Genomic DNA, 109074 nt, shown 5'->3' on the forward strand with positions numbered 1-109074 from the left:
GGTGCCCCTGGCCCCTGCTGCCTTCCCACGCTCCCTCCCACCCCTTCATTGTCCCTGGGCTTCTCCCTTCTCCCCCTTCCCCAAGCTCCCTTCGGTGGCCTTGCACCCCAGGCCCATCCTGCTCCTTGACTCCTGACGACAGCACCTCCCTGATCACAGCGCCCTGGGTGGTCACCCATCTTGCCCACCCATTAAGCTGGCCCTGCTACTGAGCACCATCTACTGGCACCTTCTATTAACCAACTATTTCCATATATACAAATACATAGCACTCCTGTAACAGACTAGTTTGAGATTGCAGTGTAGTTGTAGCTGTGTCGGTCACAGGATATTGAGAGACAAGGTGGATGAGGTAATATCTTTTATTGGATCAACTTCTGTTGGTGAGAGACACACTTTTGAGCTTCAAGGTGAAGTGGTCCCATATGCTAAACAATCTGTTCCATCTTGTAATTAACTGTGACACTCTGAATAAGTTTCCCAGACCTGAAGAAGAGCTCTGTGTGGCTCAGAAGCTTGTCTCTGTCACCACAGAAGTTGGTCCAATAAAAGATATTCCCTCACCCACCTTGTCTCTCTGGTTTGAAGTTGCTGGTTTTGCAGTAAACACAGCAGACAGCGGATACTGAGACCTGTAGTACAGGGGTTCTCACATTGGGGGTCGGGACCCCTCAGGGTGTTGTGAGGTTATTACATGGGGGGTCGCGAGCTGTCAACCTCCACCCCAAACCCCGCTTTGCCTCCAGCATTTATAATGGTGTTAAATATATAAAAAAGTGTTTTTAATTTATAAAGGGAGTCGTACTCAGAGGTTTGCTATATGAAAGGGGTCACCAGTAAAAAAGTTTGAGACCCACTGCTGTAGTACAACAGGGTATTGGAAACCTGCCCCAGGTCAGCTGACTCGGGCCAGGCAGTTCAGCTTCTTATCAGCCCTCCAGCATGTCATAGCTTTATTACAGCAACCAAGGAACACAGGAAAGGTGATTAAGTTGGCATCCCTGCGAAGCAGAGACTTAGCTTCTGTGCCTCACTTAAATGGCTTTTCTTTGTACCTTTATGAAAGGTTTGAAGATCAAGGGAGAGAGTAATTTCCATTTCCAGTAATATTTTATTGATTTACTTCATATAATGCAGTTCAATAACTCATCCTCAAATAGATGAATCTTTAGCTCCATATAAATAGGTATTAATAACAAGTAAGTTACTGAAGAGTCTTAATTAAGCAATAAGATAGGACAGACTGTACAGTCAGGCAGATTAATGGCACACCTTGGATATGTATTGAGGCATAGGACTAAGCCAAGTGTTTCCAATACACCCATGAAATGTAATTAATCAGTGTAATAATAGCTCCAAAACCTTCCCTGTATGTTGGTGCAGTCAAAGGTTTGAATGTTGATTCAGCCATGACTATGCAACTTTCAACATTGAATTAATAACTAAATAATAATAATTTTAAAAGCCTAGTTTGGAAGCTGCTCCTATTTTCCAAAGCAGCAGAGGTGGTGGGTTTATTTTGCTTTCCCCCCTAATAAAAAAAAATTAATGTAGCAGCGGTGTAGGTCTAGGGGAAGGGTGTGTATGGCGGATGCACTGTCTGGAGCCTAGAGAGGCCTTTAAAAATAATTGTGAAAGACCAAACTCTGAGCCTGTTAATGATGATGTAAATCCAGAATAATTCCATTAAAGCTAATGGGCCTAATTCTAATTTCACTTACACCATGGTGAATTAGGAGTGACTACACTGGGGTCAGTGGAATTAAAGGAATGTAAAACTGATGTAAGAGAGAAGAGAAAAGGGCCCCTGCATTTGTCTTTCTATATGGTGAGGGCAGAACTTGGTTCCTGGAGTGTAGGAGCATTCTATACCCCTTTATAGTTCCTCCTAGAGGACTGGAGAGGTAATTAGCACGCAGCTGCGCCTCTAAGGAGACTAGAGTGGAAAGAACCGGGTATTTCTGCCTTACACCAAAAAGTAAAACCCATACAGAGGGAGACAAGCCAAAGCAGATTCTCAGCTGGTATAAACTGATTTACACCATCTAGATGTCTGGCCCCCAGGAGTCAGCTAGTTTCGAAGTTGGATCATGTAAGACATGAGAGAGAAATCCAAATTGCCAAGATCTATGCAGCAATGAGATGCTTCAAGACCCAAGTTTAACAAAGCAAAGAATATAGCCAGAATAAAAACGGAAAAAGAAAGATGAGTTACAAGCTGGAAGAAGTTTCTAGACTGTGAGACTCCAGTGGAAACGGTATTACAGATGGATAATCCAAGAAGCCAACATTCTTGTCATGACTTCTGAGACCTGCTGAAAACCTGCTAGATGAGCCACTATTGCAGGAGAAAAAACACCTATAAGCAGTGAGTACACTAGAGGGTTGCATATTTTGTAGCTTCTGTAGGCCAAGCCCATTGCACACACCAGGGGCTCCAGGCATCCCTTCATTCTCCCACGCAAGTTCCTTGTGTGCCACCTTCCGGCTCCTGTCTCCTATTTCGGAGACTTGCTGCAATCTCCACCCCTTCCCTCATGCAAGGGAATGTGTCCCCTGCATTCCTCACTTCCCCATGCTCTGCGTGCTCCTCTGGCCCCATGCCTCCCTGTTTCCCCCTTCTACTCATTGGGGGGGTTCCAGGTGCAGGGGCAATGGAACTCTGCAGGGGCTTCCAAGTGAGGGTGGTTGGGGCTCAGTAGAGGAGTCTGGGTGCTGGGAGAGTGGGGCTTGGTGGAGTGGGGATCTGGATGTTGGGGCTCAGGGGGTGCAGGAGGGTGGGGCTCATTAGGGTGGGGGCTTGAGTGCAGGGAGCTCAGTAGGGGTGGTCTGGGTGCAGGGGTGGGGGTCTGGAGGCCTGGGTGCAGGGGGGCTCCAGATGCAGCGGTTGAGGTTCAGTGGGGTGGGGTTTGGGTATGGAGGGCTAAGGGAGTTCTGGGTGTACAAGGTGAGGCTTGGCGGGGGTGTCTGGGATGGGAGGTCCAGATGCATGGGGGTTGGGTGGATGGGGGAGCAGCTCCCTGCACAGTGAACCCTCCTCCCGCAGCTGAGGAGTGATGGGGCAGGAAGTAGAAGAGGATGCTGAGCTTCCTGCAGCTCGGGGGAGGTTTCTGGGGGTGGGTCTGACACAGCCCCAGCCACTCTTTGCAGGGGAAGAGGAAGTTCCATCCTCTCCTGCCTCCAGCTCAGCTGGGACTAGCAGCTGATCCTGGCTCAGGGTAGGAGCCACTGGCTGGGGTTTCCCCAGCCCTGCGGTGATTTACCTCTCCACCGGCTGCTTTGGGTGCTTGAAATGATGTACCTGCACAGCTAGGGAGTGGTGCGTGACTGCTCTGGCAGCTTCCCTTTGCTTCCATGTCAGAAAGTCATTTTTCTGCAGGGAAGCAAAGAAATCTGCAGGGGACATGAATTCTGCACACATGCAGTGGCGCAAAATTCCTCCAGGAGTAGTCAGAAGAATGGATACTGGGCTAGATGGACCTTTGGTCTGACCCAGTATGGCCATTCTTATGTCCTTAAGCCATTTTTTAAATTACTGTGTATAGAGCTGCCAGTTGCTGAATGGAAAAAAGCTCCAATAAAAATATTTGGCTTTGGTGTAGACAAGGCCACCTATGCATCTTTTCCTTTCCTCTTCTCTCCCTCCCCCTTCTCTCCCAGCCATTAATTTACTAGCAGCAGCTGTGATTGTCTGGAGATATGGAGAGAACCATAAGAGGACCATGCCTATGCTGTTAGTTCTGGAATATTAGGGGGATTATTTTAAAGACTTTTTCCTGTTGTACGTAGAGCTGGAATTGAAAAAAGGAACTTAAGAGGATTTTCATGTAGTATATTTGTTATTCTTTTTGTTGTTGCCACCGCATGTGGGATTGGTGTGCATTTAGGATATCAACTTAACTGGGTTCCCTTCACTTCTTTACTTATATTTGCCAGTTGACAAGATGCCAAGGTGCAGCAACTGAATCAAGAAGATTTAAAGTAAACACCATTTAGAATATAGGCCAAATAATGTAATGGTAGTGAGGTGGGGGGTTTCACATGCTGTTTTTAACAGAGGATGCATCTCCTAAATGATTGGACTGCAGTCAACTGATGCCCTGACAAAACAAATCTGCATATTGCCAAATACTTGAATTGTAATCAGTCCCTTCTTTTGCAGGATTGTTCCATTCTACTTTTATTTGCCTATATCTTTTATAGTGTTTTAAAGGGATTGCAATCATTTGTCATCATCATGAGGTTTTGCCTTGCCTGTCTGCATTGTACAGCTGATTATTTTGTTCCCTTTTTCACAGTTTCCTTACTAGATAGAACTGATCAGTTCATGCCTGGGGGAGTTGCCCTCAAACTCTGCAATGTAGGACCTATCTAAGCACGTGTGTACAGAGCTTTTGCCTTTCATCTTCTTGTTCTCCTCCTCCGGGGTTCTTTTTTGCAGGTGCCCAGCAGACAAGTGGCACTATGGGTCCAGGCACAGACACATACTATATCCTTTATTTAGACAGGCATTATTATTTTAGACCACACATCTTTCATAATGCACATACCTGTCCAGGGACAGACGTGACCCTCTACCTTCTCTCTTTTTTAATTAGAAGCACATGAATTGTCAAACCAATGGTCTGTCTAGTCCAGGATTTTGTCTTTCAGGGGCCAGTAGCAAATGCTTCTGAGGAAGATGTAAGAAGTTGTAATTGTTATGGAATAACCTGCCCATAGTTCTTTGTGTAGATCTTACCTTGCTCTACAATTCTATTTTGTCAAGAGCTCTAGGTCTCTTTCCTTTACATAGGGTGCTTGCCACTTTGGCTCACTTAGTTAAACTCTATCAAACAGGGACTCATATTTGTCTACTGGGAACACACTTGGTCAAGGGGCAGAGTTTAAAAGGATGGTCTCTCTCTTTCATTCTGTCTCTCTCTCTCTTTAAATTGTCATTTTCCAGAAATTGATTACTATGGCAATTTAGAGAAGATACAGTTGAGGGCAAAAACATCCAATCAATATCATAGTGTGGGGAAATATTCCTGCCATAGTCTTAAGAGACTATACATCCTCTGCACAGCTTCTCTTAAAAGGAAAGGAGTCTAGTCTGCTTCTGGGATGTAACAGACTCCATGTACAGCAGAACCTCAGAGTTATGAACACCTCGGGAATGGAGGCTGTTCGTAACTCTGAACAAAACGTTACGGTTGTTCTTTCAAAAGTTTACAACTGAACATTGACTTAATACAGCTTTGAAACTTTACTATGCAGAAGAAAAATGCTACTTTTAACCATCTTAATTTAAATGAAACAAGCACAGAAACAGTTTCCTTGCCTTGTCAAATCTTTTTTTTTAAACTTTCCCTTTATTTTTTTAGTAGTTTACATTTAACACAGTACTGTACAGTATTTGCGTGTTCGTTTGTTTGTTTTTGTCTCTGCTGCCTGATTGCATACTTCGGGTTCCAAATGAGGTGTGTTGTTGACCAGCCAGTTTGTAACTCTGATGTTCGTAACTCTGAAGTTCTAGTGTAATGTGTTGGGAACCAAAGACTAATTTAACCTGGTTTATTTTGATTTCCAAATGTCTTTCTCTCTTTATGTTCTTAAATAGTCCCACACACGTTCATGGATTTATCCTCACAACAGTGTTGCGAGACAAGGAAGTATTATTCCCATTTCACAGATGGAAAAGGTCACATAGGAAGCCTGGGGCAGGGCCAAGAATTGAACTTGGATTTTATGAATACCAGTCTAGTGCCTCAACCACAAGATCATCCTTCATCCAGAAAAGCCCCCTGAAAGGTGCATTTCACCTGATAGTTGTAACCATCAGCATTCCAGTGCCTTGTCTCAGTCACTGCTTCTGGTCCAGTGTACTGGACTGGAAGTCAGGAGACTGAGTCCAGTCCTGGCTCTGCCTGTGACCTTGTGCAAATCACTTCACTTCTGTGTGCCTCCATGTGCCTAAACAGTACAATATTGCTATTAATGATTGTTCTTACAGCATCCAAAACTTCATTGATCCCCTTCCTACTCCTATTTGCAGTACAGCTTAAAAGGACACTGTCAAGAACTCTCCAATAGTTTTACTTTTTAAACTCTCTACTGCTTTCAATATCTCATTTAAAAGCTTGAAAATAAAATTTCTCTCTCTATTGATTTTTTTTTCCCATTTGGCAAACATTGATTTTGTTGTTGTTGTTGTTTTTAATGGAGCTTGAAATTAACATGAATCTATTTGTTTCTTCCTTGTTCGCATTAAGACAGTTCTAGTAATAGTTGCTTAGGTAGCTGTCACTACAGAGCCTGGAACGAGCGCTCAGCATTGCAAAACATTTTTGTATGGGATCTATACAAGCAGAAGTATTAAAATAAATTTTCTTTGCAATAGATTTGTGGGTTTTGTTATTGGTCAATTGTTTGGTCAATATTTCAAACCTGGAGGGCATTCCCTACAAAATTCTGACAGCTTTAAAAGTGTGTCAGATTTGGGGCCTTGGCTATTTTTCAACGTTTTCTTAAGTTTTGGTAGATAAAGTTTTTTATTCCTTGCATAATATCACTATGTCATCATTCAACATGAGGGGTGATCTGCCCCTGAACAAAGTTGATATTACGTTAGTTGGCACAGCTATAGAAATATCTGGGTTTATCCTCTGCCTGCCATTAAAGGGAAACAAAGACAAACATGCTTAAGTAGATCTGACACTTCATCTAGTAGAGGCCAATAGTACACATGCATGGAACATTCGTACACATCCACACATTATCAAGACTATAATTTGAAATGGGAACACGGCAATCCAAGGGTATCAACTCTACCAGCTTAATCTAAAGGAGGCTTGCTTCTGACCAAGCCAGTGGCAGCTGTACTAAGCATGCACCAGCTGGAAATTGCTTTTTACCTAAGAACATAAGAACTTCCATACTGGCTCAGACCAATAGTCCATTTAGTCCAGTGTCCTTTCTCTGATAGTGGCCAGTATCACAGGTTCAGGGGGAGTGAACAGGACAGGGTTGTTGGAGTGATCCACCCATCTTCCCCTTCCAGCTTCCGTCAGTCAGAGGTTTAGACCCCTTCCCCAAAACATGGGGTTGCATCCCTGACCATCTTGGCCAATGGCCATTGATGGAGCTATCCTCCATGGACTTATCTAGTTCTTTTTTGAACCCAGTTATACTCTTGGCCATTCACAATCTCCCATGGCAACTAGTTTCACAGGTTAATTGTGTGAAAAAGTACTTCCTCTTGTTTGTATTAAACTTGATGTCTATTAATTTCATCAGGTGACCCTTGGTTTTTGTAGCGTGGAAGAGGGTAAATAACACTTCTGTATGCACATTTTCCATACCACTCCTGATTTTACAGACCTCTATCATGTTCCCCGCCCCCTTGGTCGTCTCTTTTCTATGCTGAGCAACCCTAATGTTTTTAGTCTCTCCTCATATGGAAGCCGTTCCATATTCCTGATAATCTTTGTTGCCCTTTTCTGAACCTTTTCCATTCCACTGTATCCTTTTCGAGATGAGGCAACCAAAACTTGACAGTATTCAAGGTGTGGGTCACACCATGGATTTATACAGTGGCATGATATTTTCTAACCCTTTCCTAATATACTGTTAGCCTCTTTGACCACTGCTGCACATTAACAGCTAATTCAGAACCCATTACTATAGATATAGATAGGTAGTTGGGATTATTTTTTCCAATGGGCATTACTTTGCACTTATTACTGTTGAATTTCTTTTGCCATTTTGTTGCCCAATCACACCACTCTATGAGTTCCCCCTGTAACCAGGGGTGCTGGAACTAAGCGGTGCTGGGGGTGCAGCAGCACCTCCTGGCTTGCAGTAGATTCCATCATATACAGGGTTTACAGTTTGGTTCAATGGCTCTCAGCACCATGACTATAAAAATTGTTCCAGTGCCACTGCCTGTAACTCTTTGCAGTCAGGTTTGGACTTAAGTATTTTGAGTTATTTTGTACCATCTGCAAATGCTGCCACTTCACTGTTCACTCCCTTTTCCAGTTCATTAATGACTACGTTGAACAGCAGAGGTCCCAGTATAGATCCTTGGAGGACCCCACTGTTTACCTCTCTTCATTGTGATAACTGACCATTTATTCCTACCCTCTTGTTTCTTATCTTTTAACCAGTGACTGATCCATGAGAGGATCTTCCCTCTTATCCATTGTTAGTTTCTTTGACAGCCTTTGGTGATCGAACTTATCAAATCCAAGTACACTATATTGACTGGATCACCCTTATCCATGTGCTTATTGACACCCTCAAAGAATTCTAATAGATTGGTGGGGCAAGACTTCCCTTTACAAAAGCCGTGTTGACACTTCATGAACAAACCGTGTTTATCTATGTGTCTGATAATTCTGTTCTTTACTATAGTTTCTACCAACTTGCCCGATATTGAAATTAGGCTCACTGGCCTGTAACTGCCAGGATCTCCTCTGGAGCCATTAAAAAAAATGGTGTTACATTAGCTACATTCCAGTCATCTGATACAGAGGCTTGTGTCAGTGATATGTTACATATCACTGTTAGTAGTTCTGCAGTTTCATATTTGCATTCCTCCAGAACTCTTGGGTGAATACCACCTTGTCCTGGTGGCTTATTTCTGTTTAATTCATCAATCTGTTCTAAAACCTCCTCTATTGACACATCAGTTTGGGACAGGACTAAAATTTGTTGCCCAAAAAGGATAGCTCTGATGTATCTCCCCCCAAATCCTCTTCATTTAGCTTCTCTGTTGAATGGCCTTGTTGTCTCCCTTGAGTACTCCTTTAACACCTTGGTCAGCTGGTGGCCCCACTGCCTGTTTGGCAGACTTCCAGCTTGTGATGTACTTAAAAAAAATTTTTACTATTAGATTTTGCAGTCCGCTCTCCTCTGCCTGGTCTGTGCCACTTCCCCAATGGTTGGTAGGGGAATCTGGGCCCACCCTCTACTCTGGGTTCCAGTGCAGGGGCCCTCTCTTTAGCACCCAAGGTCTGTACTATCCCAGGCCATCCTGGTTTTCCCCTGAACCTTTCTTACCTTTGTGGATCTCCACCCCTCTCTGGGTTTGCCAACCCAAACTCTCTTCTCCTAGGGAGTAACTGCAGACCACTTCCCTGCAACCTCTTATCTGCTATCAGCTTCTTGCTTTTATAAACCCAGATTGTTCCTCTTCAGCTTCCTCATTCGGTCAAGGGATCACTTAAGCCACCTGATTCCCCTCAGCTGTGGCCTGTCTGGTCAATTGGCTCCCTTCTTAGCCTACATTAACATCTTCAGGGCAAGTGTGAGGTGAACACCCCCACCACACAGCTCCTTTTAATTTCTAACAAGCATCCTCATTTTTATGTATTTCTCCTTTTCAAAGTTAAATATTACCGAGGTGGGTTTTTTGGTATTATCCCCCATACAAGGATGTTTAAATTTAGCTACATTACAGTCACTGTTGTGTCACTATTACTGAATGGTTCTTGGACCAGATCGTGTGCTCCACTTAGGACTTGTGAATTGTGTCTTCCCTTGTGGGTTCCAGGACTAGCTGCTCCAAGAAACAATCGTTCATGGTGGCTAGAAATTTTATATGTACATCACGCCCTGAGATGACATTTATCCAGTCCGTATTTTTATATATTTAGAAAGGATTCATCTTTCTCAGTTTCTTCAGATTACAGTAATTCACAACTGTGCACAAGGTATAACTTTTCCTTCTAAAGGGAGTATAGCACAATGACATACACCTCTACCTCGATATAACGCTGTCCTCGGGAGCCAAAATATCTTAACGCGTTATAGGTGAAACCGCGTTATATTGAACTTGCTTTGATCCACCGGAGTGCGCAGTCCCACCCCCCCGGAGCACTGCTTTACCGCGTTATATCCGAATTCGTGTTATATCGGGTCATGTTATATCGAGGTAGCGGTGTATATACACACACACACACAGACATATACATACACAATCTTCCCAATGTAGCTATTTTTACTATTTCCTTGAAAAATGCCCTTTATGCATGTTCAAATCACTTTTGATCAGGAGGCTAAAGGTGTTTTTTTTTTTTTTTTTAATAGAATATCAGGGTTGGAAGGGATCTCAGGAGGTCATCTAGTCCAACCCCCTGCTCAAAGCAGGACCAATCCCCAGACAGATTTTTGCCCCAGATCCCTAAATGACCCCCTCAAGGATTGAACTCACAACCCTGGGTTTAGCAGGCCAATGCTCAAACCACTGAGCTATCCCTCCCCTGGTAATCTGCTTGCTTGGATTTTAATAAAATAAAACTAACAAAATACTGAAGGAGGGATGATATGCAGTTCTGCTGAGGTTTGCTTTTTGTGATTGTCTCTGACTCACAATATCACCTAGAATAAGAGACTTCTAGCTTTACAAATTGCTGACTGCTGGTTACTAATTTACTTATGTATATCCTCAGTGGACGGGCACCGAGACAAAGAACAAATGATAATGCTTATGGTCACCTCTGCATTGTAGTATAGTGTAATCGGTGGTTAACAGCTGCATTTGAAGGGCTGTTAGTGAGGCAAAGTAGAAATGATATGTGTGCATGATGTAATTACAGCAGTAATTATATAACATTCCATGTTACATTATTACAGGGTCTATTCTGCCCTCGACAAGCATGCATAACTCCCATTAATGCTAATTGAACTTGTGCACATGAATCAGCAGCTGAACAGACACCTAAATTAATTACATAGAAACTATCAATTTAGGTGTTATAAATCCGCTGAAATATTTGCCCAATACAAATATTTATAGCCATAGGCAGACCTATCCTGGGCAGAAAAAGAAGGGGTGGGGAAGAGAGCGCTGATTTAAAATCCCTGTTGAATACTTGGATTGTGACAAATGGTGTGGATGAGGATCTGCGGAAATGCTGGCTCCGAGCCATACCTGCCGAATGCTTTTGGTACATTCTTCCGAAAATACGGAGTTCCATTGGAATGAACAAGATGAGAATTCTACATTTCCATAGCACCTTTCATGGACAAGGTCTCTCAAGCCTTTACAAATAGATGGTTTGTAAACAGGGAGTGGCTAGGCAAATGGGGTGGCCATGTGAACAGCAATAATTGTGCACAGGCTTGGATGTGACACACCACTAGTTTTTTTCTTAGCTCTTGCAAAATATAACTTTCTATACAGGAGCACTTGGATCAAGTGAGCTTGATGGTGACTGGGCAATACAATATTGAAGCCTATGCATGTAGTAGGAGATGCTTGTGTCTGAAATTTAAACGTATGTTTTAATGGTGGGCCTGATCCTGTAAACATTTTTGCATGACTGTCGGGGCGGGGGAGGGGGAGAATACGGTCCAGAGGACTGAGTTTATCCTCTCTCTCCCCCCCTTTTTTTTTTTTTTAAGTACTAGGAGAGTTTGAGTTTCAATTTGATGACCACTAGAGGTGGGTACCAAGATCATTGTCAAAACATTTCATTTGAAAGACACTGAATCCCCTTGGATATCAACACTAATATTACCACATTTATATCCTGTAATTAAACTATAGCAGTGGTCCCTTGAAATATGTTAACTGCTTGATGCTAAACAATCTGTTCCATCTTATATTTAGCTGTGACACTCGGAGTACCTTTCCCAGACCTGAAGAACAGCTCTGTGTAAGCTTGAAAGCTTGTCTCTCTCACCAGGAGAAGTTGGTCCAATAAAAGAGATTACCTCACCCGCCTTGTGTCTCTTTATTCTGGGAACTTCTAACCAACAATAAAGTCTCTGATCCTTCAGACCCTTGCTCAGGGGATGCGTACTCCTGATAAATAATCTCACCTGACGTCAATAGGAACTAAGGGTGCTCAGCACTACTGAAAATCAAGCTACATATTTATTTGTTAATAGCACTAAATATTTATAATCGGAGAGCACCTGAGGCCATTTATGCTAACTGGCATACAGACACAGGAATGGTCTCTGCTCTAAGAAGTTTAGCGTTAAAAAACTACAATCTAACAAGATTTAGGTGTTAAACATGGATGTTTAGGCACCTAATTATGAATTTAGATGCCTAACTTTAAGGTCTCAAGTTGAAAAATGTTGGCCTACGTAGTTGCTTGACAAACCAGAATGGCACCACGTGTCGGTCTGTTGGTTTTATTTAGGTTAATAAGCCACATTCTAAGAAAGTCTCTGAATAGAGTTCACAAACCATAGTATAGAAAGGCATTTTATGATCTATAACAGATTTAGGCCCTAATTCAGGCAAGTACTTAAAGACGTGCTTAAGTACTTGGCTGAATTGGGGCCTTAAAGAGTTGCTACAATGGCTGTCATGCTACTTGTTTGTCTCTTGTTTCCATTAAAAAAAAACACAATAGAAAAAGAAAGAAAAAATGAGCACATCAAAAACCCACAGTTCACGGAAGTAGCATTATTGCTGCCTCACAATCCAATGAGAGCAGAGGAGAAATAAAAGTTAAGGCTAGCACTCTGCCCTTGTCTTGTCCGGTTTTGGGTTAGAATTGGAGCACCTCAATGCAATCTTCACAGAAACCAACTACACCATGTCACCAGGCATTTGACACACACAGCAGAGTTGTGTGTGCATGCGTGACAACAATTATAAGCCCCAAGTCCTGCTCCCTCTAAGTCAATGGCAGAAGTCCCATTAACTTCAAGGTAGTGGGATGATGCCAATGGCTTGTACATATCTGGAATGCTTTGTACATTTAGGTCTCATTTATGGCAAGAAGTCACAACCCTGTACAAGGAACACGTGCCAGTGGGAGCTCCCGGGGGCATCAGGCCTCAAGCAGCTGCAAAGCTTCCTGCAGATCCTGGTGAACACAGCCACTGTTACCTTCGTAGGGGGAGCAACATTAATTTCCCTTGGAGTATGATCCTTGCTCTTCCTTCCCTTGTTTTGGGGTGACTAGAACTATTAGCAATGCAGAGTTGGTTGAAATTTTTTGCAATTCAAAATTTTGACCAAAAAATCATGAATTTTTGTCCTGAATATTGTTTCCCATATTTGTGATCAGCAATAGAGCTAATTTGGAAAATCTTAACATTTTCCTTCAATTTCACATTTTGAGGATAAAAAAATGGGGAATGGGGGAAATCACAATTATTTTACAGTGTTTTTCTTCTGATTTTTTTTTTTTTTAAACCAGCCCTAGGAGCAGTCACTGCACTCAGGAGAGTTTATGGACAGCAGTTGTGTCTGGTTCTGATGTGGTGGTGGTGGGGATACCTTTGCTCCTTTCATGCACCCACACAGAGGCTGAGTGTAACCTGGCTTAACTGCGTAACATGAGCGTTGCCGTATACCAGGAGCTAAATTATGTTTCCTTCAGAACGGAAAACTACAAACACTTTTCTGAAAATGGGAAATGTAATAAAAATAGTAATAGTACCTAGCTCTGATATAGCACCTTTCATCTTCAGCTCGCAAAGCATTTTACAAAGGAAGGAAGGATCATTCACCCCACTTTACGTGGCTCAGAGTGTGGGAGTGACTTGCCCAATGTCAAGAATAGAATCCAGGTCTCCTGATTCCCAGTCCAGTGCTCTCTCCGATAGGATACACTGCCTATTGTATATAAACAAGAGTTCAGATTCAAAGATATATGATAAAATTCATCCCTGATATAATTCCAATCACTTCAGCCCATGATGTTTAAGTCTTGTCTTTCTCATATGTCTTATATTCATACAGGCTTGGTGTAATCACATTATGTGGGGTGACCAAATATCCTTTTTCAAACATTTAGTGGTTAGAAATTTAATTTTATAATTTTACAAATATCAATACATTGATTTGAACTCCACTGCTCTTTATGATATAATGTACATCACGTTTTATTAGAGCTTTCCCTTTTGCATTACAAATAGCACTTCAGCTGATGGTTTAAATATTTAACTCGGGTTTGTTTTGCTTAATAAAGTGCTAGGCACATCTGTGCTGCTAAATAAGTCATAAATAATCATGACTGATAGGTCAGATTCCTCAAAATATAACCCGTCTAATCAAAGGGAATTTGCCTGATTTAGACATTCATGATGGGACGTTTTAGACAGCAGCAAACACATAGGGCTGCTATTACAGTTGTGAGCACTTACGCAGGTAGTCTCAGTGAAGTCAATAGAAACTTCTAGCATGAGTAAGTGCTCACCAATGTGTGTAAGGGTTGGCATGATCCAGCCCAGAGCTAGGATCCGGTAGGTAACCTTTATTAGGGCTTGATAAAGGAAGCCATTTTTGTCCTGGCCATCACCTGAGTCTGCGTTCTCTCTACAGTATTTTAAGGCTGTCTTGCTGAGCACTGTTTGTCTTTTTTTGTATCCTTATTCCCCCATCATCCCTCAATTAACTCAGAAGCCATCAGATGTGTATGTCAGGGTGAGAATCGAATAGGTTGCTCTAATACTGCCTTGTTGACTGTTCAGTGACATAGAGCAGTGCATGAGCCTGTGTCGGCAACTCCCCAGTAACCCATTGCTATAACATCTAACACGCCCTGAGTTTACCGTACAATTCTTCTGTGGCTCATTACAGCAGAGGAGCAGGTAGTATTACCCCCTGGATAGCATGTACCTTGCTATAACATATGTCAGTGTTTAAGAACAATCTTACAGAAAAAGAGTGCACAGCAGGCCTCCTCGGTGCTACAAGGAATTCCATTTTGCTGAATCTGAACAGAAAATAATAATACTAATAAAAAACCCTACAGAAAGCTGACTTTTTTTATCTCGGTTCTGGCAGTACTTTGTTTCTCGTTCATCTCAAATTAAATAAAACCTAAGCAGCAGGTGTTACTGTAGATATGGGGGTGGAGGGAAATGTGCCATGCAACACTTATGCTGAAAAACCTAATGAAAAACACACAGCGTTTCCAGAATCCTCTTTCTAGTCAGACCCCCTGCTGAGATAAAAGGTCAGAAAAAGAAAGCAAGCAAGAGAAAAAGGTATTTCGCTGGGAAGACAACGGAAAATTTAATACAAGCCAGTACCAGCACTGATAGTCCAGAGTGATTATATTCTTTGAATGCCAGATATTAGAAGCTTTAATAAAGGAAACCCAGATATAATCCATTTAAAAACAAATATAGCCTAGGTAGATTTCCCCTGCTGCAGAGGAGAACTTTTTGAGCGCTGCAGTGCTGTATTCCTGCAGAATAGAAAAGATGGGATGTGGAAGCTCTGTCCTGGATGGTGTGCTGCTGCCACCTGCAGTTTCTGAGCCTCATTGCAGGAGGGGAGGAAGCAAAGGCATCAGCTAACAATGCAATCCGTAAAGAGGTGTCCATTTGTCTCAGAATGATATCTTTCAAATGTCCCTCATTTCAAGGGTCATCTTCTGCTTTTATCCCAAAGTGCGCTCTGTTGTGCCCCCTCACTTTGATTGTTGAAAATGATTGACACTGGAAATAAAGAATCATGGTGCTGACAGTATAGAAAGAGTGGTTTGTGTTAAGGTTGGAATCCCACAGCCTTTTAAGTGTCCTGCATCAGTAATTTTTAATCCCTCACTTTGGGCCACTGGTACACATTTCATCCCACATTTGGGTCTTGACTGAGTGAGAGGCATGCTCACAATTTCAAGTTATTGTCAGGAGGTAAGAATGAATAAAATCTTATTTGCTCCCTTTTTGACAGTGCTCATCGGTTTATGATACTGAGTAAGACACATTCAGAATCAAGGTGGGGGAGTGAAGGGAAAATAACAAAATATTTGGTGATGAAACATGGACAATCAGAGCCAGATTAAAATGACCAGAATTTATTTAAATGAGAAATAATGTCCATTTGGAGGTGTTTTTTTTTTCTTTTTAGGGGAGTGGTAGCAAGGCAAGTGGGATTAAAATGTAATTCTCTCTTTATTCAATAACAGAATCATGTTTACCTACATAAAGGCAAGCTACATTCTGGTGCTTAGTTGAAATCCTAATGTAGTCATAAAGCAAGTCATGCAATGTCTAGAGCTGCTAAGACACAGCAGAGAGTGTTGCTTAAAACACACACATACACACACACACAAATTTTGCCCCTTTTCTGGTAGAAGAGAAATGCTAAAAACTTACAAGATGATTTGCACTTGTTAATTTTTTATTTAATGCAGATCATTTTGTTTTTAGATACGGTAGGTGCTGAGCTATTGACGATAAGCAAATCCAGTCCTCAGCATTTAGCTCCAGTATCTCAGGCAGGTGTTCGGGAGACCTGTAAGGGAAAAGAATTGAAGGAATCCTCTCCCAACGCCATGGAACAGCTGTCAAGCTGCTCTATGAAAGCTACTGTGCAGCCTAACACGCCCCCACAGCATATGAGGATCTGAGCAACAGCAGGCCATCCTGCCCTGCCCCCACAGCTCCCAGGGCTCTTGCAAACATCTCCTTTATAAAGCTACCTATGGTGCACCCAATGAGCTTGTTTCCAGGCTGTCCAAGGTGTATTTTCCCCCTGCCTGGCACTCCTCAAATGCTGCCCCCTCTGTGTAGCTGAATCACACCAGTTCTACTGGCAGGTACCCTCCAACTCCCAGATAAGGGCTCTGATGATCCAACACATACAGGTGGCTGCCAATTCTATCAGAGCTTAGGACTCATCCTAAAGATGTGACAGACCCACTGTTGTGGAATTGTTGAATGCTCCCTTTCTCCAGCAGATTGCAGGCACAGATGTGGAAAGCCAGTGTCATTGTGGTGTTGTTCTAACTACAGTACCAATAGCTCACGTAGAGCACTCGGCCTGCGTCACCTAAAAAAGATACTATTTGACCAATGGGGACCTGCAAGTCTTCTCCCCCACTCTAAGCTTTGATTAATAAATCTTACTAAAGAAACAACCAGCTGAAGCAGGACAAAATTCTGCCCTGGCATCCCATTGATTTCAGGTGGAAATTAAGGCAGAATTTGGACCTTGGTGTAACTGGTTGCAAACTCTCCCAGAAGTCTCTGAGCAAAATTCTCCAGTAATGTAAGTGGTAGTTGTGAAGTAATTGGCTCTGACTTTAGTGTGTTTGCAAAATAAGTGTAGCTTATGTGGCAGGGCAAGAGGGGAAAGCAGAGGAGGGGTAGCCTCCTCTGCTTTATCTCTCACCCTCTAGTTGCTTCCCCCCACACACTTCCTCTACCTTTTGTGTGTTACTAACACTTATTTTGCACCAGCTGAATGCCAGATTGATACAATTCACACAACATTACCGCTTACATCCAGTCCCATGAATTATCTGAACAATGTGTACCTGATATGTAACTTACGCTACTATTATCTTACCACAGATTGGTGGCGGGAACTACCTAGCAAAATCATTACATGTGAGCCACTTCCAAACAGTGATTTATTTCTTCTCAGATGGCGGTGTTGGTGCAAGAGGTAAATGACTATTGTCACCGCTGCTATGGTTCAGTGAGCTCCCAAAGAGTCATTTAGCTAGGATAGGGATGGGGCAGGGCTTCTCCTACCTCACTTCTAGTGGGGGAAAGTTACAGCTGGACGTGCAACAAAACACCTGAATCTTGGGATAGTTCATATCTAAATCTGGATTCAAACTTTGTAGCCCAATCCTATCTTTGTACTGAGAGGGGCAAACCAACACCCAATACCTGACCCACCTCTGAACTTTAGCTAAGTATGGATCCTAATCTTCACACAAATGTTACAGCTTGGTCACATCTCTAGGAAAAATGTAGATTTTTTCCCTCCTCTCTCCCCAATCAAGATTTTATATAAACAAGGCAAGAGATCCTGTCCCCCCAGCTAAAACTCTCTTCTTGGCCCTCACCGTCTCCCAAGTTGACAACTACTGCAAACTCCTGCTCTCTGGCCACTCTGACACCCACGTTGCCTTCTCCCTGCGGCCCATCCAAATGCAGCCACCAAAATCATCTTCCCTGTCCATGCTTCTAACCATGTCACCACACCGAATCATTACATCAAATTAACTTCAAGCTTCTTAACTCACCTTCAAGGCCTTTTACAACTCACCCCCTCAGTTCTTTTATCTTACTGATTTGCTCCCTGCAGTCCATAATCATTGCTACCATCATGCACCTGCTTGTCCACTTAAGAACGTAAGAATGGCTAGACTGGGTCAGACCAATGGTGCATCTAGTCTAGTATCCTGTCTTCCAACAGTGGCCAGTGCCAGGTAGTTTAGAGGGAATTAACAGAACAGAACAGCACAAGACAATTATTGAGTGATCCATCCCATCATCCAGTGCCAGCTTCTGCCAATCAGAGGTTTAGGGACACCCAGAGCATGGGGTTGCATCCCTGGCCATCTCGGCTAATATCCATCAACAGACCTATCCTCCATAAACTTATCTAGTTCTAATTTGAACCCAGTTGTACTTTGGCCTTCACACCATCCCTTGGCAATGAGTTCCACAGATTGACTGTGTGTGGTGTAAAGAAGTACTTATGTTTGTGTTAAATCTGCTGCCTATTAATTTCATCAGGTGACCCCTGGTTCTTGAGTTATGTGAAGGGGTAAATAACACTTCCCTATTCACTTTCTCCACACCACTCATGATTTTATAGACAGCTATCATATCATCCTTCAGCCATCTCTTTTCTAAGCTTAAAACTTCTCCCACAAGTGTGTTTGCATCTTCTTCTATGTCACCTCTTCTATGCAGTGCTCCCTTTGTATGAATTCATAAAGCCACCATTCTATCCTTCAGCTCCCTCCTTGAGACCCATCTCTACTTTTATCCCTTCAGAACGCTGCCAGCCAAAAATCCTATTGATGCTCTTTATCATTAGCAAAGAAGAGCCTGGAAATGGATAGAAGCAATTGGAGCAAGGAGGAAGAGCCAGACTAGCTACTACCACTATGGGCCATTGCAACAAAGGAGGAGAAGAAAAAACAGAAGCATTGCCCAGGGACCATCAATGGGACTGGAGCTGCCAGTCAGCAGCATCTCACTGAAAACTAGTGGAGGACAGATAGTAGGTAAGTTTTCATGGATAAATAAACTACCATTTAAAATAAATAAATAAACCAAGATGGATCAGATTATCATCTGGGGTAAATTAGCATAATGGATTGTGATGGAGCTACACAGATTTACAGTCACTGGGGACAGTATGTGGCCCAAAGTGTTTTAGGAAAAATGAAATAAAACTAGACCGGATGCTTGCTCAGTTAAAAAAATATTTATTCCTCTATAGTTATATTGATTAGTTTGAGGTATGAATAGCAATGCTATTCCCCTCCGCAGAGCATTCATTCCAGTCAATACCAAAATTAATTTGTATACGAACAAATCCACAGCTGTCCAGGAGGGAAATGAATGTGGTATATAATAGAAGGAGCTGGGAAGAAGAAAAAAGAGACAGTGAGTGTACACAGAAACCTGTTTATTAGAATTATTGATAAAGGAATTAAATGTTTATAGGATTCAATTGTGTCCGAAAACATTTTATATACTTACTTCTCAGCAATAACTGCAACTGTTTCAGTGATTGCGGTTAGGTGACTAAAATGATTAAAAGTCCTTTTAAAAATCTTTTATGAATTTATAAATTATTATTTGTATGACAATACCAGCCCAGAGGCCTCTACAGGGGTCACTTGTGGCAGGCATCATCCAGTGGTTAGGCATGGCATGGCAGGTTCTCTTCTTTCTGCAGTGGTCTGCCCATTCTGTGACTCAGCCCTCGGCCAGGTCACGTGGATTATGTCTGCCCTTTTCAGAGTATATAAAAAGTCCAGCATTCTGGGTTAGGCCAGGGGGTTTGGGGGCTCCTTCACCTCCTGGGTTGAGGTCTCAGGATCTTGACCTTCTCTCCACAAGGCCTTCTCTTCCCTAGACTCCCCAAATCAGGGGTCAGCTTCTGTCTTCAGAACCTCCCTAGAGGTTGGTAGGGGAACCTGGGCCCACCCTCTCCACTGGGTTCTGACCTAGGGCACAGTGTAAGCAGATAAGTCCTGTACCACCAAAGTGCTACACTACTGCCTCCCTGGATCACTCTTTCCCAACCGGTAAAGTACTGGGAATCAAACAAAGGCTCAGACCTTCTTAGACTCACAAGTCCCATCCCTTTGAGTTTGGCAGCGTCGCTACAGCCAGGCGTCAGGCAGCGGGTGCTCGTGCATAGCTCCTTCTCAGGAGCTCAGGGTGTAGATCAGTTCACCTCCGCTGGCTGCTGCCCTGGGCTGCTTACTTTTTGTGTTCCTCCTCCAAGCCATACGCACTTTGCAGATGTGGCAGGGTGGAGCTGCCTGGTCCCAGAGCAGCTGCTTAACTCCTTGCTTATCAGTGCATGGTTTGTATACTCCAATACTAGGCCCTAACCCAGATCAGGGCTTCTCTGTGACAGGTGCTGGACAAACACATAGATGAACTGTAAAATGGGGACAATGAGCAACTAAGGAGCTTGCTCAACGTCACAGAGGGAGTCTGCAGCAGAACTAGGAATTGAACCCTAGAGTTTCCAGAGCGCAGTCCGGGGTCTGAACAACAAGACCATCCTTCCTCTCAATGGCAGTGGTAACAAAAGCGCAAAGAACCTCAACTCCTCTTTGTAGCCAAATAATCCCACCTGATGTGCTGTGCACCCAAGAGAGGAAAAGTGAAACTAGTGCAAGACACTTAAAAAGGAAGCATTCATAAGCTCACCCTGGGTGAAATTCTTCCCTGTGCAGAAGGCCAGGACAAGGCCTATGTACCTTACCTGTGACTTAAGGGGTGCATGGACTTTGTGCAGGCTCACTGCACAGGGATGAATTTCATCCCGAGTACACTGAAGCACAGACAGTTAAGCATGAAGAATGCACATAGGGAATGCACTACAAAGATGATGATGTGATCTTGGGGGGAAGGTAGTGGTGATCTGGACAAAACTCTGCCAGGTTTGTCCTCCACTCATCTCCTGGAAGTTTTATTACTAAAGCACTTACACCTACTGTAAGCCTAAAGTGAAACAGCCATAGAAAACTGCTCTTGGCCATACACTCTACCGGTCTGCTCTAAAGCCTACTGAAGTCAATGGCAGGCATGCTCAAAAGCCAGGAAGATCAATGAATGTGGCCAATCTGTATGCAAGAGTCAAGGGTGACCAATGAAGCACAGGGGAAAGGGAGGCAGTAGGGCTTGCTGACTATTATGGTATCTGTAAGAAAGTAATGGCAACCCTCTCAGTCCATACCAGATAAGACAATTTGATGACAGGACAACAAATGACAGTGTGGCCAACTTTTGTGATATGTGGTGTTTTTCTTAAAATCCCAGCTCCTGAAGCCGTATGATTATGTGAGAATTACAGTTGTAATCAAAAAATAAAAAAGTAAATTTCTAGCCCTGAGGGTTGTGGCCAAAATCTTGAAAACATGAACCCTAAAGGCTTAAAATTAAATAAAACTCCAAAGTGAATTACTGTAAAAATCTCAAGTTTTTAAGACCATCTCCTGATTTGTAGAGGCCTGACTCATGATATATGAACACCACAGCCTGGTGATTGTCACTGCATAAACACAAGCTGAACACAGAAGCACCACCGGTCACTAAAGCCATGTTGCTAGATCCTCATCTTGTGTAAGCTGGTGTAGCTCCACTGATTTACACTAGCTGAGCATCTGGGTCATGCAGTACAAGCTTAAAATCAGGGGGAAAGTGTTCCAACCCCCCCGCCCCAAGTATTTTAGCTTCCTTTCCCCGGGTCCCTTCTTTTTATTTATCTAACTTTTTTCCCCATTTGCATTGGCACTGAAAACATGCCGAAGAGTTGTAAAAGACACGATGATGAAGAGAATTCAAGCTGCTCTGCCTGATATTAAAATATGTGGCATTTGGTAATATTTGGACAGAGTCCAATTGCTAAACTGCTGAACTGCAGTTTGTAACATAAGCACAGCTTGAAGGGAAAGATGCAAAAAGGAGACGAAATGAAAGTTATCAACAGGAATAAAAGAACAAGCAACAGAAAAGCAGCAGGAGGAATACAAACTGTCTGAGGAAGAGGGGGAAATGTACTGAATGCATAAAATGTGATATTAGTGATTTCACACAGCCACATGGTGAAACAGAGCACTGGCCTGATGATAAATTGAACTGGGAAAGGATGCAATGAAATAAGTGAGTGGAAGCATAGCATGTGGTCAAACCATGATGGGTTAGTAAATGAGACTAACCCCACCTAGAATGTTAAATGCCAAAAAATGATGCTTATTATATCTTTGATTTGAAGAGATAAGAGCAAGCAAATTCACAGGGAATACTCTCAGCCTGGGTAAGATTCTGATCTCAGGGACACTGGTGTAAATCTGCAGTAATTTCAGTACTGTTACTCTGTATTTTCATCAGTGTAACTGAGATCAGGATCTGGACATAAGTGACCTAGTTGTATCACCCCTAAGTACACTGTCTGAGAACAACTGGTTGTTGTTTTATAATTCTTACAATGTATGCTGCAATTCCTATTAAATGGTAGTCATGTTGGGTTATTTAAGGATGGGGTGCCAACATTAAGCTTTGAATTTCTTGGGTGTTGTCAGTTCAAGTCAGATTCCAGACACTGTTATAGCATACTTTGCCTTTTAAATTTAATGGTAAGATCCTAGAAAGACCACATCTGTCTTCCTGATCAGGAGTTGGGAACAACCAAGGTAAAGGCTACACCCAAAGAATCCTTACCAGGTTTTACCTATGTGGGGGGAAGGATTTGGGGAATTTGTTTTAGTTACGTCTGCTCCGTATCATAGTTTCTCTGCTGCTGTAATTTCACTGAGACCAACAGAGTCACAGCAACAGAGAATTTGGCCCGATGTCATGCCAGAGTAAATGTGTTCAATAAAGTTATTCCCATTCAGTTGTAGTGTATGAAGTCCAAGCCTTCAATGATCAGACACAATTTATTTTGGATGGTGAAAACATGCCTGAACAATGAAACAAACAAAATCAGCTTGTGGCTTGGAGATGTTAATAAACTCTCTTTGGTTTGATACAATGAAAAAACTCCAAAATATTGTCTTTCCATGGATGAAATTCACTCTCCTGTGCAGACGGCTGGCACAAGTCCCACTTAAGTACAAAACAGTGTGAAGTGGGACATAAATGCTTCATAGATCCTCTGTTGACCTTCTGCCTATGAATTAATTTTCATAGTATTAATATATAATATAATATATTAGTATTGAAAATATGCAGAAGTTTATTAATCATGTGACTTTTAGTTCGGAACTGTAGCACGTTGAAGTAAAACTGACCTCACTAAAAATTAAAGGGCCTCAATCACTATATTGTACTATAAGACTGATCCTTTGTTCTGGAAGCAGGGTAAATCTCACAAATACAGCCTCTGACTGATATAAAGATCAAGACACATACTAATGGGTCCTAACCAGCAGCCAAGGCTGATGTTGCAGAGGGAAATCTGATAAGTACCACCCAATCCAGTACGTAGTCACTGCTCTGGGCCCGGGAGTCACTTGAACTAGACTTTACAAGTTAGTATCTTTTTAAGTAGAGGCTAAGCAAAACCCAATTAAATTAAATTATTGCTCTTAATTTGTCCTTTTTCTAATTTTGATTTTTACAAATTACTTAACACCATTTGGCATCATTAAAAAAAAAAACATTTAAGGCTGGAATTTTCAAGGAGCCTAATGAAGTTGGATGCCCAACTTCCATCAACATTCCACTGGCATTGAACACCTGACTACCGTAGGTGCCTTTGAAAATGCCTGCCTTGAATGTTTGATCTGGTTGTTGTCCACTAGAATCTAAATAGCTTGAAGTCTGTTGGTTTTCCGTACAAATTTAGTCTGTCTGCAATAATTTACCACAATCATAAAACTGATTTAAATTCCATCCAGTACTCCATAAATTATTTGTAGCCCCTAAATTACAAAACTGGAGCTGATTAGAATGATGTTTAATTTATTCTCTATAGATAGATGGCATGTCAGAGGAAAAAGGGAGAGACTGGCAGCTAAATGATATTTTTGCTAGTTTTACTGGCCAAAATAAAACAGTATGATTTTTATGCTCCAGTCCCATCTTAACGGTGCAGATCAAATATATATTTCCAAAACAGCTGTTCCATCCCTTCTCCCGTTTCTTCTCTATTTAAGCCTGAAGAGAGCATGTCCTAGTTTTACCAGGACAGTTCCTGTTTTGGAGACAATGTCATGCTGTCCCAAGAACTTCTTTGGGGACACATGATGAAATGTCCCAGTTTTCATTTAATCAATCAAAATATTCAGTTTTTTTTAATCACTACAAAATGTTTGTTCAAGACCTATTTCTACATCAATACAAAAAGTTTTGTAAATCCCTGTTTCACTTTCATCACATAGCAAGCATCTGTTTTGTGCCAACATTGTTCCAGGCCGAAGCTTGTTCCACATTTGCCCTTCTTCCTTTTAATATATTTGTAGATTTTTAAAAAATGTATTTATTGTTATACACCTCTACCTCGATATAACGCTGTCCTCAGGAGCCAAAAAAATCTTACCACGTTATAGGTGAAAGCACGTTATATCGAACTTGCTTTGATCCGCCGGAGTGCGCAGCCCTGCCCCCCTTGGAGCACTGCTTTACCGCGTTATATCAGAATTTGTGTTATATCGGGTTGCGATATATCGGGATAGAAGTGTATCTATATCCTTTGGCTAAGATTTTCAAAAATTACTGGTGATTTTTAGGTCTTAAAAGGCCTTGCCCTCATGAAGAAAAAAGGCATGTTCTTAACTAACATCTTGGTAAAATCTTAATGAAGACAAGGCAGTTTGTAGTTTTAACATATGTTAGCAGGTCAAGGTAAACCCTAGGCTTCCCCAGAGCCTTTAACTCAACCTGTTAACTTGTGTGAACACTTCAAATTGCCTTGTCTTCATTAAGATTTTTACCCTCATGTTAGCTTGAGTTAAGAACACACTTTTTTTCTAATGAAGACTCATCCAAAGTGGCGTGATTTTTAGATGGCAGGGGCTTGGCCTTTTCTGAAAATCATGCCCCTTTAAGATAGGACTCATCTTTCTGTTCTGTGTTTGCACAAACACCTAGCACAACCACGACTAAGGCTAAGATTATGTCACAGTTATTTTAAAAGTCACGCCAGGTCACGGGCAATAAACAAAAATTCATGGAAGCCCGTGACCTGTCTGTGACTTTTACTAAAAACAACTGTGACAAAATGGAGAGTGGGGGGGGCAGCACCCACTGCTGCTGCAGCTCCAGAGTCCCCTCGCCACCCGCAGTGGCTGGGAGCTGCAGGGTCCCCTCGCGGCAGCACTGGCTCAGAGCTCTGGCTGGCAGCTGGGAGCTCCCCAGTGCCCCCCACCCATGGCAGCTCAGAGCTCCAGCCCCCCCCCCATGACTCGGAGCTCCAGGGCTGGCAGCTACGGGGAACCTGCCGCAGCCGAGAGCTCTGGGGCCCCCGCTGGCTGACAGCTCCAGCCCTGTGGCCCCAGGGTTGAAGCAGAAAATGTCATGGAGGTCTCTGGAAGCCACGGATTCTGTGACTTCCATGACATAATCATAGCCGTAACCATGACTAGGTCTCCTAGGCACTACAGTAATATAAATAATTAATAATATGGCCCAAGGTGATTAGTCACTTTTGAAAATCTTGGCCCTCGTCTTTTGTTCAGATTGTCTCTTTCCTGTTCTGTACATTACCAAGACTATCTATGTTCCATTCGATTTGTGATGTTCAGGGATGGTTTTCACTATTGTTTAGGAATACATATTTAGTCTTACTGTACTCATCCTTCCACCTTTTCATGTTCTCTGTATGTATAAATATCTTCTGTGCGTTCCATTCTATGCATCCGATGAAGTGGGCCGTAGCCCACGAAAGCTTATGCTCAAATAAATTTGTTAGTCTCTAAGCTGCCACAAGTACTCCTATCCTTCTCTATGTAACCATACCACTTTCACTCTCCCTCCTTTACATGCTTTTGCTCAGAGGTATGCAAACCATCTGCATCTATAATATGATGTTCTTAAATAGCTTCCAGGCAGATCATATGTTTTTTTAAGTATTTTACTGTGCCCTTCAGTCTGCTAATTGTAATCCTCATAGCCCTTTCAAAGTTCATTGTTACGGTGTTGTGTCTAAGGAAGTAACTCGCTTTCATATCAAAATTAAAATTGTGCAGTGATCACTGTTACCCAGTGGAGTTTCTACAACAACCTCCTATACTAACTCATGTGTATTACAGAATATAAGACTGTGGCCTAAATTCTCCCTACTACAAATAGCCCTAGTAAACTGGCGTTACACCAAGGCAGTGGTTTTCATATTTTTTGTATTGGTGACCCCTTTCACACAGGAAGCCCCTGAGCATGACCCCCTTTAGAAATTAAAAATGGGTGGGTAATTTAATTTAATGGGGGCTCAGGGCGGTCAGCCCCATGGTGCTGACAGCTCATGACCCCATGTAACCACCTTGTGACCCCCTGAGGGGTCAGAGCCCCGTTTGAGAATCTCTGCAATAAGGAATGATGTGGGAGCCAAGGGGGATGGAATCCTTCACCATCAACACTAGAGTGGCAACAGAACCACTTTACCGTACATGCCCTTTCTCCACATGGAAGTTGACCAGTGTTTAATGCTACTGCTAGCTGTCACTCTAGTTCAGATGACAAGCTGTCCTGATAAACTGATAGAAAGACATGACTGCAGTAAATGGGAACTGAATTGTCCCTTCATGGAAAACCTACAGGAGGGGATTAAGGGGGAGGAAAACTCCACAAATTCAATCTCATGGAGTTTTCACCAAATTGTTCCATGGGGCAAAGTGGGTGGAGTCAGGTTGCCACCAGGAGCCTGGACCCAAGAATTAATTTATCCTTGAGATCCTGAGAGATCACTGCAGCACACTGCCATTCACACAGAGATCTTATTCCTCTATACTAATTCCAGTGGGTACTCCTGCTATTCACAGCACCTAGAACTCTCTTAAAGGGGGGAAATCTACAGCATGGAAAATCTCTTCTTAAAAATGAATATCACCTCAATATGGGGTTGGAGATAGCAGCATGGTGCTGCAGAGGCAGCTGATATTCCACCCCTTTTGTGTGATCAGTGCACAGAGCATCCACTTCATGCATGGTTTTTGGCAGGGGAAAGAGGAACAGGATAGCATGAACAAGGTTCAAGTTACTGTATTAACTGGCTTCATTGGAGAATACTTGCTGAGACTGCATATCATACCTCTTGTGCTACACCAAAGGTAATGACTCATTTTCAAGCATGCCAGGTGTCCTTGAAAATGAAATCAGACCTCTGTAACCATATGAAGCATCACCATTTCCCTTTTCTGTATTGTATTTTCAACTGAAACAATGACAGTCCTGCTTCATTATAAATCTGCATCTTCTTAACAGGATTATACATTAAAGCACTGTAAATGAAAACAAAAACAAGTATTGAAGCTTATCAAGAATATTTAAAGCACAGTTAAATACAGGCTTCTGGTGCTCCTGGCATGCTCAAAGCACACTGTTCTCTCCACCGTTTACAGCATAAGGTGTTTCCTTTAGAAACTGTAGCACTGGAACGGGTTACCTAGGGAGGTGGTGGAATCTCCATCCTTAGAGGTTTTTAAGACCCAGCTTGACAAAGCCCTGGCTGGGATGATTTAGTTGGGGTTGGTCCTGCTTTGAGCAGAGGGTTGGACTAGATGACCTCCTGAGGTCTCTTTAAACCCTAATATTCTATGATATAGACACAGTAAGAATAGGATTCTTGTTCTGACTTGTGGTTAGTCCAGTGAAAATCATTTACATGTCCTCGCTGATTTATTTGGTCTTACTTGGAGATAAAATTAACCTCGAGACAACTTAAATATACAATCAGGAGCGGATTCTTTTGGGAAATGTCCCCACACTGTTACCATTTTCTTATTTGCTTTGGCACATGTATTTGCTTTTAATAAGGCTTGACCAGTCAGCATACTGAGGATTCTCACCGTTTTACTTCTATTTTTTCCATTGTCTCTCTTTTAGACAAAGGTGCTATTCCTTCTGCAGACAGAGCAATCAGCTTCCTTCAAGGCTAGCACCAGGGCTGCTCTGAAATCAACTGCTAGGAATTGCTCAAGAAAGGTGAGACAGTTCCAGTTCTGCAACCTGACAGAGAAACACACTGAAGCCCAAGGTAACTCTCAAACCTAGGCATCTATCATAGTAGTGCTGCTCTTGTCTGCTGGGCTAGTATCAACTTACTGCTTAAATAAGTAGAACTACTAGCATGGTCACCAATGAATGTTTCATTGTCTCAGATGAAGCAAGAAAAGTTCCTGGAGCCTTTATTTAAACAACATCAAAAAGTGAAACCTGTGCAAGAGATTTCCATATTAGGCAACCTGTCTTAAGTGTCTGCCCAATAATATCCTCAAATAATATAAAACCTAGCTATTCTATAGCACTTTTCATCCATAGATCTCAATCCACCCTACAAAGGAGATAGATACCATATTCCCCCAGAGAAAGATGAAGTGACTCCCTGTCATAGTGCACTCTACTGACCTCTGGATGGCACCCCTTTCTGGTGATCAGCTCCCCCTTTCTTCTCTTCCATCGTTGCAGCTCTTCTCCCACTCATGGAGTCACAGTAGGTCTGCTTTGTGCCTTCCCAAGTCACACTGTGATTTCCCCTTCCAGGGGAGTCTTGCAAAGTCCCTCAGCACAAGCAGTCCGCATGCCTGCTGCCCTGATTGTGTCACTCCCACAGTGACTCAGGCAGCCTTCCCATTCACAGCTCCAGCGGATGGTACAGGAACTCAGGCCCACTCTCTACGCTGGGTTCCAGTCCAGGGCTCTATAGTGAGCAATTAAGATTAAGATGTCACCAACCCTACTGCTCTCTTCCTTAGACTACTTCTTCCTGTGCTTCTTTAAGCTTTCCCCCCCGGCCCCCCATCAGCTTTCCTAGTCAGACCCCTGTCTCTTAGGCCTATTAGGTAAACCTCATGGGTTCCTATCCCTTTTCTCAGTTCTTATCTCCACTTCCTTCTCCCTTACCTGAGGAAAAGAGATTGCAAACTTCCTCCCTGCCAGCCTCTACATGGCCTAAATCTCCCCCCTTTGCAGCTTAATTGGCTGATTGGGCCCACCTGGCCTAATGCATCTCTTTCAGGGCTGGTGGGGAGAGTAAACCACATCATACTTGCACAAAGTCACCAAGCAGGCCAGTGAGAGAGCCAGGGATTGAGTCCCAGTTCCCATGCAGGTGTCATTTTGAGCTAATAGTGTGTCTAATTCTCCTGGTGTGTCACATTAAGTGTAGTGAATTCCCATGTCTAATTAGCTAAATTTTTGTGTGTATCATTCACTTTCCAATGAAATATATCCAATTAGTTATATAGTTAGTGGTAGGTGCAATACAAATAATGCAAAGTTCTCCTGCTTGTAATTCTATAGAACTTAGAGTAAAGGAAAGAAGTTGGGATTCTATATTTACATTTCCTTTCCCTGATATATTGCCTCAAGACCAGCATGTACTTTCATTGTTATTTTCCCACTAAACTGGCAAGCCCACTTCAATTTAATTGCATTTTAGTGGCCTGTGCATCTATTACTGTACCGAATGAGTAGGGTTTGATGACTCAAAAATACTACACTTAATACTTCGAAATAATTCTTCTCTCAATCTTATAAATTTCTTTCACTACACAATAAGCAGCTCTATTTAAGTGTATTTATTCACTGTGCTCAAACAACTTATCAGTCTTATTTTGAACTTGCAGAATCTGTGGCTCTTTTTAATTTTTAGGTAAATCCAAATTCCCTCTGATCCCTTGGCAAGCATTTATCTCCTGATAACCATGTCCCTGGAACTGCCTTGCAGCTAATGTGAAGAGTGTTCAGGCTGTATGAGAAAGATGTAAAGAGTATTTTTAAACTGACAAATAGGTCCAGAAAAGTTTAAGTATGCACTGCTGTACTCACAGATTAACTCATTCTTTCAAATGGGTTTTAGTGAGTTAGAGCAGTGGTTCTCAACCAGGGATACATGTACCCCTGAGGATACACAGAAGTCTTCCAGGGGGTAAATCAACTCATCTAGATATTTCCTGGTTTTACAACAGGCTACATAAAATGCACTAGCAAAGTCAGTACGAACTAAAATTTCATACAGACAATGACATTTATACTGCTCTATATACTATACACTGAAATGTAAGTACAATATTTATATTCCAATTGCTTTACAGGCAGTTCTCGACATTATGATGTTCAACTTACGATGAATGGCACTTATGACATTTCTGAATGGATACCCTGATTCGAGCTATGACAATTGGTTTCGACTTACGACGCTCGGTCCTGCAATGGAGCATACTGCGGTTCCAAGTTATGATGTTTCGACTTGCAACACAATTTTTAGGAACCAAATGTGTTGCAAGTCCGAGGACTGCCTGCATTTTATAATTATATTGTAAAAATGGGAACGTAAGCAATTTTTCAGTACTAGTGTGCTGTGACACTTTTAAGTATCAGGGGGTAGCCGTGTTAGTCTGTATCTACAGAAACAACAAGGAGTCTGGTGGCACCTTAAAGACTAACAGATTTATTTGGGCATAAGCTTTCGTGGGTAAAAACCTCACTTCTTCAGATGCACCTGAAGAAGTGAGGTTTTTACCCATGAAAGCTTATGCCCAAATAAATCTGTTAGTCTTTAAGGTGCCACCAGACTCCTTGTTGTTTTTGTGACACTTTTGTATTTCTATGTCTGATTTTGTAAGCAAATAGTTTTTAAGTGAGGTGAAACGTGGGAGTACACAGGATAAATCAGACTCCTAAAAGGGGTACAGTAGTCTGGACAGATTGAGAGCCACTGAGTTAAAGTATTTATTTTTTCAGTCCAAGAAATATATGTTGAAATGTTCATGGCAACATGCTGTAGATATTTTAAACAAGATTTTTCATTATCATATTACGTTTTCCAAAAAACTGGACTCAAATGAATTTTTAGTGCACATAATTCACTAGTTGCAACACGTAACTTACCAACTATTTGCTGTGATTTTCTTTGATATATGTTCTAAATATGGGCAGAAAACATATTTAGAAAAATTCAAACCAAATCCATAAATGCACTAGTGACATTCCCATTTAAATTACATATATTAGAAAATATTGTTTTGAGACATCATTGGTACTGGGATCACTGCAGGTGTTGTATGACAGCATAAATTTTCATTATGGGCATATTCACTGATTTAGAGTGTAAATGGCTTCAAATCAGATGGATTAGATAACCGTGTCACCTACTGAAATAATATAAATATATTTTGACCACTTATAAAACATGCACAAAAGATAAAATTATTTATCACACATTCAATGTTTTAATACCAATATTAACAGAGTTAAACTAAAAATAGCTGTCTCACACAGCAACTTTAGATCAGCTCCTTAATGAAGCTCTGCATTCCCATTCATTTCACATGTTCTGTCACATCACCAAGGAAATGGGTTCCTGGTCTCTTATCCTATAATTCTGCAGCAGTCTACTATCAGCTCCTGGTTACATATAATTACAGAACATACAATACGTCCAAACAGTTTCAAAGGACATAGTATTTTCAAGAGGATTTTGTTGTTGTTGGAAACCACATCAGCTCTCAATGTTATCTTGAATCTCAGCAAGTCCTTTTTGTGTAAGCCATTTAAGAATGGTCACTTTCATCTGCTGTACGCGACAGTAGAAGAGTTCACAAATTAGATATTGTCCCAGCTACACAACTTCATGACTTATTTTATATCTCATACTATAAAATCTGCAGCTTTCCACAACAGTTCCTGCTTACGTTTCTACTCTAAACAAACAGTTTTCTATAGCTTAAAAGTGAAATGAAATATTTTACAAGTTGTCTGAGATCCCAAATAATCATGAATACATAGACAATTACAAAAAAAATACTTTCTATCCAGTTTTTTATGCATAGCCCATCACCATGGTATCCAAAATGGACTAAATGGCTTTCCCTACATAATCTCCAAGTTCACAGTTCAGAGATTTCTTTCCTGTGCAAGATCTGATGCAATCACTAAGGATCCAATCCTGTAACCCTTATTCACAGAGCAATTCCACTGAAGTCAGTGCTTACAGGCTTCATCTGCATCCACTGAGGGCAGCAATCAAAATTCCCATGGCTTTACTAGGTGCTGAGTCATACACATAAAGACGACAAGACACAGACCCAATTATTCAGCCCATACATATTGGGGAGGGGGGAGATTTCAAGTTGTACCTGAGTAAAGGTCAAAGATTTTAGTCCCCAAGTCTTTATACTGTTTTGACTGTTAGGGAGGTCAACTCTAACAGGACAAAAATATACAACTATGAACTCAGGTCTTTGGCCACTCAGTAAACAGAAAAAAAAATGTAAATGGGGAAAATGATTTTAAAATATTTTGTTTGCAAATGTATTAAGTTTTACATGTACACAAGTATATTGCTAATATATGGGATCTTAAACAGCCATTTGTATGGGTTTTATTTTGCACACACATTTAAGTTCTCTTTTAAAAATACAGTCCAAAATACTGTGCATGCAGTACCATCTGAACTGAAAAATTAGGGCTTGACTCTCACCTCACACCAGTTTTATATGGTCTTCCTCTGACATCAGTGGATTTACCCCAGAGTAAAAGGAGAAGCAAGCCCTAAGTCTCCACCTAAAAGAGGCACCTCATTTTTGCTCTAATGCTTGTAAGGGAAAGTATGCAAAACAAAAACATGCACAACTCCTAATCATCATTTTCTTCATCATCAAATGAGAGAAGGCTGCTATTTTTAATTTGTTTAGCTGCATTCTGAGGGGGTGTTGAGTCCCTCTTAGTTTTCTTTGATTCTTTTTTCTTCTTACTTGAACTTGCAGTCAGGCCCGAAAATTTCTCTTCTGATGAACGCTTACTTGGCTTCTTGAACACAATTTTTCCATCATCAGGCTCTGGTTCTTCATCTATAACAAAAGATAGCAAAATCAAGATTTCCTTTTATATGATCATACATACTGAACTTCACTTTTCCTCAGCTAAAATCAGCATGAGAAGACCTCTGAAATAAAAAAAATTCACCAAAATAAAGTGTCCCATTTCCTGTTTACTATAAAGTCATCATGGAGTAATTTCCTTGATGCACACACATGGTTGCTCTGTGGAGTGCATCCACGTATCTGTTTGACCCATTTCTTCTCCCAGGGTAGCATGGCTTCTGTGGATGTTGTCAGAGTTATAAGGAGAAGAGGGAGCATGCTGCAGAGCTAGAAATCTCTTGTAAACAACCTATTTGTAGCTCCATCCACGTGCAAAAGTAGAGAGCAATTGTGCCTTTAACTTCTCGGCCTTCATTTCACCCTTTGATGGTGATAATACATCCTCAGTAATGTCTCACCAAGCTCTCTGAAGGGCTACATATGGTAAATTTATCTTAGTGGCAAAGGGTAGATGATGTGCATATACTTCCATAAACTATGTCCAATTGCTGCTTTGAGATTAAAACCCCCAAACCTTGACATTACTTCTTTTGCAAACAACTTCGTAAGGTCTCTTTACTTTATGCATCTACATACAGTGTATCTGCATGGTCACCACACTCGATCCTGAAAATGTGAGAGGATTAATGAATTCTGCTCATCTACCTGCGCTAACGAAGATAAGAATTTGAAATGAAAGAGATATTCTGGGATTACCAAGGTGGGGGAGAACAACTGCTGCATGAATGTACCATCTTGTTTTGGTAAATGTAAAACCACTGTTATGAATTAGAAGCAAAGCCTAATGCTGCAGTGGCTTACAACTGAAATGATTTATAGACAAAAGGACATTCATGAATCAGAGATTCTGCTGTGCACATTTTTAAGTACAATCATTTGTTTTAAAAATCAATTGTGCAATAGAAACTTCCTGATGACATAACAGCAGTGTTTGACAAGGTTATGGTTTATTGATCCCCATTTAATAATGCACTCTGTGCCCTTTTACCACCATTATCATGAGGTTTAGTATAGAGAGGAGGTGCATTGTAACTTTTCAGTGTTCCAGAAAGCCTTGTGAAATCTTATTTGAAATTGACCAAGATTGTTTAAAGTGCATGCTCAGACTGTAAAAACTGTTACATTGTTTATATTATATTAATAGTTTTAGGATCCAAAGAACTCAGATATGCATCCACAGAGCAGGTCAGACAACACCGCTGTTTTAGTAATATATGAGTAATAGAGGAAACATCACCTAAAAAAACCCCAAAACTCTCTCACCTTAACAAATCTTCTCCAGGAGCAAACATAACCTTTAAAGGACTAGGAGTTCCAATCCTGCCAATGACTTATACTGGAGCAGGTACTACAGGCATAATACTGTTCACAAAATCAATCAACTCAGCAGCTTCTTGGTTTTGGAAGAAGAGTAAACTTGTGCACTGTAAAATGTAATGGTGGTTCCCATTAATAAAAATTATGGCTAAAGAAAAGCCCTCCAGTAACCTAATATCAAAAGTAAATGTGAAGAAGATATAATTTTTATAGTAATAAGCATTTTTATTAGCAGGCCTATTGTGAATTATACATAAGATGAATTTGTTGTTCATGCATCCTATTGTTTATTAATTTGTCTTGTATTTAATACACAAAAATAAACTTAAGAAGCGTTCACTCTTTGGCTCTGGGATGGATGGCAAAGATGTGTTAGGTTTTCACCAAAAATATACCCCATCCTTGACTACCAAAATATCATCACATTCAAATGTTGATACAAGAAACTTAAAAACATTTCCGACGCCCCATCTCTCTATTTTTTTAGATTTTGCTCTCAGAGGTTTAATAATTAAATAATTCCCTTTATTGAGTATTCTTCTGTATTTGACAAACATTGAGCTTTAGTCTATTTGGAAACACGGCTTTGGTTTAACAAGATCTTCTATTTCTGTGGCATGTGACAAAAACCCCACCACACTTACACACCTGATTAACTTTATACATGTGAGTACACCCAATTACCAAGTATATAAGTTTTTGTAGGATCAAAGCCTCTATGCATACCAGCATCAATATATGTCAATACAGCTTTGGGAATAGGATTCACTAATAAATTGCTGCTGCAAAAGCAAAGGAGCAGCACAAAATCTGCTTTGCTCAGTCCTACAAACACAGTGATTACTGCATTTCTGTGGAGTGACAGCTTTTTTTTTTTTAAAATAAGACAACCAATAATTTGTCCGTCATAATATAAACAACAGTTTAATCAAATCAAGTCTGGGACTAAAATGCCTTGAGAGTTTTTCTGGTCACTACATTTCTTCACTGTATTCTGTGTGCATAAGTTGGCAGAATAAGTTTTAGCACATAGCCTAACCCAGAGACTGAACACGAAGGAATGGAGTGAATGTACATAATAAGGATAGGGTTGTGGAGGGACAACTGCATTAGCATTTTTTTTTAAAGTAGTTGAATAGTATCTCACTCGAAAGCTTGTGTCTCTCACCAATGAAAGATATTACCTCACCCACCTTGTCTGACTACTTAATAACATCATTCAAGGAGTCAGCATAAACCACATATGACCGTTTCAGTCTGACTAGTTCCCAATGGGGAAATTCTAGAAGAATAAACATAGCAAAGGAATGTAGTCTAGTACAGAAGAATGGTGGGTCAGAAGTTCCAAGTTCTATTACTAGCTCTTCTTTCTGTTGACCTGGTGTGTGACCTGGGACAAGCCAATTCACCTGTTTGTTTCCCCATGTATAAAGTGGAGAAACTGGTCAGAGATCTTTGTAACCTGGTTTGAGGTCTTTATAAGGAAGGGTATGCTAGAGAAAGGGCAAAGGATCAGGGCAACAGCAACACTGTAATTTCCTTAGCATTGGCTTTCAAGGACTGAACACTGTTTATGGAGTATTCAGAAGTAGCTGGATAGATTTTAGATTTCTGCCTGGAAAGACATTATCAAGTTTTTATTAGATGTTCAAGGACACTCCTTCCAGCAGGAAAAAACAACAACAACAACAACAACAAAAAACAGACCAATTTCAGGCAGCCCTATATTCTCACTATACTACAAATATGTCAGTAACGTTAGACAGAGAGAATGAATCAGGTGAGGAAATATGGTCTTACCTAAGCAATCTGTGGAAAGAGTGAGAACAGGAAAGTGAGATCCTAAATCAAATTTATCTAAAATGTTTAAGGAAAGCAGTGTTGTTGATTTGTTAACGTCTGCCAAGAGTGCCTTCTTTCAGCTAGTAATAAACTTCATCTCATCCTTTCTCAGATTACATTGGACTGATTAGTCTTTCTTCCCTTTTATATGTGTATTGATGACCTCCAGAAATTGATAAAAATGTGTCCTGGAAAGGGTCAGTGAAAAACTTAAAGAATCAACCTCAGCGTTGGAAGTTCTTAAACCAAAACCTGATAAAAGCCAACACCAGGACTACAAATCAGGGAAAGTGGCATTTCTGACAATGTACTGAAAGAGTTGAAGACAGCAGAAAAGTGAGCAGACAAGCAAATATAAGAATGCAAAATATAATGTTACTGCTGAAAACAAGGACTAAACTGCATTAACAAGCTCTTTTTAAAGCACTGTATGACCTTAGCCATAGTTTCTTTTGCCTGAATCCCAAATCCATATTTTGAAAGATTAAGAGGGCTGCATTCAAAAGTGATCTAAAATTCTAACTTTAAATAAGTCATCTTCTAAAAAATGTGGATTTCCTTTTTGTTACAAGTCACACCTTACAAGATAACTATAACTGAAAGACTGGGGCCAGAGTGGAAAGCAGCATTTTTCTCTAGTTTGCTTACTTTTTCCTCTGACAGCAACTTGTGTAGTCAGTTTCACCAGTTTTCCTGTAAAGTCAGTCAATTTCTATTTACATGGGTCAGTCACACAGCAACAGAAGTGATACCAGACACCTCTGTGTTCTTGGGGAACCAGGGTGCAGTATCCAGCCTGACTCATGAAAGACCCTCCCCCCCCCCCCCCCCCCCAGCCTCTGCTTAAACCAAAACCCATCAGAGGAAGAAAACTTGCAGAGAGCAGTGAAGGGCGTTGGGAGACACACCTAGACCCCTCCTGACAAGGGTGACAAGATTAAGACATCTCCATTAGCATACAGAATGGACAGCAGAGACAACTCCCCTAGCCTCATCTGCATGAAAGATGGGACAGGAAGACATCTCAATTTACATACAGAATGGAGAACAGAGAACCACACTGAATTCTGGGACCAGAAAAAGCAGGGAAGCACTGCATCCTGGGAATCTCTGCTCCAGATGCTAATGAACCTACGCCTGCACACACACCCAGCTCAGCAGTTATCAGACCAATTCTAGTAATGAATCCTTAATTGATATCCAAATACTGAAGCAGCCTAGTTGTATTGTGAGCTCCCTGGAAGAAAACACCACCCATAGCCAAGAGTGATCAGCTCCTATTGTCTAGTCTAAAGAAAACCCTTGAGACATCAGTTTACCTATAAACAAATCTAGTGTTCTCCCTTGAATCATTGTATTTTCTCTACAAAAATCCCTACTCACCCTCTAGTCACGGTTCTGATGCTTAGATCCAAACTAGGGCCTTGGCTTCGAAGCGCGAGTGTAGTCGCGCCGCCAGCGCTGCGTGAGCTCTCTCGCAGCGCTGTAAGTACTCCACCTCTCCGAGGGGAGTAGCTTGCAGCGCTGCGAGCGAGCGTGCAGCGCTGCAGGCACTGATTACACTGGCGCTTTACAGCGCTGCACTCGCTGCGCTCGGGAGGGGGGGGCGTTTTCACACCCCTGAGTGCAGCAAGTTGCAGCGCTGTACAGCGCCAGTGTAGCCAAGGCCTAGGCATCAGTTCCACTGGAACTCCATCATCTCCTCACTGATCGTGCTGGGGACTCTGCCTGCCTCTTGCCCTCAGGACCCTCAGCTACCACCATCATCTGGGAACCCCGACCAGTTCAAGCTTCAGGGAGCGGTGAGACGGCCTTCTTTCTCTCTCTCTGTTTTCCTGTCTACCTTAGGTATTAGCCTTTAATCATGTATGTTATGTTGGTTTAGTCCTCGTGTAGTTATCACTATTATTCAATAAATAACTTCTATGGTTAAGTTGGTTGCTTCTCTCTCTCTTGCTGAACTTTACTCGTTTGTGTTTTTAGCTTCCCCCATTCACTCTACAGCAACACTTCTTTTACCTAAGCTAAAGATCCCTGCAGCGCCCAAAATACTGTAGGGTTTGCTCATCGAGTAGGTTACTGCCAGTACAATTGTGTTGGGGGAGTGGGGATAGGGACGTGCTGAATTTGGGACACATAAGGGTAACAGCTTGAAAGTGCTGCTTGACCCAGTCCATGGAGCCCAGGGGCATATAAGGAGAGACAACTTGAAAGTGCTGCTTCCTCCAGCCCAGTGAGTCCAGAGACATACAAGGGGTCAGCTTGACAGTGCTGATTGACCCGGTCCGCTCAGACTTGCTCTGTTAGTGTACGTGTGGGGGTGTGGGTGTTCATCCGGTTCTGGGGCGGGTGTAACCCAGCCCTAGGGACCCAGGTTCTGCAGGATAGCTCCATTGGGAGGGGACTTGCAGAAGGGAGAAGTAAAGCTCCATATGAAAACATAAGTGACACAGGCAGTACATTGACAGGATTACAGAACCCTCTTCCCCAGAGGAGTAACCCGAATAAATGAGCATACCCCAAAGTAATGGGCAGATCTGGTAACAGAAGACACAAATGCCACAAAAAACTCACAGGGGCTCAAGGTCACATGTAATACATAAAACTCTTATAAATGTGATTGGACTTCAAGTTGTAAGTGTCCCTTTAATGAGAATGACTAAAGAGGTTTTGTAGCAGCCCGATGAATTTCTCAACAGTTGCATGACTCTGGAAGTTTGGATACAATTGTTTTATAACTGATTAATATATTCTCACTTAGCCCAAAAGTACTCTTCAGCTTTCTCCCTCCATCTCCGTACCTGCCTCACTAACCATTTATTACAGAAATTCTCCAAACCACTGTTTTAAACTATGTGATACTTGATGTTCCTCACATAATCAGCCTCATTCATTTAAGGAGGTAATCTAAATGCAGTGAAATGTTACTGCAAACTTTTGATGTACTTTTGGAAGTCAAAATTGACGTTTAATACAAGGTTTTAGAAACAGCTAAAATCAAGGCCACTTACTAAGGCTACAGACCAGCTAACCAGCAGCTTGACCTCTAGAAGTGCTAAAATAGCTCCCTTGTCTGAAGGAGCTCTCTCTGATGCACCCGCAAGAGATCAGGCAATATTCCTCCCCCCCCCCCCCCCCCAGCAAAATGAACAAGCCTGGAATAATATTAAGAGACTTCAAATGAGTAAGGACACCTGCTTCTAAGTTTTGGTCCTCTGCATATATCAGAATGTCTCAGAGACCAGATGAACTAGAAAAGCACCAGAAAAATAAATTCTAGTGCAGGGGTAGGCAACCTATGGCACGTGTGCCAAAGGTGGCACACAAGCTGATTTTCAGTGGCACTCACACTGCCCGGGTCCTGGCCACCGGTCCGGGGGGCTCTGCATTTTAAATGAAGCTTCTTAAACATTTTAAAAACCTTATTTACTTTACATACAACAACAGTTTAGTTCTAAATTATAGACTTATAGAAAGAGACCTTCTAAAAACGTTAAAATGTATTAGTGGCACGCGAAACCTTAAATTAGAGTGATTAAATTAAGACTCGGCACACCACTTCTGAAAGGTTGCCAACCCGTTCTAGCGATTATAATGAATGCAGGGACAAGATATCTTGTATCAATTACCATTTTTACTTTTCTGCAATCTTATTTTTCATGAAACCATTTTTATTACCATTGACCCTACAATCACTCTTTTCAGAATGCTGCATGAAAGAAAATTTAAGCAAAAAGATTGTTGGTAGATAAATAGCAACTTTTAAAAAACCTCTAGCAAGTCCTCCACGGATAAAATGATTTCAGTAGAGAAGATTACGTATAAAGGTTAATCATAGCTAAAGTGCTCACCATGACTGTATTTCCAAAAAGCCAATGTAAGAGCATTACTAAATTTCGCTCTGCCTCGGAAGGAGGCTAAGTGAAGCTGAAACATTAAATCAGCTATTTTTTCCAGATTAATGCAATTGTATAGTTCATCAGTTTCAGAAAAAGCCAGTCACAGGGAGGACTGTGGCTTGAAATAAAAGGTACAGTCGTGTCAAACTGGTTAGTGAACAAAGTTGTATAGGGAGGAATGTAAATGAGGTTTAGAAAATCCCAGAATAATATCCCAATCTGATGTCTGTGGGCAGGGACCTTTGGAATGAAGAATCACTGTGGTCATATTAAATGAGAAGGCAGAACGTCAAACCTGGATATTTTAGGTACTTTTGAATACTTTCAACAATACCCTTAGTGTAAATCAGCCTCCATCCACATCTGGTTGTTGGGCACAGGTTGCTTGGAACCTGTTTGCCTTTGTTCTCATCCTGATATGGTAAAATGGAATGTTAATTCTGGCATTTTCTTCCTCCGTCTCCATTCAGGCTTCATATGAATACAAGTTAATGAACTGTCTGTGATATATACACTATTAGAATTACATTCATTCCACTGTCAACTCAGAGGTTGACAACTTCAAAAATAAAATGTAAGAAAAGAAATTACTCTACAACAGTGGTTCCCAAACTGGGGTTCGTGAACCCCTGGGGGTTCGCGAAATGTTCCAGGGGGTTCTCGGGAAAAAATTCCCTAATGGTGGACAGAGCTGTCCCTAGGGACCCTGGGCAGCACAGGGCCAGCAGACTTGGACCTGGACTTCCAAGAGCTAAGCAGATCAAAGCAAGCATAATCTATCACACTGAGGAGATTTAAACTTCAAGGACTCCTTATAAGAAATGGAAAGGGAGGTGGATATATTTTGCTGTTTTTAAAATTAAATAGGCAGCTAAGCTTTGTTGTAACGTGTGTTGTTTGCCTGGACTGCTCAAGACTTGAATGCTTGTGTAGGAGGAACTCTTTGAGTTGGCTTCTTAAATACCTTCATGCTGTTTTACATCTGATACTCCTTGATGAAACATAGGAGCCTTGTCTTATAACAGGCTTATTCAAAGTGATACGAGCTACGAAAGTGAGATCTTGGAAGAGTGTTGCTGTTTTCATAATGTAATAAAAATACTGTAATGATAAATAATAATTAATAATAAAGTGTGTAATAAGCATGTCATAAAAACAAATTTTATATTTCCAAGATCAATGCTTTTATAATTTATACTCAGGTAAAGGAGAAAATCCCTGGAAATATTCATTTTTAGGAGGGGGTTCGCGAGAACATTTTAGCGAAAGGGGTTCACAGGTTGTTAAAGTTTGGGAACCACTGCTCTACAACAATCTTTTCATGATACTTTGCTATTTTTAAACATGGAAAGTAACTGGCAAAAAACACAAACACAATATTCAAAACCTCTAATAAAGAGTGGAGCTAGCCAGCTGTACCTACCAATGGTTAACAGAGACCTGAGTTTGAATCCTTATAACTGGAAATTAGGTTGGCAAGGTAAAGATGATCAAAGAGAGCTGCAGTACCATCACACCACAGCCATCTACATGGCAGTAGAAACTTTCACATGTGGCCCTTTCACAGCAGAAATCTCCTAACACAGATGCAAATGCTAGCACTTATGTTGTTTGCTCCCACTGTTAACACAAGTCAACAGAACAAAGGCAGGAGATGAACCCATGGATATTAACTTCATTGGCAGTCAAGCAAAGCATCAGAAGCCTAAGACAATGCAATGTCTAGGCAAGAGAACAGCAGTCATCACAGTGAAGTGTCTCAGAGCCCCTGATTGTAACTAGTACGTGGCCCCTTGCAACAGTGGTTCTAAAGCCCAAGTTGCTACTATTGGCCATATCACAAAAACCTACACAATTTGCCATAACTGATAGCCATTACTCAAAGGCTTAGGACTGAAAATAAATGCAGAGGTGCTAACGCTCAGGACTAAGCTACAGTGGCAAAACTGTACAGGTGCGTTTGCATATCATCTCACTAACCCTATTTATGAAAGATATTACTTTTATTTCACACAGATTATTATTCTACCCATTAGAGTAGATCAGTTCAGATTTTTTTCATAGTGTGGACCACCTCCCTTTCCATATATGATTATGCAGACCACCTCCCCTCCACAGTGATTAACAGATTCCTGTGGCTGCTATATCAATTGTTTACATGGAAAAGTAATACCTGAAAAACCACTGAATGTATTTTTCAGAGTGGTTGAGGTTTTTGACATGCTGGAAAAAAAAAATCCACTTCTCTGAAGAACCCCTGAAACCTTTACAAAATGAAACACAAAGCACATTATACTTGAGTAATAAATATCTTTGTGTGAACAGGTTTATGCTTATTATTCATAGTCTCAGAAATGAAAAGTTTGCAATTCTGTGAATAGATTTCTCCCCCTCCTCCAGTCTACTAACTGATAAGGCCCACCACTTTTTTGTATTTTCTTTTTAATAGAGATAAGAAGCAAATAATGTTTTCCCAAGTTAAGTACTTAGCCTGTTATGAAGATCAGACCAACACAATCCTGAAGCACTACTAATAAAAATCTTTCATTGCTTTACTGGCTGGACAGGAATGAAAAATCTTTTAAAAACTGGCAGAATTCTGACTTCAATTGTCTTCTCTTCTGTAATTTTACTTCTATAATTTCCCACAATTTTGCTGCAATTAACTATGACACAACCTCCTTCACAAGCACAAATTTTTACTACAAAAACTGTATCTTCTATTTTAAATGGTAGAAAAGAAAGAAGGAACTCAAAATTTCATTCCAGCAGCTACATTTCAGCTTTTCTGTTTTGAGAGGAAGGAAACATACTGGAAAAACAGGCAAAAATTCCTAGCTTCTCTGGATCATTTCCCCCCGTGCAGTTCTAGTTCTTGGTTGTTAAGAGATTTCTACTCAGACAACGTCATCATCTGGTAAACAGTCAAAGCCTCCAAAACCTCCTTCAATTCCTTTTATAAGTTTAGAACTTCTTGAAATAGTCGCTTGTTGAGTAAATGCATGCTATGTGTGACAAAGTCCTTTTCATGCTCTCTTCTAGTTTCAATTTACTTAGTAGAGCCACAAACTCAGAGTTCCATCATCATCTGTGAAGCTGGGGCATCACTTTAAACAAACACAAACAAACAAAACACAAAACACAAAACACAAACACAAACAAACGACGAAGCAGCTATCATTGTGAAGGAACTTCTGAACTTCCACAGTGTGTTTTAGAAATGTGTTCAGGGTTGACAATGTTTGAATATTATTCTGAACACCCATACAACCAACCTTCTAAGATAACTGCACCCATTACATTATTTCATTTCATATTTTACTTACATTGTCCAATAAATTAGAGACCTCCCTATTGTCATTTTCTTCTTTGTATTCCTGAATGGCTATTTCAACAACTTGGATACAATTTTCTATGGTTGTCTTCACAGACAGAATCAAAAGCAGCATTAAGTAAGAACATATTTTCCTGTACTTGTTTGTTGCCATTACTGAATCATTTCTCATGTTCAACCAACAAGCTTCCATTTGAGTCACTGGATTCCTTTAGTCCCTCCTTTAATTTTCCATTATTTTATCACTTGCAGCATCTTGTACTGTGCATACAAGTTAAGATCTGTCTGGAGGAGTATATTTACGGTGAAATTAATTTATTTTAAATTGCTCATTTGAGCTACATTCAAAATAATGTTTGGGTCAAAGATTATAATTTTCTTAATAAATTCAAATCTGCCTTTTGGTTTATTTTAAAAACGGAACATTTGATCTTAAGCAGTCTGAAGAAAATGATTTTCTGTACTTTGGGAGGAAAACAAATCTTTTCTATCTTGATAGATAACTCTTGTCAAGGTTTACATTTTACTAAAGAAGAAGAATTTTATTTTATTTACTTCAATCTATTCAATTGCTTGTTTGCTACCTCTTCTTTCAATTTTAAGCCTGTTGAATGGATAATTCATTCAGATATTTGTTAGTCACTATACATTAAATTACCAATATGTAGTACTGATCAGCTTTCACATTTCCTGGTGTTAGAATGAGAAACTACCACCAGGTGAATTCAACATTGTGGAAGTTGAAAAAGATGATGAACTACCTAGTTCTATAGAGAACCATGCAAACAGATGTCCTGCCTACCTCCAGAAGCCTCCAGAGTCTTACAACCCAAATCCCACTAGCAGTTCAAATCTGCACCAATGACAGTTGATTCCACACACTAGCTATATCCTTCTTTTCTATCACCTATAACTCTATTGAGACCTCTTCCCTTCTAGGCTTCTAGAGAGTTCTGCAACTTTCTTATTGTTTCTAGTAAGTTTAACAGGCATAACAAGTGATATGCTTATCACTTCTTTTTTAGCATTGTAGGATAGTTAAGTTTTCATTCACAGCTTTAAATTAGACCCTAATGTTCTGAGGATCATATATTTTAAAGTTTCTTCTATGTTCATTTAAATATGTCAGAATGGCACAGAAATTGAAAACAAAATGTTAAACCAAACACCACTGAGCTGGTTATTCATTAAGGGAAGGGGAGAGGGAACCAAAAATGACTTTCACAAAACCATGGTATTTTTAGCTTATTGCTATTTCACAGCTGGAACCACAGAGCCAGGATCATGTATGTAACTAGTCAGGTCCCTGGAGCTCAGGCAAGTGCTATGTGAACTACAGAGCTCAGCCTGGGAACCACTGGGGCAAATTATTTAAATGAGGAATTGTGAATCAGAGGTAATAGGAAACTGTAGAAAATTAATCTTACATCTGCAAGCATGTTCCTTTATTTGCTTACTGTCTTTTTGTTTTGGGCTATATAAAACAAAAGATTAATATTCTAAAATTCATTATGCCTTAGTACTTACCTGATTTTGAAGCATCTTTGATCTCCTGTTTAATTTTCATCACTTCTTCTGGGGTCAGGTCCCCTTTTTTCAGTACTACCACTTGGGGTTGTTCATCCTCTTTGTCACTGCCACTCTCACAATCTTCCTCAGGAGCTGGGAGCTGCTCTCTCTAGATGAGAGACAGAAATAAAAGCAACTTTGATCATCATATCAAATCAACTCTTGTGGTAAGGTCAGTTAGGAGAGAGATTTGGCCATCAGTGTCAACCTCTCTCAACAAGCACTGCCCAAATAGCCCGAAGTTATAGTCAAATCATCCAAGAGAAACGGAGACACACTAATCAGCATGACATCAAGCTCAGAACCACATTACTTGCCTTTCAATCATGTAGCACATCATCACAGAAGAATTTATGTTAAGGTATGATTAAAAAAAAAAAAAAAAAAACATTATTGTAACATTTTGCCCTTTCCATTATTTTTAATACCGTCTTAAGACCTAAAGAGATTCCTTTCCATAGCAATGCTCTCCATTTTCTATTGAGCAAATATTAACATTTTCAGTTAGCCATGTTGATCAGAGTTTATCTCCCCCCTTTGGTTGCTTGCTTGTTTAGAATAATCAGTAATATCGGCCTTTACAACAGCAAAGCTCCAGAAACAGCTCTTTTTGGTTAACATGCTCCCTCTGCTGGCAAATTCTGCAAAAGTAGACTACAGTAAAGCAGGTAGTGTAGTAGCTTTTTATATATATATATATACATACATATATATATACATACATATATATATACATATATACATATACATATACATATATACATATATATATACATATATATATATACATATATATATACATATATATATATATATATATATATATATATATACACACACACATACATACAAACAAACAAACATAACAATACTGGTGTCACGGAGTGGGGGGTGACACAAGGCCCTGCACCCACGGCTTCCTGCGATTCACCATGACTCTCAGCCAGCCAGTAAAGCAGAAGGTTTATTTAGATGACAGGAACACAGTCCAAGACAGGTCTTGCGGACACAGACAACAGGACCCCCTCAGTTAGGTCCATCTTGGGGTCCCAGGGGCACCACAGCCCCGTTGGGGGGTCAGAGCCCCATCCGGGCTCCCCTCCATTACCAGCCAGCTCCTGAAACTCCAACTCCCTCCAGCGTCTTTCACCCAGCCTCCCCCCAGCTCCTCCCCCAGCCTTTGTCCAGTTTCCTGGGCAGAGGTGTTACCTCGCCTCCAACCCCCTTCCTGGGTTCTCAAGTTACATGCTCAGGTATCTTCCCTCAAGGCCAGTCTACCATCCCCCAATGCAGACCATCCCAGCCAAACTCCCCACTCAGCATTCAAAGACCACATTAAGAACAGTCCCAGTTCTTCACATCTCTCCCCCCTTCGAGACCAAACTGAGCGGGGTCACTTCAGCCAGTGACCTGGGGAAGTTCGAACCTACCCACGTTCCCATGGATGCCCCTGCATCCCTCCCATTCCTTGGTGAGAATTACACCAGGCCCTTCCAGTTTCATCCCCCCCCCCTTAGGTCGGGTGTGCTCGATGACACTCGTAGTTCGCATGTGGGAAGGCTTATGCGGCCCGGGCCCTTTTCCCACCCCAATACCCCTGGGGTTCAAACTGGGCTGGGGTCTTCTCCCAGTGTTCCAGTCTGGAGGTCTGTGATTTGGGCTCTCTTGGTTCAGAGCCCCCCTTTTGACCTTGGCCACCCTCTGGAAAGGCTCCTCTATGATGGGCAAGGGTCCTAAAGCCGTTCCCCCCTTGTCCCGGGCCTTCCTCACCCTCTGACAGGGGTCACAGGATCAGCAGTACTGTCGGACAGTAATAAAGACCCCAGGCCAGTAAAAGTTCCGTAGCAGCCTCTGCTGGGTACACCAGGTTCCCTGGTGCCCTGAGAGGGGGATGTCATGGGCCCGGCACAGCAGCTGGCGGCGATACTTCTGGGGTACCACCAGCTGCCTCCTGATCCCCCCTGACTCCATTTTCCCTGGGGGAGCCCATTCTCAGTACAGGAACCCCTTCTCCCACAGGAACCTTTTCCGGCAACCTCTCCCCATGGTCTGTACCACACTGAGGTCGGCCAGGTCCCTTATCTTCCGCAAGGAGGGATCTTTCTGTAACTCGGCCTGGAACTCAGCAGCTGGGACAGGGATGGGCACCTGCTCCCTTCCGCTGGCTGGGTCTGAAGCCGCAGCCTCCCTGAGCCGTGTCCCTGGGCGTTCCCTCCCCACCAGGTTAGGGTCCTGCGCCTCGGGTAAGGCACCCTCCCCGTTGTCAGGGCGCAGTGCCCCTCGCCGGCTCTGGCTACGGGTCACGACCAGGGCACCCTGGGAGTTGCTTGGCCAGTCCTCCAGGTCCCCCCCCCTTAACACCTCAGTGGGCAAATGGTTGTGCACCCCCACTTCCTTGGGGCCCTCCTTGGCCTCCCACTTCAGGTGTACCCTCGCCACAGGCACCTTGAATGGGGTCCCACCCACCCCCTTCAGGGTTAGATAGGTGTTGAGCATCACCTGATCTGGAGCTACCACCTCGGGCCGGGCCAGCGTCACCTCAGCGCCCATGTCCCAGTATCCATTGACCTTCCTCCCATCCACCTCCAGAGGAACAAGGCACTCGCACCGCAGTGACTGCCCCGCGTCCACCCTGTAAATGGAGAACCTGGTGTCCGGAGCATCCAGCCCCCCAGAGGAGCTGGCCTAGGGCACTCCTCCCTCCTGAGCAGTTGGGAAGCTGTCAGCCCCCCTTGCCTGGGCCGTCTTCCCCTCGTCCGGCTGGGTCTCTACCAACTTGACCCTCTGTGGGTTCAGTCTGCTCAGTCTGTCCCTGAGCTTGGGGCACTGGGTCCGTATGTGGCCTCTCTGGCCACAGTAATAGCAGCCCATGTCCCGTGGGTCCCCTCGAGCCAGTCGGTTGGTCCTGACGCTGGGTGTTTCCCTTGGGAGGGGGTTCTCCATGTTTCCCCTTTGGGAGGTCCCAGGGTCATTCTCTTCCTGCATCGTGGCGGGCCTGTTCCTTTGGGACTCCTCCCTGTCATCCTCTGCCCGACTGTCCACAAACTCGTCGGCCAGCTGGCCTGCGTGCTGTGGGTTCTCTGGTTTTTGGTCCATCAACCATCGCCTCAGGTCGGATGGGCACTGCTCATACAGGTGCTCCAGTACAAATAGGTCAAGCAGGTCTTCTTTAGTTTGGGCCCCAGCTGTCCACTTGCGGGCATACCCCTGCGTCCAGTTGGCCAGTTGTAGGTATGTGACCTCACAGGTTTTACGCTGACTCTGGAATCTTTTCCGGTACATCTCAGGAGTCAGCCCAAACTCGCGGAGCAGGGCCTTTTTGAACAGTTTGTAGTTCCCTGTCTCCGCCCCTTTCATTTGGCTGTACACCTCCACGGCTGTGGAGTCCAGTAAGGGGATGAGAAACTGGAGCCTGTCTGTGGGGTCAACCCGGTGCAGCTCGCAGGCATTCTCAAAGGCCGTCAGGAAGGTATCCATGTCCTCCCCCACCTTACTCTGGGCCAGGAAGCACTTATCAAAGCTCTTTGCAGTCTTGGGTCCCCCCTCACTCACCGCAGCTGGGGCCCCACTGCTCCTCAGCCTGGCCAGCTCCAGCTCATGCTGACGCTGTTTCTCCTTCTCCTCCAGCTCATGCTGACGCTGTTTCTCCTTCTCCTCCCGCTGCTGCTTCAGTTCTTGCTTCCTTAACTCAAGCTCTTCCCGTCTCAGCTCCCATTCATATTCCAGCCGCCTCCACTCCAGGGACGGGGAGCTCCGCCGGGACGATCCCCTGCTGGCCGCCGGGGTCAGGGTGCCTTCGGTATTCGCTGGGCTTCCCCCAACCCCTCCCCTAGGCATAAGTAGGCAGGGTCTCGGGATGTCTTCAGCAGTAGTCTGACCCCTCCCAGCCATGTCAGGCCCCGGGGCCCACGCTGCATCCGCCATGCGGCTTCCCTCAGGGACAGGGCTCGGTTCATCCAAGCGATCCTTCTCCTCCAGCTGGGCAATTAGCTGTTCTTTGGTGGACCTCCCATTGCGCAGCCCCCTCTGCCTGCACAGCTCCACCAGGTCGCTCTTAAGGCGTTTAGCATACATCTTCCTGCTGGCCACTCGCCAGCCTGTGCTCTCAGCTTTCCACCGTTCCAGGGAGACCCCTAGCGTGCCAGCCCTTCTTCAGGTCACCACCTCTGTGCCAGGGTTGACCTGCAGACTCCTCCGCCCCTGGGACCGCTCGCTGCAATCCCCTGGGGGACCCTGTTACTGCAAAAGTCCTTCTCTCTGGTCACACACTCCCAGGGGTTAATCGCCCCCTGAAACAGTCTCTCGCCGACTCTTCAGCATGCCTGGTCCCCATCAATCCCCCTTCGTTTTACTGCTCCCCAGTCACTTACTGCAGGAAGCGCCGTCCACAGGGTGTAGTAGATCCCACTACTGCCACCAGTTGTCACGGAGTGTGGGGGGACACAAGGCCCTGCACCCCCGGCTTCCTGCGATTCACCATGACTCTCAGCCAGCCAGTAAAGCAGAAGGTTTATTTAGATGACAGGAACACAGTCCAAGACAGGTCTTGCAGACACAGACAACAGGACCCCCTCAGTTAGGTCCATCTTGGGGTCCCGGGGCACCACAGCCCCGTTGGGGGGTCAGATCCCCATCCGGGCTCCCCTCCATTACCAGCCAGCTCCTGAAACTCCAACTCCCTCCAGCCTCTCTCACCCAGCCTCCCCCAGCCTTTGTCCAGTTTCCCGGGCAGAGGTGTCACCTCGCCTCCAACCCCCTTCCTGGGTTCTCAAGTTACATGCTCAGGTATCTTCCCTCAAGGCCAGTCTACCATCCCCCAATGCAGACCGTCCCAGCCAAACTCCCCACTCAGCATTCAAAGACCACATTAAGAACAGTCCCAGTTCTTCACAACTGGATTTTAAAATATTGTTTAGAAGCTGAAGGAGAAAACTATCAACTTTTTTTTATATAAAATTATTTTTCTTGCTGTTAAAAGTAACATCTTAGATTACTATTTTTCTCTAATCATTCGGTATGAAGAAATATCTTCCTAGCTTGTTTACTTTAGGTCTTATCCTGTGCTACTGAAGTAAATGGAGTTTTTTCATTAACTTTAATGTGAGCAGGATCAGGCTCTTTATGCATTTGACAGCACTTTAGGCATACACAGTATCCCGGTGTGTTTAAAGAACGTCAGCAGAGATTTCAGGTCAGGTATAGTATCTAAAATAACTTTACAATTAGACAGTCAAGTACTTTAGGAGGCTGACTCAGTTTGGCCAGGTTACTTCCTTTCTTCTCTTCCCTCAAGGTTCATTTGGGCCCAAACACATGCACCTAGGAGCCAGGTGCTACTACTAAAGGCCATTAGCAATCAGAAGCTGGAAGAGTCTGAGCTGCAATCTTTTAGCCCACTAAGGTAACAGGAAATTGAATATATTGGATAAAGAGGCAAACAGAGGTGAGAGTGCAAGTACTGTCTTGGTTACTATCCTTGAGTCTAGGTGTTAGTGATGACAACCTTGTTATGTGTGTTGTTTTTTATTACTGTTCTGGTCTTTTCCCAAAAATCTGGAGTAGAGTAGAATATATGAGATGCTCTATAGACAGTCATTTTATTCTGTGTTTTTACAATGGCCTAGGACAATAGGTCCATGACTAAGATTTCTAGGTGCTACGATAATAAAAATGCTAAATAATATTTACTCAGTTAACTAGAGCACTGGTGTGATACTTACAAGCCTGATCAGGCCCTTAGATGCAATTAACTCAGTTTTTCACTTGTCTACCTTTAAAGATGACAGTACCACTATAAGTACAAATTACTCAAGTCCTCACTTTAAACAGGATAATTTCTGGACAACACAGTAAGGGGAGAGAGAGAGAAGATTTGGGGCTAGATTCTTTTCCCCTTGAACAGGATAGAAAAATAGAGGGAGAGGACCATTTTTGTTTTAAGAAGTAGAGAGAGTTTGTGTTATAAGCGTCAGGGCAGTTTGGAAGGCTGCTTTAAATTATGCACACACTTTTAAAAATAACAGTATTAATTGACAGCATTTACTTGAAACAAAGTGAGTTAAAAGTAATTTCAGATTTAAAAATCTTATTCAAGTTAACTTGTGTAAATTTGATTTTAAACATTAAGAAGGAAGGTATTGTACATCTGGGGTCAGGCGTGGGTTATGAGGGATTACAAGTATCAGTTACAAGGTTCATAAGATATATACATAGTATATAACCAGCATAGACCCAGATTGGGGTGCGGGAGTTTTTAAAACGTCAGTGGATAAGTGATCTCTGGTATGCCACCCATAGAATGTATTTAGAGTCCAAGTCTACATCTGCCTGTGTCCCTCTTGCCCACTTGTGATTTTCTAGGCAGTTTCCCATTTTAAAAGGCATTTACTCATCTCTGCTCCTGTGTGAGCAACCCACACAAATAAATAGGAGTAACTGACTCTGTAAGGGGAATAGTGGTAATGTACAATGTAAACAAATGAAAAACGGGGGAAATGATTAAGAAAAATGATCTTAGGAATTGCCTAACAGAAGCGTTAACTATTTTAAGTTGAGTGTCCCTTTAAAAACTCCCCTATTACACATCTTAGGGCTTGAAGGTTACCGGTTTCTGTTGATTTTTTTTTTAAATAACTTTATTCACTTGCTAGTGGAGCTGGCTGTTGATGCAAGAGGGGAAAGGAGAGCCCTGATGACAGCCCCACCTCGACCTCAATTGGTTTCCCAGGGCCTCCTAGGGCTGAGGCGAGCTCCCTTGGATCTAACGTTACGGGATCTTGTCCTACAGCAGCGCAGGGCTGGCAGCAGGCCATGGGTCAGGCCCTTCAGGACAAGTGTCCACGGGGCCTGGGGAGAGGGAGACACTTCTCCCTGCTGGGTGAGGAGCCCTGCGCGGCTGCTCCCGCCACCTCTGCCCAGGCCGCGGGGGGCGGCGGGACTCTGGCCTTGCGAACGGCAGGCTCGGGGCGGGGACGTTCAGTCTCCCCCACAGGCCGGGGCGGGGGTTAGGGCAGCTCCCAGCGGACGGGGGGAGACGGCTATGCTCGCCCGGGGCTCACCTGGTCTCCAGGGAGCCCATCCCCGGGTCTCGGCAGCGGGGCGGGCTGTAACCGGGCCCCCCGAGGGGCAGCTTATTACCTTGGTCTCCACCGTGGGCCCCTCCCGATACCCAACCTCCCTCTTGAGGCGGCTCAGGAAGGCGGGCTCGGCCGGCGGCACGTACGAGACCTGCGTCTTTTTGCTCATGGCTGCCAGAGGAACAGGCAGCAGCGGCGGCGAGAGCAACGACGCACTTCCGCCCGGGCCAGGAACGGACGGTAGCAGCGGCCCCGCTTTCCCGCAGGCAGACCCTGCACTTTCCCCGGTCACGTGACAGGGGCTGGTCGTACAGACATATGCACACACCAATGGCCGCCCCCGTGGTGACTTCACAGCGGGAGACGCTCCCCCCCGCCCCGCCGGGCAGTTAGCGCCAAATTCAAACAGGCCGCCATTTTGAGCCGCCGAGAGTTCCAAGTGCTGGGGGAGGGGGACGCAACGAGCGCAGCGGGGTTTGGAGGCGAGGAAGGGCGCCGGGGGCTGCGCGGACAATGGCTCCTGGGACCAAAGGTGAGGGGGGGGAGGAGGAAGGGGTCACTGCGAGGTGCCTCGGCGGCTCGCTGGCGGCTGCCCGTGCGACGGCTGGTCTGTGTTTGTTCCGTTTGTGTCATAAAAGGCTGCTTAGAAACCGCCGCTGGCAGTTCCCTGTCGCGTGAGGTGGGGAAGGGAGTGAGAGATCTGAGCTGGCGCCAGCGCCTGGCCATGGTTCCTAACGCCCCGCGCCCCAGTCTTGCTGCCTCAGGGGTTTTCAGAGCTTCGGTGCCCCCCCCCCCCATCTACCCTAACGGTTTTACCAGCCGTTCCCCCGGTGAGTTGTGCCAAGCACGAGTCACCCGCCCTGTGCCAGCAGCGCTGCCGGGGGACGTTTCCTTTGCCACTATCAGCCGAGGTTGTCTCTGGGGCGGGGGGAGGTGCCCCATCCAATCCCGAGCTCCATTTTTGGCTCAGCTGAGTGAGGCCCCTGCAGTCAGCTGAGCGGCTTCCCCCCTCTGCCCGGGGTCTCGATGGCGTTTGCAATGTGGGTAGCCTGAGGGGCTTGTTTCCCCGACAGAAAGCCAAGAAATAAGAACAGGCGGTGGGGAAATGGGGAGGCACACGGAGGCCCTGGCATAGGGAGGAAGAACGGGGGACACGCAGTGCACCTGGCCTGGGGGAGAATGAGGCACAGTGGCACGTGATGGAGGGGTAGCCCCTGGAATAGGGGGAAAGGGAGAGACGGGAGGACAACGATATGGGAGGAGAGGGACCTGGAGGACCTATACAGAGCCCCTGGCATGGTGTAAGGGGGGAATAAGAGGACGCAGAGCCCCTGATTTTTTTTTTGGGGGGGGGGTTGCAAGAGGTTTGAAATAGAGAGGAATAGCACTGAGAGCTTGTGGGGGAGAATGGAGGGATTCAAGGAACTCAATCAGGTTGGCTTACAGAAGCAATGAAGTGTGCCAGCCTCTAGCTCAGGGGTAGGCAACCTATGGCACGTGTGCCGAAGGAGGCACTCACACTGCCCGGGTCCTGACCACCGGTCCGGAGGGCTCTGCATTTTAATTTAATTTTAAATGAAGCTTCTGAAACATTTTTAAAACCTTATTTACTTTAAATACAACAATAATTTAGTTATATATTATCGACTTATAGAAAGACCTATTACTGGCACGCGAAACCTGAAATTAGAGTGATTAAATGAAGACTCGGCACACTACTTCTGAAAGGTTGCTGACCCCTGCTCTAGCTGGTGCTGAACAAAAGTCTAAACATGCCTGAGGGCAGCCTGTTATCCTAGACAACTGCCCTGCTCAGGAAAGGTGCATCCAGACCACAGTCTGGACTCCTCAATTTTGATTGTCTCTCAACTACAGGCCCACCTCCATGGAACAATGATTTTTCTGCCCAGGTTGGGGCAGATGGGGCAAGCATGATTGGGGGAGGGGGCTGGAGTATCTCAGGAGGTGGGGCAAAGGACAAGGAGACAGACACAACTCTGAGCAGGGAGGGGGCTAACTGTAGCCACTTACAGGAGAGCGACTTTTTAATTTGTTGCAACTAGGTGGAAGGGCAATGGTCAGCGTAAACAGTACAATCCAGACTGAATGTTTTCCTAAAAGATATGCGCTTGAAATTAGTTGGGGGAAGTTTCAGAGGGGTAAATGGACACAAGTCAGATGAGCCCTGGGCGAGCATGGCCGTCTCCCTCCGTCCGCTGGGAGCTGCCCTACACCCGCTCCCCCCGACCTGTGGGGGAGACTGAGCGCCCCCCGCTCCGTCCCGAGCCTGGCGTTTGCGAAGGATAAATGGACACAAGTCAGATATTAGGAATGGCAATATACAAAAACCTGTAAGAGAACACTTCAACCCCCCTGGTCACACAATAGCAGATTTAAAGGTAGCCATCCTACAGCAAAAAAACTTCAGGGACAGACTTCAAAGAGGAAACTGCTGAGCTTCAGTTCATTTGCAAATTTGACACCATCAGTTTAGGATTAAACAAAGACTGAATGGCTAGCCAACTACAAAAGCAGTTTCTCCTCCCTTGGTGTTCACACCTCAACTGCTAGAAGAGGGCCTCACCCTCCCTGATTGAACTAACCTCGTTGTCTCCAGACTGATTCTTGCCTGCATATTTATACCTGCCTCTGGAAATTTCCATTACATGAGTCTGACGAAGTGGGTATTCACCCACGAAAGCTTATGCTCCAATACATCTGTTAGTCTATAAGGTGTCACAGGACTCTCTGTTGCTTTTTGGGAGAAGTTGTGTGCTATGGCCTGTGCTATTCAAAAGGTCAGACTAGCTGATCACAATGGTCCATTCTAGTCTATGCATCTAAGAAATGTCACCCAAATAGATATGACTGTAATCCTGCAGCTGATTGCACTGGCTGCATCTTTGCTTCCATGCAGATACACGGTGAGCTTCTGTGGTGTTCCACACCGTTGCAGTGGTCTGGCCTAGTGCAAATAGACAAATTAAACAAATTGATAAATAGAGAACAATTATTAAAACTTTTAATTGGAACTGCTGCTTGTAATCATAGAAGATGCAATTTTTTCCTACAAATATGAAATTCAAGTTGATATCATCCCTTTAAAATGGAAAATGCAAGCTGGTAGATGAATTGAGATATTGATTACTTACTGACACTGTAGCTCCTATAGATCTCTAGGTGATTAAATGCTATTAATTTTATAGGTTTTTTTAAATTTTGTTAATTGTCTTGTGCTATTTGAGTTGCAATTTTTTTGGCTATGTTGCATATTCGTTTGAAAATAGCAAATGCTGCTTCATAAATTAATAATCTTGTAACAGACTGCTTCAATGTCATTGAGTGGACCAGAGATGATATACTGTAGCACTGGTACATTTGGGACTATTTTTCTCTTAGTGGCAGAATCATATTGATGTATCAGACATGCTCATTTTAAGTCTAGCCCCTTTGTGCCCTGATGTCAATAACTTCTGCCATTGAAGTGCAGACTTAGGCTTTGATCCTGCAATGAAATCTGTGCCGGCTTAGGGGGCCTTAATGGTATTTATTATAGGGAGTTTATGACTGGTTATTTCACACAGTAGGTAAATGATTATAGGTTAGACATGCTCTTGAATAATTAAATCTCATAGCTGTCTCCTGCTAGAAGCAACACATCTCCATGTGAATGGAATTTAGAAGAAATATGTTCAAAGATGCGGACACACTGGGGAGGATTTGGATACTTTATAGAACGGATTTTAAGTATATTTTTTAAAATGTTCAAGTAAAAATAAATTCGTTTAGCTTTTGCTATGTTATTTGAAATTTCACATTGCTAATAGGTGTCAAAACTAAATGTGTGTATATTGCTACACCTATATATAGTGCTTTAAAAATATATAAATCTATGGTCCATACCTGCAAACATGCATCTGCTTAATTTTATGCATTTGAGCTGTCCCACTGAACTCAATAGGTTTATTCACATGCAGAAAGTTAAACACAGGTGTTTGCACTGCAGCATCAAGGCCTACTTTATCTGTGCAAAAACCACTAAACCGAATATCCATCAAAGGAAAACGTTAGCTGAATTTTTATTTTTGCAGGTCTCTATTGTGCATAACCTCAAAGTCATTTAAACATTTTTGTTTTTATTTTTCCAATTTTAACTCCTTCGATATCACTTGCAATACTTTTTTAATGACAGTCATAAATTGTTTTCCTTGACAGTTTGATGTATGTTTTTCCTTCTTTAAAAAAAAAACACAGGAGATTCACGTGATTCCACACTGCCTCTGTCAAATACACCAAGGTAAAAGACTATTTGCTAATTTTTGTATTAATTTCTCATATACTAACATTAAAGGGCTGTGTGGGGAAAGTCTGACATGTATATGACATGTTTATTGTTTCCATTCATCCCATCATTTGATAGTGCAATTATCCCTCCCACTTTCAAATTTAGTTATTCCAACCACATTTTTTTCCTTTAAGCAAGTTCAGTTCTAACACTGCAGTGCTAGTCTATAATCAGTTTCTAGGGGCTCGGCTACACTTGCAAGTTAGAGCACCTAACTCCTGAGGTGTCCACATTAGCAAGGCACTTAGAGCGCCTGGACTCTGCAGCTGGAGCGCTCCTCGTAATCCACCTCCATGAGACGCATAAAGCTTGCTGCGTCCCGGCTGAAACGCCCAGCTGTCAGTGTGGACGACGTGTTGCATTATTGTGCTGTGATTGGCCTCCAGAAACGTCCCATAATCCCCTGAAGTCAAGTGGCCACTCTTGTCATTGTTTTGAACTCGGCTGCAGGCATGCGGATATCCCCTTTCAAAGCTCCGTTTCTGACAGCCGGCATGCTTATCTGCTCCAGGACAAAGCAAACCATTACTGTGGAATGCTGCTGTTGTGAGTGTGTGAGAGAGAGGCGGGGGGAGGAGGATCTGCTGCTGTCTGAACTTACAAGACAGCATGCTGACACACTCTCTGCCCCCCAAAACACACTCTCTCCCCCCAAATACCCACAACACACTCCCTGTCACACTCCACACCCCCGCATTTGAAAAGCACGCTGCAGCCACTTGCACACTGGGATAGCTACCACAATGCACTGCTCTTTGTGGCATTGCTAGAACTGCTAATGTGGCCATGCCAGTGCGCTTGCAGCTGACCGTGTAAACACACAGCAGTGTTTTCCCTGCTGCGGTCTCCGAAGGCTGGTTTAACTCCCAGCGCTCAACATCTGCAAGTGTAGCCAAGCCCTAGAAAAGCATTCAGAAGTGAAGCTGTTAACATACCCAAGTTTGAGGCTGTCATCTCTGCTGACCCAAGAACAGGAGTCTTCTACCCTAATGTGTATTTTGTATTGCAGTATGTTAAGCTTTCAGGGGATCCCTTTTAATATCATGAAATGATCATATGCAAAACTGTATTTGGACTAATTTATTGAAGGACATACCAGTTAAATGTATAATAGTGATTAGAAACATAGGAATTGGCTTACTGGATCAGACTCATGGCCCATTTAGCCAAGTATCCGGTTTCCTACAGTGGCCACCACCAAATGCTTCAGAGGAAGGTGCAGGAAACTTTGCATTAAACAGATATGGGATAATCCCCCTGCAGTAGGTCTCTTCCTAATCTCTTGTAGAGGTTATCTAGTTTAGTACAACTTCAGGGTAAACCTCTGCATGAGTTTCCCCACTCAGTCTGACTTCACTAATTTCATATATTTTCTCAAGTAGCTGACAGACATGTTTTCAGACAACCTTATATATAAATATTCCTTCATTAGTACTGAAGGTGATGCCATCAAGGTCTATGTAAGAGTACGTCCCCCTTCAGAGGGAGCTGCATTAGCTGATGGGGATCAAGGCTTGTGCTTATCAGTTCTTTCATCAAACACTCTTCGTCTACATTCAAAGCCTGAGCCCAAGATCTTCACTTTTGATCATGTTGCAAATATGGACACAACCCAGGTAAATGGCTTTAAAATGACAAGCTTACTAAAATACGAAAAAATGGTTGCAATAACTATACAATATCTTTATCAATAGCTCTTTCCCTGGTTTTTACAGTAACCAGGCTGGCAATGCTCAGTTATAGTTACGCTATCAAGGCAAATTCATTTTCCTCTCCACTGCTTTAAGAATTTCTCTTTTTAAAGTTTTCATAAGAATTGCTCTTTGCATTTGTACAATGAAATTGCTGGGAAATTGTGCTTAATGATAGATGGGATATTATGGTCCTATAATATATGATGCTGCTAGAGAAACATTCTGTATAAGCAAATTACCACTGAAGCCCACTGCTGTAGGCCTAACAGAATAATACATGACAATAGATGGGAGTAGTAGTTAGGCAATTTATTCAATTCCATAACACTGAGCAATTGATTCAGTACCATAACAAAGTTCACTTACCTGTTTTGCAGTCAGCATTAGTAAAGGGTTGTGTGGCCTATTGTTGGTGCATTTGCTTTGTTGTGAGGGAAAAAAAAAAAAAAAGCCAGGTAGTCATTTGATGCATCTAGCCTGGCTATGCATCATTTAATATATAAATACACAAAGTTCTGTATGTAACATTATTGTTTTATAATAGATTTCTTATATTGTGGAAAATACTGGGGAAGAAAGTCTTGTAGAAAGTCTTTTATGTTTATGAAACCTTAATGCCAGCTTCCTTGTCCTTTTTCTCATCAGGAGGCAGTGTTTTCAAGTGTAGCCAAAAACATTGTTGAATCTTGTATGAATGGTTACAATGGAACCATCTTTGCATAGTAAGACATTTACATTTATTTCATATTAAACATGAGAGTTGTAAAAAATTAATTGCATCAATGAATACCAACTGATTTAAGTATCAGGGTATAACTTCATGCTCTGGTGTATTTGTTTAAAAAAAAAAAAAAAAGCTGCCTTCTCACTTGATACATCATCCCAAAGCGTGACATGGTGAAACTTTTTGCAGTTTACTTGTCGAAGACTACTTAATTTGTAAATCAGTATTTCTGAGGCTATCTGATGCAGTGTGGTTGTAGTTGTGTTTGTCTCAGGGTATTAGGGCAGTTAAGGTAATATCTTTTATTGGACCAACTTCTGTTGGTGAGAGAGAGAAGCTTTCAAGCTTACACAAAGCTTCTTCTCTAATACCCTGGGACCAACATGGCTACAACAACACTACTTACAACAATGGTAGACTTCAAGTTTACAGTGTGTTTTTTACATCTTCAGCTTATGAGAAATGATTTGTCCATGTCAAACTGCCAATTTGCATGAAAGATGCAGAGCAATGAGGGATGTCACTGCTAGAATAAATTTTGCTTATTTGGGATTTTTGTTTGTTCTCTTCTTCTTCTTTAGTGGCCAAACTGGATCAGGGAAAACTTTTACTATGATGGGTAAGTGTATAAAAGACTCATTTATATATATAAAGTTTTTTTTCTCAATACTAGTTTTGAGATATGGTTTAGTTTTAAAACATTTTTTTATGCTCTGTAAATTGTGATTTGGTTTTACCTTCGTCTGCAGGTAATTTTTTAATCTTACTGCTTTTGGGATTGCATAGCACTCCTAGTGCTTTCTGTCTTTCTCACAGCATTCCCAGAGAATGGGGATGGGTACCATCTTGCCCTCTTTTCTTTGAGGTGAAAAAGTCCATTCCCTATTTTCCAGCTGAAGTAAATAGCCCAATGAAATCAAATGTTTGTAGTCAAGTGGTTTTACAAAATTCTAAATACATCTTTTTAGTTTCCCCTTTTTGGTTCACAACCCCTCAATTTCTGGGAAAATATTCTGGTAGGTACCTCTTTTCTATGTTAAATATAGATAGCTAGATATGGACGTTTTCAAAAAGGCTGCCTTCCTAGTCTGGAATTAAAGGTCCATCTGTATATAAAAGGAGTTTACATTATTCTTGTGCTGTTCATAGCACTGGTAATTTTAAATACAACAGTTAGTCTGTCTCCCTTTTTACTTTTAAAGAGGGACAGTTGCCAAAACACCAAACTGAAAGGAGTGCCTGGCTCAGGGACTTGCTAAGAATTGGATGAACAAGGCAATTGAATTACTCTCAATCCTTGAAATGGTCCCTGCAGACCACGGTTGAGGCAGGCACATTGGTGGGAAGTTTGCACTGCTACTTCTTGGTCTGTGTGTGCACCTATTCTGTGAATAAATAGACTTTAGTATCCAGAGCTGTAAATCTCTCAGCCTTTCACAGGCACTAATTTAATTTAGATCTTTTTAAATGTCAGTTGACAAAGCAAAATCAACTGATTATTCGAGAAATAGTTTGATTTCTTCTTTCTTTGTTTTGCTGTGAATGATTGGTTAAAAGACTGGTAGTTGCAGTTTTGTATAATGGTATATGAGAGTGCCAACCAACTGCTGTTGTTGAATAGCATTTCTTAATTAAACCTACGAAATGTTGTTTTTAATTAAATCTCTTTAGGGCCATCTGACTCTGATAATTTCACACATAACCTGAGAGGAGTTATTCCTCGGAGCTTTGAATATCTCTTTTTTCTAATCGAACGTGAAAAAGAAAAGGTAAAACTTTTGTATTACTGAGGTCACAGGAATGTCTTACTTATGAAGTAGCTGAATAAATTAAATTTTGATTAGTGCTCAAGTTTCTTGTGTTATAACTGCCTTGCATCTACTTTACCAGTTTACATTTATTATAGTATCCTTTGTATATTGATAGCTACACGTGCCAATAGAAAGATTTAAATTTCTATACTGAAAGTAGCTATCTTTCTAGGTAAAAAAATTGTCCTTTGGGCACCATAAATGGTATTAAGGTACAATATATATCAATAATAACTTGATACCTTTATGAAGGAAATGAAACAAACCACTGCCATACTGTGTTAGAGACCAGCTCTCATAAAAACTATACGTCTATAGTAGAAGTTTTCATGTTTTACAGGCTGGTACTGGTAAGAGTTTTCTCTGTAAGTGCTCGTTTATTGAAATCTACAATGAACAGATATTTGACTTGCTGGATTCTGCTTCAGCTGGACTCTTTCTCAGGGAACATATCAAGAAGGGAGTCTTTGTCGTCGGTGCAGTGGAGCAGGTGTTAACCTCCGCTGCTGAAGCATATCAGGTAGTCTGTTTCATGCTGTTTGATATCTGGACATTGCTCTATCAGCAACATTGTACAATATTAGCTCTAGCAAAAATTAAAGTGCCTAAAAATAAAATGCTGATATCTTTTGAAAAATATTTTGTAGAAATCGAACATCTATAAACAGAGAAATATTTTGTTTATTCTAACTTTTCTCCAAAGCATGCATGTTCCACATCAGTCCTTGGTGAATGTTAGAAATTATGAAAGTTGTAGGATTTGGGGAGTATAAAAATGCACTGATGTTAATCATCTGCTGATGTTTGCAGTGGACCTCAGTGGTATAGTAGCAGGTTTCTTTGTCCCACTACACTGTTGTTCCAGATATCCTTCACACTGTACATCCAGGTGTTGAGTAAGCCTTACTCTTCTAATGATCAGAGCACATGGCTTGTCTGTGGCTTTAAAAGGTTTTATTTGTACAATGTTAACATATTTGTATAAAAACATAAAAAGGGGAAATAGAACTTTGGAAAACAAAAGGACATTTTATATAGCAAAGACTTGGAAAGTCATATCAGTGAATTGGCAGTCAAAATATAGCATAGCAATTTTTAGACTAAAATTGTAAAACATGGAATTGGGTTGACAAGAGTGAAGGAAAGTGAATATTTATTTCTAAACCTATAAGCTAATGTTCAAATCATAAACACTGTGATACTCATTAGGATTTCCAACTGTATTACATTTTTATATGAAGATATTCTGGTGCTAAAAGTCAGTGGTTGTAATGGTTTATTGAAAGGTCTCATACTGGAATATGTTTACTCTCTGTCAAACCCATTGTATCTGAGTGTTGGGATCACTTTGAAATACGCTAGATGGTGCTATTTGGTGTCTCTTCTTGCTGCTAAGGTGTTAACTATGGGCTGGAGAAATCGCCGTGTAGCATCTACCTCAATGAATAGAGAATCCTCAAGATCGCATGCGGTCTTCACTATTACTGTAGATTCAATGGAGAAGAACAGTGAGGTTGTTAACATCCGATCCTCCCAGCTGAACTTGGTGGATTTGGCAGGGTCTGAGAGACAAAAAGATACCCATACTGAAGGAGTCAGGTTAAAGGTTGGTGCTACATATCTGTGGTTACTTCCTTTTTCTCTTCAGTTAAAGATTTAAAAAAAAAAAAACACCTTGTTTTAATCAGGACAGTTGTCTTCTCACTTTCACTCTCTTGTATGTTTTAGGAGGCAGGTAACATAAACCGGTCATTAAGCTGCCTGGGCCAAGTGATCACAGCGCTTGTTGATGTGGGTAATGGAAAACAAAGACACATTTGCTACAGGGACTCAAAGCTCACTTTTCTGCTACGGGTAACACATAATCAGTTTTCATTTAATAGTTTTAAAAAGAAAAATACATTGATTTTTATACTGAGAAGAGAAAAACTGAGCTCAGTTCTGTAAAATTGGGCTGCTTGCTTTCACTGTTGTTAACGCTTCCTGGAAAATCAATTTCCACATGCCATAGGATTTCAGAATTATTATCCTTTTGCCTATAGTAAGGTCTTAGGATGAATTGTAAGGATCTGAAAAACACAGACTTTTCAGTTTGTTCCTCTGCTCAAAGGAAAAAGAGAAACTTTGAAAAATATATTGATAATATCCAGACAACAGAAAGATAAACTCTGTTGCTGTTACAATGAATGTCTTCAGTTACCTGTGTGTGTGTGTGTGTGTGTGTGTGCTAATCTATTTTAATGAGAGTGGAGGATAAGTTCTATTCCCCAGCCTATATATCGCAGAAGTGTAATAGTCACTGACTTGAAATGCTTCTAACCTTAAAGGTTTTATCTGTCCTCTAACTAGCCACACCAAACGTTAGCAGGATGTAGCTGGTATTAGCGACAGATAAACTTCCTGAAGATTGGAAGATGAGTATTCTCATTGTATGAAGGGCTCTTTTAAAGAGAAACTGCAAAGCAATTATGAGGATTGAGTGAATTCCAGTGTTCTCTGTTGAATACCATCACTAACCAGAATGCATCATTCTGTGACCTCAAATACCAAGTTTGGTTACAATCCATGATAGTATTAGTGATGTCACAGGCATTTGTTCCCTATTCCACGATGACAGCATTCTACCCATTCCTTCTCCAAACACTTTTTTCCATGCAATCGATTGGTCTTAATCCTCTATCTTAAGAATTTCTATCTCTCTCTCATTCATATAAGTATAAAAAGTTGAAATTCTGTCTGTCCATTGTTTTCTTGTACCCCACTCTTATAAAGAGATCCACAACAACAGATCCTTACCCCCAAATAGAACACCATTGAAGTTTGTGAGTCTTCTTGCAGGACTGGGGTCTTAGATTGTAAGTGCCTTAGGTGATACCTTAGCTATTCTATTCTGTACATATATAAGTGCACCGCCGGCACTCAACAAATAATACTGACGTTTCTAAAGATCTATATCTAACAGTGAGAAGTTAGTTGTCTCTTTGATCAGTCAGTTCCCAGCCTGTCTGCTAAGACTATCAAGTGTCTATGTGAGTGATTTTTTTTGTGATAATGATGCTTATCCAGTAGAAAATGGAGCCAGGTAATCAACATATTTCACATAGGTAGCCAAATGGCTGGCCTTCAGGGTGGTAATAACTTTCAATTGCTATTGACCAGAGTTCTAAAGTGAAAGATTTGATATCTCATTACAGATTTCCTGAGTCTCCTTTTGCCAAGGATAGCACACTGCCCAGTTCTAAATCTCTGAAATGATCCTCATTTAATTACAAATCCCTTCACAATATAACAAGATTAAGGTTCTTGAAACTAAACTCTTATTTATATTTAAGGTTGTGTCCTCCTTTCATAACCAGCTTTGAAATAAAGCTTCAGAAAGGAATGTAGAGATTTTTCAAGTAAACCCATTCTAGTCTAAGGCCTTGGCTACACTTGAGAATTCACAGCACTGCCGTGGCAGCGCTGTGAAGCGCGAGTGTAGTTGCGCCGCCAGCGCTGCGAGAGCTCTCTCGCAGTGCTGCAAGTACTCCACCTCTCCGAGGGGAATAGCTTGCAGCGCTACGAGCGAGCATGCAGCGCTGCAGGCGCTGATTACACTGGCGCTGTACAGCGCTGCACTCGCTGCGCTCGGGGGGGGGCATTTTCACACCCCTGAGCGCAGCAAGTTGCAGCACTGTACAGCGCCAGTGTAGCCAGCGCCTATAATTACATACCAGACAACTTGTGAAAGAAGTATTAATTTCTAGCTCTAACCAAAACCCTTCAACTTAAGCATATTTTCATATTTTTCAAACAGGATTCTCTTGGAGGTAATGCAAAAACATGCATAATTGCAAATGTTCATCCTGGATCTAGATGTTTTGGTGAAACTCTGTCCACCCTTAATTTTGCTCAACGAGCAAAGTTGATTAAAAACAAGGTAAAAAATTATTTAATATCTTTACTATCATGACTTAAATGACAAAATATTGTATTTGTTTATATTATATGTGAACCAATTCATTTTAAGAAACGTTTTTGTTTACTATGGTTAACTCAAATGAAAATCATATTGAAAAAACAAATTTGCTTGCTTGGGTTTAGAACAGGGGTGGGCAAGTCCGGCCCCTCAGGACTTTGAATCCGGCCTGCGGGATTGCCCCCGTGGCGCCACAGGCCCAGCGCCGCTCTCAGAAGCGGCCCCCGGGTGGGGGGGGTAGAGGGCTCCGCATGCGTTGCCCTTCCATCCGGGCACTGCCCCCCGCAGCTCCCATTGGCCGGGAATGGGGAACCGCAGCCAATGGGAGATTCTGGGGAGGTACCTGGAGGCATGGCAAGGGCAGCGCATGCAGAGCCCTCCATCCCTCCTCCCCCCCCCCCCCCCCCCCGGGGCCGCAGCACTTCCTGGCGGCACCGGGGACAGGCAGGCAGGGAGCCTGCCCTGGCCCGCATGCCTCTGCCTCCCCGTAGCCGCTTTAGGTAAGCGGCGCCGGGCCGGAGCTCGAACCCCTCCTGCCTGCACCTCACACCCCTCCTGCACCCCAACTCCCTGCCCTAAGCCCCCTGCTGCCCCCTGCCCCCCCTGCCCCCCAACCCCCTGCCGCACCCTGCACCCCAACCCCCTGCCCCGGCCCTGCATACCATTTCCCCACCCAGATGTGGCCCTCGGCCCAAAAAGTTTGCCCATCCCTGGTTTAGAATAACTAAAACTATTTTAAAAAAATTGAATTTACTTTTCACTATTTCTGCAGTTTATCCTTTATACTTTATTCAGCATGGACAATGGAAACATACTATTTACACTCATTTGTTTTTCATGTGTTATTTGTTCTTCGAATCTGCAGCATTCCATGGAAATGTGTAAATTCAAACAAAGCTTTAATTAAATGCTTTAATGATTATTTTAAAGCTTTGTAATACTCTGTTTTTCCTACCTAAATTTTGGATCTAAGCAACATGCCATTACCTGTTTAAATGTATGGTAACTTTTAAGTTCTTTCTGCATCTTGAGTGAGCTTGAAGGTATATTGGCTTCTGATTTTGCAGCTATGTAGTCTGTTATATGCTGTTTGCCTTTGTTCAGCCTAAAATTTTCAGGATTAAATTCTAGTTCAGCAAACTGTAGACTAAATTTTCAAGTGTCCATGATTTTCAGATATTAAGAAACTATTGAAGTTGAAGATATTCGAAAAAGAAATTGAGCTCTGTCCTGTTTCCAAAGATTCTTCTCTTTTAAAATGATTAGCTGTATGGGCAGTTATCTACTACTTTCCAATATTTGATTCTAATTACCTTGAGAATAGATTGTTTCTGATGTTACTTCATATAAAAAATGTAATCTTAAATACTTTATTCATTGCTTTTAATATTTTCTTTCAAAATTCCTACAAAAGGCTGTGATAAACGAAGACACGCAAGGGAATGTGAGCCAGCTCCAAGCTGAAGTGAAGAAATTGAAAGAGCAGCTTGCTCAACTTACTTTAGGGCAGTCTACTCAGGATATTTCTATTTCAAGAGGTAGGAGAAACAAAAGAATAGAAAGCTCCTGCATTCTAGAGCAAAAAGGAGATTTTAAACTGTTCTAATATTGACTTGGTGAACAAATAGCATCACGTAGTTTGTATGCCTTAAGGATTGCATTTTGCTTAGGCACAACATACTATTTTACACAACTATAATAGCAAATGTGTCTAATTTTGCAGGAACCTGTGTTAACCTAATGATCATTTTGTTTTCGTTTTACTCTTACCATACTGTGTGCGTTAGGCAAAACTTCTATTATAGTTTGACTTTTGCTGTTGAAGCTGGAAGAAAATTCTAGGCATTTAGTTCATAAAAGTGCTGGAAATCAAGCCCTTGAGATAAACCAAAACGTTTGTTTATGATGGTCAATGTGGAGGGGTTCTGTTTTTTCTCATTAGACAAGTTATTGCACAAACCTGTTGATTCTGGCTTCCTTTTACTCCAGTTTTGTTCATTTCTGAATGTAATTCTAGGAAAAAATATTTTGTGGGAATGAAAATAAAAAGCTAGGCTTATATACAATACAGTAGAGAATAAAGTTAATGGGATTTTTATTACTCTTCAAACTTTACTTGTAGCTTTTCACTGAACTGTTGTATCTGCTGCACAGATCCTGATACAGCTTCCCACTAAGCGTAGTTCCCTGGCTGAAATATGCTGCCCCAGAGTATTTTATTACTATGGTAGCAATCTTGGCCTGGTAATTCTCTTATTGTGTTCCTATACCAATTGTGGCCTGATCTTCCCAAGACACAAGGGATTTCAATCCAGCACCAGGAGTTACTGCATTTAAAAGACTTGGCTAATATAAAACATCCTTGCTCAGTTTTTTGCAAGGAAAAAAAAAATCACACATCTGCTGCTACGCACAGAATTAGAGTTTAAATCATAAAAATATGTGATAATGGTTAACATGTGATATTAAATCAGTCACTCATGCTATCATGTCTAGATATAGGCAGAAATCTCAACAATTTCATATTACATCCATTACAATAGCTTGGAATCTGGAAAAACTAAAGGATAATTTTTAATAGATTTAAAACATCATATACGTTTTAAGAAAAGAAAAATCTTGTCTGAAAACTGACACAATAGACATAGTCTGAACAATTAAGAATCTTGGCACACATTTTGAGCTGTAGAAATAAAGATATGGAGTATCATTATCAGTTGATTGTAAAACACAATGGCATTCGAAAATATATATATTAACTAGAAATTTTTTTGATGAATTGATTTTTTGGGGGGGTCTGAAACTATTAGTCAAATTTGACAAATAGCTTCAGTTGAAAAAAGCCATTTGTTTCAAGTTTTTCATGTTGAAATGTTTTCAGTTTGAAATGGCATTTTGATTTTAAATTTGTCCAATTTAAAAAAACAACACACACAAGGATGAAAACACCTGAAATGGCCAAAATGAAATGAGAAACGCAAAAAAGATTGTTTCAAATTGATCAAAATGTTTTGCCTTGACTTGAAACTAATTGAAAAACTGGGAAAAAAAATCATTTTGAATTACCTTGAAACATTCTGGTTGATTTGAAACAAAATCTTTTTGAGTTTTTTTTTATTTGAAGAAAAGATTGTTTAAAAAAATTGTTTGAGTCAAACCGGAATATTTTCACCTTATTTGGTTCTGCCCCCAAGCTGAAAAATCAATTATTCACTCAGCTCTAATCATAATGGGATAGTTATTTTGCCCTTTAGATATTATGATGATTAGTATCCCATAAATATCTATAATAGTCCACGTTATTATGCACAGAATGTAATATTAATGTCAAATTCATGTTATAAAATGCTAAAAAAGCATCTGAAGCTAATGCTATATTTTCCATACTTCCTTAGCTGAACACATGAATTAAAAAAAAAAAAGCTAAATTCAAAACCCCTTTACTCGTTAGGTACAACTTTGTATGCCAACTTTAATTGACTGAGTAAAGTTTTGTGTATCATAAATTGACAGACCCTAATAGTATCATTAGAGGGTGTTCTAGAACTGTAATGTAAATATGCCCATACATATGTTCCATATATTATTCTGGGAAAAATGAAGTGTTGGAAACACTATAAATATAGTTGGTAAACATGAAAGACAATTTAAATAATTTGTATCTTAATAAATATGGTGTTTCATTCTTTAACTTTCTATTAAGCTGCTCTTGGACAAGGTCAGGAAAATACAAATTACATGAACTGCTTTCTTGAGGCAATGCTGTTCTTGGAGAAATCTGAAAGTGAAAAGAAGGTAAGAATTCGCTGCCTTTTCTCTAGCATATCCTGCTTATTTTTTGATTAAAGCTAAGGATGAGTAAACCTACTGAAGCTCCACTATAGTTGAGATTGTCCTGCTTTGTTAAATAAAAAATTATGTTTACAAAGACAGGAAAGTGTAGTTACTAGAAGGAGAGATTATAAACTAGTAGAATTTTGAATTTTTAAGGTAATGTCCAAGTTTCATAAAGAAAAAACATAGGAAACTTTTGATTAATAATCAGATTGTGCCCCATAGTGAGTTGATTTTTTTTTTAAAGTCACAAGGTCAGTTTCACTTACAAAAATATGAATGTGATAATAAAATTTTAATTTTGTACATAAAATATTATTATAGGTAGTATGGTATAACTTGTTTAAGTTTGTGATAAATACATCTATTTGGAGATTGCCATTGTCCTTTTTTTCCCCTGACTACTAAATCAGTATTTATTGTTTTAAGACTTTGTTAGAAAAAGTTGCTCAACTAGAAGATCTTTGTGGCAAAAAGGAGAAATTCATTCAGTCCAATAAAATGATAGTTAAATTCCGGGAGGACCATATAGTGCGCCTGGAGAGATTACACAAAGAAGCTCGTGGCAGTTTAGTGCCCAAAGAGCAGGATGATCTCATCAATGAACTGAGAGAGGAATTGCGGACACTGAGAGAACAGGTAAATATTTTTACTTATTGTTCCATTCCAAAACAATCTGATGAAGCTAATGAACAACACAAAAAGAGAGAGCTTTTTTACTGTTTAAAGATAAAGAAACAACTGACCTTTAATCACTGTTGGTATTTAGTTCAAAGGTATCATGAGCACAATCTACCCAGTTCTCTAAACTATGAAATTACTGTACTTAATGCTATTTGGTTTAAATCACTGATAGACTTCCTTATGTTAAGGAAAACTCTTATCGCTGGAGTTAGGAAACTCAGCCCTGTGTTAAAAATAGGACAGAAAGACAGACTACTTTAATAATTCTGTAGTTGAACCTACATATTCTAGGCTAAATTGTAATCTTAATGTTTCTAGAGGAAGACGCTCATATGTAATGATCAGGATTACTGCAATACTACAGAATGTTTAAAAATTAAATTTACTGATTACCGTATATAATCGTTTATAAGCCGAATATTTTTGGTAAAAAAGTGACGCATCAAAGAGTGGGGGTCGGCTTATAAACGGGTCTACACCAAAATTTGATGTTTTTAAACTATGGAATCATTTAATTGAATATCTAATACATTGTCGTTTTGTTTACCTGGCGCGTCTGCAGGCATGGAGCCCCTCAGCTCCCAGTGGCCGTGGTTCGCCGTTCCCAGCCAATGGGAGCTGCAGGAAGTGGTGCGTCACTTCCCGCAGTTCCCATTGGCTGGAAACGGCAAACCGCGGCCACTGGGAGCTGAGGGTCTCCATGCCTGTGAACACTCCAGGTAAACAAAACGTCCCGACCCGCCAGCGGCTTACCCTGACGGGCTGGGAGCCAAAGTTTTCCAGCCCTTGAAATATAGGATCGGCTTATGAAAAGGTCATAAAGTTTTTGCTATTTTTACTCCTCCATCTTGTGGGGTCGGTTTATAAATGAACAGGCTAATGAACAAGTATATACGGTAATTCTTCGATCATTACTTACTCATGTATACACGTTTTGAGAGTAAATTCCAGTGAAGTAATAAAACCAGTTTGCCAGCTCTTTAAGAAATCTGAAAAGTCCTCCATGGTTTAGGGAAGCCCTCTTTTTCTTTTCCTTTACAATTTAATGCTTTTGAAAGGTAACAGATTGGCAGCCCTATATACTGACTCCTCCGTGAAATAGCCGTTTTTGTAAACTACTTTGCTTTTTTGCAACACTTTAACAAATATCCGCATGTCACATATGCATAGATGGAACAACATCCACGAATTGCTAAGTATGCCATGGAGAATCACAGCCTCAGAGAGGAGAACAAACGACTTCGTTCCTTACAGTCAGTGAAAAGGGCTCAAGAACTTGATGCTCAGACCATTGCAGAACTAGAAAAAGCTTTCTTGGAGGCTTCAGCCACAGAGAAAAATAATGGAGGTAAAAATACACTATGACATATTCCTTTCATAAGCTAATACTCGTTTTAAAATGTAATAATTAGTGTATTTTTGAGAAACCCTAAGTATTTTCTTTAGCACTTAAAATATTTTAAGTGGCAGTGCTTCTGGTGGAATTTGATGGTTTAACATTCTTTATTAAATTCATATTTTAACATATTTTTTAAATGAAAAACTTCAGATGTTGCATAAGCAATCTATTTGTCTAAACATAATACAAAATGCACACATCTCAATGTGAAACACTTTTGCAAAACTTGTATTTTAATTTTTAAACTTTTCATCAATTTAATCTACCACATGGTAGTGTTAAAAACATTCTTTAAAAGGGCCCTTCTTCAGGGCATGTGATAATACTGTGTAGTAGTTGGCAATACGTATTCGTTTTCTATTTCATCCTTTTTTGTGATGCAAAAAAATTTGAGAATGGTTAAACCACTGGTGTGCTGCAACCATTGTCTATCATACTGACCAATGTTCTCTAACTGTTTCCCTGTTCTTCCCCATTAGTCTGAGTGTATCCGTCTGTTGTCTCTTTTTTATGTTTAGGTTGTAAGCTCTTTGGAGCAGGAACTGTCTTTCTCTTCTCTGTTTGCACAGCACCTAACACAGTGGGATTGTGCTTCCTGACTAGATGTTACAGAAATACAAATAAAAAAAATAATTACATAGTGCTTATGTTCATGTGGACTATTGTTAGTGTCCGGTTGGCTTAGTCTGAGTTGCTGGACTGTTCAAAAAATTGTTCTTATTTTGTTGATAGAGCTTATTATGATTTTGAATTGTTCAGGATGATATCCGAGAATATCTTTGTTTGTTTCTTAGGTCATCAATTGTATTCCACCACTACATCAACAGAAAGCAATTCGTTGGTGTCTTTTGAAAGGTTGAAAGCACGCCTGCTGCATACTCAGAGTGAACTGGAAAGTTCAAAACAAGAATATGAAGAATTTAAAGAGCTAACCAAGTGAGAGGAAACAATGTAGAAATGTTTTAAACTAATAATCTTCTGCAAAATATATTTTGCTAGAATAGACATGTATTAATATTCTTTTACGGTCAAATCCTGGACCCAGAAGTCTTCTAGAGAGAGCCAGAGTGAGGGGAGAAAGGGAAAACATAATCCTCCCCATATCATTACAGTCCATTGAGCAACAGTTTACAGACATCACATTAGTCTTGTATAGTTGGAGATCCACTTACCCTGCTCCTGCTTCTTCACATTAGGATGTCGGGAGTCCCTGCAGAGCAGATCTTTATGGTATGCAGTCTCCCTAAATCATGATCTGTATAGTAGAAGTCCACTTGGCTACAAAGGGAGGGCTGAACCCATTGTGTTTTACTTTTTCATGATTTTGCCCTGAATCCCAGCAGATGCCTCCCGCAGGGCTGAAGCCCCTAGACCACCCTCCCCGCTGGGCAGAAGCCCCTAGCCTCACCACCCCGCTGCAGGGCAGAAGCCCCGAGCACACCTCCCTCCAGTCTGCTAGGTGGAGAATATGGGCGGGGGAGAGGCGCCATGAAGGAACTTACATTTAAAAAACCCATATATTAAAGCTTAAATAGTTTTACCTACAAACTTAATGGTTTAGCAAATACATTGGACACCAGTTTCCACTCTGTCCTGAGCAGCAATAAACTGAGATCCTGCTCCCATTGATACTTATGAAGTTTTGTTATTGTCTCTGAGATCAGAATGGGAAGTGGATAGTGATAACACTAAACAGTTACACAAATAATCCATGCTTGCACGAGACTCTTGACACTGCAATGATGTGAATGATGTCCGCTATCTCACTACTGACATACAAAACTACAAAATATTACACAGTGAAAGATCTTCCCAAATTTCTACTTACCTTTAATAAATTACTCGGCTTGTTAAAATAAATACTTAAGAATGTTATTTTAACAATACTTGAAAAGAATGTTTAGAGGTTTTTATTAATCTTGTCAAGCTTCAGTTCAGGTTTCTGATTGAAGTTTTGGTATGGGTGATGCGATCTGCTCTTTAGAGGAAACAAAAAGCTCTAAACTCAGGTGTTGCTGGGTAAAGGAGGGAGTGATTTTTCCATTTTAAGGCTGTGTTTAAGTGTGCATGTATTTTGTCAATTATGTGATCACAAAGCAGCTTTTATTAGCTCTTTTAATGGGGTCCACTGATCCTATAAATAGCATAGTCTCAAAATTGAAATATTTTGATGGCTTGGATGAAAGTGTCTGGAATTGTTTTTCAGTATGATAGTTACACCGCACCTTAATGTCAGACTAATGATGATAGAGTGCATGATGACTTTTGGGCTTTGTAGTAGGCTCTCTCTGAGCTGAGGGGTGAAAACATTATCTAATTCTTGTGTCTAAACAGGAAACGGCATCTGGAAATTGAGTCAGAACTTCAGTCCCTTCAGAAAGCAAACCAGCATCTTGAAAATATTTTGGAGGCAACCAAGGCACACAAACGTCATGAAGTCTCTCAACTGAATAAAATGCACAGAGAAACTATTAAGGTACAGGAATCTGTTAATGAGAGGTTGTAAATACAGCAGTATATAGTTACATCTGAGTTGGATGAAACAAAAGATTTCTTTAGTAAAAATCAGAGTGTAACATACTTTGCCTGACAAGTTTTTCAGTATATAAGCTCACTATATGATTAAAGTGGTATCTTCATTTCTATCTTTTGTTCTGAAATACTTCCTGATGCACTACTGCTTGTAACTGAATTGCAAATCAGAAAAAACATGCAGTTGTGTGGAATATAATTGACCAGCTTTGACCGTTTTACTTTATCCTGTATTTTGTTTATAGAATTATGAAATATGTTGCACTATAATTAAGGCTACGATTTTGTCACGGAAGTAATGGATTCCGTGACTTCCAAAAACCTCCGTGACTTCAGGCAGCTGGAAGCTGCAGGGTCCCGCCACCACCTGCAGCGGCCAGGAGCTGTGAGGTACCCCTGCCACTTGAGGCCCCCAGATCTCCTTAGTGGCGGGGGGGGACCCCACAGCTCCTCTCTGCCACAGACACCGGGGGGGACCCTGCAGCTTCTAGCAGCCACAGGCGGAAGGGGACCCCACAGCTCCAAGTCGTGGGGTGGAGGAGGACCCTGGAGCTCCAAGCCCCCATGGTGGTGGGCAGGGCCGGCTCCAGGCACCAGCTTGGCAAGCAGGTGCTTGGGGCGGCCACTCCGGAGAGGGGCGGCAGGTCCAGCTATTCGGCGGCAATTCAGCGGACGGTCCCTCAGTCCCGCTCAGAGCGAAGGACCTTCCGCCGAATTGCCGCCGCAGATCGCGATCGCGGCTTTTTTTTTTTTTTTTTTTTTTTTTTGGCTGCTTGGGGCGGCCAAAACCCTGGAGCCGGCCCTGGTGGTGGGGGTCCCAGAGCTCCCAGCCGGCCCCCACAGTTGCCCAGTGGCTCCCCATTTTGTCATGGATATTTTTAGTAAAAGTCAGGGACAGGTCACGGGCAATAAAGAAAAATTCATGGAAGCCTGTGACCTGTCCATGATTTTTACTATAAATATCTGTGACAAAATCTTAGCCTTAACTATAATCTGTGGCTATTTTATATTTAAACTAATGCTTCCTTCATAATTTCTGCAACAGAGCATGACTACTCCGACAAAGGCTTACCAACTAAGGTCTCGTCTGGTGCCACGAATAAGCCCTGAAATCTTTGTCTGTGATTCCATGGATATTCAGAGTTCTGGGGAGGTGGTGGATAATATTTTCAATGAGCCAGTTCCTCCGGAGATGAATGAACAAGCTTATGAGGCCATTGCTGAGGAGCTCAGAATGGTGCAGGTAAATCTTCAGAATAAGAGTGGAAGTGCATATGTAATTGGGGTTTTTTTGTTTTTGTTTTTTTTACAAAAGCATGTTTTGATAGTCCATTGAGTAATATCATCTTTTCACCAAAAATAACTTTGGTTTTAATCTAACAATTCACTTATAAAACCAAAGTAAATGTTTAATAAATATTTTAGTATATTATTGTAATGCCTAGTAGCATGCTATGCTGTACTGATGCACCTTTAGCATTTCCAGTGTAAACTCCACTAAGAGAGTTGGGTATTTTAATTCAAACTTGTTATGCATTTTCTCTATCTACATATTATTCATTTATATTTCGTGAGAAGTCTTAGTTTAACAGAAATGGCACGCTCCAGGGCATTTAAACCTGAATACTCAAACCAAACTGTTCAATCACAGGGATACTCAGGCAGAGGGGCCACCATCATTCAAAACTGTGGCTTAGTTCAAAGGTAGAAGAGACTGCATTATTTGAGAACCTGTTTAAAACTGTATAAAACCTCAGTCCTTTTATCCTTTTTTTAAAATTTCCTGAAAAGAGATGCTTTTGCCATAGAAGAGCAAAGCAAGGTTTCTGAGATAATCTTGATAATGTGACTCTATTTTCATTAATACGAAAACTTGTATATAACAGAACTCCTTGCTGAACTGCCCTCAAACATTTCATATATCTCATAGATATTCCCAGAAATCTCTAGTCCATTTTTGTCTATTCTGAAGAGCAATTTGATGGATCAGGTCCCTCCATTTAAACTTCTACACACATACTTAAAGTTAAGAATGTGCATGTGTGCAGGATTGGGTCCCATGTTTGTATTTTGCTTTGAGGGATTTCCCAGAGATCTGTGGTACTGATAAACCAATAGTTATCTTTCTGAATGTCCTTGCTTCAAGCCATAAAGACTTAAAATAGTCAAGATTTTTGTATTTGGTGTACATAGAAGGTCTGACCATATGCCATATGAAAATAACTGAAAGAGAAGCTTTCTAATTATGCATGTCTGCCATGGTACAGGAACAACTGAGCACTCTTCAAATCAAGCTGGATGAGGAAGAAAGTAAGAACATAAAACTTCAGCAACATATTGATAAACTGGAGCATCATTCTGCACAAATGCAGGAGGTGAGGTAGCTGTGGAAATCAGTTTTTCGTGAGAGAGTATATACAAAAGATGTGAATATCAATCACATTTCTCAACTATTTTCTGGCCCCTCTTTAGTGAATTACTTGGAATTTTAAGAGGCAAAACTGCTAAAATTATAACACCAGAACTGAGCAGAAAGACCAGCTAGACAACAGCCAGCATCGGTGCTTTCTAAAACTTATTTTGAAATATTTAAAGCTGCTTGATCATAGAGGAAAAGTATAAATGGCGAGGCACCCAAGATACCTACTGGTGGTGTTTTTTGCCCAATTTCATGATGTGTGGTAAATTACCAGTTGTCTCAAAAAATATTTTCCCTAAAATTTTGCAGTGCTAAAAATACACCTAGTTCTAGCTGTGAACGAACAAAAGTGTCATTACTATATATAAAGTTTACAGGTCCTCTTTCTTTCTTTTTTCTATTTGTGGATCTACCCAGCCTAGCTAACCAAAACTAAAACAGTTGTGTGGAATATTTTTCTGCAATATATGCACAATGCGCTGTGTAACACATACGAAACAGCTCCCCCATCTGTGACTGAGTTAAGTCACTTAATCTCTTCAGCCCCCTTACCTCCCTAAAGTGGTTATCTATCTCATTAAGGGTTTGGGAAGCTTGTAAAGTTCACTGAAGACAAAATACGCAATTTAGGTGTGAGGAATTATTCCACTGAGTTATACAATTCACTTTTGTTGATAGGCAGAGCTTATAAATGGTGATCTCACAGTAAAATTAAGGAATAGATTTTAGGGTAATGCCATAAAGTGGATAACATGCTCTCTTTGTGGTATAGTGGGAGTTGTAGTGTAGTAGAAAAGATGAGTGTGGCAAAGGGAAGATGGGATTGACAGAGAAGAGCATCAGTCTTCCCCCATGCTTCCATTACTTCAGCTTGGGAGCAGATATGAAGTTCAAAATTGTCAGGTAAAGGGTACTTAAAGTGAGGCTGATAGGTCCTTTTTTATCTCAGTTTGCTTCCTCAATTACCTCAATAGTTCTTCTTGCTCTATGGGCTTCCAGTTTACTAAGCTATTCACAACCATAACACACTTGAATGTTCAGGACTCATGTGATTGGTTTGATTATAAATATCCAAAATAACTTTCTCAGCATACAGAGAAATGCATTTTACATAGTCAGAGCTGGAAAATACACAACACATAAAAATATTTCTATTATTTCAACTATGATTTATACGCTCCTATACTCCCCTTCCATTTTTAAATTTTATTTCTCTTCTAAAGCTATTCTCATCAGAAAGAAGTAACTGGAATAAAGAACAGCAGGAGCTTCTTGGACAGATAACATTTCTCAAAACACAACTTCAAGACACTCAAAGCAAGACTGATAGTAAGTCTGTGTAGCACTGAAATGCTGTGTGAATTTCTCAAGAGGTTTAATGTTTTGAAGCTACTATGACAAATACTGAATAACTGCTTTGGTTGTGTAATGATATATATATATATATATATATAATTCTGTCCTATGAGTAATTTTTCCTGTCCACTCTTGATCAACCTGCATAGTTGGTCATAGAGTTTAAGGTCAGAAAAGGCCGCCAGATCATCTACTCTGACCTCCTCTATATCACAGGATCTCCAGTTATAGACGGTGGAAGGAGACGATTCATCCTAAGTGAATATGAAATATTGTTTTAGAAGGTTAAAATAATTTAAAATAATAAAAAAGGAAAAGGGCGCACGATCATTCTACCAAGCTACAGTCCCAGATTCAGGAGCAAGTTTTAACCTTCCTTCTTATTTGTTCCCTTCTATCATTTTAAGTTTTTAAAAAATGCCTTCACTTGTCTTAACTCCCACTGGTGTCTGTCTACTATAATGCCTGCATTATATTCTGAGGGCATAGACCTAGCATACCTATATATTTTTAACATTTCCAGTTAGATTGGTTAGACAACTAGAAATATAGTAATGTTTGAACTCATTTTCCTGATACAACTAATATAGAAGCTATTGGACTTTTCTTTTTCCATACTTCTCATACATGATTAGCTTAGAATATTTAAAACTCACAAGTGTGGTAAACAGGTGAACCTACTTAAGATGACTTTTTAAAATACAAAATACAGTAAAATGTGAGAACACTTAAACAATAAGCAAATTCTAAATCTACTCTCAAGATTACACTGCCTATAAAATTAAATTGGGTTAACATGCATTTAGTTTACAATTCTGACTTACAATTACATGCCCCCCTCCTAGCATCCTTTTGATTCTATATACACTTTTTCTACAAGTCAGTACTTCACTGACCCTTCTTTACCTCTTTTTTTTTTCTCCGTAAGTTTTTTTCCCCACAGTTTTTTGAGGAAATGGCCATTTTTACTGAGAGTTGTATGTAGTTTTGTTTAATTTTCACATAAGATTTTTCAACATCCCTGATATTGCATCTGCAAGTGAGCATTTTTATAAATTAACAAAACTTCATACATTTCTGCATGTTTTTGACAGTATTAAAAAGTGAAGTCCATGACTTACGTATTGTCCTGCAGTCTGCAGACAAGGAGCTGTCTGTTGTAAAGATGGAGTATAACACCTTCAGAGAAAATCAAGAGAAGGAAATGAGTCAACTCTCTATGAGACATATGGATGTACAACTCCAACTGGATAATGTTAGGTATGTGGTCAGTTCCTTCTTAGTGGAAGTTTCTAAGCCTTCCACATGAGAGTGCATCCAGATTCTTAATTCTATGCTAATATGTGCTAACTTTCACTGTAAATAATCATTCCTATAAAGCAGAGCTCAAGTTAACCACTGTATTTTTTGGTACATACACACACTGCTTTTACAGGCTCAACTATTTCCTGTATATTTAGAAGATAAGGAAAAAAGGTGGTGAAATTAACAGAGACTACAGGGAAGCCTCCTTAATTTCAACATTTGTGCCCATAGCATTTTTCCATTGCAGTAGAATCTCAGCGTTACGGACACCTTGGGAATGGAGGTAGTCCGTAACTCTCAAATGTTCGTAACTCTGAACAAAGTGCAGTTCAGGCTCAGCAGCTGACACTCCAGGCCAGGCTTCAGCAGCAGCTGAGCTCCCTACTGAGTGCTGGCCTGAGTCTGCAAGCTTGTCTCCCTCCCCTCGATGTGTATGTGTGAGAGAGAGAGAGAGAGAGAGAGAAAACAGTGTGTCCCCCTCCCCAGGGAGGGGAAGTAAAAACAGTGTATCCCTGTCCTGGCCAGGGAGGCACGGGGGGGGGCAGCACGTCCTCCTTCCAGCGGGGGTGAGGGCTGGCAGGGATGAAAGCGCAGACCCCAGTGCTGCTTCTGCTCAGCTGGCTCCAGCTGCCTTGGGCTGGCAGCCCCAGCATCTTGCTGTAAGTGGCTGCCTCTCGTGGGGGAGGGGGAGGGACAGGCAGCCCAAATGTGCCTACCTTTAAGATGCAATACAGGCACAGTACAGTATTGCTTTTTTTCCTTTCATTTATTTATTTATTTATTTATTTGTCTCTGCTGCTGCCTGATTGGTTACTTCCAGTTTCACATGGTGTCCCATTGACCGGTCAGTCCATAACTCTGGTGTTCGTATCTTTGAGGTTCTACTGTACATGTGATTTTTCCAGTAAGTGTTCTGACCTCCCTTAAGTAGAGTGAATTTGCTGAGGAAGCCTGTTTTTTTTTTCAATTCTTTAATGCTAAAATTAAAAGCCTCGCTCTAGTTTGCCCATGATGTCACTGCTTCACATTGTTGTGTGCATCGAAAAATCCATATAACTAAAATGAAAACATACATTTAAAATCAGTTTGTTCAAAGGTTGGCAATTCAGGATTGAAAATCTTTCTGTACTACATGCTATAGTTGACATTAAGTGCTATTAGGAGCAGGAAACTGGTAAGATTTTATTTATCATTCAATAGCAAGTGATATTAAACAGGCACATTTGCACTAAAGTAACACAATTTCAGTGCATGGGAAATCTTTTCCATTAAGCAAGATGACAAGTGGTCTTGACTGCATTATTGCATCCTATTGGGATTACATCTTATGTGGCATGTGACATCTTCTAAGCAATATATTGAAGACGGAGACCCATGCATCAAAACTGATGACATGGTTTCACTGTTGTGCCTAATTAAATATTAAGAGACTGACCCTTTTAGAGGTGCTCTAGTAAATACCAATCTACCAGCTCTGTATTCGTTTTATGTTTCGTAACCTTTGTCAGCAGGTGCATAGCCCCTCTAATTTTTTACTTTTAACCTTAATAAGTATTAAGTGACCTAAATATTCCTCAAGCTAACAGTTTAAAAGAAAACAAATCAAGCTATACAATATGCAGAAAGCTCTTGTGAGACAAATAACCTATACATGGGTAAGAGAGAATGTAACTGAATAAACATGTGTGAATATGTTAATATGTTAATCACTACCATCAGCAGATAAACAATGACTGATGGTGACTGAAGTATCACTTAAAACCTAGAACTGGAAGGGACCTCGAAAGGCCATCGAGTCCAGCCCCCTGCCTTCACTAGCAGGACCAATTACTGATTTTTGCCCCAGATCCCTAAGTGGCCCCCTCAAGAATTGAACTCTCAACCCTAGTTTAGCAGGCCAATGCTCGAACCACTGAGCTATCCCTCCCCTTGAAGGGTGTAAAGCTTGGCTCTTTTTAGAGGAAAGCAGCAGTGGCTGTACGTCCAAAACATCACAGCCCCTCTCCCACCATCTCCACCAATGCCCCTAAAAACCAGGGATTTGGAGCAATAATTGCTCTGCTCCAGCTCCAGGCAAAAACCTACTGGTCCGCGCTCCAGCTCCGGGCTCCGCTCCAAAGCCCTGCTTAAAACACTTGAGGTGTCACTTAATATTTTGGGAGTTGTGATAAAAATAACATAACCAAAGCCTGTAAGTCTTGACATGACATCCATTTTTTATAAAACAAGACTGCACTCTGTAGATTATTTATAGCTTTTAAAATATAATTATTTTTATTGTCCAGTACAAATTCTTGTTTTCTAATAATGTCAAAAAAATTTTTTAATGAAGGCTAGAACATGAAAAGATTCTTGAAGGAAAAACAAGTCTGCAGGATGACTATGACAATTTACAGGAAGTAATGAAGTTTGAAACAGATCAGCTGAAGCAACAGCTTGAAGACAACAAACAAGAAAGTGAAGCACTGAAAACCGAGCTTCATGTAAGAAAGCCAAACCTGTTACACAGTATAATCGCACCTCTCATTTAATCAAATTATGTAACTCATCTCATTAAAATGACATTACCAATGTTGGGCCAAAAAAATTCACTATTTTGATAGTGGTCCTATCTGAAGGTGTTACTTCCAGAAGTTTATTTAATTTTCCAGCCGACTCTTGAAACCATTGGTTATAAGAAGACATCCAATCACATTATGCTAAATTTCTGTTGTCTACCAAAGAAATCATCATCATTTGACAGGTCTTGATTAAGATGGGCTAGTTGGTAAAGAAACTGGGCATTGCTTTTGAGATGAATATTGGGAGGAATACCCTGGAGGGTTTAGATTTCAATTCTGGCTAAAAGTGGCATCTCTGAAATATTTGAAAGTTGGTGCTTTTATACATTGGCAATAATGGTCTTGTCATAGTTATTTATTACTTCTTGGTGTTAGATCACTGTCCTGCCATCTAGTTGCTGCTTTCCTTGAAAACCTTTCACAGACTTCAGTGATTGCAGAACACAGCAATAAGGCTGCTCAAGGGCTTTTGTAAATGCTTTTGCCTCCTTTCTGCGTTGTATGCTGGCTACCTGATCAGCATACTTGTTTCAAGGTCTCTCTTTTGGCATTTAAAGAAATAACTGACAGACTGGAAACTATACATTCCTTTTTAAAAATAACACCGTATAGTATTACAACTGAAAAAAATTAAAACCTAAATTGAAAATTGTGTTAATTTGTGCCCCTTAAGTCTTAAATAATTTAGGATCCTATCTAACCATAGGTCTGCTATCTCTCATAATGACAACTGAGGTGGTTGGCACTGAATTGCTGACTTGTCAGCATGCACTAGAGTTTACCTTTAGAATTATTCAGGGCAAGGTTCAAGAACTCTTTGTTTCTGTTTTGTGTATGCTTTATGTAGCATTTTGAGTGTTGTTTTATTTTTTCTTCCTCCTTTCTAATCTTGGTTTTAAATTATTTTTTTTATAAATATTATATTATTATTATATATATGTTGGTACCAAATATCCAAAGGCCTCTTAACAGAAGAGTTTAAAATATTTTTATCGATACACTTCAAACAGAATGTTATAAAAAATTATATTATGTGTTTTAGAATCTTTTGGAACTTTTGGAAACAGAAAAAGGACGTAATCAAAAACTAACAATGCAATTACAAGAAGACAAAGAAAATAATTCAAAGTGAGTGTTGTTGTGGGTTTGATTTCCAGTTGAAGTCAATGGTTTCATTCTATGCTAAGCTTCATTTTTTGTAGCTCTTGCTATGAAATACATTTCTTTTTCCAAAAATAAAAATGCAAACCTTCTAAATGCATTGTTGTGGAAAATATTCACCTGTGAGTTAACTGCCAGGAATGAATTTGGCCCAAAGACTGGTGAGTTCTTTAAATCTCTGAAATCACTATGCATGGTGTATCTTTTCATGTATTTTGTAATTGCCATTATCTATCTCTTGATATAAAGAGAAAAATGTTTTAGTATCTAAGATATCCGTTCTCTTTCTAAAAAGAGAAAACAATAAGAAACCGATGAGGCAACAATAACACCTTCAGTTCACCTGAAAACACCCATTCAGAAAAGCTTGTTAGAGATTTTTGTCCCCAGGCAGTATAGCGATGATTACTTGATGAATTTTTAGTCCGTGTCTTTACCCACTAAAGACAGCACGACTTCTTCTTTTTAATTATTTTTAATGAACAGTTTCATTATAAAAATGTTCTTTTGTATGTGAAAGGTCTAGCATCAGCTGCAATGTATGGCTGCAAGCTGAACCATTAGTTTTTTTAATAGCATTAATCAGCTGGTAGTGAAAGAACCTTTAGAACTAAATGGGACCCAAGGCCAACCTACATAGTTAGTTCCTTGTTCAAGCTGTCTTTTCTTATGTTTTGATTAAGTCTCTTACAAGAAGAATATTCCTTCTCTTCTAGAGAACTCTTGAAAGTACTTGAAAATGTACAGCTGGAAAAACAGTCCTCTGAAATGGTGACACGATGTGAGCAGCAGGTATAAAAGCACATTTTGACAATTGGGTTTTCTTGGATTTCCTGTATATTAATGGCAATAGAACTTTTATTAAACTAACTGTTTAAAGTTTAATAGCAAAACAAATTCAGTGCTTTCAAGTCTCAGGAATCACAGTTGCTTTTTAACTACTATGATACCTTTTAGCCCCTCCAGCATATTAAGCAGTACAGCTGTCTCTCTTGCGTTATTCCTAGTGTTACGTTTATACTAAATGTACATAAGAGGTAATTGAGGGCTTTTTCCATAACTAAAATAAAGTTTCTTCCAGGAAGCAAAGTTGCAAAAATTAGAACAGAATCTGGCTGCTGCCGAAGAGGTTATTGCTTCTCTGGAGAAGACGAACACTGCTGACAAGGTAGTTACTTTTTATTGTTGGTTCACAAGTTCTGAAAGAAATTGACTTCTTTGCAGCAGAGCTGGAAGCCAAGCCCTTCCTAACTGTGATAACAGGTGAAAAAAGCTCTCATACATCTGGCACAGGGTCTCCAAGACAGCTGGGGAAAGAAGGCTGGCACAGTGCCAGAGAAAACAGGGTGGCGAGATATAAGGGGACAGCTGGAGAGGGAAGACAAAAGGGAGTTGTGCTGTCTGCTGGACAAAACAGCTAACACAAGGTCATAAACGTATCACCTGTTGATTGACAGGGAGTTTCTAGTCAGGCTCATCTGCTGAGGAATTGAAATTATAAACCATAGGAATGACACAGTAAGAATCTCACTGTAATTCTTGTCAGTAAAATCAATCCATGTTTCATTTAAGATAGCTACACCAGTTTTCTGAAAGCTCCTTTGGTGAATAACTTTTATCATTGAGTATAACATACATTTAAGAAATTATATGGGAACTCATTGTCATGGATGGTCAATCAATTCCTGACTTGCTCTGCTTTCATAACAAAGGAAAAACTTAGGGAGATTGGGTGGGGTTGGAGGGAACTGCCACACTAAATCCAGAGTCCAGTAATGGTTTCTTGAAGATGACTCACTCCATTAAGTTTCCACCTGCTTCTTACAGCAACATTCATAACCTTCTACCAGAAGAGGATCAGAGTGGAACTAAACAGTTTTACTACAAAATAGTCTTTTTCCTTTTAACCTTGGAATAGTAAATAAGCTATTTAACTCTTGTATGAAACCTTAGGGTAAAGAAAGGTGCTTTTTAACATCAAAAATTGTACTGTTCCTTCACACTCTAATCAAAGTAATTAAAAAAAACATTCCAAATATTTTCTTGGTTCAAAGTGAAATATGGGCTAAGCAAAAATTATTTAAATAGTGACAAAGTTCAGTGAAATTGGGGTTCAACATTTTTCTTCTTTTGCAGGAGGTTGTATCTGACTTGATGAGCCAGATCCAGGAGCTTAGGACATCTATTAGTCACAAGACAGAATCCATTGATGGACTGACAAGAGAGCTGGAGGACGTAAATGTATGTTCCGTTTTTGAAAAGATGTGGGGCAATGTTGGGTATCACAAAAATGGAATGGAATGCCATGCTGAACACTTTCAATTACATATTTTATCATAAATGTGGAACAGCGTAATTTGCTGTAGGGTGAGTTTCTTTCAACTTTTGTTGTATTCTTCTGAGCAGTTTATGCCTAGTGTGGTCTTGGAAACTGAACTTTTTCCACATGGTGAGTAGACAGACATTTCTCTTACTGGACCTACTCAGTTCCTGTGAGCTTCAATCAGTTGACACATTCATGTTTAATTTTGTTGAGAAATTGGTGGTTTGAGAGATCAGTAAATGAAGCTGAAGTCACTGAGTTCATTTGTAGGAAAGAAACTGTAGTTATGAGACAACTCCTAGGTTCCAGTCTTGCAAGCACACATGACTCAATAAGATTCTTATAATAAAGTTATTTGCTTGTATAAGTACTTGCAGGAGGTGGGCCCTTACTTACTAAATTGTGCTTTCTCACTGAAGCTGTGAGACTTTTGTCTTCTGCTTTACAGTGTGCTTTTTTTTTTTTTAAACAGAGGTCTTGCAGTCTTTTATACTTTGTTTTATTGCAAACTGATACAGCAACACATGCAGTATTTGACATGTACTGTGAACCCAAGAGGACCCAGCATAGAAATGAACATACAACTTCAGAATATGAACTATAATTTTTCTGTGTGCATATTACATCAGGTACACCCAGCATACACACTTATCCTATAGGAAATAGTTCTCTGTTTCATTGCAATCTTCATGGAAGATCTCAAAGTACTTTCCAAACACATTTATTCACAACACCCTTAAGAGGTAGGTTAGCATTATACCTGTTTTACAAATGCTAGAGGTAGAGCCTTTGACTGACCCATGGTCACACAGGATATTAACAGTTCTAGGAAAGGAACAAGGCATGACTATCACTAATAGATATGATCTTAAAATAGTCAGATGACATTGAATTTATAATCTCAGTTTTAGTTCTGATGCAAAACCTTAGTTTGTGGGATTTAGCAAGCAGTAACACTTCTATTCACTGGACCTTTAGTATTGTTATCTCAGACAATTCTCTAAACAGTATTTTATAGTTCTGTCATCTCAAGACCCCAAGATCCAACAGCTGAGTTGCTTTTAGCAATTTTCTTTGATATCTTGCTTGCATTGTCATAGTCCTAAAACTTAACTTTGCTGTTTTCTTAGTGGAAGTATAATTCTGCCCTGGCTGCAAAAGACAAAAACAAAGCAATCATAGAGGATCAGGAAAGGCAGATTGAGGAGCTGAGAGAAGCCTTGGAGAGAAAACAGGCAGCTGATAAAGTTAATGTAAGAGTGCTAACATCGGTACCATATTGTGATTGTTTCTGCTACAGATGAGTTGGACGTGTTTGATTTTTTGTTTAAAGTATTTACATGGAATTTAACCTCACTTGGAGATGTCTGGGTATGGGAGGTCCTGATGCACGGGGGTTGGGTGGATGGGGAGCAGCTCCCTGTACTGTGACCCCTCCTCCCGCAGCTGAGGAGTGATGGGGGCAGGAAGTAGAAGAGGATGCTGAGCTTCCTGCAGCTCGGGGGAAGTTTCTGGGGGTGGGTCTGACACAGCCCCAGCCACTTCTTGCACGGGAAGAGGAAGTTCTGTCCTCTCCTGCCTCCAGCTCAGCTGGGACTAGCAGCTGATCCTGGCTCAAGGTAGGAGCCATTGGCTGGGGTATCCCCAGCCTTGCAGTGATTTACTTCTCCACCGGCTGCTCTGGGTGCTTGAAATGATGTCCCTGTGCAACTAGGGAGTGGTGCGTGACTGCTCTTGCAGGTTCCCTTTGCTTCCCTGTCAGCCATTTTTCTGCAGGGAAGCAAAGAAATCTGCGGGGGACATGAATTATGCGCACACACAGTGGTGCAGAATTCCCCCAAGAGTATACATAGTACCTCTATTCTGCAACTTAGCGCCATTCCTGCATCTACCAGAACAAACTGTTCACCTCTCAAACCTCCCTTCCTCTGCAAATAGATCTCCACTATGCGAGCGATCTAGGGAATAGTATAGGATTGCAGACTTCACTTTAGACCTTAACTAATTTGGGGTCTATATTACCATGTCTTTGTGAGGTGAATATTTACTTTAGTTCTGACCTTATTTAAACAAAAACAAACAAAAAAAAGGTAGAGGGAAAGGGACCCTTGTAATTAATAAACCATTACTGTACACCACTTTACTCCAAAGCAGGTATTTTATTTCTATTTATTTCACTCTTCCTACATTTGTTTGTCCATTTAAATAAAACAGATAGAGCTCCTGTATGAAGACCTGAACCATACCACTGAGCAGCTAAGCAAGTTAACAGAGGCTTCTAAAAAACATGCAGTATTGCTTCAGTGTGCACAAGAAGACTTAGTAAAGAAAGAAGCTTTAATTCAGGAACTTAAGGAACAGGTAAAATTTAGGAAGTTCCTCCTAAAGAGTCAGCTATTCATTTTTTTGAGAGACTTACATCATACATTGCCATCTACCCACAGTTCCCTAACTGGTTGCTTTTTGTTAACAATCTATTTCTCACTGCATTAGACAGTGATAATTTAAAGGATTTTGAACAAAGGTCTGGATAAGCTTTACAACCTTGCTAATGGGGAGTCCCAAGCTAGCACAAGTGTTAATTCTGAAGGCTTTGATTTTACATGAGAGTGGAAATAAAGACAAAGCAACCTGAAGTCTGAGCAATACAAAATGGGGTTTTCTTTTTCCTCCATGTCATATGTGATAGTTGTTTGTGGATAGTATCATGGGGGTAACTGATGAGCTGTCTAAATGATACAAAGTAAGAGGGTGATTTGAAGTCACCCCTAATATATTTTGGAGCACAAATATCCATCTACCTTAGGGTACATCTGTCCTGCATGCTCCTTACAGCAGTATGTAGAGTACATACACTGCACACTCCCCGAACACGAGTATTAGTAGTAATGTAGATAGTGAGGCACTGCTTAGGTGAGTAAAGAGACACATGAGCACTCTCTATGTACCTTGTACGGGTTTCCATTCGCCCAAACAGTGCTTCCCTCATCTACACTGTAATGTCCTGCTGGAGCCTTTCCCCACCACAGGGAAAGACTCTGGCAACAGAGAAAGGCTCTGGCAAGAGGAGGCAGTAGGGAAAGGCTCTGGAAGCTCCCCACTGCCAGAGTGTTTCCCCGCTGCCTTCCCCTGCCAGATCCTTTCACTGACACATGTAACTACACACCGCAGATTGATTTTCATTGTGTTGTGTACGTACCCTAAGTAGAGTGAGGCTGAATGCTAGCCAAAAAGAAGCAGATTAGCTGCTAACATAGTACCTTGTTTAAATGTTTTTAAATAGTGTTTGCTTGGAGATCAACAAGGGAACAAGACCATAGGTACAGTAAATGTGGAAGAACTGTTGATACGAGAAAACATAGTGTGAAGTCTAATATATTTAAGTACTCAGAATATATAGAGTAAACTTGCATACTTACAAGCTACTAGTTTTTGCTTTAATTCTTTCAACATTCTGTGAACTTTAAGCGCTAACTGAATTTTAATTGATTGGGCTTTATAATAGCTGGACAAAAAAACAGAAGAACTGGAAAAGAGGAAAAGTGACTATGAATTAAAAATGCAACAATTAGACTGTTTTGTGGACTCTGCTGCAATAGCGCTGCCACAGGTATAGTATTTCATTTTAATTATGTACTGTAGTTTACTTCACTGAAGAAGCAAAGCAGAGTGTGTGTGTTCGGGTGTGGGGGGGAAACATCTTTAGACTGGGTACAGAAATAGTGATGGTATATTGAAAAGAGTTGTATAGTCTATGAAATCCTATTTCTGTTTTGTAAGGTAAACAGCATTATTGATGTTTGTCTCCTAGTTACACAGCATTAACAAGTAAAATCTTTTAATGTATACTTATGCAGTATAGGGAAGACTCCTCCTTCTCAGTATGACTGTTTTTACTTGTCAGAGTCCAAAAACTCCCCCTAATTTTGGTGTAAATCTGGCAAAATTCCTGGAAACTCAGGAGCAGGAAATAGCAGATCGGAGAGCTTCTGCAATTACTCTGGAACATCTTGTATCTGAATTAAGTGAAGAAAGAACAGCTAAAAATGATGAAATCCTAAGGCTAAAGGTAATGTGAAGTAAACAGAAAAGGTAGTTTTTAAGGTTAAAGTTAATATGAAATGTATAGGCTATCCTAGTGGGTTGGTGTTTGGCACTCTGCACTGCCATGCAGGAAGCCTGCTCTTGATCTTCTCCTTTCCTGGGCTGGTAGCATTCTAAAGAAGCAGAGCAATCAGCTGATTGAAAAAAAGTCTCTTCTATCACTTTGTTGCAATCTCTGTTGCTGATATACCAGCAACGTTGGCTTTCTGCAAAGCAAGTTTTGTTCACACTTTATTGGTATTGGATCCATAGGTGTAGTTTGACTTCTGTATTTGGGGGGGGCAGTTACAGTCAGGCCAACGGGGCTGCGTGTGGAGTGGGGGGCAAATTCCGAGCCTGCCTGCGGCTTGCTGTTTGGGGCGAGGGGGCAACGCCTTATCCCCAAATTATGCTCATGATAAGATCTTGACAGAGAATTTCTTATGTCTTCCATTGAACAGTTTCAGAATATTTGTTCCTTCTTCTGTACTTTACTGGAAATTGTTTACTTGGAAACGAAAACAAGAATTGTGGTGTAGTGTTGAAATAACGTGTTTTTCTTGCTTGGTTTAGGGACTGTTATGTGAACTGGAAAACCTGCGCCTGGAAATGCAGATATTAACAGAGAATAATAGGAACCTACAGAGCCAGCTTGAAGAGTATCAGAGAGAAAGGAAGAACCGGTAAAAGCTGTCCTAACCCTTAAGTGATTATGTAAACTAAATTGTAATTCTTTGTCTTTACTGCAAGTATGATATTACACATACTGTATCAGAACTAGTTAAACTAAGAAGACTCAATTAAACCTATTTTTATGGAAATGCTTTAATGGCCAGTAAATAGTATTGCCTTTGAAATTATAAATGATTACAGTACAACAATTAAGTTATAAAAGAAACAGGTTTATAACTCCTAACTATCTGTTCATGCAGCTTTTAACTGGGAAAAGTAATAGAATATAAACACTATCCATATTAAGAAAAATAGACAAAATGAAATGCTGTCCCAGTGACCTCAATTGGAGTTTTGCCATTGACTTAAATGGAGTCAGGATTCCACACCTCATCTTTTGACAGTAAGAAACATAACTGTTTCTATGCTTTGTGCAAAATGGAAAGATGATTGATGAAAAGGCTTCAAACTGGTTCATACCCTTAGATGTAAAAAGTATGATCTTTGTCTGAATCTGCAGGCTAAGCTCTTAGTTTTGGACTTTTTTGTTTGTTTGTTTTTTCCCAAATCTTCATTTGTTCTGGTGTTTTTCTGTTTGATGAACTCCCTAGAGGTTTTACAAAGTGTTAAATATGAAGTTGTTTTGAAGCATAAATCAGTGTAATATGAGGTTTTGTCACTATTAATTATAAATCACTTAAGGAAAAAACTTAATGTAATAAAGGACAAGTCAGACACAAAGGTGTGGCACCTTACAACTGGATATAAGGTAGGACCTGAATCTGCCTTTCCATTAGAAAGCATTGAAAATTAGAATATTACAAAGTTTTTCTAATTTAAATTCTATAACTGACAAATGTTCATGGCACAAAAATACTGAAACAGTGACAAGTAGTTGTAGAAGTGTCTTTGAATATTTTAGATATATTTCCACATAAAAAACTAGAACATCATTAAGGTTGCAAAGTCAAGAACTTAAAAGTTAGGAAATCCGACAATTAAGGATGCCTGTGCAACTTTAATTCAGTTCCCTTGTGCCTATGTATTAGGATACCATTTTTCCATTATCGTATGCTGTTGTTTTTTTTCACAGGACCCCAGCCTCATTCGGTGCTCAGAATAGATGGTGCACACTTAATGAGCAGTTATTTAATATTTTGTTTCCTCATTTTGCAATGGTGTCCCATGCCTCATTTACTGCACACTATTCAAACCCGGCTCTGAAGACAGATTTATTAATTTCCTCATGGGCTTTTCTGTGGTGCTCATCACTATAGTATCTGGTTGCTTCATAAACATTAATTTATTTTCACAACATCCCTATGTGTGTCGAGAGGGTATTATATCATCCCCATTTTACAGACAGGGAGCAGAGGCTCAAAGAGAAAGGTCAAGTACCAACTAATTTTGGGTGCCCAACATGAGACACGTGGACGTGATTTTTCAAAGTATGTAGCACTTAATATGTTCAAATCTCAGCTCCCATTGACTTTAATTGCAGCTGCTAGCACTCAGCACTTCTGCAAATCAGATCACAAGGTCGCAAATCAGGCACCCAGTAAATAAGGAATATATAAGAAACTTTTCACAAGAGGTCAGTAACTTGACTAGCATCACACAGGAAGTCTGGCAGGGATGAAATTCAGATTTCCAGGGCAGGATTCAATTGCCTTCCCTGTGAGACAATCCTTTCTCTTCCTGTACACATCTTCTGCAGTCTGAATAATAGGCCTTGCTACCAGCCCTGCCTATAGTATATGTATATGTCTTCTCATATCATTTTTCTAAAATATTAAAGATAATCACAAGTGACTCATGAAAGGAAAATAAACACACTTTTTTACTTTCTGATAGTTTATCTTTTCTTCCAACTGTTTCTTGAGTGTTTTTGTTATCTCCTGTTAAACTCAAACAAGTCTCTAAATATTCTGAATAAAAATCATTTCCTCTTAACTGAGCAAGACCACTGAGTTCTCTTAGGAGGGAGTTGTTTTCTGCAATCCATATGGAGTATCAAAATTGTGGCAGCTAAAAATGTTTACTTGAAACCCTGAGGTTTATCATAAAGCTCTGTATTCGACACTTCTGTTCTTAAACCAACACCAAATGAAACTGTTTTTTTAATTAAAATGCTGATTTCTCTGCACGTAGCAAAAATCTTTCTTTTGGAGAGAATGTATTTTTGGTAACTAAAACTCTTAAGAATATAAAAGTTTAAACTGCTTCCAGAACCATATTTTGTGATATATGGTAATCGGACTCTGAGCAAGCATTAAGAAAATTACAAGTATTACTAGTTTTTTCTGGTGCAGCTCTTGTGTTATAAATGGTTCCCTTTGCACATAAGAAAGATGAATTCTCATTCTTGGACTTCTACAGTGGTCACAAGCACTCTGACATTCAGCACCTAAAAGAGAGAGAGAAGGAAATTGCTGAAGAGAGACTAGCAAAGGTATTATATCTTTTTATATGATGTTCAATTGTTTTGCTGGTTGTAAGTGTTGCTGTTCATGTTTTGTTCTATTTCATATCAATGCAAAATTTATAATTCTCGTGAATTCTAAAGGATACTGGGCCTGATTTTAATCTATCATTGCTTTTACATTGCTTTAACTTGATTGAATTCAACAACAGTAATGATGATTTACACAGAATAAGAGAGGAGAATGAGACCCACTGAGCTTGATTAATCTTCACCAGGACATAGAGGCCATGTCTACACTTACCGGGGATCGACGCTGCTGCAATCTATGCAGCGGGAGCTGATTTAGCGGGTCTAGTGAAGACCCGTTAAATCAACTGCAGAGTGCTCTCCGGTCAACTCAGGTACTCCACCAGAATGAGAGGAGTAAGGTAAGTTGATGGGAGAGCGTTGTGCATAGATCACGGCAGCGTCGATGCCCAGTAAGTGTAGACATGGCCTCCATGTCCCAGTGAAGATGAATCAAGCTCACTGGTTCTCATTCTTCTCTCTTACTCTGCTGTAAATCATCATTACTAGGGCCCTACCAAATTCAGGGTCCATTTTGGTCGGTTTCACGGTCATAGGATTTTAAAAATCATAAATTTCATGATTTCAGCTATTTAAATCTGAAATTTCACAGTGTTGTAATTGTAGAGATCCTGAACCAAAAAGGAGCTATGATCGGTGGGGTTTGCAACGTTATTGTGGGGGAAGAGGAGGGATTGCAGTACTGCTACCCTTACTTCTGCACTGCTGCTGGCAGCATCACTGCCTTCAGAGCTGGAGAGCGGTGGCTGCTGGCTGGAAGCCCAGCTCTGAAGGCAGAGCTGCCACCACCAGCAGCAGCGCAGAAGTAAGGATGGCATAGTATTGCCATCCTTACTTCTGTGCTGCTCTCTGCAGAGCTGTGCTCTCAGTCAGCGGCCACCACTCTCCAGCTACATAACTCTGATGGCAGCAGTGCAGAAGTAAGGGTGGCATGATAAGGTATTGCCACCCTTACTTCTATGCTGCTGCTGGAGGGGTGCTGCCATTAGAGCTTGGCACCTGGCCAACAGCCGTATCTCTCTGGCCACCCAGCTCTGAAGGCAATGCAAAAGTAAGGGTGGCAATACCATGACCCCCCTGCAGCTCCCTTTTGGGTCAGGACCCCCAAGTTGAGAAACGCTGGTCTCCCCCCAAAATCTGTACAGTATAGGGTAAAATCACACACAAGACCAGATTTCATGGTCCATGACACATTTTTCATGGCCGTGAATTTGGTAGGGCCCTAATCATTACTGTTGTTGAATTCAATCAAGTTAAACCAGTGTAAAAGCAATGGTAGATTTGAATCAGGTCCAGTATCCTTTAGAATTCACGAGAATTATAAATTTTGCATTGATATGAAACAGAACAAAAGATGTAGCTGGAGTAGCATAACTTAGGTCGACTTGCCCCGTAGTGGAGACAAGGCCGGAGTTGCAGCTTGTACCACTTCCTCTCCTGAGGTTTCTGCCCAAAGAAAGCAATATTAAGTTACAGTGGAGGCTGCTCATGGCATGTGCTGAAAGAGCCCTGGCTACGCACTTCCTAGACAGTGCAGCCCAGTCTTACAGCTGCACTAGCTGGTTGTGGGTCATCCAGTGGAGGGATTATGTTTACATAACAAGGACACCATACCTCTTAATAGTCAGCTGTGAATGTTGGTAATATTAGCCACAGTAGTGTTACAGGATTATTTCTGGGTCAGAAAAGACTAAGAAGCTTGCTGTTAAATAATCAATTGTATATAAATGCTGTTATAACTTCTAAATTTTACTGATGTAACGCTTCGTATTTTGAACCTTTTTCAGAATAAAGCGATGGAAGAAATACTGAAAATTAGATCAGAGTAAGTTAAATATTTTTCATCACCCTGAAAACTGGATCATAAACTGCTTTAAATACTGAAAATAATTTACTTACATCTAAAAAATGACATTATTTTCCAACTAACATTGAAGATGTGAACAAAAAAAGCTTAAAACCAGAAATCCTGTTTACCTTTTAAAATAAACATTCAGTTCTTAGCATTTTTCATCAGTAGGTGGCAGTAGCAGTTTCTACATTTGATACAAAGGGTATGTCTACACCCAGCCGCTAGTTCGGCGGCTGGGAATCGAAGTTCTGGGTTCGACTTATCGCGTCTTGTCTGGACGCGATAAGTCGAACCAGGAAGTGATCGCCGTCGACTGCGGTACTCCAGCTAGACGAGAGGAGTACCGCGGCGTCGACGGGGGAGCCTGCCTGCCGCGTGTGGACCGAGGTAAGTTCGAACTAAGGTACTTCGAACTTCAGCTACGTTATTCACGTAGCTGAAGTTGCATACCTTAGTTCGAATTGGGGGGTAAGTGTAGACCAAGCCAAAGCTACTGTCTAGGTAAAGTGCTCTGAAATATGCTGAAACTGCATGAGGTTCTTTGAGTATGTGTCAGTGTGGCTTCCACAGTAGGGTATGCATGCACATCATGCATGTGAGCTCAATCTCTTGCATAGCCAGCCACATCGGTTGGGGCCATGCATGTACCCTGTGTTTCCTTGTGGTTCCCATGCAGGGGCATAAAGGGCAAAGTGGCCTCGAAACTCCCTCAGTTCCTTACCCACCTGTGGCAGCAAGGTGAAATCCCAACTGTGTCCAATCCACTCAGGGAAGAAAGTGGAGAGACTTCTGCCTCGTCCTGATAGTCTTCTGATGGACATCATCTCAGCCAGGAGAATGAGTGAGCTTCAGGTGCTCATGGCAGAACCTCCATAACCTCATTCCACAAGGACAAAGGAGTTCTGAGATCTCATGCAAAGCTAATCTCAGTGTGGTGTCTGATTTTCACATAAATCAAGCAATCTCTGTTCTTCCCTAAGTCACACCCAGGGAGAAGAAACTGAACACTTCAGACATATCTCATGCCCTTTAGTTACTACATTGAGTCGACTAAATCTTGTCAACTGTCCACATGCCTGTTTGTAGCAATAACTGGCCATTCTAAAGACCTGGCCATTTCATATCAATGACTACATGGATAACTCAGTCACCATCACCTGTATTACCTGTTGGCGAATAAACCGCCCTCTCTGTCCATCAAGGCCTCCTCTACCAGAGCTCAGGCAAATTCCTCGGCCTATTCTAAACATGCTGACATCCAAAATCTGCTAGGCTGCTTATGTGGCGCAATCTGTTTACATTAGTAAAGCATTGTGCACTGGATTTGGCTACTAGATCCCATGCCTTGTTGAAGAGAGCTATACACCGATCTTTGTTTTGATGCAGCTGGCATTCCTCATTCTCAACATCTTGAAGATGATACTGCTTGCCAGTCACCTACAATGGCATCCACGCTGCCATATTCTTGGAGAAGAAAGTACAATTGCTTACCCTATAGTAACAGATTTTTCCAGGATGTTGTAATCCGTGTGGATCCCACAACCCACCCTCCATTCCCACTTTCAAGGTCCTCAGCTAACATAGGTTTCAAATTGTGAGGGAAATGAGAGAAAGTCAAGGCCACTCTGCTCTTTATGCCATCACATAGACCCAACTGAAACAACTATGAAAAAGCAACAGAGAGTCCTGTGGCACCTTTAAGACTAACAGATGTATTGGAGCATAAGCTTTCGTGGGTGACGAAAGTGAGTATTCACCCACGAAAGCTTATGCTCCAATACATCTGTTAGTCTTAAAGGTGCCACAGGACTCTGTTGCTTTTTACAGATCCAGACTAACATGGCTACCCCTCTGATACTTTGCAACTATGAAAAAAAATCTGATCTCACCTACATGGGCACTTGCATACCTACAGTGGCATCCACACTAACTCCAACATCTCAAAGAACTACAGTTATGACAGGGTAAGTAACTGTAGTTTTTCTGTTCATTTGTAAGACTTTTCAAAGTCAATTTGATTCAGAAAAGAGGGCCAGTCCTATGAAGAAGCATAAAATGTATGTGAGTAGCCCCACTGATCTTAATGGGACTGTGCATATGAGAAAGTGGTTGCAATATGGGCCTTAGATTTATTTTTTGAAAAAGCTTATCGCTCATTAGGGACACTCATGTTAAAATTAATATTTTATTTTAGATTATTGCTTGAATTAAAACAATACATTAGATTTAAAACTGAAGAATTTTAAAAATCTAACTTTTCACCATTTATTTATTGTACTAATTACTTAATTTTTGCCCTTCGGTCAGCTTGAATGTTGAAAATAAACAATTTACTATTTGAGTGCCATTAGATTGCCCTATGCCATATAAATATGGGGGGAGCCATATTTAGTCCCTGCTGCTAGAAACCCATATACGCTGCATATTGGGTGGACAGTAGTCAAGACATGATGGATAACTGTTTTCAAGTTTGCCTAAATATTCTTCAAAATCTGCTTTAATAGGGCAGAGCTCATGTAAACAAAGAAAGATAGGTTCCAACAGTTGAATCAGTGTCAAAGTAACACTGCTGGTGTAAGGAACCAAGAGGATTGCTTCATTTAATGTTCATATCTTAAGTCTTTAGTGCTAGAAATGAATACACCTTTAGAGAGATGGAAAATTAAGCTTTCCAGTAATGTGTATAGCATTTGTTTCTAGCCTTGATGTCACATTAGACATTGCACATTACATTCACATCAGCATTCTGATTACCATAAACTTCTCTCTTCACCCCCACCCCACACAAAACGTGGAATCTCTGCTGTTCATCATCTAAAATCTTGCAAATGGTGTAAACCATTAATCTCTAATTTTAGGAATTTGAGACTATTGGCTTCTCCAGTGATATCAGATTTCAAATGGCCGAAATGGGAGGGAAGCAAAATTCTAAACAGAAGAAGCTGATTTTAAACCATGCATTACCTCCCGTTTTTGTCAGTATTTGCTGTTGAACATTATATAGAACTTCTAGTTTGTCTATTTAACTTGGTTTTATTTTCTAATGTGCCCATGACCACAGTAGTTTGGTGCTGCTTAGAGTTTAAATATTAAAATCAATATTTGTATCACTTCCATGGTTTCTTCTTCCAGCAAAGCCCCATGCAGCCTGCTGTCATCAGCAGTTCCTTTTTTACATTCAAGAAGAGTGTCAGTGGGCCAAAAGAATTAAAGGTGACTGGCAAAGAATTTTTTTTAAAAATGGGTTTGAGTTTTTTTTTTTGCTGTTTATATATAAAGATGACGTGAATGTCTATTTTTTCCCCCCTAATTGATGTTTTTAACCTTGGAAATATAGAGAATGTCAAATCTGGAATCCCCTGGCTTAGCTAGAGGATTTCTTGGGTGGGTAAGTGTCTCAGGGTGTGTACTGTGAGCACTTGCACCTAAATTGAAGAGGCAAAATGCTGAATCCTTAATAAAGACACCTTGTGTCCCCCATGTTCATTAAGCACTAGATTTAAATAAGTGTTTTAACCAGTCAGGCAAAAATTCTTGTCTCCTCTCCAATGCTCAGCTTTTAATCTTATCTCTTGTAGTGTCATATTTTACTAGTGCTCTGGTCACCAAAGAGTTTTCTAGAGTAGAAAAGACCTGAATTACTAATGTAAAAAGCAAGGTGGGATGGGAGGAATCACCTTTTCCAACAAACCTTTCAGGCTGTTTTTATTGCATCATAAAGAAGCAATAAGGCATGAGGCCTGGTTTTTTCCACCTTTGCAAGTTATCTTTTAAGTGGAGAAAATATCAGACAAAAGACAGAAAAGATATTGTCTATTGGTGTGTCTTCTCATCTTTAGGCCTTTTGTTGCTCCTCTTGAATGTGGAAACAGGACCTGCTTTTTGCACCAGTGCTGGTACTCAGTCTCTCAGACTTCTGGGGAGGAAAAATGGAAGTGAAACTGTATGAAGTTTATGTAAAACATTAATAGGTTCACAAGTGTATATTCATTAACAGTGGAAATACTGGTAACACATACATTTTAAGATCTTACACTTCACAACCTGCCAGGGCTAGAAACGTTTTGGCAGAGCAAAATGTTTCCTGAGCACTGCTTCTGGTCTTATGATCGAGCAACAGAATGTTTAAAGCATCAGGCTGAATGAATTGTATATTCTATATGTGAAGAGATGTTCACCAGTATGCAATCAAATATAGTAGTAATATAATCTTCATATAAGAGAATCTGAGTTCACCTTCTGAGTGCTGAATTTTTGTTGGTGAAGTGCACTCTAGGAAGTTCTTGTAGGCTAGGATTCCATTTCCAGTTTCATTAGCTTAGTTGAGAGAGTTGGAAATTTAAGCTTGAAATGGAGTAGTTTCCCAGCATTGAATCCCAAGTGAAGGACACTAGCTAGAGTATGTCTACACTGCAAATAGACACCACAGCTGGCCCGTGAAGCTGACTTAGGCTCCGAGGTCTCAGGCTAAGGGGCTGTTTAATTGCGGTGTAGATGTTCAGGCTCAGGCTGCAGTCCGAGCTCTGGGGTCCTCCTACCTTGCAGAGTCCTAGAGTGTGCACTCCAGCCCAAGTCTGAATGCCTACACCACAATTAAACAGACTCTTAGCGCAAGCCCCACGAGCCCGAGTCAGCTGGAACAGGCCAGCCACAGCTTTTTAATTGCAGTGTAGACATACTGTTAAAAGATCGGGCAATTGAAGATGGTGGTTATGTACCAGTGTTAAACAGTACCTATTAACATATACCAGGGCACGTATGCCAAAAGGACCTTTTAATAAAAGAATGTGATGGGATATAGAGGAGTGATGTGAATGCATTAACGTGGTTAATTTGATGTGTTTTATAATACTTTTATATCTGCAGATTAGCAGAGACCAAAAATGCCCTTAAGAGCACAGAGAGTGGCTATCTTGAAATGACCATGGAAATAGAACGAACAAGAGCTTTGGAGTCAAAAACATTCCAGGAAAAAGAAGAAATGAGATCAAAACTGGAAGAAACCTGTGAAGAGAGAGACAAAATTAAAAAGGTTATAAACAACGTGTGACTTCCTTTCACTAATTGTATCCAGTAGAACCTCATTGACTGGGAGACAAACCCATGATAAATAGTTAATATTGTGAATTAACCAGCAAACAGTAAAGGAATCAAGGACTGCCTCCCAAAATGTAGCTTTTTATTTTATAGATTATTTTTATTTCAACTATATTTCGTAGTGTAGTAATCAAATGCCAAGGGAAGTTCTATGCAGAGATGCGATCTGAAATACAGATCAGTCAACTGTACTTGACTAGAGAAATCTAGTCTAGTAGCCAATGAGAGTGAGTAACAAGTAGGTATCAATTGGTGGATGGACCCACAGGTATGTTATATGCTACAACAGACTTAAATACAGTAGAACCTCAGAGTTATGAACACCAGAGTTATGAACTGACCAGTCAACCACATGCCTCGTTTGGAACCGGATGTACACAATCAGACACAGCAGACCAAAAAAAAAAGTAAATACAGTACACTACTGTGTTAAATGTAAACTACTAAAAAAAGGAAAAGCAGCATTTTTCTTCTGCATAGTAAAGTTTCAAAGCTGTATTAAGTCAATGTTCAGTTGTAAACTTTTGAAAGAACAATCATAACGTTTTGTTCAGAGTTACAAACAACCTCCATTCCTGAGGTGTTCGTAACTCTGAGGTTCTGCTGTAGCAGTATTGCCAATTTCAAAAGAAACAGCTTTCTTAAAATCTGAATACCTCAAAAAAAGACATACATTTGTATTTAATTTATTATTTAATTACAGGAGATGGACTTGCTAAGGAAGCAAGTAGAGTTTCTCTCTGTGGAGAACGGGAAGTTAGTAGGTCACCAAAACCTAAACCAGAAGATTCAGTATCTTGTGAAACTGAAGAAAGATTATGCCAAACTTACTAAGGTATGTGTCCCAGAGATTAGAATACAGATTAAATAAATGATCTGAGGTAGACCAGAAAGTAAAAGCTTGATCAGGAGACTAGAATTCTCATTCCTCTATTTAACTATTCCTGGCATCCTGCAATTCCATGCAACAATGTTTGATTCATAGTTAGTCAGTTTCATCATCAATGTCAGTATTGTTCAGTTTTCTTAATTACTCCTGTAGTTATAAAACACTAAAGAAGTAGTACAGCTTGCAAAAATTAGTTGTTAATGTCATCACATTTAGGTGACTTTTCTTTTTACAACTTAGAATAAGTATAATTTCTTGAAGACAGACTTTCTTCTAATTCTGAGTACCATATTTCTCTCTCTTTACAGGAGGTTGAAAAACTGCGTGTTGAAAATATCTTTTTGAAGGAAATTAAAAAATCTGAATCATGTCAAGAATCTTGATCAGCCACAACAACAAATAAACTTGCAAAAGTGGTCATTTTAAAATGTTGATAGACTTTAAAGAGAGAGTTCTAAAAGTAAAGCTTGTCCTTCATCACTATTAACTAGAGCCCTTCATCAGATGTACTCAGGATAATTAATTATTTCAGTCTGTGTAATGTGCCAGGTGGTGGTTTTTAGTGAAACAGTCTGCTTCAGCTCATCTGGCAGATTTTCTAACCCCCCACTTATTGAAGTTGTTCTACAGCTTTATCCATAGGTGCTGCAGGATTTTCCTTTCAACTTTGTGCTTGTACAGGAAAAGTGACTAGTTTTCATTGGAACATTCTCTATTTCTTGTTTCCTTTTGTACTTTAATTTAGGTCAATGCTTTTTTTTAATGCTAGGGGTTTTTTTCACATTACCTCAATTTGTAGAAAGGTAATTGGTACAAATTCAACTAGTATCTAAACAACTTCTGCCTGTTGTTTTTATGGATGTCTAAATGTTGATACTGGAATGATGAAATTCACTTGTCAAGTTGTGAACTGATTCATATTTTTTTATTACTCAAAAATACATGTTTTATATTAAGGTTTTTTCAATAAAGCAAGAATGTCAATTTAATAATGAATTGATTTGTAAATAGTACTATGAATATTTGGAATCTTGTGGCATAATATTTGCCTCCTTTCCCTTGTTCCACTCTTTCTGGAATTCAAGTGCTCTCAAAACAAACTTTTTTTTCACTGAATAAGCTTCAAACAGGGACTTCTGTAGTGACAAGAAACCATTCTGCTCTAGTATTGTTGCGAATAACCTCATTGCTTAACTTGTTTAAGCACTGCATAACTGAAAATTCTATCAAACAGAAGTCCATCCCGTGTCAAGAGTTTTAAATGTATGCAACATCTTGTAAGAATACAGTAAAACCTCATTAGTTGCCCTAAAGAGTTGGAGATGCGTTGCAAATGACTGGAATATTCAAAATGGGAGGAGGGGAAGTATTGATAATGCATCACAATATTAATTGGACAAATGTTAGTTGAGTTTTAGCTATTTGATAGTGTCACTAAATATTTTGTAATGTTTTGTATAAGTAATGAAGTCCCTGTAATGCAATTCCTTACTACAGCACTTCACTATTAAATATTTGCTGAGAAGAAGGGAGAGACCATGTTTGTGTGAACTATAGGGTATGAAGTTTAGTGAGGTTCTACTGTAATTAACTAGGGCCTAAATGACAGTGATTTTTCCTCAGTTTAGCTATGAATTAAATATTTTAAATTCAGATATTAATTTTATGTATGGAAAGTAACCTAATACTCCAGAGTAGTTTCTATTTGAAGTTTTTCAGGAAGAGGAGAGAGAAAAGGGCAATCAAACCTTTAATGATGGGCCTCCAGAAAACTGAGGGTGTTGACTTGCCCTATTTAGACTAAATCAGGAAATTCACTTCTTTCCAGAGATGAAGTAATTTTAGAGATGACTTCAACTCTTGCTCCCTTCATTCGTTGTGGAAAATGAAGGCTTCCTTTTCTGCAATAACTCTCCCCCTTGATAGCAGTGAGGTGTAGAGGTAGGTCAGACCCACTTGATAGCCTATCTGATGTATTGCAGAATTTGTAATACTGTTAGGGAACAAGTATGGCAGCTATGGTAATACAATTTGTACCCTTTTTTATGGCATATGTTTATAATATATAGTAGTAATGTTCTTCTGGAATTGTGTAACTTTTTAAATAAAGATTTTTGTATATAAATGATTTTATGATTTTTCTATACCGTATGCTCTAACTTTTAGACTCGTGCAAACTTTGGGATCGATCCACAAAAGGACTTAGGTGCCTAAGTATAAAGCAGAGAACCTCAGAACCCCGACTCAGCTGCCACCTAACCTTGTAGGTGTCTAAAGTCCTAGGTGCTAAGTTTCCACCAGTAAAGTCCCCATGGTGCCTACATTTCTGATGGTAGGCTGCTGTGTGCATGCCTCAGTGCTGATGCCTAGTCCTTGCCCAAACCCCAGCAGGATTCACAAATTAGGCATGCCCCCACCTATCTCACCGGCACAGCCCAACCTTAGAGTAGGTCTACTGGGTCAGGCCCCATACAAAATACATCCTTATACCCTATACTCCAGTGCTTAGTGCACGCTGCCAGGATGTGGGAACCCAAGATCAATCCTGACTCCGCCTGAGTTGGAACAGGGACATGGACCTCGCCATCCCATATGCCAGGTGAGTGCCCTAACCACTGGGCTAGAGAGTTATTCTTGCTTTCTGGTGAAATGAATATAGAAGGAGAGCATGACCATCATGTTGTGTTTTGTGTTGTTTTTTGTGAGAAATGGCTGACTTGGCTTAGGTACCTAACTCCAGGAGAAGATTCATGGCTGTGACTCCCTAATGGAAATAAATGCCTAAAGCCCAGATTTTTAATGATATTTAGGTGGGATTTTCAAAAGCACCTAGGCATCTAATACCCATTGATTTCACCCTAAATCAGTGGTCCCCAAACTTTGGGGTGCCCCCCAGGGGGGACTAGAGGAATGTTTGGTGGGGCCAGCCCCCATGGGGTGGGGAGAGAGCAGCCCTGCTCCAGCCCCGCCCCTGGCTGCAGCTCCACTTCCGGCCCTTAGCCCCTGGTTCCCAGCCTGGCCATAGCTCTGCACCCAGCCATGACCCCAGCTGTTGACCCGACCGCAGCCTGGCTGTGGTTCCGGCTGCCGGCCGCAGACAGCCTTGGTCCCTGGGTCCTGGCCCAGCTGTGGCCCCAGTTCCAACCGCAGCCCCGCTCCCAGCTGCAGCCCTATCCCTGACAGTGGCCCCACTCCCAATCGTCGCTCCTGAGGGGCATGGACAGCAATAAGGGGAGGGGGGGGTGAGGTAAAAAGTTTGGGGACCACTGCCCTAGATGTGTTTGAAAATTCCACTAGGCACCTAAATATCTTTTTTTTTTTTTTAAATCTGGCCCTAAATCTCTTGAGGTGCAGATCTTATCCCACATCCTTCTCCTTGGCATTTCCCATTTCAGTGCTGCCTTTTTGTGTATCCCATTCCTAGGTGAATAACTCTCCACATACATTGTACAGGGAGCCTGGCTGCCTAGCCCAGGACTGAGGATTCTACTGGATGGCAGGACACCTAAAGTTAGGTGCTGTAATGTTGAGCCTAATTCCCCTTTGTTGATCTAGCCCTTTGAATCTGTTTTATAATGGAATTCATAGAAGGAAGTTGGAATCTGCACAAAATAATGGGTCCATTGGGATTTCATAGATTCATAGATTCTAGGACTGGAAGGGACCTCGAGAGGTCATCGAGTCCAGTCCCCTGCCCGCATGGCAGGACCAAATACTGTCTAGACCATCCCTGATAGACATTTATCTAACCTACTCTTAAATATCTCCAGAGATGGAGATTCCACAACCTCCCTAGGCAATTTATTCCAGTGTTTAACCACCCTGACAGTTAGGAACTTTTTCCTAATGTCCAGCCTAGACCTCCCTTGCTGCAGTTTAAGCCCATTGCTTCTTGTTCTATCCTTAGAGGCTAAGGTGAACAAGTTTTCTCCCTCCTCCTTATGACACCCTTTTAGATACCTGAAAACTGCTATCATGTCCCCTCTCAGTCTTCTCTTTTCCAAACTAAACAAACCCAATTCTTTCAGTCTTCCTTCATAGGTCATGTTCTCAAGACCTTTAATCATTCTTGTTGCTCTTCTCTGGACCCTTTCCAATTTCTCCACATCTTTCTTGAAATGCGGTGCCCAGAACTGGACACAATACTCCAGCTGAGGCCTAACCAGAGCAGAGTAGAGCGGAAGAATGACTTCTCGTGTCTTGCTCACAACACACCTGTTAATACATCCCAGAATCATGTTTGCTTTTTTTGCAACAGCATCACACTGTTGACTCATATTTAGCTTGTGGTCCACTATAACCCCTAGATCCCTTTCTGCCGTACTCCTTCCTAGACAGTCTCTTCCCATTCTGTACGTGTGAAACTGATTTTTTCTTCCTAAGTGGAGCACTTTGCATTTGTCTTTGTTAAACTTCATCCTGTTTAACTCAGACCATTTCTCCAATTTGTCCAGATCATTTTGAATTATGACCCTGTCCTCCAAAGCAGTTGCAATCCCTCCCAGTTTGGTATCATCCGCAAACTTAATAAGTGTACTTTCTATGCCAATATCTAAGTCGTTAATGAAGATATTGAACAGAGCCGGTCCCAAAACAGACCCCTGCGGAACCCCACTCGTTATGCCTTTCCAGCAGGATTGGGAACCATTAATAACAAGTCTCTGAGTACAGTTATCCAGCCAGTTATGCACCCACCTTATAGTAGCCCCATCTAAATTGTATTTGCCTAGTTTATCGATAAGAATATCATGCGAGACCGTATCAAATGCCTTACTAAAGTCTAGGTATACCACATCCACAGCTTCTCCCTTATCCACAAGACTCGTTATCCTATCGTAGAAAGCTATCAGATTGGTTTGACATGATTGGTTCTTTACAAATCCATGCTGGCTGTTCCCTATCACCTTACCACCTTCCAAGTGTTTGCAGATGATTTCCTTAATTACTTGCTCCATTATCTTCCCTGGCACAGAAGTTAAACTAACTGGTCTGTAGTTTCCTGGGTTGTTTTTATTTCCCTTTTTATAGATGGGCACTATATTTGCCCTTTTCCAGTCTTCTGGAATCTCTCCCGTCTCCCATGATTTTCCAAAGATAATAGCTAGAGGCTCAGATACCTCCTCTATTAGCTCCTTGAGTATTCTAGGATGCATTTCATCAGGCCCTGGTGACTTGCAGGCATCTAACTTTTCTAAGTGATTTTTAACTTGTTCTTTTTTATTTTATCTGCTAAACCTACCCCCTTCCCATTAGCATTCACTATGTTAGGCATTCCTTCAGACTTCTCGGTGAAGACCGAAACAAAGAAGTCATTAAGCATCTCTGCCATTTCCAAGTTTCCTGTTACTGTTTCTCCCTCTTCACTAAGCAGTGGGCCTACCCTGTCTTTGGTCTTCCTCTTGCTTCTAATGTATTGATAAAAAGTCTTCTTGTTTCCCTTTATTCCTGTAGCTAGTTTGAGCTCATTTTGTGCCTTTGCCTTTCTAATCTTGCCCCTGCATTCCTGTGTTGTTTGCCTATATTCATCCTTTGTAATCTGTCCTAGTTTCCATTTTTTATATGACTCCTTTTTATTTTTTAGATCATGCAAGATCTCGTGGTTAAGCCAAGGTGGTCTTTTGCCACATTTTCTATCTTTCCTAACCAGCGGAATAGCTTGCTTTTGGGCCCTTAATAGTGTCCCTTTGAAAAACTGCCAACTCTCCTCAGTTGTTTTTCCCCTCAGTCTTGATTCCCATGGGACCTTACCTATCAGCTCTCTGAGCTTACCAAAATCCGCCTTCCTGAAATCCATTGTCTCTATTTTGCTGTTCTCTTCCTCCTAAATAGCCAAAAAAGTGTGACTGGAGGTATCATTTTTATGATCCACATTCAATAAAGTCCTGCTGCTTTCCTGCCAATAGCAAATTGTTTCTTCTACTCATCCCTATCAGTTTTTCTGAGGAGGGTTTATATGGTCAGCTAGGGTTATAGTTGTGCAGCTAACTGATTGGATTACTGGGTATTTAGCTCGCCATGCGCTTTCCCCGTGGCAGTGACCTACGCAGAATTTTTGGAGTGGGTTTACCCTCACAACCTGTCATTGATGTGTCTGTCATGACCGGCAGACTTTCTGGCTTCATCAGTCCTTTCACAGCCCCCCAAAAGCTTTGCTATATGGTTCCTTACTCATCTATTCTTTTATATAAAAGGTGACTGGATTTACCTAGTTAAAAATCACAAAATTTCAAAGCATACAGTTAAGCAGCAAAGCAGGAAGATTAGGTCGTCATGCAAAAATATTTCAACTAATTGTGAGAGCACAAAGGGATTTACAGAACTGACCACAAAAATTTTGCCTTAAAACGATTCTAGCACATTACTGTTTTTTAGAATGTTTCAAGCACACAGGAGCAGCTTTAGCCTGAGTTCTAGAAGGATGCTTCAAGCTGAGCTTATGCCATTTCCTCTACTGAATACACCAGAATACAGCAGAGCCCTCAACATTTTTAGTAGCTTTTCTAAGCATGTGTTTGATCAAAAGAACCTACCGTGCAACTCTGATGTATTTTCTCTGACAGAGTATTAGTCACACCATCAGATTACAGGAAATCCTGGAAGCACAGTGGCAGAGTCTGCTGCAGGTCTGATTTACTACATTCCAAGCAGGGCCGGCTCCAGGGTTTTTGCCGCCCCAAGCGGCGGGAAAAAAAAAAAAAAAGCCGCGATCGTGATCGGCGGCACTTCGGTGGCAGCTCCCCCTCAATGCTTTCTTCTTCAGCGGCAGGTCCTTCCCTCCGAGAGGACCTAGGGACCCGCCGCTGAATTGCCGCAGAAGAGCTCGATGTGCCGCCCTTTCCCCTTGGCCGCCCCAAGCACCTGCTTGCTGAGCTGGTGCCTGGAGCCGGCCCTGATTCCAAGGTAAGCTACGAACCTCAGCACGGCAGACTGCTAATGGCTACATACAATAGCCTCAGGGTTGATCCAGCTTGTGCCAGTAAGTTCAATTTACCATGCAGTGGAACAGGGTCAAAGGGAGTCCAGCTGTCCGCTTTATGATACCACACACACTCTTTGTGCTGGTGTGACCAGAAGGGCCCCATCCCATTTCCAGTCAGTACTGGCTGTGCACTGTGGTGGCTGGTGAGTGCAGGCAGACACCCGGCGGTGGCTGGTTATGTGTTGCCTCTGCTGCCCACCCAGCAGCCCTTTACATGCTCCCCCTCTCACTGTCCTCTCCCTGCTTTGCCCCTTCACCTCCAGCCCCGCTGCGCCTCCCTATCCCCCGCTCTGCAGGGCGCGCCCCGCTCTCAGCGCTGTGCGGAGAACCAGCCCCGCCCCTGGTCCAGCAGGCTCCTTCCTTCCCCCACTGCCTCTGGCTGGGCCAGGACCCTGGGAAAGCCCAAGACCCTCTGGGCCAGGGCACCAGCCACAGTGGCCAGGAGGCGCCGAGCCCTGCATGTGCCAGAGCTCTGCAGAGCGCGCTGGTATGGGGAAGCCTCTCCACCCCTCAGCTACGCTCTGGAGTGGTGGTGAGGGGGAAGCAAGCTCCAGCTTGTTCGTGCCCTGACCTGCAGGCTCCACAGCAGCCCCCAGGCAGGGGCTTAGCACCCTCTTTGTCCTGCCCCCAGGGAGCACGGGGCTGCTCTGTCCCCTAGTCACCCTCCCCTGCTGAGCCCCCTCTGTCTGGGTTTGCTGACACTCCTGCAGTCAGGTTCCCTGAGCCCTGGTGCACAATGCATCCTTAGGCTTAACCCCTTCCTGCATGCTCTGTAGCCCAGGGACAGGAGGCGTCTGGGTTATGTTGATGGTCAGCAGCAACCTGGAGGCGTCAGCTGCTTCCAGCCACCAGGGAAGAGATGAGCTCTGCAAAGACACAGGCCAGGTCATCCCTTCCCTGCCTCCTCATCCCCTGCAGCTGGAAGCAGCTCCCGTCCCTCCCCTCCCATACAGTGCTGAAAGGCTGCTGTTGGCCACATTCTGGTGTGAACCCTGACAGAAATCTGGGGAGTGGGGCATGTGCCTGCCCCCCACTGATGTGTTGCCTTGGGAAGACAAGGCACCAGGTACCAGGAGAGGCGGGTCTATCCTGGGGGCCCAGTCAGGCATGGAGGGCCAAGAGCGCGGGACAGGGAGGGTCAGGTCGATCATTCACAGGTGTACAGGAGTGTGTGTGTGTCACCTCTTCCCATGTGATTGTGGGGTGGGGGGTGTTTGTGTCACCCCTCCCTATGTGAACCCTAAAGCCTTAAAGAAAGAAAGTAAATAAAAAGAATCCAACTCTACAGTATTTCTCTTTAACGGGGGCTCAACACCAAGTTGACTAATTTGAATGTTTGTACTGCATGGTTCTGATTGATTGCCATTGAACTCATTTGAATACCTGTAATTTTTCTAGGTGTCCCGTATTTAGCATAAGGAAATATGGTCACCCTATTTACAGCAGTATTTTGTAGTGATATGGCAGTTGCCAATTCCTTCAAATATAGCAATAGAGCTGGTTGAAATTTTTGTCAAAATAATTGAGATGAAAAATGGCTTTTTGTCAAACAAAACTTTTCATGGAAAATAGTCATTTTTGACAACACTTGCCGCTCTCTTAATGGAAAACCAGAAACGGAAATGTTTTCAGTAAAAGGATTTTCAAAAGTAAAATTATTTTTGTTTCATTTTTTTTAATCTAAAAAAAACACTGTAAATGTTCATGGGAGCTTTTAACAAATACATTTCTCCCCTCTCCCCCAATTCCCCATGAAGAATAGCTGGTATTTTTCTACCAGCCTCCTCTAAAAGCATCTTACGTAGGGTGACCATATTTCCCAAAAGGAAAACAGGACACCATATGATGCCAGCCTGAGGCCACCCCTTGCCCCCCCTCCTCCGTGAGGCTGGCCTGAGCCCTGCCTGCCCTCCGTGCAAGGCTGGGGTTGCTGTTCGCCTGAGCCCTGCCACCCCCGCTCCGTGAAGCAGTCGTTGCTTGCTGGAGCCCTGCCTCCCCCCTTGGCACGGTGCTGGCATCACCCTCGCCCCCCTGCACATTCCTCCACATTGCACCCCACTTTCCTGACAAAAGTGGGCATTTGCTCTTGTCAACTGATCAAGTCGGCAAGAGCAAACGGGACAAATGCCCACTTTTGCCAAAAAAGTCAGGACATAGCTTAAAAAAGGGACTGTCCCGGGCAAAATGGGACGTATGGTCACCCTCATCTTATGGACAATGACCATCCACTTCCTTCTACAAGATGGGCAGTTAGTTCACGTGTAAGGCTCCAGTCCTGCCAGGAGGACTACAGAGGCAGACTTCTGGATTCGCCTGCACAGAGAGCATTGTGGGTTTGAGCCTAAATCAATTAGAGCCTAATTACACACCGGGGGGAGAATGCCTTAACCAGAGTGCACCACAAAAATCCAAGCCTTTTCATATACGCTCATTGGCTACAGCACACTAGAACAAGAAGCAATAACAGAGTTACAGAACCCAACAGTAACAAGGTTTATTGTCATGAAAGAGGCAAGTGCAAATTAAAAAGAATTTACCCAACAGATAATAAAAGGGGGACTGTTCAGAAGACCTCTGCTTGGGATCCAGTTTTAGGTTGTTCCTTTAAGAAAAGCCATGTTATGTGTGGTGAAACCTCACAGTATGCTACAATGAGCACAATAATGCGTAATACCTGCATATCAACCATGACAGTGCATGATACTGTCAGTCCGGTAACATGATACAGCACAATCCATCCTATGAATTGAGGCATACATGGAACACCAAAATGGGCATGACAGTAATTGACAGATAAATCATTACTTCACCCAACGCGGGAGTTTAAAAAGGCAAAACAGTGTGCAGATACTAATGGCATTATCATTACACAAAGCTTGTGATTGTTACAAAAGGAAAAGCTAAC

The 109074-nt window shown here is 41.4% G+C and overlaps 2 protein-coding genes across 3 annotated transcripts; one reads left to right on the forward strand and one right to left on the reverse strand.

Annotated features, from left to right (window-relative positions):
• Positions 1 to 28745: 28745 nt before the first annotated feature.
• Positions 28746 to 52259, reverse strand: KIAA1143 (KIAA1143 ortholog). Of its 2 annotated transcripts, XM_065398653.1 has the most exons (5): positions 52041 to 52259; positions 44862 to 45012; positions 32814 to 32909; positions 30949 to 30982; positions 28746 to 28756 (listed from the first exon to the last, which is right to left on the reverse strand). In XM_065398653.1, coding segments are annotated over exons 1-5 (390 nt in total). In that variant the 5' UTR covers positions 52149 to 52259; the 3' UTR covers positions 28746 to 28755. The 2 variants fall into 2 exon arrangements, with proteins under 2 accessions (XP_065254725.1, XP_065254724.1); XM_065398652.1 differs by lacking the exons at positions 28746 to 28756; positions 30949 to 30982 and having other exon boundaries at positions 31267 to 32909.
• Positions 52260 to 52492: 233 nt separating this feature from the next.
• On the forward strand, positions 52493 to 99573 carry KIF15 (kinesin family member 15). Its single transcript, XM_065399090.1, has 35 exons — positions 52493 to 52511; positions 56234 to 56276; positions 57757 to 57940; positions 58664 to 58740; positions 59324 to 59361; positions 60414 to 60511; positions 60894 to 61073; positions 61950 to 62159; positions 62282 to 62407; positions 64350 to 64472; positions 65926 to 66049; positions 68230 to 68306; positions 68775 to 68984; positions 70200 to 70377; positions 71223 to 71364; positions 72763 to 72904; positions 74006 to 74203; positions 75228 to 75335; positions 76603 to 76708; positions 77830 to 77995; positions 80373 to 80523; positions 81644 to 81729; positions 82479 to 82554; positions 82844 to 82930; positions 83899 to 84003; positions 85216 to 85338; positions 86300 to 86446; positions 87591 to 87695; positions 87990 to 88154; positions 88742 to 88851; positions 91220 to 91292; positions 93140 to 93177; positions 98071 to 98236; positions 99005 to 99136; positions 99499 to 99573. Exons 1-35 carry the CDS (start codon positions 52493 to 52495, stop codon positions 99571 to 99573), a joined length of 4188 nt encoding a protein of 1395 aa, XP_065255162.1.
• The last annotated feature ends 9501 nt before the right edge of the window (positions 99574 to 109074 follow it).

The sequence above is a fragment of the Emys orbicularis genome, chromosome 2 (genome assembly GCF_028017835.1).
Source record: "Emys orbicularis isolate rEmyOrb1 chromosome 2, rEmyOrb1.hap1, whole genome shotgun sequence".
NCBI classification, from domain to species: Eukaryota; Metazoa; Chordata; order Testudines; family Emydidae; genus Emys; species Emys orbicularis.

Bases quoted from the DNA above. Each gene is read 5' to 3' on its own strand.
- KIAA1143 (XM_065398652.1), bottom strand. From the start codon at position 52,148: ATGAGCAAAAAGACGCAGGTCTCGTACGTGCCGCCGGCCGAGCCCGCC. The intron at 45,013-52,040 runs GTAATAAGCTGC...TCTCTCATCTAG, and splicing joins GGCCCACGGTGGAGACCAAG to AGAGAGCAGCTCCCAGCTCC. The intron at 32,910-44,861 runs GTAAGTACTAAG...CTTTTGTTATAG, and splicing joins CAAAGATGCTTCAAAATCAG to ATGAAGAACCAGAGCCTGAT.
- KIF15 (XM_065399090.1), top strand. The intron at 59,362-60,413 runs GTAAGTGTATAA...AAATCTCTTTAG, and splicing joins GAAAACTTTTACTATGATGG to GGCCATCTGACTCTGATAAT. The intron at 68,307-68,774 runs GTAAGAATTCGC...TATTGTTTTAAG, and splicing joins AATCTGAAAGTGAAAAGAAG to ACTTTGTTAGAAAAAGTTGC.